Raw genomic sequence first — 144179 nt, 5'->3', positions numbered from 1 at the left:
TGTCTCACCTTGGTCCTCAGAATCGGACCACGATGAGCCCCAACATCAGCAGCACCAGGCACACCAGCAGCACCAACAACAACACCAACCTTCTCCGCAATCACCTGATGCTGCACAGGACAGAGGGCATCAGCACCTGAGCATATTGCTGCCTGGGAGGCCAGGGATAGCCTGATCATGGCCAGATTTACTTAACTTGACGCTGTACACCCAAATGATGCGCCAGGTCGGCACCACCCCACACCAACAGCATAAAACATCCCTGTAATGACCAAGGCATTCCTTTTACACTCACCACCATTGCTGGAAGTACCGTTATGTCTCACCATTCACTACAACTCACTCAGCCACTTCCAAAGGTGCACACAAATCTGTCCCAAACCAGAAAGTGTTGAAAATAAAGATTTTTATGTTTGACAGCACATTAACAGAAACTTTACATAAACATTGGATAAAGCACCCAAGTGCTACCCTTGTGAATCTACTTGTGTGTCATCTTTCTCTTCCGTGTGCTTCTACCAGGTGCTAGCCCTGTGGCTTCAGCAGAGGTAGAGGCAGCCTCCTTACTGCCCTGAAGCCAAGGAGATGGAGAGCACTTTGCTGCACATCAGTGGGGCCATGAAAACCCATGTCTATGCTGACATCCCTCCTAGATAGGTGTATGAGCCTCTGCCATCTATTCTCCATAGATAGCCATCTATTCTCCATAGATAGCCGTCTTTTCTCCACAGAGACCATGTGCTCCTGTGAGTGGCGCATTAGCTGCTCCATGTATGTGGCCATCCTATCCATGGCGGAGCCTACAGTCATCATCACCTGCGACATGGTGGTGCTTATGTTGGAGATAGTCTCCTCCATTCTTTAAACATTTGCAGACATCACACTCGCAAAACCTGTCAGAGCCCCCTGCACTTCTTCCTGCACCTCTAGGATTACACTCTTTCTGGATGGCCCCTGAGGCTCAGCATCTGTATGCAGCTGAGCAGAGCTGGGAGCGTCCAGCGCCCTCTGGAGAGGAGTCTCCACTGCTGTCCCTGTCTCCGCCATCTGCTCTTGCTCACTTGTGAGTTGTGAGACACCAGGTGACTCTATCTCGCGTGGGACCCACCCAGGTGCGCGTGTCTGCGCTGGTGCTGGGTGCGCTTATGTCTGGTGATGGTGCACCCTCAGAGGCTGGAGGCTCTTCTGAGGAATCATCTTCCTCTGCCTGCTGGACAGTGGGGGAGGGGGGGTGCCTCTTGATGGACCTGTGGGAGAGTAAAGAGGTGAGTTAGATATGCCATATGAAGAATGGGTAGAGATACCATTATGCACATGATGACCATTCAGTGGCTGATGACATCAGTCCCCATATGAGTGACTGCTGTATGCCATGTAGATGTATGATATGTAATTCTGTCACCAGGTTGCTGAGAGGCCCCCCTCTCTCCGTCTCCCACTTCCAGCTGCTCGGCAACTCCAGATATTTCTAAAGCAGCCTCTTCTGCTCTTGTAAGGTTTGCAAATGATGTAGGGCCACCGCCGGTTCTCCCCCTCTCCCTCTTATTTTGGGCTCTCTTTTCCTGCAAGGAGGGAATGAAGAGAAGGTTGAGTGAGGGTGATGAAATGAGCGTAAGGAATGGATGGGTTAGATCTTTAGAGGGAAACTATGATGGAGTGGGGTGCGAAAGCCAAGTGGCCTCCTTGTGTGTTGTCAGTTGGTATGATTGCACTGGATGAGGGTGAGTGTGAGGGGTGGCTAGTGAGATGGGGATGTGATAATGTAGATAGAGGGCCCGATGGGTGGAGGTGCAAGGTATGTTGGTGTGAGTAAAGATGAACAGGTGTAAGGCTGGGAAGGCAAGGTGATGGGGATGTGATGAGAGGTACAGCAGGATGAAGTTGAGTGTGGCTTTGTACTCACATTTCCTAACCTGATGAGATCATTGAAACACTTGCGGCACAGCACCCAGGTCCTCCTGACCACATCCCTGCTGGTGACCTCTTCTGCAATCTCCAACCAGGCTGTTTTGGTCTCCTGGGGAGGTCTCTTCCACCCATTGGAAGGGAAGAGGACCTCCCTGTTTGCTCTGACTCCCTCCATAAGCATATGGAGAGAGTCATCGGACAGCCTGGGTGCAACCCTGCACCTCTGTGCAATCATTGTCAAAGTGTTTGCAGCACTCCAATACTGTAGTGCACTGACAGCACTATGCTACATTAACCTTCAAATGTCATATGGCCATGGCCCCGTTAAAGATCCCACCAGACCTGCACCATTTCATTGGGCCTGGTAACGCGCAGGGGTGGGTTTAATAGGCCCTATTAACGTAAATTCGTTCTGTGGAGCGGGATCGAGCCAGCAACGGTGTCGCGACCTGCCATGGCCACCGCCCGCACCAGACCTGCCCAGGTAGGGAAAATTTTGGCCTATGTAATTCTTTCAGCCTGCAATTCAAAATTTCAATGGAATGAGGGGTGGTCACTACCATTAGGAAAGTGGCAACTGGAGGCTATTTTAAAGAATATTTCTGAATTTGGCCTCAGCACCCCTTTCTCCGCATCCTATCCTCCAACATGAAGCAACAAACTGCCACTCCAATATTCCTCCGCCCCCACCCCTCCCCTCCCCCCCCGCCCCACCCTGACCACATTGGCCACTCAAGAAGCACTGCAATGATGCTGGCCTCTCCTCCTTTATGTAAATGAGCCCATGCCTGGGATCTGGAACGGGATCAACGCCAAGCCAGACTGGCTGCTGGTTGTCCTGCCTTGTCTCACTTCCAGCAATTATCCAATAATATCTATATGTAATGCAGTAACAAATTGGGAAGAAAAATCCTGTCACACCCTATTACTTCACGGGCAATTTTATTTTGCATTATTTGCTTTCATTAGGATGTGCATCTCACTGTCACTTGTTTTTATTACAATGTACAAAGCCTGGTAGCCTTATTCGAACAGAGACAAGTTTTAAAACGCAAAGTGTGGAAAGATTGCCTCAGGGTTTCTGCACTAACAAACAAACCTCAAACCCAATTCAGAAAGAAAGTTACGTATGATAGAAATCAGCTGACCAGATGCTGCATGTCGCTCTCATCATTTATGAGTTCAGAACCATTCAATTAAGAACATAAGAACATAAGAAATAGGAGCAGGAGTAGGCCAATCGGCCCCTCGAGCCTGCTCCGCCATTCAATAAGATCATGGCTGATCTGATCCTAACCGCCAATCTACTATCACAGAACCATCTCCTGAATCTAACAGAATTAGACACATGAAATAGGAGCAGGATCAGGCTACACGGCCCCTGGGCCCGCTCCGCTACCCACAGGGCCATGACCGATCCGAACCGAGACTCATGTCCAAATTCCTGCCCGCTCCCCGTAACCCTTAATTCCCTTTACTTCTAGGAAACTGTCTATTTCTGTTTTAAATTTATGTAATGATGTAGCTTCTACAGCTTTTTGGGGCAGCATATTCCATGGACCTACCACCCTCTGAGTGAAGTAGTTCCTCCTCATCTCAGTTTTGAAAGAGCAGCCCCTTATTCTAAGACTATGCCCCCTAGTTCTAGTTTCACCCATCATCGGGAACATCCTCCCCGCATCCACCCGATCCAACCCCTTCACAATCTTATATGTTTCAATAAGATCGCCTCTCATTCTTCTGAACTCCAATGAGTAGAGTCCCAATCTACTCAACCTCTCCTCATATGTCCATCCCCTCATCCCCGGGATTAACCGAGTGAACCTTCTTTGTACTGACTCGAGAGCAAGTATGTCTTTTCTTAAGTATGGACACCAAAACTGTATGCAGTATTCCAGGTGCGGTCCCACCAATACCTTGTACAACTGAAGCAATACCTCCCTATTTTTATATTCTATCCCCCTAGCAATGAAAGCCAACATTCCATTGGCCTTCTTAATCACTTGCTGCACCTGCATACTAAACTTTTGAGTTTCGTGCACCAGGACCCCCAGATCCCTTTGTACTTCAGTACTTTCCAGTTTCTTGCCATTAAGATAATAACTTGCTCTACGATTTTTCCTGCCAAAGTGCATAACCTCACACTTTCCAGTATTGTATTCCATCTGCCAAATCTCTGCCCACTTACTTAGCCTGTCTATGTCCCCTTGCAGGTTTTTTATGTCCTCCTCACTCACTACTTTCCCTCCCATCTTAGTATCATCTGCAAACTTTGATATGTTACACTCGGTCCCCTCCTCCAAATCGTTAATATAGATTGTAAAGAGTTGGGGACCCAGCACTGACCCCTGTGGAACACCACTAGTTACTGATTGCCAGTCCGAGAATGAACCATTTATCCCAACTCTCTGCCTTCTGTTAGATAGCCAATCCTCTATCCATGCCAGAATATTACCCCCAATCCCGTGATTTTTTATCTTAAGCAATAGTCTTTTGTGTGGCACCTTGTCAAATGCCTTTTGGAAGTCTAAATACACTATGTCCACTGGTTCCCCTTTATCCACCCTATATGTTACTTCCTCAAAGAACTCCAGCAAATTTGTCAAACATGACTTCCCCTTCATAAAACCATGCTGACTTTGTCCTATTAAATTATGATTATCCAAATGTCCTGTTACTGTCTCCTTAACAATGGACTCCAATATTTTACCTACCACAGATGTTAGGCTAACTGGTCTATAGTTTCCAGCCTTCTGTCTACTGCCCTTTTTAAATAAGGGTGTTACATTAGCAGTTTTCCAGTCTGCCGGGACCTTTGCTGAGTCCAGGGAGTTTTGGAAAATTATTACCAATGCATCCACAATCCCTACCGCCACTTCCCTCAAGACCCTAGGATGTAAGCCATCAGGTCCAGGTGATTTATCCGCCTTGAGTCCCATTATTTTACCAAGTACCACTTCAGTAGTGATTTTGATCGTGTTTAGCTCCTCCCCCCCTATAGCCCCCTCTTTGTCCAGTGTTGGGATATTCTTAGTGTCTTCTACTGTAAAGACTGATACAAAATATTCATTCAGTGTTTTTGCCATCTCCATATTTCCCACCATTAATTTCCCGGTCTCATCCTCTAAGGGACCAACATTTACTTTAGCCACCCTTTTTCTTTTTATATAACTATAAAAACTCTTACTATCTGTTTTTATATTTTTTGCTAATTTACTTTCATAATCTATCTTCCCTTTCTTAATCAATCTTTCTGTTATTTTTTGCTGTCTTTTAAAGTTTTCCCAATCCTCTATCCTCCCACTAGATTTGGCTACCTTATATGCCTTTGTTTTTAGTCGAATACTATCCTTAATTTCTTTACTTAGCCACGGATGGCTGTCTTTTCTTTTACACCCTTTTCTTCTCAGTGGAATATATTTTTTTTGGAAGTTGTGAAATAACTCCTTAAATGTACACCACTGATCATGTATCGTCTTACCCTTTAATCTATTTTCCCAATTGTATCGGGGGTCTGTATCACACTCCCGCCCAGCTATTATTCTGTATGTCTTACATCCCCAGTCAGATGTTACTGAATGTAATGTGCTCAGCTCCCGATTTCATTTGAGTTAAAATGTGTTGTAAACCAACTGTTGCTTCATACATTACACACACACAACCAACAGTCACTCTGTCACACATTTGTTAACCGATATGTCCAGGGATAATTGAAATCACCTTTTACCGATTTCCACCAGTAAATTCTTGGATTTCTTTTGGGGTGATGAATTGGTAAAAACAGATTTCTTGAGGGAAATGTCCTCATTCCCCCACCAACTGCCCCCCATCCCACTGTCCCCTGAAATCTCCCATCTCATTAAAAATCAGGTTCAGAGATGCACGCACATCACATCCATGAAATCAGCAACACCCTGGAACTGATTTTTGGAAAAGAAATGAAGGCTGCACAATTTAACAACAACTTCTATTTATGAAGCACTTTTAAAGTAGTAAAACGTCCCAAGGCACTTCACAGGAGCGTTATATGACAAAATTTGACACCGAGCCACATAAGGAGATATTAGGGCAGATGACCAAAAGCTTGGTCAAAGATGTAGCTTTAAAGGAGCGTCTTAAAAGAGGAAAGAGAGGTAGAGAGGTGGAGAGGTTTAGGGAGGGAATTTCAAAGCTTAGGGCCTTGGCAGCTGTTTACATTGTTTTTTTACAGGGACTTGGATCATCTTTAGGCACTGCTGCGAGGATGATTCTCTTTATCAGTCTTTCATTCCTAGTTAGATATGGAGCAAGGACAGCATTCATGGCTAAAAATGACTGTTTAACTCATGTCTCTGAGGGTTTCTGCGGATCTCCTGTCAAGGTTAAGGCTGGAGTTTAGGAGAATCCTGTGGAAATTCAGGACTTGGTTCTTCAATTCATTTTTAATTTTACTTTTAAAAAAAAGGGAGCCCTATAAAAGTAGCGCCTGTGAAGAGTGTAAAGAATTTAGCTTGACTGTACTTTTTTTTAAAGTTCCTTGCTTGTTTCCTTGAATGTTAGCAATGTTCAGAATAAAAACAAATTTTTACTGAATTTACCCAGGATCCATTTTTTTGCCTCCTGTTCCATAAGAACATAAGAAATAGGAGCAGGAGTCGGCCATTCGGCCCCTCGAGCCTGCTCCACCATTCAATAAGATCATGGCTGATCTGATCTTGGCCTCAATGCCACTTTCCCGCCCACTCCCCATAACCTTTGACTCCCCTGTAGCTCAAGTATATGTCTATCTCCGCCTTGAATATATTCAATGACTCCGCCTCCACAGCTCTCTGGGGCAGAGAATTCCAAAGATTTACGACCCTCTGAGAGAAGAAATTCTTCCTCATCTCCATCTTAAATGGGTGACCCCTTATCCTGAAACTGTACCCCCTAGTTCTAGATTCCCCCATGAGGGTAAACATCCTCCCTGTATCTAACCTGTAAAGCCCCCTCAGAATCTTATGGGGGAGAAATTTGGTATTGCCCTGTTTGGGGAGCAATTATCGGCCGGGCGCACAGTTTAGTGCGTGGTGCTAACTATCGCCTCCGACTGCAAACTTGGCTTCTATCGCTCCTGGAGGTGATTGGAGCGCTACATCAGGTGCTACACACCTCCCTTAAGACGCTAATGCTGAGGAGTGAGGCGTTAACTCAGAGCGCTGGCGAAGCTCATGTGATGTCAGTCAGCAATGGAACACAGACACAATGGCACCGGCCAATTCTTAAAGGGGAGAGTCGATCTTGCTCTCCACCCACACCCTGCTCATTGCAGCCTTGACTCTCAGCCTGGAGAGACCTGTACATCAATTCTGCAGGAAAGAACAATGGAGGGGCCCAGGGAAAGAGCTCAGAGTGCAGCCCCCATAGTCTCTTCTAAACCGATGCAAGGAAGGACAAATCATAATGAACCTGCAAAGTGCAGCTCAGTACCCAAAACCCCTTCACACAGCATTGAGTCTCTCCAGAAGCCTCTCTCTCTCTCTCTCTCTCAGAATGCGTGGTGCAAAAATGTCGCTGACAAAAAAAGTCAGGAAGCAGTCGCCTTTAAATAGCACTCCCCCAGTCCCTTCCCAAATGCAAAATGCTCCCCTCAACCTGTCGTTGCTAGCGGCAGCTGGTAAGGCAGGGGGCGCTACTCAATATCCGGTCCGGAGCGCTACTGGGGCGTTGCACGCTCGACTGACATCACGATCTGCGGGTGCAGGAGATCGTTGTGGTAATGTTTAGCACCGCTGCAAAATGTCTGGTCAATTACGTGAGCGGCGCAAACATCGCCGCGCCCGGGCGCTAGTTGCTTTGCGCCCCATTAGCACCCTGTTAGGGCGCTAATAGGAGGCGCAAAGCAACTGAATTTTTCCCCCTATATGTTTCAATAAGATCACCTCTTATTCTTCTATATGCCCCACCCCCTTTGTTTTTACACTAAAAACCTGAAAAAATGGGGGGGGGGGCAATTTAAATTGGCTATAAAAACTGACTTTAAAAGTCCTTGTATATGTCGCACTCTCCCAAGCCAGCTGTTATCCTAAATATCTTACATCTCTACCCGACAGTTACACTCTGTCACACGCTCTCACCCTGCCCTTACTCTAGAGGGTGGAGCACTGCACACAGTCAGTGCATATCGGAAAATTGTGGGAGCACTGCCCATAATATTCCATCCATTTATATCATTAGACAGAATTTTATAATATGCACTGGCACTCACCCAGCTGTTGCTTTGAGTATCATGGCCTCTCGCCCAGCTGTTACTCTGTACATCACTCTGTAGATCACACACTCCACATGGCTGTTACTCTATCTCCACACCATCCCACACTTCTGGGCACATTTGGTTTGAAACATAACATACTCCCACATGTCTTTTATTCTTCTGATCATACTGGCAAGCTTATCCGAGTTTAAAATGAAATCATGAATTTATTCATATCCCTTGGTTGTAGAAATTTCTATTTCAATCTGCTTTGCCAAAATATCCGACTAAATAAATAACAAATTTATAATGCATTCAGCAGTGTTATTTGCAGTCTCAGTAGTCCAGTTGTAATATATATTGTTCCTATTATAAAATGAGATTTTGAAAACTATGCTCTAAAGATTCATATAGGTACGGATTAATACAATCCACAAACACAGGGATATTGTTAGCTCAGTAATGCAACCTTCCTGATATCATCCTAGTAGTAAATCCTTAGCTCAAATTTTAAACAAGTTCATCTGAAGTTTATACATATCTGTGTGATGTTAATACAACGGGAGCCAATTTAGCCCGTTATTCTGGCTGCAGCATCATTATCAGACAGATGCTTGTGAGCTTTCGCTCGACGGGGGTCGTTTGAATACTTGACAATGGTGCAAAATGGGCGATATCAGATCAGCCCCCAGTAATACACCCTACCTGAAGCTAATGGTAAGGAGAATCAGGCGAGGTGCATAACGGGTGGTTATTTCACACCATCGCCGAGGGCTAAAATAATGCTCGACCTTAATGACTTTTAACCCAATTGGCAGAACTTACTTTTGTCCATAATAAAAATAGAAAATGCTAGCAACTCAGCCAGTCAGGGGAGAGAAACCTGGAGAGAGAAACCGAATTAATCAGGTTGATGACCTTGCATCAGAACTTTTTTGCTTTTGCTTTTGTTAGTAACTGTTTTGACCATATTTCTCCCCTCTTCTTCTCTTGTGTGTCACTGTTGCATGGGAACTGTCAAAACCTCTAGTACCTTGCCCAATTGCCCATTCTTCATGTGTGATCTTAGAAATTGAATCTTGACAGCCTATTCTACCGTATGAGACCTTGCCACCTGATCCTGTCCTTACCTGAAGGTCTACACATCCGGACTTTGCAGCAGATATCACTGGATGGGAAGTGGAACGTATGTGATTCACCCACCCCTAATCCTTAGCCATGCCTTACTGAGGACAACTGGTGTTTCAACTGAGATCAGTAACTCAGTTAACTGTCCTATGAGGAGAGATTGAGTAGATTGGGCCTGTACTCTCTAGAGATTAGAAGAATTAAGAGGTGATCTCATTGAAACATATAAGATTCTGAGGGAGATTGACAGGGGAGATGCTGAGAGGTTGTTTCCCCTGGCTGGAGAGTTTAGAACTAGGGGGCATAGTCTCAGGATAAGGGATCGGCTGTTTAAGACTGAGATAAGGAGGAATTTCTTCACTCAGAAGGTTGTGAATCTTTGGAATTCTCTACCCCAAAGGGCTGTGGATGCTGAATCATTGAGTATACTCAAGGTTGAGATTGATAGATTTTTGGACTCTAGGGAAATCAAGGGGTATAAAAATCGGGCGGAAAAGTGGAGTTGAGCCATGACCTTAGTGAATGGTGGACCAGACTCGAGGGGCCGTATGCTCCTAATTCTTATGTTATTATAATCTTAATTCAGCACATGCTGGGCCTCAAGCCATGAACCCCCTGGTCTGTACAGGTTGATATCATACCACATTCAGCAGAATTTCTGTAGCAATTTTGCAGGGAACAAAAAATGTACTGAAATGTGTAGTACCTTTAGCACTGCCAATTATTGCTTTTTTACAAAATATTTACGTTTTAATATTTTTCACCTTTCAGCAGCTTTTCTGTTGAAATTTTACCGGCCGATTTCTTGTCTTCTATTACAGTAGATTGCGGTAATCAGATAGTATCAGATTTCTATTGTGGTAATCATGTTTGTTGTGTAGTTCTACATCATATCACAGGAGGAATAACAGTTTCACAACATTTTAATGGCAGGCCAGGGGTATAATGGGGTCAGATGCAGGAAGAGAGTGTTCTGCAGAGATACAAGGGTAAAGTCAGCCTCCTTGTCCTCCTAGAGGGAGCCCTGTGCTCTGACTCATGCTTCTTCTGAGTGTGCATCCCCACTGGGAGTGTGGGATGGTGAATTTACCCTGCATCCCATCTTTCGGACCAAATGTTAAACCGAGGCTCCATCTGCCCTCTCAGTTGGGCGTAAAAGATCCCATGGCACTGTTCCAAAGAAGAACAGGTCAGTTCTTCCCGGTGTCCTGACCAACATTTATCCTTCAACTAAGACCAATAAAAAAACAGATTATCTGGTCATTATCACATTGCTGTTTGTGGGAGCTTGCTGTCCACAAATTAGCTGGAATGTTTCCTACATTACAACAGTGACTACACTTCAAAAAGAACTTCATCAATTGTGAAATGCTTTGGGACATCCTAAGGTCGTGAAACGCGCTATCGAAATGCAAGTCTTTCTTTCTTTTCTTCTTGCAGTGAACTCCATTACAGAGGAATGAACATACGCTTCAGCGAGAGTTACAAGTAGACTCCAGTGGACAATCATGACAATCCAAACCTCACACACATAGCTAAGGCTGTATGTTTGCAATTAATTTCTGTGACTCCCTGAAGTTCTGCTAAGGTCGGAAGGATCTGATGAATATCAACAAAGTATCTTAGAATCAATGGAGTTTACATCTATCAAAACCATCAAATGTCACACAACTTATCATAGAATGGTTACAGCACTGAAGGAGGCCATTCGGCCTGTCGATCCCATGCCGGCTCTCTGCAACAGCACTTCAGCTAGTCCCACTCCCCTGCCCTTTCCCCGTAGCCCTGTAATTTTCTTTCCTTCAGGTACTTGTTCAATTCCCTTTTGAAAGCCACAAATTAATCTGTCTCCACCACCCTTTCAGGCAGTGAATTCCAAATCCTAACCACTCGCTGCGTAAAAAACTTTTTCCTCATGTTGCCGTTGGTTCTTCTGCCAATCACCTTAAACCTGTGTCCTCTGGTTCTCGACCCTTCCGCCAATGGGAACAGTTTTAAGGGTGGACAGCTTTAAGTTCCTCGGAGTCCACATCACGGAAGACCTCTCCTGGTCCCTCAATACCTCCTCTCTGGTGAAGAAGGCCCAGCAGCACCTATATTTCCTAAGGAGGCTGAAGGGATGTAACCTGTCACCCCTGATCCTCTCTAACTTTTACCGCTGCACAATAGAGAGCATCCTGACGAACTGTATCACAGTATGGTATGGCAGCTGTAGCTACTATGACCGGAAAGCCCTGCAGCGGGTAGTCAAAACTGCCCAACGCATTACCGGCACCCGGCTACTGACCATGGAGCACATATACCAGAAACGCTGTTTACGGAGGTCACGGACCATCATCAAAGACCCTACCCACCCCAGCCACGGTCTGTTCACCCTCCTGCCATCTGGGAGACGCTACAGATGCATTCGCACCCGAACGACCAGATTTAGGAACAGCTTCTTTCCCAGGGCTGTCATCCTACTGAACTCCACAAATAAACTCTAAAGCCTGCACATCTGCCAATGCACTTTATTATGTTTATGTTAATGTATTACAAGCCAAATGAATGTTGAATGTTTAAATGTTTTAATCTAAATGTACACTCTCGGGAGCCGCAAGCCTACATTTCGTTGTACTGCACTTGTGCACTAACAATGACAATAAAGTTGATTATTATTATTATTTATCTCTATCTACTCTGTCTAGACCCCTCATGATTTTCAACACCTCTATCAAATCTCTCAACCTTCTCTGCTCTAAGAAGAACAACCCCAGCTTCTCCAGTCTATCCATGTAACTGAAGTCCCTCAAACCCTGGAACCATTCTTGGCAATCTTTTCTGCACCTTCTCTAAGGCCTTCACGTCCTTCCTAAAGTGTTTGACACAATACTCCAGTTGAGGCCAAACCAGTGTTTTATAAAGGTTCATCATAACTTCCTTGCTTTTGTACTCTATGGGCTGGATTTTCCTAAGCCCCTGGAGTCGGGTTGGAGGCGTGCGGGCGATAAAAATCGGAGATCCGGGGGTCCCGACCCCATCCCGCCTCCAATCCGCCTCCATGTCAATTTCATAGGAGTCGGGTTGCCGACAAGTGCTGGAACCCGACTCCCAGAGGCGGGAAGGGATTAAAGGCAATTAAACTGCCTGTTAACAGGTAGTTAACAGGTAGTTTTTTGCCTATTCGCGATTTTTATTGCTGGTTTGTGGGCTTCCCGACAGCTCCAAACCACGAAAAGTTTTCGAGGCGGGACGTGGGTCTGAGGTCTTGGAGGGGTCGAGATGCCCAGTGTTCAGGTGAGTGAGGGGTGCAGGAGTGCAAAGGTAAGTGTTTTGCAAGTGTTTAAAGTGTTTAAATAAGTTTAACTTACTTTTACTTACCTTTACAGGAGTCCTGCTTTCCGGTGTCGGGAGTCGGCTGCAAGAACCACAGAAGCTCCGATTTAAAAAAAAAAAATCAGCTTCTTGGTTTCTGCAGCAAAATGATTTTAAAGTTATCCTGAGAAAGGACTGAGGCTGAATTAGCAGTTTTTCAGTGCTTGACAGCTTCAAACAGCTGTTAAACACTGATATTTCATCTGCCAAAAGCTTTTGACAGATGAAATGTCAATCTCTGACATCACCTGTTGCCGGGTGGCCCTTAATTGGCCTGCTGAGCCCACAGGGCGGGCTCAACAAGGTCAATCAGAGGAAAATCCAGTGGGTTGGCCACATCTCCATGGAGGCGGGACAACAAGCCCGAATGTGGGTTTCCCACCTCCAACCCGCCCCCGTAGCAAAATCCAGCCCTTTGCCTCTATGTATGAAGCCCAGGATCCCATAAGCTTTCTCAACCTGCCCTGACACCTTCAATGATTTGTGCACATATACCCCCAGGTCTATCTGTTCGTGCAATTGTACCCTTTAGTTTATATTGCCTCTCCTTGTTCTTCCTACCAAAATGTATCACTTCGCACTTTTCTGCGTTAAATTTCATCTGCCATGTGTCCGCCCATTCCACCAGCCTGTCTATGTCCTCTTGAATTTTATCACTATCCTCCTCATTGTTCATTATACTTCAAAGTTTTGTGTCATCTGCAAATTTTGAAATTGTGCCCTGTACACCCAAGTCTAAATCATTAATATTATATTTAATAATATATATCAAGAAAAGCAGTGGTCCTAGTACCGACCCCTGGTGAACACCACTGTACACCTTCCTCTAATCTGAAAAACAACCGTGCACCACTACTCTCTGTTTCCTGTCACTTAGCCAATTTCGTATCCATACAGCCACTGTCCCTTTTATTCCACGGGCTTCAACTTTGCTGGCAAGCCTATTATGTGGCACTTTATCAAACACCTTTTGGAAGTCCATGTACACAACGTCAACCTCATTGCCCTCATCAACCCTCTCTGTTACCTCATTAAAAAACTGATCAAGTTAGTTGAACATGATTTGCCTTTAACAAATCCGAGCTGGCTTTCCTTAATTAATCCATACTTGTCCAAGTGACTGTTAATATTGTCCCAGATTATCATTTCTAAAAGCTTCTCCACTACTGAGGTTAAACTGACTGGCCTGTAGTTTATGGGTTTATCCTTACACCCTTTTTTGAACAAGGGTGTAACATTTACAATTCTACAGTCCTCTGGCACCAGCCCCATATCCAAGAAGGATTGGAAGATTATGGCCAGTACCTCTGCAATTTCCACTTTTATTTCCCTCAGCATTTTAGGATGCATCCCAACAGGTCCTGGTGACTTATCAACTTTAAGTACAGCCAGCCTTTCTAGTACCCCGGCTGCAGAACATTTTGGAAGGGGAGGGTGAACAGCCAGTTGTCGTGGTGCATATAGGCACTAACAATATAGGTAAAAAACGGGATGAGGTCCTAAACGCTGAATATAGGGAGTTAGGAGGTAAATTAAAAAATAGGACCTCAAAGGTAGTAATCTCAGGATTGCTACCAGTGCCACGTGCTAGTCAGAGTAGAAATAGAAGGATATTTCAGATGAATACGTGGCTAGAGGAATGGTGCAGTGAGGAGGGATTCAAATACCTGGGACATTGGAACTGGTTCTGGGAGAGGTGGGACCAGTTCAAACCGGATGGTTTGCACCTGGGCAGGGCCGGGACCGATGTCCTAGGGGGAGTGTTTGCTAGTGCTCTGGGGGAGGGTTTAAACTAAAATGGCAGGGGGTTGGGAACCTGAACAGGGGGACAGAAGAAAGGGAAACAAGGATAAAAGCAAAAGATAGCAAGGAGAAAAACAAAAGTGGCAGTCAGAGAAATCAACGGTTTAAATCAAACATGGCCACAGTAAATAATAATTCTAATAGGTCTAAGAGCGTTAACAAAACAAGCCTGAAGACTTTGTGTCTTAATGCAAGGAGCATTTGGAATAAGGTGGATGAATTAGCTGCACAAATAGAGGTAAACAAATATGATCTGATTGGAATTACGGAAACATGGCTCCAGGGTGGCGAAGGCTGGGAACTCAGCATCCAGGGTATTCAATATTCAGGAAAGATAGGCAAAAAGGAAAATGAGGTGGGGTAGCATTGCTGGTTAGAGAAGGAATTAACACAATTGTAAGGAAGGGTATTAGCTCTGATGATGTGGAATCTGTATGGGTAGAACTGAGAAATACCAAGGAGCAGAAAACGTTAGTGGGAGTGGTATATAGACCTCCAAACAGTAATGCGGAGGTTGGGGATGGCATTAAAAGGCAGATTAGAGAAGCGTGCAATAAGGGCACAGCAGTCATCATGGGTGACTTTAATCTACATATAGATTGGGCTAACCAAATTAGTAACAATACTGTGGAGGAGGAATTCCTGGAGTGTTTACGGGATGGTTTCCTGGACCAATATGTCGAGGAACCAACCAGAGATCAGGCTATCTTAGACTGGGTATTACGTAATGAGAAAGAATTAATTAGCAATCTTGTTGTACGAGGCCCCTTGGGTCGGAGCGATCATAATATGATAGAATTCTTCATTAAGATGGAGAATGAAGTAGTTGACTCAGAGACTAGGGTCCTGAATTTAAATAAAGGAAACTATGATGGTCTGAGGCGCGAGTTTGGTAGGATTGATTGGGGAATGTCACTCAAAGGGTTGATGGTGGATAGGCAATGGCAAGCATTCAAAGACTGCATGGATGAACTACAGAAATTGTTCATCCCAGTATGACATAAAAATAAAACAAAAAAGGTGACTCAACCGTGGCTAACAAGGGAAATTAGGGATAGCATAAGATCCAAGGAGAGTACATATAAATTGGCCAGAAAAAGCAGTAAGCCTGAGGATTGGGAGCAGTTTAGGATTCAACAAAGGAGGACAAAGGGATTAATTAAGAAGGGGAAAATAGAATATGAGAGTAAGCTTGCAGGGAACATAAAAACTGACAGTAAAAGCTTTCATAGATATGTCAAGAGAAAAAGATTGGTGAAGTCAAATGTAGGTCCCTTGCAGTCAGAATCAGGGAATTTATAATGGGGAACAAAGAAATGGCTGACCAACTAAATACATATTTTGGTTCTGTCTTCACAAAGGAGGACACAACTAACCTCCCAGAGATGTCGGGAACATAGGTTCTGATGAAGGGGAGGAACTGAAAGAAATCAGTATTTGTAAGGAAATAGTGTTAAGGAAATTGATGGGACTGAAGGTCGATAAATCCACAGGGCCTGATAATCTACATCCTAGGGTACTTAAGGAAGTGGCCCTAGAAATAGTAGATGCATTGCTGATCATCTTCCAACATTCGATGGAACCTGGAACAGTACCCATGGATTACAGGGTAGCTAATGTTACCCCACTATTCAAAAAAGGTGGTAGGGAGAAAACGGGGAATTACAGACTGGGAAGCCTGACATCGGTAGTGGGGAAAATGCTAGAGTTCATTATGAAGGATGTAATAGCTGAGCACTTGGAAAACAGTGACAGGATCGGACAAAGTCAACATGGATTTACAAAAGGTAAATCGTGCTTGACTAATCTACTGGAATTTTTTGAGGATGTAACAGGTAAAATAGATAAGGGAGAACCAGTGGATGTGGTATATTTGGACTTTCAGAAGGCTTTCGATAAGGTCCCGCATAAGAGGTTAGCGTGTAAGTTAAGGCACATGGGATTGGGGGCAAGGTATTGACTTGGATAGAAAACTGGTTGGCAGACAGAAAGCAAAGAGTTGGAATAAACGGGTCTTTTTCCGAGTGGCAGGCAGTGACTAGTAGGGTACCGCAGGGATCGGTCCTTGGACCCCAGCTATTCACAATATATATTAATCATCTAGACGAGGGAACTAGATATATCTCCAAATTTGCAGATGACACAAAGCTAGCTGGGCGTGTGTGCTGTGAGGAGGATGCCGAGAAACTCCAGGATGATTTGGACAGGTTGGGTGATTGGGCAGAAGCATGGTAGATGCAATATAACGTGGATAAATGTGAGGTTATCTACTTTGGTGGCAAAAACAGGAAAGCAGATTATTATCTGAATGGCAATAGATTGGGCGAAGGGGAACTGCAACGAGATCTGGGTGTCCTTGTGCACCAGTCGCTGAAGGTAAGCATGCAGGTGCAGCAGGCGGTTAAGGAGGCAAAAGGTATGTTGGCCTTCATAGCGAGAGGCTTTGAGTACAGGAACAAGGATGTCTTGCTGCAGTTGTACAGGGCCTTGGTGAGACCACATCTTGAGTACTGTGTGCAGTTTTGGTCGCCTTATCTGAGGAAGGATGTTCTTGCCATGGAAGGAGTTCAGCGAAGATTCACCAGGCTGATACCTGGGATGGCAGGAATGACGTATGAGGAGAGATTGGGTCGAAAGGTCTTGTACTCGCTGGAGTTTAGAAGAATGAGAGGGGATCTCATTGAAACTTATAAAATTCTGACAGGACTGGACAGACTAGATGCAGGAAGGATGTTCCCGATGGTCGGGGAGTCCAGAACCAGGGGTCACATTCTAAGGATAAAGGGTATGCCATTTAGGACATGAATGAGGAGGAATTTCTTCACCCAGAGAGTGGTGAACCTGTGGAATTCTCTGCCACAGAAGGCAGTAGAGGCCAATTCATTAAATATATTCAAGAAGGAGTTGGATATATTTCTTAAGGCTAAAGGGATCAAGGGGTATGGGGAGAAAGCAGGGACCGGGTACTGAATTTGGATGATCAGCCATGATCACGTTGAATGGCGGAGCAGGCTCGAGGGGCCGAATGGCCTACTCCTGCTCCTATCTTCTATGTTACTATTTATATGCCTATAGAAGACTTTTGGTTTCCCTTTTATGTGAGCTGCCAGTCGATTCTCATACTCTCTCTTTCCCCTTCATATTTCCTGTTACACTTCCCCTCTGAACTTTCTATATTCAGCCTGGTTCTCACTTGTATTCTTAACCTGACATCTGTCATACGCCCCCTTTTTCTGCTTTATCTTACTCTCTATCTCTTTCATCATCCAGGGAGCTCTAGCTTTGGTTGCCCAAACTTTCCCCCTCGTGGAAATATACCTCGACTGTACCTGAACCATTTCCTCTTTAAAGGCAGCCCATTGTTTGATTACAGATTTGCCTGCCAATCTTTGATTCCAATTTACCCGGGTCAGATCCATTCTCAACCCACTGAAATTGACTTTCCTCCAATTACATATTTTTACTCTAGATTGCTCCCTTTCCTTTTCCATAGCTAGTCTAAACCTTATGATACTATGATCACTGTTCCCTAAATGTTCCCCTACCGACACTTGCTCTACTTGACCCACCTCATTCCCCAGAACCAGGTCCAGCAATGCCTCCTTCCTCATTGAGACAGAAACATACTGATCAAGAAATTTCTCCTGACCACACTTCAAAAATTCTTTCCCCTCTCTGCCTTTTAGACTATTACTATACCAGTCTATATTAGGATAGTTGAAGTCCCCTGTTATCACTACTCGAAAGTTCTTGCACCTCTCTGTAATTTCCCTGAAAATTTGCTCCTCTATATCCTTCCCACTAGTTGTTGGCCTATAGAATACACCTAGTAGTGTAATGGCACCTCTACTGTTTCTTAATTCTAACCAAATAGATTTTGTCCTTGACCCCTCCAGGGCACCCTCTCTCTCCAGCACTGTTATATTCTCCTTAATAATCAATACTGCCACCCTACCTTCTTTCTTTCCTTCCCTATCTTTCCTGAACACCTTATATCCAGGAATATTTAGTACACAATCCTGTCCTTTTTTGAACCAAGTCTCCGTTATCGCCACAACATCATATTGTGTCTATTTGATCCTGCAGCTCACCAACCTTATTTACCACACTTTGTGCATTCACACACATGCACTTTAAACCTATCTTAGACCTTCTTTTATTCCTCTTAGTCTGACCCCACCTAATGCCGTACTATTTCTTACTCTAGTGCTATCCGTCTCTCCCAATCCTTTGTACACCTTGGCCTAGAAATTCAGTTTGCACAGTTTTGGGGCGCTAAAGTCGGGCGTTCGGTAAATTTAGCGCCCGCCGGAAACTGCAGGCAACCGCGCCGAAATTCAGTGGATTTGGCCAAGAGTTTTGGCGAGCGCTGAAACCGGCGTTGCAATGCTCGGTTCCGGCGCTAAACCGGCGCTGCGGCCTGATAACGCCGATGCCGGGCGCAGCGCAGGTGCCGTCATGTGTTGCTTGACAGCAGACATCCTGACGCCGGCCTGCTCTTAAAGGGGGAAGGGTCAACTTTGACTGCTGCCACGCCCTGCACACTGGAGCCCTGCTGCTAGGCCTCAATAGTGCTGGTGGGACAAAATAGCGCCAGAACAGATGGAGGTGGCCCGTGAAAGAGCCCAGCGCTTCTCAGACCATGCACTGAGGGTGCTGATTGATGCTGTCCAGGAGAGAAGACCCATCTTGTGCCCGGACAATGGCAGAAAGGCTCCCAGGAGAGAGTTCAGGAAAGCCTGGAGGAGCATCGCACGCAGGGTCTCCTCAAACTCAGATGTGCCCAGGACTGCGGACCAGTGCCGCAAAAAGTTCAATGATCTCTGTCGGCTGGTGAAGGTGAGTACCCTTTCCACTGTCCTCCTCATCCATGCATGTGAGCCTCACACTATGGGCAAAGGGACCTCAAAGGCATAATGGGCAGCCCTCCTCACGCAGCAATGCCACTGGCATGATCATCAGCAGCACTTTCTGCGCTGACCACACTGGCCAGGCTATTCCACCATGGGAGGCAGTACACACAGCAACAGGGCACCACACTGTACTTAGAGTCCGTCCTTTCTCTTGCAGGCCAAGCTGGCAAGAAATGCGCGCAGCCGGCTGGAGACCGGTGGTGGACAGCCCCACTACCAGGCTCTAAGTGCTCTGGAGGAGAGCGTCGCTGGACTCCTGCGTCCCCGGGTGACTGGCCCTGTAGCCATCGGGGATGCCGACCCTGTGCTGGAAGCCACTGGTAAGGAGATGACCGCTTGCAGCTCTCTCGTTGCCCTAGTGCTTCCCATCTAAATCCTTTCCCACTGACGGACAAATGCGCATAATGCCACCGCTCAGGCGTCCCTCGCTGACGCCCTGTCCTCACTTTAAAGCTACTCTTGTGCCTTCCTGCTTTCAGCTGCTGAGGAGGAGGTGGTCCCTGAGGCGCCGGGTGCCAGGCCCTTGGAGGAGGAGGACGTCCAGGACGAGGAGGAAGCCGGGCCATCGGGCGAGCCCTCAGCCGTGCCAGGGGATGGCAATGAAGGGGGGACGTCTGGCATGCAGGAGAGCCAGGGGGAGGTGTTGCAGGGGAGGGCAGATCCTGCTTGCAGTGGGATCCAAGCAGGCGGCAGGGGTCGGCCAGCTCGGCCGGCTTCTCCCCAGCTGCAGAGTCCTCTCTCCAGTCCGGAGAGTGGCCTCGGCCAGGAGGTGCGCCTCCTGCAAGAGATCTCGGTGGCGTCTGACCGGCGCCACCATGAGTTCATGGGGGTTGTGCAGCAGATGCCGCACGCCATCGAGTCCCTGGCTCAGAGTGTGGCAGCATTCGGCCAATCACAGGCCAGGGGGGTGAAGCAACTGGCCGCAGCGCACGCCAGGGGGGTCGAACTACTCGCGGCACTGCAGGAGGAGAGTCGCCAGAGAGGTGGTTCCTTCGACACACTGTCACAGCAGCTGGAGGCACATACCCGGGCAGTGCGGTCACTGACTTCTGCCACACTCGCTTTGACGCAGAGGCGTCGCACCCGCACCCGCCGCCCTGCTGCAACACAGCGGGCTGGCCTCCAGCACATAGCTGCGCCAGCTGAACTGCCAGGCCGGACGACTGCCACTGTGTCTGCTGAGCCTCGCGCGCCTGGCAGCAGCCAGCTTGCCCCCCTTGGAGCATCCGACACTGCCACTCCCCCAGCCAGGGTGTGAGGAGCTGCTGCTGCCACTGATGCTGGCCAGCCACAGCCGAAGCAGTCAGCAGCCAGCCCCTCCCGGGACGTGCGTCGTGTTGGCCGACCCCCAAGGGCATCTGTCGCGACGCATGGGGGCCCTCATGAGCCTTCCCCCAGCCTTGAGGCCGCCACAGGGCCCACGTTGAGGCGGAGCAGCAGGCCGGGCAGGGGCCGGGGAAGGCTCTCTAAGGACTCGCCCTCTCGGCACAGCCGCTAGAGTGTGGTCTCTGCGGCATTGTATATATGGGGGGGATTGTGTTTTGGGGGCTGATTTTTGTGGATGGCCGAAATTGAAGGCATTTTTTGTTTTTATGGGGGTCTTTCTGTTGGCGAGGGGGGCCCTTTTTTTGTTACGGCCAATGTTGAAGGCCATGTGGATGGCCAACTTTTGTTAGTCCTCCCCAGGTTGGGGGAGTGACATATGTTTGTGACTGTTTTTTGGGTGTGTTCTGTGTTTTTGAGTTTCATGTGGGAAGGGGCCTCAGTTTGTTAAATAAAGGTTTTTATTTATTCAGCTTGTCCAGGTGTCATGTTTCAAGTGTTTGCTGCGTTAACCGGCTGACGGCTTCCGGAGCGGCTGCCTTCAGGTGCGTTCATTCCCACAGGCCATTCCCTCACAGCGGGCCTAGAAGTGTCGAGCAATAAGCCCCCGGCGTACGGCCCTTGGGCCTTCTGGCCCCCTCCTGGCCTGCTCCTCCTCCTCCTCCCCCTCCTCCTCCTGATGGTCCTCCTGCTCGTCCTCCTCAGGTGGTGGTGCAATGTCAGGTGGCAGTGCCTGCGTCCGGCGGATAGCCAGGTTGTGCAGCATGCAGCACACGACGATGAACTGGGACACTCTATCCGGCGAATACTGTAGAGAGCCGCCGGAGCGATCCAGGCAGCGGAAGCGTTGCTTGAGGACGCCTATGGTTTGCTCTATGACATTCCTTGTTGCTTGATGGCTTTCGTTGTATGAGTCCTCCGCTGGGGTCCTGGGCGCGCGGAGCGGCGTCATGAGCCATGTGCACAAAGGGTAGCCCTTGTCCCCGATAAGCCATCCCCTTGGTGGAGGCTGTGCCTGGAACATGTCAGCCACAGTAGTCTGGCGCAGGATAAAAGCATCGTGGCTGCTTCCTGGGAAGCGGGCATTTACAGCTAGGATGCGCTGCCTGTGGTCACACACCAGCTGCACATTGAGGGAATGGTAGCCCTTGCGGTTGCGGTAAACCTCGGGATTGTCTATAGGTGCCCGCATAGCCACATGCGTGCAGTCAATGGCGCCCTGCACCATGGGGAAGCCCGCGATCCTGCCAAATCCCACTGCACGCTGCTGCTGCCTCTGTTGGGTCATGGGGAAGGAGATGAACTAGTGTCTCCTCACGAACAGTGCATCGGTGACCTGCCGGATGCAGCGATGTACGGCGAACTGGGAGATGTTCGCGATGTCCCCAGCAGCGGCTTGGAACGAGCCGCTTGCATAAAAGCTGAGAGCCACCGTGACCTTCACTTCCACCGAGAGAGACGTCCTGGACATGAGCTGTGGCTGCAAATCTGCGTGAAGCAGCTGGCAGATCTCTCCAACCACCTCCCTTCTGAAGCGCAGCCTCTTTACACAAAGTGCCGCAGACATGGTGACATAGGACACCTGCTGCCGGTATTGCCTGGGTGCGTAAGGCCTACGTTGGCGACGCCTGATGGCCCTTCTGTGTCTACGCATGGCTGCCCGTCTCTCACAGCGTCTGCGAGCCCTCCGCACATAATGCTGCAACTCAATGTTGGCCCCCCATGCAGCCCCCATAATCAAGGTCGCAACAGTGAAATCAGCAAGAGTCAAATGTCAAAGCACTGGCCAGAAGCCAAAAAGACCTCTCCTATCTTGTCCCAAATCTGGAATCTCTGTCCCTTGGTCTCTGTGTAGAAATCCAAAGCAGTGAAGTCATTGCAGCAAAATGGCTGGGCTTTATAGGTCAGTGGAGGTGCCCTTTAATTTGCGCTCCCCGAGGCCCACAGGGCCTCTGCAACGTTCAATTTTACAATTCCTAATAGTGCCACGGCCACATTGGGCGGGCGCCACTCAATTTCCGGTTTGGGGCGCTAAAACAGCGTTGCGCGAGGATATGACGTCATAAGCTGCGCGCGCACCCGAGCGGGCGCTAACACTTTGCGCCGGCGCTAAATCTCAAATGAATTTGGGCGTCGGCGCAGATCGGTCTGCATTCCGGCGCTAAGGCTTTATCGACGGAAATATAGCCCTTTTTTGGCGTTAGCGCCTGGCGCAGCCAACTGAATTTCTAGGCCCTTGTTTCTCCTTTCTAATGCTACATCCTGGTGCCCATCCCCCTTCCAAATTAGTTTAAAACCACTGGAGAAAAAGGTGTACACTATGAAAATCATTCAGTCCTACTCATTACATTAATGTTGTATGAATCCCTCAGTTAGATTACACTGCCCTCACATCAATTGTTCTACATGCAAGCATTGCACATTAAGTCTAAGCAGTGCATTATAGCTTTGGTTAATACTTACCAAGTATATGATTATATTTTTCACAACTTCACTTAAATTTGACAAACATTTGTTCTTACAGTCAAGGTGTTCCGCAGGCTGACTTTTTTATATGGACAATTACCTGCCACACATGTATCACTGATGCAGGTTCTGTAAACACTTTCATTGTGTAGTGAAGCAAGCTTTAGTGTCAAGCCCTGCTTTCCTATATTTACACTGAGTGTTAATTACTGTGCAGTGCCTAATGTATTTGGTGAGATCCATTCCTTATGGTCATCGGTTTGGTCTTAAAGAAAAAGTCCAGCAGATTTTTTTAGTTTGTACTGGAGCAGAGCAGAGTGGGGAATGAGTATTACAATTATTAGATGATGAAGAAAAGGTAGGGTCAATTGAATATTAGAAAATAAACTCAATGGATTGTATTGATTCATTCATTGGAGACTTATTTTCCTCTTTTCCCAATAAAAAGCTACCTTTTTTTAAATTTATTCACAGGATGTGGGTGTTGGTGGCAAGGCCAGTATTTATTGCCCTTGAGAAGGTGGTGTTGAGCCACCTTCTATAAACCACTGTAGTCTGTGCAGTGAAGGCACTCCCACCGTGACTTTGTCATGTCTATTGTGGCCGACTCATCCTCAGCTGCCTAAGTCATGTGGTTCTTGTTGCGGTTATCTGTCTGCACAGATACGTTATCTTGCAACATCAGCTCCTTCGCCCCATCTGTTGACCAGACCATTTTTAGTTTCTTGCAGCATTTGCAACCCTGTGGTTAGTCCCGTGATTGTGTCTGGCAATGTTGCACCCTGCTCTCCTTGACCATTGTGTGGAGATGCCGGTGTTGGACTGGGGTGGACAAATGTAAGAAGTCATGCAACACTACTCTACACTAACTTTATTCTTTATTTTTCCCCTTTCTCATACTTCTAAATAATTGTCACTTCGGGTGCACTTACACCCCAGTTACATGGCAACATGTTTTTGAGATTCCACTCCGCTGGTGGTGTCTCACACAGAGTGGGTGGCTTATCAGAAGACCGAGGGTGTAACATCTGCAATTGTCCGGTAAGGTACCCGCTACCTGCAGGACTCCACTGGTGGTTGGAAAATTTGCATTAATGCAGCTTGGGTCTTGCATTAGGAGCTTACCTGACACTGGTCTGAAGCAGGATGAAGCTCACTGAAGGAGGGAGTCTGGGGGATTTGCCTCAGAGTCAGTTTGGGCCTTCTCAACCGATTTATGCTCCAAGCCTAGCATTGGTTCGAAGCAGGTTTGGCTTCGCACTGACACTGAGCTCGAGAAATGCAAATGTACTGGCAATTAGTGTAAATGCTAAACTTTTAATTCACCCAGCTGTGGAGATCGCACTGGCAGGATGAAAATGAAGGAAATCCTGATTTACTCACCATATCCAGTCCTTCTGAAAAGGAAATCCAAGGTCTTTAATATTGTCAACAAAGGCTGCCCTCTAAAGTCGATTTCTTTCATTCAATCGCCATATTTTACCCAGGATGGAAAAATATAACTGTCAGTATTCTTTGACTTAATTTATTGTTAATATGAATTATAGTAAAATGACATCCATGTGTGTTGATGCTGCTTTTACTTACATTCCACCGATCCCAGATACTTTAAAGTATCTTCTTACAGTATGTGACAATATACAGAGTAAAAACTATACTGAAGTACTTATACATCATAATACAATGTTTATATTATATAAAATGATGTCCATAGCCCCTTGACTCTTGTCCAGCATTAATTCCACAATTGTTAGGTTCAGTTTGGTTGAGTTAAAAGGAAATGACCGTGTATTAATAAATAATGCAAATGAATAATTAATTTTAATTCATCTTCAGCCAAAGGCTCAAAAATAAATAAAACAAATTGAAGATAATTTTTTTTCAATTTCTATTTTTTAATTATTGCAATTAGGTGTAAATTGTTTATTTTCCTATTTCTGTATACCGTGCGTGGCTTCATCACAAAGTATAATTTAACACGAGGCAGAAGGACAAGTGAAGATAAAAAGCAATGTACACATTTGAGAGAGTGAGTGAGCTCCATGATTCTTTGCCAGGCAGTTGTCCTTAGCTCTTTTTGTTGGCAGCACTGTCAATTTTGGATAAAAAACTGCTCGAGCGAGGTAAAAAACTTCACTTTGAAAATACTTCATTGGCTGCGATATGCTTTGTGATGTCATGAAAAGTGCTATACAGATTCAAGTTCTTTCCTTATCTGCTGTAATCCCATTTCCCTGCCCTTTCGCTGTATTCTTTATATTCTTCTTTTCAAGTACCTATCAAATGTTATTTTAAGGTGATGTTATAGTCTCTGCCGCCAACACATTCTATGTTCTAATAATCCTTTGTGTAAAATAAATTCTTCTAACTTCCCCTTTGTAATGATAATTCTCAGTCCATGTCCCCTTCTTACCAACTTGTCAATCAGTGAAACCTATCTTTTATTGTTGACCCTCCAAAAGTCCTTTCATAACAGGAATGTGTATACAATATTAATTGAGTCAATAATAAAGTTGAGCCTAATAGTAATAGATGAGCAGTGCTGCACAAAGAAGTACCAAGTGGAGGTGAAGCATTTCCGTAGTGTCAGCTGAGACTCAGTTGGTAGCACTCTTGCCTCTGATTCTGAGTCAGAAGGTTCTAAGTTCAAAGTCCCACTACAGAGATTTGACCACGAAAATCTAAGCTGCAGCGCTGAGGGAGTGCTGCACTGTCAGAGGTGCCGTCTTTCAGATGAGATGTTAAACTGAGGCTCTGTCTGCTCTCTCAGGTGGACACAAAAGATCCCATGGCACTATTTCAAAGAGCAGGGGAAGATATCCCCGGTGTCCTGAACTCAATCAACATCACTATAACAGATTATCTGGTCATTATGACATTGCTGTTTGTGGGAGCTTGCTGTGCGCAAATTGGCTACCATGTTTCCTACATTACAACACTGACTACACTTCAAAAGTACTTCATCGGCTTTAAAGCGCTTTGGGACGTCCTGAGGTTGTGAAAGGTGCTATATAAATGCAAGTCTTTCTTTCCGCAGGGAGGAGACAGATTCTGACAGGGTAGAGTGCAGTCACATCAATCTTCTCTCCTCCCACCTCCCCAAACCTGCACCATGGTTCAGTGGGTAAATGTATTGGTCAGTGTAGAGGTGAGTCATACACACGAGAAGGGCATCAAGTTCAATCTCTGGACAGTAGTGGAAGTGCTACAATTGATGTCAGTGCCCCTGGTTAGGGAGAGGGATTCCTGTTCTTGATTATTATACAGTGTCCTCTAATGAAATGTAGGAGAATATGATGAGGGCAAGATTGGGCATGGCTGTGATTCCATGATCGCTTGTTAATTTTAAATCTGAGATTGATAGATTTTTGTTAACCAAAAGTATTAAGGGATATGGGGCAAAGGCGGGTATATGGCGTTAGATCACAGATCAGCCATGATTTCACTGAATGCTGAAACAGGCTCGAGGGCTCGAGGCTAAATGGCCTACTCCTGTTCCTATGTTCTTATGTTCCTATGTTCCCTCTGTGGTAAAGGAATCTGCCAGCACTCATTGTCAAGGCTTTCAACAGGAGAATGGCCACTAGGAAAATTTACAAGAGAGCTGCCACCACCTGTGGAACTGTACCCGAGCGCAAGTCAGCACCTTAAGAGGGGGGCTAAAATTTAAGAAAAATGGTTAAAAAAAATTAAATTAAGCACCAATGGTGGTCTGGGATGCAGAAATGATCTATCAGTACCTCTGAGAGGGGTATAGCAGAGAAAAAGTGTGTATGTACCCTTCATTAGATAGTAAGTACCCCTCAGAGAGAATAAAAGTAGTTTATATTAGAAGTATGCATTTATTTGTACATTTCCACAATTTTCAATGTACCAAAAGATTCTAGGGAGTAATCAAATGTCAATAAAAAAGATCCACTGCAACCCATATTACAAAGGATGATGCAGTCTGGGCTTTAATGTAAGCGCCTAAGTGATTTTGCTTGATATATGGAGAAGGCTGAATTCCTTTGTAATATCCTGTCCAAAGGAATCCAATATTCTGTGAAGCTCAGCATCATTTTGCATTGTAACCCTATTTTTCAGTGTCCTCTACTATACTGCATCATCATTCAATAGTGGTTGAAGCAAAGAAATAGCTGTTGTGGGTAAAAAAAATCTCCTTGGGAGTTCCAGGGGAACATACCAAAAAAGGATAATTCCATTTAGCCTTGTAAGGGCGGAACTCCTGCCCGTCTTTTACAAGGCCAGTGATGCCAAGGGTGAAGAGCTGGGGTCAGGGGTCATACACTTGGAATTTCTGCTTCCCCTCCTCAGAAGGCGGGTAAACAAAGAGGTGAGGTATACCGGTTTCCAGAGGGTGCAAGTAAGCCCTATTTGGGAGAGAAGGGGGCCTAAGCTGTGTCTGTCCTCTGAAATGGTGGGGGGGGGGGGGCGGCGGGGTGGAGGGGAGGAGTTGCCCAGACCTCGAGGAAGATTTGGGCAACCTTCCCCGCTCCATCCGATGTTGGGAATGAACAGGAATTTTCCAGTGACATGGGGCAGGCAAGTGTCAAAGATGCACCTGTAGTGCCATGGACACTCAGGAGCCCCATGCAAATCCACAATTCTATCATTGACCCTGCAAACTGTGGCAGAGTCAGCACTGCAAGGCATCAGTGAAACAACTGGGATCACAGCCCATGGATTTTGGGGAGCATAATATAAAAATACTCGATAGGTGACAGACGAGCACAGGAAACAATTCAATCTTCTGTCTTTGGATAATACACAAATAGTAGGTGCTTTGCTCTTGCAGTTTAATATGCAAACTGAAGCCCTTTATCGGACTAGTTATTTTTAATTCGATCTTGGGATGTGTGTTGCTGGCAAAGCCAACATTTATTGCCCATCCCTAATTGCCCTTGAGAAGGTGGTGGTGAGCCGTCTTCTTGAACCGCTGCAATCCGTGTAGTGAAGGTACTCCCACAGTGCTGTTAGGGAGTTCCAGGATTTTGACCCAGCGACGATGAAGGAATGGCGACGTAATTCCAAGTCAGGATGGTGTGTGACTTAGAGGGGAACTAGTGTCTTATACTATACCTCCACCCATTTATAGGGCAAGTGACCTGTTGCGTTGCAGCATTCACAATTCCCATGTCTCTCTATACTTACTTACAGGGTACGATTTGCTGCCCAACTTTGCGTAAGTCCTGGGGGCAGTGGAAATGCTAGCTTCTGAAAGGATGCGAGCAACAATTCACATGCCTTACCCATTCAGTGCCTTCTGTTTATTCCGAATAATGTAAAGCTGTTTTAATGCCAGTACTGTATACATTGTGACCATACTTTATTTTGTATTTTGGTTATGGACATCCTTCAAACAATGTTTTAGAAATACAGAGAATTTGTTGAAAGTAAGGAATATGCAAGTGAGGTACAGAGTAGCTCTGGAATCTGCAACCTGTCAGTATAACAAGTAAATCTGTGCATTATTATAAGTTACATCAAGTAGCCATTTTATATATAAAGCTTGAGATTTCTTTTTCCCACCTTGACAAGACAAAAATATATACAAAACATAAAATGTACTGTTGCACTTTCAACGTGAGATTTTCTGATCTAGATAAGGCTAAACAGGAAAATTGAGTACAAGTGACTTTGCTCCCTAACTCCCTATGGTTCAAAAAGGTATTTTTTCACCCATTGTAAAAAAAAAAAGGTTTTTTTTAATTCACTTTTGCAGTAGAAAAAATATTTTGAAAGGATTTATTTTTATTACAACATTGGCTCCGAAGCAGCTACGTAAAAAAATAAAAAGCTAGCAGCGCATTGCTCTGTTAGAAAATAAGGATTAACTGGTTGTTAATTGTGGTCAATAGGTCCTTGCATGTTGGATCTAAAGGAATGTACTGCACTGTATAATGTAACACTGTCCAATTCAATAAATGCTCAGATTATTTTTTTTAAAAAGGGGAATAAATAATCACATCAGAGGTTATTGTGTGCTGTTCCACAAAAATGCTTACTTTCACAGACAAATTGCTTGGTCACTGTATTTGCTTAAATTACAACAAAAAACAAAACAGCATTTGTTCTCATTAAAAAAACACAATCATTTCAGTCTTTTGTATCTAGAAGTACATTAAAGTGGTAAAAAGCAATTGTTAATTCACAAAAGAAGGGTTGCTCGTCGCATCCGTAACAATTCAAAACCAAAGAAAAGACCTCAAAAAGGCTGCACAAACACAAAGGTCACAGGGTCATTTTAACCTGAAATTAAAATGATTCACATGATTTTTTTTTTTAAATGTTCAACTTTTATAGCTGTTTATTGTTTCATAAAAGCTTTGTTTCTTTAATGTATTGGTACATTCTCTGCAAAAAAAAATGAGGGGAAATGAGAAGGTTTCAAGGACTTAACATTATGATTTAAATTCAAGGCACATACATGATACACCAAGAGGGTGCAAGATAATGAACTTTGGTTCCTTGCACTACGGAAAATTTGGAACAAAAGGAAAGTTAAACCAAAATATTTTGACACTGTCATTTACACAAACATGTACTGACATCTGTATTACAAAAGTAGTGGTCGATTTTAATACATTTGATTTTTAAGCATTCTTGCTGTAGGCATTTTCTTAAAAAATGAATCTGGATTTTTATTATTGTTCTGTTCTCCTTGGATGTAATGCCTGTTTACCAGTATTGCTTATTCCCAAAACTGGCTCAACTTCAGAGCTGTCTGTTGCCAAGTGGAGCATACAAAGATTGAACATCTCAATGGGGGCAACGTTTGTGTGGATTAATCAAATTGAATCGATTAAACATATAATCACCAGAAACTTAAGTGAACAGCTAATCCTTCAGTTGTCATTAACATCAGTATGTCCAAGATAAGGTACTGTGTGAATATTTACCTATCTATCATCCAGACATTGCACAGAATACTGTTAATGCAGCGTCCTTAATATCACCACTAAAATTGAGTCTCATTCTTCAGTTAACAAGCTGTCCTTTGTGTCAGCTAAAAGGGATATCGTGGCACACAGCCCTAAGTGTTGGAGCTCTGGCAGGGACGCCATGGAATGGTACGTGGGTAAGGTTGTGCTTATGCATGGCGAGTTCCTGATCTCGGTCATGCCATGGTGGAGTTTACACCCTCCCCTCGGGCTGCCCTCATGTACATCTGCCTCATGTGGCTGCCAACACAGCAGAGCTGGCAGAGGGCCGGTGGGGGCGGGGGGAGGAAGCAGGTCATCCTTCTCCTGGCATGGAAGGCACAGGGAGACAGAGAGAAACAAAGGGGGAGAAAAGAACAAATACCCTTGGTTAAAAGTAAAAACGGTAAATATGTGGGGGGGGGGTGGAGGCGGGGGATCTCTGGACAGTCCATTGATGATTTGGCCGACCATATTATAAGAGCAAATCAGCCAATCGGAATGATCTGGGTATGACTCATTCGGTGCAACAGCAACATGTTCCTGTGAAAGGTATCATCTGCACGCTAAACTGAGAAGTGGTGCCATTTTTGTAAAAAATGTAACGTAGCTGAACATTCAGGCAATTGTTCCAACAATCAATTGGATATCTGATTATAAAAATAATTGGGCGTCACAGCTGTAGCCCATTCATCTGTGCGACAAGTCTGAAATATAACAAATGGCTTCCATTCGAATGGAGGAGATGCCAATGTTTCATATTACCTGTGGGGACCCGATGGAATGCTGATCAGTTCATGTAATTGTATTACAATTTCGATCTTCCTATACGATTAGTTTCACAGGCACCGAGTTGGTCAGAGAGCTGTCATCCTAATTCTTCACTGTTGCCACGGTTAGGTAGCTCCGGGCCCAAGAACTGTTAAACCTACATTTTCTAAACGCTCCTGAAAACTGCCTGGTCTCAAAGAAAAATTCAACAAACTTTTAGCAAATCAAAAACGAGGAGTGCGCACTCTTGGAATTAATTATTTGATGTCGTTTGAGAATAAACCTTACTTTTTTCCCGTTAATCAACAACTGTGCTGTAAGCTGCCACCACAGCAGAGGCATTCCACGTGAATTCGGTCCTCATTATTATGAAACTACCCATGTTCTTCAAATGTATTAAATATTGACTATTGCAGAGTTCGAATTCTAACGAACTGTTTGATCTAATTATTGTTGAGGGAAATCTAATCATAGCATTGAATAAAAAGGAAGGCTGGAGCTTATCTGGAGTTCTAAGGAGATCTCTGCTATAAGCCAATTCACATTATATTGTACGTACAGTATACTGAAAGTACTGAACAGCCAACTGAAGCATCAGATTAAGCGCCTGAAGTGGCTTATTAGATAGATGTGCGATGTGGGTTTCAGTCATGGAGACCATAGGGTTCCCAGGTTCAACTTCCAGTCCGGGCTGAGTTACTTGGTCCTAGCCGGGCCATAGGTTGGGGTGCTAAAAATGGCCACAGTGCTCCTGGGCTAAAGATGAAGGAGAAGAAGAAAAAAACATCTCCTAAAGTTACCACTCCTGATTGCTATGCAGTGACCCCTGCTGGAAAGTCGGTGGATGTCGGGCTCGGCTGTACTGTCCTCCGAGAAGGAGGTGGATGTCGTGCTCGCCTGTACTGTCCTCCGAGAAAGTAGGATGGATGTCGGGCTCGGCTGTACTGTCCCCCGAGGCCGTGTGCCGGCGCTCACTTTTTAGGCCACAAGGGGCAAGGTGCCGGAAGACTGCAGGTGACAGGGGAAGCTCTAGCACAGCAAGAGGCAAACGCCTTCGGGATAGGAAGGTGAAAAAACAGGGGTGGGGAGGGGAGCAGGTGGAAAGATCAGATTAACTGTCAGTCTTTGTTAGTTTCTAAACTGAGTGTCAGTGTGACTGTTCAGATGATGTTTTAAACCCCAATTGTGAAACTATGTCATTAAATGCCACCATATGGTAAAAAAAAATCATTTATGAACATAGGCCTTGATTGTACAGCAACAACTATACAGCTTACTTATTTTTTTTTTAAATCACTTGACTGCATTACAAAATTGTTGCTACTTATTTTTTGTAATAGAAAAGATAGCAATTTTTTTACACTGTATAAATTACACAGTAGGCAGACGCAATCTGTCTGGACAATATTTCACAAATATATTCTAGAAAGTCCTATAACTGAAGGATCTTTGTACTGCATGGTCATGTATGACATTGTTCCAAATCTGGAGCCCCACTAGTACAGTATCTGCTGTTGCTTCTGGTATGGCAGTCTGTATAACTAATCGCTCCATTTGGAGGGTATATCGACTGCAGTCTAAAATCCTCCTTAAGCATTTGTTCATTGTTTAGCGAGACTATGTGAAAACTGGTCTCAGTCATTTCAAGAATTGTGTTGTCCTTTTTTGTCCCAGCCTCGCAGTAGTCGTCTTTCCTCCGTCCTCGATTGTACTTCCACGAGTGTGAATTGTATTTCCCCTTTTTGTGCATGTGCCAGCAAAAAATGCTGAGCAGGCCAACCAGCACGACGATCACTGCGCCCCCTATCAGCCCTGCCAACAGTAAAGGGGAGCTCAGGTCCTGCTGGGTTGCCTGCTCGGGACTCGAGGCCATTTTAGTATTAAAAGACGATGACTTTGTGGTGGCTTCTGAACAAACTGTATCATCCTCGGGGTGAAAGTTATTTGAGGCGTCCAGCAGAACCATGCAAATCCTGTAGGTAGATTTGGGCTCCAGATTCAGCAAGCTCAGCTGCTCCGTGTCCCCACTAACTATCCTTTCGTGCACAATGCCACCGACTAAACTGTGGCCTAGTTTTACCCACGTGACTCTGTACTTGGTCACCGCAAAGATGGCCAGCCAACTGATTTGAATGCACGTGTCATTCACAAACTGAACAGTGAGTCGCAATTGGCCAGCTGGCAAAGAGTCTGTGAATTCTTTGTCTCCTGTAGGCACAAGAGCAGTTGACCCTGGTGCGAAGGGAAGAATGCTGGCATTGGCAGCAGGAATAAAAGTAGTAGAAATGACAGTAGCCACGACAGAAGGCAAGGGGGCAGGGGGGATGGGTGTGACGTGGGGAGCAGCGGTAGAAATTGGACAGGATACTAGATTTATATTCAGATCTCTTATAGCCATTCCTCTGACTTTATCGGGCCCCTGACACATCAGCCCACGCACATTTATAGAAAACGAAAGTGACTGCAGCCATTTGGTCACCCATTTTATGTTGCAGTCGCAATACCAGGGATTATTCCTCAAAAGAATCTGTTTCAAACTGGTCATACCATCGAATGCTCCTTTCACCAGCATCCGGAGCTGGTTGCTGGAAAGATCCAGCCTCTCGAGTTGTTTCAGTTGCGTGAAGGCGGTGACTGGAATCTGATTGATTTGGTTCTCCTGCAAACTGAGTTTCACCAAATTGCCACCTGGAAGGTTCGGCGGGGGCACGGTGAGAGAATTCCGCACCAGCGAGAGCTCGGTTAACTTCACCAGCTGCTCCAGGGCTCCCTCGGAAATTCCTTTGTCGTTCAGGAGGTTCCCATCCAAGACCAAGCGCTGAAGAAGAGTCAGATTCCGAAAGGCTAGCTCAGACACGGTGGAGATCCGGTTCTCGTCTAGCCGTAGCTCTTCCAGCCCGAATGGTAGCCCAATCGGCACGCTGCTCAAATGGTTCCTGGACAGGAACAGCAACTTAAGGTTGGCAGCTTCTCGGAAAGCGCCATCCTCGATGCCAACGGTTGAGATGGAGTTGTCATCCAGATGTAGCTTTTCAAGTTTCTGCAACTGGCTGAGGGCTTCCCTGGAGATGGTCTGGATATTATTCTCCTGCAAGTGGAGTTCCTTCATGTTTTTTGGTAGATTCACAGGGAACTCATCCAGTTCGTTACCGTACAAGTATACTGTTTGAACAGAGAGCACATTTCGCAAGTCAAGAGGAAATCCAGCATTGTTGATGACATTGTTTTGGAGGTAGAGAATAGAGGCGCCCTCTGGTATCCCAGCAGGCACTGATGTCAAGTCACGGTCATTACAGTAAACAAATTTCTTATCACAACGACACTCCGAAGGACAAAAATCCGCCCCAGTTATTTGCGCGTACAGTCCCAACAGAAACATAATCCATAAATGCAATAAAGTAATCCAGTCCATGAAACAGACTCTGGTCCGTGACACTCCCATCACTCTAACAATTAAGGAATTCTAATTGTAAAACAGCAGGCAGTTAAAAAATCCACAAAGCCAGAGGCAGCTCCTGTGAATGTAAAGCTGGTATTTGCTTCATCCAAACACTCGGGAGGAGAAACGGTATATGTGCCTGGTGAGAATAATCCTTGTGTGCCGTTTGTTTATGCCTTAATAGAGGAAGCAGCAATTTGTTAACTAGCGTCGCTCTCTGCAAATTCTTCCATCTAAACCAGGACACTCGGTGATAACTAAAGCACATCACATACTGCTTTCGCTGGTGATTGGCAATTTGAAATCGCACATATACACGCACGCACACAGCCCAGCAGCATTCAGTGGGTCTATTAAATCTGGAGTCCCTTCGTCACACACTGCTGCTCCAAGTCAGAACGGGGTGTCATCTCAGCTCGCCTTGTACATCTAGAATCCTATTCCATTAAAAGAAAGCACACACAAGAAATAAATGAGCAGTGCATTTGGATTCACATACTCTCGGAGCTGCATTTTTCAACCTAGAGCTGCCTCTGCTGGAGAAATCTATGGGCTGTCAGTGTACCATTAACTGCTTTCAGCTTACTCCATGCCAGTTAATAAAATAAGACCATTAAAAACCCAGTACAGAAGAGAGAGAGCAAAAATAAAACACCAACCCTGAGGCTGACTAAGATTTAAACAGGGGTGATTGTGATCATTGTTATTAGTGATGGATATTACCAACAGATAATAAAAATTAAATCAGATTGCAATATAACATTTTAACTGTTTAAAAAGCATGTAACAGAATTACAACCACCTTTACGTTGCTGCCCGATTCTGTGTCTCGGTCATCCTCTGCTTTGGTTCTCCTTCACGATTTTCCTGGTTGGATGGCTAATCTTGCTTTAGACAGTGTAGCACAGTTCCAGTAGTTGGTTTGTAGGCTGACTTGTACTCCACTCGGCTTCTGTCATCACTGAACAGCGTCTCTGCTCAGCCCAGCGGAGGGCTCTGCTCAACCAGTCTGACCATGCTTTGACTCCCTCCCTCTCCTCTCTTTTTTAGCTCTCCTCAAAGCACCGGAGCCCCTCAAGTGTCGTCTCTGCTGTGGTTCCGCTTCTAGAGACGAGAGGATATATGCGTTAGGCAACAAAACAAAAAAATCCACAGCCACTTCTCACTCTTTCTGTGCCCCAGCCTGTATTCCTGGTTCACGCAGTGATATGCCAGTAATGATGCGTCTGACCAGACTGTTTATTGCTAATGTAAGTCTTCCCCTTCCCTCTTAAAACCCCTGGGAGATGTTTACAGTAATGAATTCAGCTGACAGCGATCTCTCTCTCACAGACCCTCCCATCTCCCTCTCTCTCTCTCTTCATATGAGGAAAGCTTCCCCGCTCCAGCAACAAAGCTTCCCCCCAGGCAGGAGCCGAATGCCCGAGCTCTTCAATACGTCTCTGTCCAGTCCTTCCTTTGACAAACTGTGGAGTTGTTCGATAAACCAGTCACTTTTGCTGGTATTTTCTTTTATTTTACCTCCCCCCCTCACTTTCCCCTGGCAAGAGAGGCAGTAAAGCCCCCCTTCCTTGTTTTGCCTGACCTTGAGCTCGCCTAGAAATATAATGAGCCCCAGCAGTGAAATAGCCAATGGGGACGATTTAAAATATGGGTCTAGCTGTTCAATATATATATTTAAATTACAAACTTAACAGTTGTGCAAGGCTTCCTCGGCAGCCAGCGACAATCTGACGCTCCCTGAACTGGTAACAAACGAAAGTATTAAACGGATGCTTGGGGTTAAACCTCCCCCCAAAAAGTTGAATTGGACGACTGATTTCCCCTTGATCAATCGCCGATCATTATTCAGCAGAGGACTAGGGGACTTCTGACCGATTCCAAAGCAGCGGGTGACTGTTATTCGCAAGCTTCCACAGAAACGATTAATTGTGATCAAATCAACCATTTAACTGTGGTTTCTTTTGAAAGGGCTTGGCCGGGCGCTATTTATTGCATGTGACCCGAACTTGCACCTTTTAAGTGCGCATAAGGAAAATATCGAACAGTTTCCCCCCCCCTCCCCACAAATATCCCTGCCTCTGACCCTTTCGTGGTCACAAGGCTGGCTCTGGCACTGGGTATTATAATCATTCATGCCGACCCTGGTTATTCAGCGAGCTCCATTAATCTAAAGGGATCCTATTTTTCCTGTATTGGATGCTTTGAACGCATTTGTTCAAATATTTAAATTCCATGCAAGCAAAGGGCTAGATCAGTCCTCAGAACTGCAGGGGAAATTTGCATTGCATTTGCAGCAGCTTTTAAGCAAGTCCTGGAGCCTGAAAGTGAACATCTTGTATCACCTGAAGGTATGACTATAAACTCGCGAGTTGCTGTCCTCGGCTTCAGATCCCAGTGACTGGAGCAGTTCTCCAAACCCGTACTAGAACAGCGGGATTCTTGCCACGTAAACGTCTCGAATCTCCGCTTTTTGTTTTTTTTGGGGTGCCTATTCCAGATGAGAGGCGCATTTATAAACTCCCGCTCCGTCGCCCTTGCAAGTGTCTTCCAGTAGAAATGCGGGCAGCCGGGGAAATAGCTACGTTTAGAAGAAAAAGAAGCCCCTTCCTTTCAGGGCAGCGTTAGGGTTAAGGTGTGCGCGCCGTTGAGAAGTGAGAGAGAGAGAGAGGCAGATGCTTTCTGTGCCTGCGCGGTCGCAGATGCAGCAGGTTGTAGCAAGGTGGCAGTGCGACACAAGAGTCGGCCAGTCACTGGGCACCCAACTGGCTCCAACCCAAGGCGTTGCAAACCGCAGCTGTCGTAATGATTTGCATCTCACCAACCAACCAAACACACAAAAAAAGATACATTGACATGCCGCACACACAGAGAGAAAGAGAGAGAGAGAGATAATAAAGTACCTAAAAACAGAAGTGCTCAATAAGCAAGAACAGCGAGCTTGACTCCGTGAGAGGGAAACTGCATCAAGGGAAAGGGGGGAGGGGGGGAGATCTCATTGATAGACCTTTTTTTTAAATAAAGGTGTTGGTGAATTTAGTGTGGCGATTTTAATATGCACTTTGGTGTGAAAATGGCTTCCATTTGTCCCTTTAAAGGTTTTTTTTTCACAAAGCCACGTTGCTTTGTGGGGAGAGCTACTACTTAATTTGTGCTTTACCGTTTGCTAGCGAGATTGAATGTTCCGCATTGTGCGTTCTTTACCAGAAGCACCAGCCTAAAGGCAGTTTTCCCATTTTAGAATCGGAATTCAATAACAGAGTAAAATCATAGAACTGCATTCGAGATCACGACCGTCCCGCATGTATTCGGCGAAGGAGGCATGGGTTTGCGAGCAGGACGGTCTCAGGGCGCTGTGAAAATGCGGCTATTGAAGTCCGCAAGAACTGACAAGTGTTGCTTGGTCAAGATTTATTCTCCCTTTCCCAGGCTGCTCAACACCCGAGCATCTTCCTGACGCCAAGAAGGCTGGAGTGCCGGGATACTGAGGGTCACAAGTGATTGTCACCTGGAGTTACCACTCTGGGGCGCATTCTTCCGCAGATCACCTCCTTCCCAAGTGTTGCTCGATCGAGCTGCCTTGTCTCAGAGCCGATGAAACCGACCCAGCGGCGGACTGAGGTAACACACGGCCCTTGCACTCGAGACACGCGGCTCTCGGAATGGGAAGGACGCATTTTTATTTTGCAAAAATAATTACAAAGTTTTAAAAAATAGGTCTGGGTTACTTTGTGCACTGAATCAGCCGAGGCGTGATTTCCCCAAAACTCCAGTCTTGGCGCCACATATCGTTCGGCGGAAAAGCTCATCCTGCAACAGATGTGACGTCTGCTGCAATGAGCATGTTTGCAAGGCAGGGGAAGGCCGGTAGTGTCAATTTAATTTTGTAACAGGCTGATAGATGTTCTAGCCACCAGGAAGATATCCAGGCAAGCTGCCTGACAGGGATGGGCAGAGATAGCAAAGCTTGTGGGTGCAGAAGGTGGCATGACTACAATGCCCCCAAAAATGTAATGACCTCACCAGGACAGCCAAGGTAAGCTGACTAACTCATATTTCTCATTAATCTCTCCTTATCTGAGGAAGGATATACATGCCTTAGAGGTGGTGCAATGGAGGTTTACTAGATTGATTCCTGGGATGAGAGGGTTGTCCTTTGAGGAGAGATTCAATAGAGTGGGCCTATACTCGCTGCCATTTAGAAGAATGAAAGGTGACCTCATTGAAATATACAAGATTCTGAGAGGGTTTGACAGGGTAGCTGCTGAGAGGTTGTTTCCCCTGGCTGTGGAGGCTAGAACTAGGGGGAATGAGGTTGACCAGTTAAGACTGAGGTGAGGAGGAATTTCCTCACTCAGAGGGTTGTGAATCTTTGGAATTATCTACCCCAAAGGGCTGTGGATGCTGAATCATTGAGTATATTCAAGGCTGAGATCGATACATTTTTGGATACTAGGGGAATCAAGGGATATATGGGAAACCGAGCAGGAAAGTGGAGTTGAGGGCGAAGATCAGCCATGATCCTATTGAATGATGGAGCAGGCTCGAGGGGCCATATGGCCTACTCCTGCTCCTAATTCTTATGTTTTAGCCTTGCACTACCTTTTGCCCCAGCACTCACTACCCTTCCCTCCCCCGATTTCCATCCGTCTCCTCCAATCACTGCAGCACACTTCACTCCATCTCCTTTGGCTCCTACTGCAGCCCTCTGCACCTGCTACTCTCCTCCTTATTACTTCCTTCACCTCCTCACACCTTTGCCATCTTTCACGCGCCAGCAACACTATTCTATTCGGACAAGCAGGTCCTCAAAACCTCTCACTCCCCTCAGGCCGACACACTTCCCTTCTTTCTTGCAGGGCAACTTCACATGATAACAGGGAGCAGGGAGCCCCAGGAGGGCCACGCACCATTCATGTGCTGTCCCCACCTGAAGACCAGGTGATGGGCATCGTGGACGTGTGGCACGTCAGGAGTGTGACATCTGGTGAGGCTGGAGAAGTCCTGCAGGGTTTGAAACCATCTTTCCCTCCTTCCCTTCTCCCTTAAATGCCATCCTTACACATGGTGTGCGACAAGTGGCTGCTGCTTTCAGAAACCCACCATCTGTCTCTGCTTACCTGTGCTAACCCTTGTCCCATTTTTCCATTTCAGCTCCAGGAGTTCCAATCAGCCCTCAGGAAGCAGAAGACGCTGACAACGAGGGCAGCACTGCACAACTGGGGCCATCACTCAACCTCTCACACAGACACTAGCAGAGACTGGCACTGCGCGCATAAATGAATGAATGAATGAATGAATGAACTCGCATTTGTATAGCATCTTTCACGGCTTCAGGACGTCCCAAAGCATTTTACAGCCAATGAACTGTTTTTTAAAGTGCAGTTGCTATTGTAATGTAGGAAACGCAGCAGCCAATTGCACACAGCAAAGTTCCACAAACAGCAATGTGATAATAACCAGATCATTGTTTTAGTGATGTTTGTTGAGTGATGAATATTGGCCCGGCCACCAGGGAGAACAGCCCTGTTCTTCTTTGAAATAGTGCCACGGGATCTTTTATGTCCACCTGAGAGGGCAGACGGGGCTTCGGTTTAACGTCTCATCAAAAAAAGACGGCATCTCCGACAGTGTAGCACTCCCTCAGTACTGCACTGCAGTGTCAGCCTAGACTTTGTGCTCAGGTTTCTGGAGAGGGAATTGAAACCACAACCTCCTGACTCAGATGCGAGTGCTACCACCGAGCCACGGCTGGCATAGTTAAGAGGGTGGGCTAGAGAGGTCAGCACATGGAGAAAGGGCAAGGGATAAGACGGCTCAGGAAGCCACTGGCCAGAGGGAGAGCTCACATCCTAGTGCTGCCGCACAGGGTACAGATGAAGACATCGAGGCCCCACCATACATAAGAAGACTGATGGCAATCCACAGGGACCTTCTAAGTGCACTGGGCCATCTGCCAGCGAGCTTGTGCACAATGTCGGAGAGCACGGAGGAGTGCCGCTCAAACTTGTGTGCTGTCTTTGTGCCAGCCTCTCAATGGGTGCCCTTGTTGGTGCCAGACAGGCAGCTGGGCCAGACTGCCCCGGCCGAAGCAGAGTACCAGCAGTCTGCAGTCAGGTCGTCAACAGCCTTGAGCTCGCCCACCACGGCCATCTCAAATGCCTTGACCAGAAGTTCAACAGAAGTTGTAGCTACATTCCTTTGCTTTAAATACATGAAAGTCTGAAATGGAGTTCAAGTGTTGAACATAATGAGATTTATTTTCTAGTGGGTCTGAGAAAAACATTGATTATTTTGGTTCATTTCCCAATCTTTCAGAATCTGCAATGAACGTGGGCATTGCATTTTCTTAATCTAAAAATTAAGAAACATTTGAAAAGTACTTGTCCTTATTTTTAAACAACCCACCTCCAAGTAGCAGCAGAAAAATCAAGTACTAGTTTAATTAATTTTCTTAAAAAAACAATTGCCCAATAACAAATGGAGGATTCAAACCCACTCTTATTGATCATAGAATCATTCCAGTCAGGCTGCAGGCAACACTATTAGAATTATAACTGTCCTTCCAAATGCTGGCTCCCTTCCCCAAATGGTGGTGCATTTCAAGGTGTCTGGGAAATGCTCCCATGGAAAACTTTTAATTTTTACAATTGAAATCGTGCATTTTTGTTAAATTTGAACACTTCTTTACAATTGGTAGATTTTGGATCTTCAAATAAAAACACAAAATGACATTTGGGTTTTCAACAGATCATCCAGACCCTGTTTCATTGGCTGTAAAATGCTTTGGGACGTCCAGTGGTCGTGAAAGGCACTATATAAATGAAAGTCTTTTCTTTTTTTCCCCAAAAGAACCCATCCCTCTCTCCAAAATATTACTGCCAGCTTCCTTTCCCCTGTAAAATTGCTGCTTTCAGCTTCTCCCCCCCCCCCCCACAGCACTGATCCTAACTTCTCCTACCTCTTCCCACAACCACTGCTCTTGACTTCTGCTCTTTCTCGCTCATTCACTCTTGCGCACTCTCTCTATCCCCCAAAATGCTGCTCACAGAGTCTCCCCCTCCGAATCACTTCTCTCCCTGTCTCCCCCCACCCCAGTACTGTTCCCAGCTTCTTTCACCCCCAAAAGTGCTATGTGAAACTTCTGCCCCCCTCCACTATGCTCCTCTCAGTTTCAACCCCCCCAAAAAGCAGTGCTTTTGGCTTCCTCTTTCTCCATTCCACTAGACTGCTGCTTTTCTCCTTCAGCTCCAGCACTCTGATCTATTGGTACCCCTATTGTGATCAACCATGCTGTACACGGTGAGCAGGAATTCCCAATCCTGGGAGAACTTTCACCCACAGTACAGAGTGCTGTCAATCACAAGCTTGGAGCTCAGGAGCAGCAAGAAATTCGGTCTGCAATTGGGGACTTGTGGATAGTGGGCCCAGAACACTGTCTCCCAGTCAGATATTACAGTTGTGAGATATACAGAGATTATCTACAAACAACAGTGTGACTATCAATAGCTGAGAGTACTGTCAATAATATGAGAAGTACCATTTATCTCAGCTTATATTTGATCTTCAGCACATAAATACTAAATCCCACAATTTTGTTTTGCACAGTATTCCCTTTCTTTACGAAGTCTTCTCATGCCATGTCATGTCATATCCATGGCAGATGGTTACAGGCTGAATTTCTACCTGATCCCAAAGGGAACATTTTTGCATAGTTTTCCCTCAGAGGATTAGACAAGTCGGCTAGAGTCCACAATTGAGCAAGTTATATGCAATCTGTGGAAAGAGCATGCTAAATAAGCCAAATGGTCTGTGACAGCAACGCCCTCCCTGAATTCCACGCTCCTCTCTATGCTTTCAAAAGCGATCTTAAAAACTCTCCTCTTCAACTGAGCTTTTGATGACGATTTAATTCTGTTCCTCCCCCCACCTTCTCCTCGTTGCTGTCCACTATCTTTCCCTCTACCCTGTACAGTATTCCGAGAAGTTTATCTTCTGATCTGAAGAGTGCAACAGGAATGCAAATTGCTGTTGATGATGTGCGGAGGTGTCAAATGTCAATTTTGTTTTGCACAGTATTCCCTTTCTTTATGAAGTCTTCCCATGCCATGTCATATCCATGGCAGATGGTTACAGGCAGAATTTCTACCTGATCCCAAAGGGAACATTTTTGCATAGTTTTTCCTCAGGGGATTAGACAAATGGGGTGGAGTCCAGAATAGAACAAGTTATATGTAAGCTGTGGAAAGAGCATGCTAAATAGGCCAAAACATTCCACGTTTTCACATCTTAAATAAGTAGGATTAACATCCAGTTAGATTCTTAATTTAGTTGACCTTTGCTTGCTCAGTAAAAGTCCATTGCCTGCTTAGTACTAAACAGACTTACAGTTCAACAGTTTACATTCCAGATGGACTGCACAGTCTGCCAAAGTAACAATATATTTTTCAATGAGTCCCATCTGTTGATTTCAGGTCAGTTTTGTAAATTCCGATTCAACGACCCCAATCATCATGACTTGGGCAACTTTGCACTGTCAGTAAATAAAGTTAGCTCAAATAAAAATTAAAATGGCATTAAAAATAGAGCAACTTGCATTTATATAGCACCTTTAATGTAGTAAAATGTCCTAAGGTGCTTCACAGGAGTGTTATCAAACAAAATTCTGGACTGAGCCACATATGGAGATATTAGGATAGGTGACAAAGAGGTAGGTTTTAAGGAGTGTCTTAAAGGTGGAGAGAGAGGTAGAGAGTTGGAGAGATTTAGGGAGGGAATTCCAGAGCTTAGGGCCTAGGCAGCTAAAGGCCACCAATCAGATCAGAGGAAAGCCATTGCTGGAATTTATATGATAATACTTTGGCTTTTCTCTAGCCTCTAATGTTAAAGAAAATTCAATAATCCACCTTAACCTGTTACCCGTAAACTAGGTCATACAGAAACAGAATTCGGATTAGAAACCAGAAACTACTTAAAAATATCAGAACTTAAAAGAAAATCATATCAAAGGCATTAATTAGTTTTAAAAGCTCCAGACCTCAGCAAAGCATCAACAACAATTTGCATTTCCGCAGCACTCTGTATTCCACCACAATCTGTAACCTCGTGGCCCGGCATATCCCTCACTCGACCATTACCATCAAGCCAAGCGACCAAACCTGGTTAAATAAGGAGTATAGAAGAGCACGCCAGGAGCAGCACCAGGCGTAACTAAAAATGCGGTGCCATCCTGGGGATGCTGCAACACATGCATGCTAAAATGCTATAGACAAAGCTAAGCGATCCCACAATCAATGGATCGGATCAAAGCTCTGCAGTCCTGCCATATCCAGTCAGGAATGGTGGTGGACCATTCAACAATTAATGGGAGGAGGAAGCTCCATGAATATCCCCATCCTCAATGATGGTGGAGTTCAGCACGTGAGTGCAAAAGACAAAGCTGAAGCGTTTGCAACCATCTTCAGCCAGAAGTGCCAAGTGGATGATACATATCAGCCTCCTCCTGAGGCCCCCACCATTACAGAAGCCAGTCTTCAGCCAATTCGATTCACTCCATGTGATATCAAGAAACGGCTGAGCGCACTGGATACAGCAAAGGCTATGGGCCCTGACAACATCCCAGCTGTCATGCTGAAGACTTGTGCTCCAGAACTCCAACAACATTCACGAAGCTTGACACCATCCAAGACAAAGCAGCTGACTTGATTGGCACCCCATCCACCATCTTAAACATTCACTCCCTTCACCACCGGCGCACCGTGGCTGCAGTGTGTACCAGCTACAAGATGCACTGCAGCAACTCGCCAAGGCTTCTTTGACAGCACCTCTACCATCTAGAAGGACAAGGGCAGCAGCTGCATGGGATCACCACCACCTCCAAATTCCCCTCCAAGTCACACACCATCCTGACTTGGAAATATATCACCATTCCTTCATCATCGCTGGGTCAAAATCCTGGAACTCCCTCCCTAACAGCACTGTGGGAGTACCTTCACCACACGGACTGCAGTGGTTCAAGAAGGCAGCTCACCACCACCTTCTCAAGGGCAACTAGGGATGGGCAATAAATGCTGGCCTTGCCAGAAATGCTCACATCCCATGAATGAATAAAGAAAAAACACTTCAGATCAGAAGAAAAACATCTCAGAATACTGTACAGGGTAGAGGGAAAGATAGTGGACAGCAACCGGGAAAAGGCAGGGGGGGGGGGCGGGGGGAGGAACAGAAATTGAACAGTCATCAAGAGCTCAGTTGAAGAGGGGAGTTTATAAGAAAGCTTTTGAAAGCTTGGAGAGGAGTAGGAATTTAGGGCGGGAGTTGCTGTCACAGACCCATTTGGTCCACTTAGCATGCTCTTTCCACAGATTGCATGTAACATGCTCTATTCTAGAGTCTACCCCACTTACCTAATCCCCCGAGGGAAAACTAGGCAAAAATGTTCCCTTTGGGATCAGGTAGAAATTCAGCCTGTAACCATCTGCCATGGATATGACATGACATGGGATGACTTCATAAAGAAAGGGAATAATGTGCAAAACAAAAATGTGGGATTTAGTATTTGACCATCAATTATAAGCTGAGATAAATGGTACTTCTCATATTATTGACAGTACTCTCAGTTACTGATAGCCACACTGCTGTTTGTAGTACAATCTCTGTATATCTCACAAGTGCAATATCTGTCTGGGAGACAGCATTCTGGGCCCACTATCCACAAGTCCCCAATTGCAGACCAAATTTATTGCTGCTGCTGTGCTCCTAGCCAACAGCCTTCCTCCTTGTGATTGCCAGCACTCTGTACTGTGGGTAAAAGTTCTCCCAGGATTGGTAATTCCTACTCACAGACATGGTGGGTAGAAGATGATGACTGTTGGTGGAGCAGAAGGATGCAGTAGAATGTAATGGCATTAAAAAAATATTACAATAGTGATACCAACTGTGAGTTTTCATTGTAGCTGAAGAAATACCCTAATTAGATTTAAAATTACATTTGACATAGATGTGGGCATTTAAGAGAAGCTAAGTGCTAAATTTTGATATCGTCTACTGAATGCAGCTATGTCATCATGGCATGATGGACAATATATGTTCACATTGACAGCTTCTGGTTCTGTACCTCAATAATTATTATATATTTTAAAACCTTTTTCCAAAAATGGAGGTCTGAGCAATTTGCAACTCAGAATCAACGCTGTCAGATATTTTTCAGGCCAACCATTTAACTCTCTGAAACAGATTTTGTTAGAGCTTGGAGCTAAATGGAAGGGATCACTGTCAGTGTTTCATTTTAATTGTACTGTTTATATTGCTCATTCTTTACGTGTTGCTCATTTTGTGCTCAGGTTTCACATTTCCTTTTATATTTCTACTCTGGATGTCAGTCCAGCTGCTACTTTTCTAAATGTCACTAAAGTTGCATGAATTTTAGGACGGTGGTTGGAGCTGTTGTTTACGATATAATCAGTGTATATTTCTTGATTACAATATCTGTCTGGGAGACAGCACATTCCTGTCCCTTCATATACCCTTGCTAATGTCAATGAAGATGCAGTTTATGACTTAGATTGATCTGATATTACACTGAATTGGCAAGATTCAGGCCTTGCAATTATGCTGTGCAAATTTCAACATGCAAACACAAGGCATTTGTATAAAATTGCTTTGTCTGCTACGTGAACCAGTTTAAAATTGGCCAACCCCTCTGTTCAAATAGTGAACAAAGGGATTTTCATGAATATGTTAAGCATTCGTAAGCTAATATTCACATGGCATAATTTCAAGGTCTTCTATACTCATTTACCACATAGTTCATTTTACTTTGTGACTCCTATAGCAGTACATGAATTAGCAATAACTTCTACAGAAAAAAATTACATTGATACTTTTACTTTTTCATTATAATGCTGTTTCCAATATTTAAAGTTTAATTTGCCTTGCAGCAGTTGAATGATTCACAGCAGATGAAATTTGTTACAGCATATCTCTAATTAAACGTATTACTATATGTACATTGAACCATTATTTTAAAAAGTAGTGAATCTCACACAGTACTGTTTGCAGCAAGTCAGGAGATATGCTGTTTTATGCATGGACCCGCTAAACTCCAAGAGCACCTGCTCCATTCCAAGCCAGAAGTGCCCTCTGTGCAATAGGGTATCTCTGTCTCTCCACCTCCTCCAAGAGGGCTGTTCCCCCTCAATAATTTCTCTCCCACCACCCCACATAACAGGGTATTTCTCTTTGTTATCTTGCTGCTTGTTCAACAGGTTCTCTCTCCCCTCTTCCCAATATGGTCTCTCGGTCTCTGTCCCTTTATTTTCTCTGTATCTATCCTCCACACAACAAGCACTCGGCTTCTCCCCCTCTCAAATGAATGCCCAAGAAGATCTCTCTCCCTCTTCATTCTTTGTCTGGTTACTGTTTTCTCTCTCGCTTTCTAGTTCGTGTCATATATTCTGTCTGATATCTACACACATAGGAATGAGACCAGTCCCAGTTTGTATTTTGTCTGCGGTCCCTATGTTTTCTTTGCATCCCTCTTTATTTCTACCATTTCTGTTAAATTTCCTTACTCTTTCTCTGGTATCTCAGTCAAGATGGCGGCCGTGATGGTCCGGTGCTGAGATCGCTCTCCCTGTTTTGGGCGGCCAGCTCTCGCCGCTCGCTCCCGCAACCGGAGCGAGGTGCTCGGCGAGTCGGGCAGAGACAGCACAGTGTGGTGAGCAGCAGCAGCAGCCAAGCCGACTCGCTGCAGCACATCGGCCGGCAGCTCCTCGGTGGGAAGGAATTCTGACTGGGAGGAGGGGAGCCGAGCATGGTGGCCAGAGGCCGACCCGTGAAGAGAGAGAAGTAGGCCCTGGGCCGTGGAGCGTGGAGCCTGCGACGGTGAAGAGGAGGCCGCATTGGAGCATTCACATCCCGACGACGTGTTCGGCGAGTCGGGCAGAGGAGCGCAGCGCAACGAGCAGCAGCAGCAGACTCACGACACGCTGCAGCACGTCGGCCGGCAGCTCCATTTCGGGTAACTCGCAGTCTGGATGGGAGGAGGGGAGCCGGGCATGGTGGCCAGAGCGGGAGAAGCAGGCCACCACATGTGGAGCTGGCAACAGTGAGGAGGAGGCCGCGGTGAAGAGGAGGACGGAGCGGCTGAGGGACATCGGGCTCCCACTGCCTCGGGAAGCCATTGTATTGACTCTGAACGCGGCGCTGTATGTATAGCTGACATGTCCCTACGGGGAACAAGCATTCCATTGTACTTGTTACATATGGCAAATAAATCTAATCTGAATCTGAATCAGAATCTGGATGTCTCTACCAGTCTTTCTGCCGTCTCGGCAATTGCTTCCTCTCTCTGCAAGCTTACACCTTTCCCTCTTTCATACCATCTCTCCCTCTTTCTCTGGGTATCTCTTTCCATCCATGTTTCTCTATTATTTTCTCTCCTCTCCCTCTTTCTCTGATGTATTCTAATCCCCGCCATTCTTATCTTTTTGTCTCTCCTTAGTCCCTCAGCCTCTACCTAGCTCTAGATTTCTGCTGTTTTCACGCCCTCTCCCCCATCATCCCTGCTGCTCGAGTGCTGATGACTAAATTACAAATAAGAGAAAACTCTCTTGGCACATCCAGTCCCCACCTCTTATATTTCACAATCGCCAAATATGTCCATTTTCAGTCTCCGCCTGAAATAAGTACGGTTAGGTATTTGTTCAGACGGGACATACTTTTGTTCATCTGCATACAAGAAACACCACTGGTTTTGTGAAGAAATAAGCAAGTTCCTTTGTGCACACAGTGGCTGCTCAGAATTATAATCTTTTTCATCATAGAATTTTACAGCACAGGAGGCCATCCGGTGCACTGTGCCTGTGTCACCTCTTTCAAAGAGCTATTCATTTTGTCCCATTCCCATACTCTTTCCTCCTACCCTTTTTAAGTTGTTTTTCTTTTTCAAATATTTACCCACTTCCTTTTCAAATATTATGGATTCTGCTTCCACAACTCCTTCTGGTAGAGAATTCAATGTTCTAACAAAGCTCTGCTAAAAACAATTCTCCTAACCTTTTCTTGTGCATCAGGACCATTGACCTGCTGAATATAGGGAGCCAGCTGTCCAGGTCGGGCCCATGAAGTATGGGTGTACAATGTAGTCACAGCGGCAGAGCAGGGTGTGTTGGACAGTTTGAGAGGGGGGAGGAGTGGTGTCGCTAGCCCCAATTTATGGGCAAGTCTGAGTTTTATTTTAATGTTAGGCGCTAAGTTTTGAATTTTAGGCATACAGTAAACTTTTGTGGGAAACTGTCATGGCAACTCTATTTCGAAGAATGTTCCTTGTTGGAATATGAAATCTTTTGGTGGACCGTGATCGGAGAGAACATTGAAATTGGGGAGAAAGGTTTTGTGCAATATGATTGGTGTATAACAAAGTTCAAAGTAACCAATTGGAAGGGAGAGAAGTACGGAGCCCAAACCAATGAGGTGAAAGAAAACCGACAGTCAAGGCGTAGAATGACAGATATGATGCACAGGAAAAGTTTAATTATAAAGATTATTCAATGTGAAATAGAAACAGCAGGGCCAATGCTCTCAGTATTAAAGTAATAGGAGATTTACACTATTATTTAAAATTAGGGGTACTAATATGGTTCAGCTTATTGCAGCAATGTACACGCAGAGTAATAGTTCAAAAGGAATATAGCATTTAATTTTTGCCAAATAGATGGGGTTTGTCCAAGTTGTTTTGTGTTATTTATTTAAGTAAAAAATAGTTTTAATTAAAGACGAAGAAATTCAGATCACTGGTTCAGCTGGCTAGATCCCGTTTGTCTGCGACAAGCTGTGAAAACATTAAGCTTCAAATAAAAGGCTGTGTTAGTCAGAGAGTGTCGTGAAAATCCAGCAAAAGGTCACCGAGTGAGGGGATGTCTGGAACTGTGGAATAGTAATGCTCAGGAAATGATGATCTTTTCAGCATCCTTCCCAAGGTCACAAAAAAAAATCTACTTGAGCCACTAAGTCCTACTGCAAGTGTATAAACTCACCGAGATATTGATCTCACAGCGGAGTCACTTTACTGTTATTTTAGAACAGCTGGACAATAAAACTGGAATTTCCAAAGATCGGCATGTTCAGTTTTATCAAAGGAGATTTGAGAAAATATTGATATGCCCGGGAATAGCAAGAGAGAGTAAAACAAAGCTAACAGCCACCCCACAGCAAGATGGCAGCCTGCTCTTCTATCCACACACCACTCATGCATCACACATTGCCAGCGGCGTCTTGCTGTTGATTTTGTTCCTTCCTGATTTTTTGGGATCTCATTGCCTAGAATTTCCGTGGGGGGTTTTCCAGTGGGAGATTGGCGCAGCCCCCGGAGAAATGACATAAATGGTTAAAAGCGGTGGTTTTGCGCTGTTTATTCCGGGCTTTCAGCCGACCTTCCGTTGAAGTTACGCGTGGAAATTCAGGACCCATTTCTTTAACTGATGTTAGCTTGTCTATTAGATGATGTGCAATACATAGTTCCTCCGCCAATGGGCAACTGTGTCATTTTTCTATTGGAAAATATAAAAAGTACATATCACAAGCAGAAAGATCGTGCGCAGTCAGGGCAGCGTATTGGCTTGTGTGCACCTTGACTAGGGAAGAGGGGAGAAATCAGTCCGATTGCTGTACAGTTAGTCTTGTTGGACAGTATATTTGTGAGGATGTTGACTCAGGACAGAATGGGACTTACCTGCGATCCAGCCTGGTCCCTTCACAAGTGAATAGTCTGTGCCTATAGCTGAACTGCCAGACTTATGTGTATATTGTTGAAGTGCCTAAGCTCCCACATAAAGAAAAGCCACAATAAATTTTTAAAAAAATAAAGAAAAGCCACTTGGTGAGGTACTAACGGTGCAACAGGAAATCTGTACAAGCAGTTGATTTGTACAAACTTTTTCAAATTTCCCAGGATATTTGTCGCAGCCTGTACTGATTTATGGCTAATTTCTTCGAAACCTGGGAAATTTGCACAGGCTGGTAGAAATCACTGCTTGTACAAATTTCCTGTCACACCAATAGCTATTGAACTGTATCCCAGCAAGAGGCACAGAGAGGGAGGATAATTGGGATTAAAAAAAAACTCATGCAGATATGTGACACAGTAATTGTGAAAGGTTCGTACCCAGACAAAGGTGTTCTTATTACTCGAGATGTTTAAAATTGCAAATTTAAAGCAATTGCAACTGATCTGTTCAAAAGTTCAAGCCTTACAAATAGGGTATATGATTCTGCGCTGACACTCCAATGCGGTACTGAGGGAGTGTTGTACTGTCACAAGGTACCCTCTTTCGGATGAGACATTAAACCGAGGTCCCATGTGTCCTCTCAGGTGGAGACAAAAGAGCAAGGGAGTTCTCCTGGTGTCCTGGCCAACATTTATCCCTCAACCAACATCAATAAAACCATTTAATTGGTCATTTATCTCATTGCTGTTTGTGGGACCTTGTTGAGCACAAATTGGAGGCTGTGATCCCTGCATTACAACAGTGACTACACGTCAAAAGTACTTAATTGGCTGTTTAGTGCTTGGAATGTCCCGAGGTCGTGAAAGGCGCTATATAAATGCAAGTTCTTTCATTCTTTCTATTCCCCCATATTTCTTAAAGATACTGGGGCTATTCAGCAGAATGCTATCAGAGTTTAAAGTGGTAAATTATGATGACAGGATGCATAAACTTGGCTTGTATTCCATCGAGTATGGAAGGTTGAGGAGTGATGTCATTGAGGTGTTCAAAATGATGAAGGGATTCCATAGGATAGATACAGAGAAACTATTCCCTCTGGTGGGGGACGTCAAAACAATAAGATGTAATCTTAAAAATAGAGCTCAGCCATTTAGAATCAAATGGGGCAAAATTGGGTTGTGCCCCCTTTGGGGCGCTAATTTCACCGGGGCACCCCAAAAAGGTTAGTGCCCCTGTGCCCGAAATTCACTGGTAGCACCCTGAGAGGCGGGGCGCTACGGGAAGTACCCCACCTCCCTCTTAGGATGCTGCAAGTGACTATCGCGGCGCCACGCTCTGCGGCATGTCGCACCGTGGTACTGCTGGCCTTCCCCCCCTTATTAAAGGGGAGGGGCCTTGCGCAGCACAACCCGGAGCCCAGCTGGGCCACCAAGGATCGGAGTGCCGGGCTCACGAAGCGCAGCCGGCACCCCATGGGGGGGGGCTTCACAGGGGGCCGGGGACAACAACGGGGGCAGGTGCTGGCAGGCGGCCAGCTACAAAAATGGCTGCCTGGCCTTTCCCCTTTAATTTGCGCCGCCCCAGCCGCACGTATACCCCACTGACCCTGTCGGACATAGCGTCTGGCGGTAGGGCAGGGGGTGCTACCGAAGATCGTGGCCGGGTCGCGAGTGGGGCGCTGTGCACGGTGATGACATCATCGGCGGAGGCGCAGCATCGCAGGGCGCTGTTACTGCTGCCGCTAACCTCCTGCTGAATTTCGCGGGTGGTGTTAGCGGCACTAACTTCTTTGTGCCCCATTAGCGCCCTCTTAGGCACTAACAGGAGGTGCAAATAAACTTAATTTTTCCCCCATAGAATGGTTACAGCACAGAAGGAGGCCATTCATCCCGTCGAGCCCGTGCCAGCTCTCTGCAAGAGCACTTCAGCTAGTCCCACTCCACCGCCCTTTCTCCGTAGCACAGCAATTTTTTTTCCTTCAGGTACTTATCCAATTCCCCTTTGAAAGCCACGACTGAGTCTGCCTCCACCACCTTTTCAGGTAGTGCATTCCAGATCCTAACCTCTCGCTGCATAAAAAAGTTTTTCCTCATGTCGCCTTTGTTCTTCTGTCAATCACCTTAAATCTGTGTCCACTGGTTCTCAACCCTTCTGCCAATGGGAGCAGTTTCTCTCTATCTACTCTGTCTAGACCCCTCATGATTTTGAACACCTCTATCAAATCTCATCTCAACCTTTTCTGCTCTAAGGAGAACAACCCCAGCTTCTCTAGTCTATCCACATAACTGAAGACCCTCATCACTGGAACCATTCTTGTAAATCTTTTCTGCACCCTCTCTGAAGCCTTCACATCCTTCCTAAAATGCGATGCCCAGAATTGGACACAATACTCCAGTTGAAGCCGAACTGGTGTTTTATAAAGGTTCAACATAACTTCCTTGCTTTTGTACTCTATGCCTCTATTTATAAAGCCCAGGATCCCGTATGCTTTTTTAACCACTTTCTCAACCTGCCCTTCAATGATTTGTGCACATATGTCCCCAGGTCTCTCTGTTCATGCACCCCCTTTAGAATTTAGGCATCAAATCAAGAAGTGTATTTTCACACAAAGGCTAATGGAAATCTGGAACCAATTCCTCCAAAAGGCTGTGGATGCTGGGTCAATTTAATTTTCAAGACTGAGCTCGATAGGTTTTAGTTTGATAAGGGTATTAAAAGATATGGAACAAAAGTGGGTAAATGAGATTGAGGTACAGATCAGCCATGATCTAATCGAATAGGCTCAAGGGGCTGAATGGCCTACACCTATGCCTACATTCCTATGTACATATGGTAGTGCTGTTTTATGAAGAAATGAGGGCGTTGGATTGTATTTTTCAACAGTTGGGTCATGGGCTGGGCCGTGTGTCTCTACTGCAATGTGTTCTGGGTAAGATTGCTCTGATTTGCATTCTGCAGCCATCTCAGAATTTTCCATAGAGTTTTGACTCAAATAAAATAAATGCACTTTGTGAGCCAACATTCCGTGGAAAATTAGCACAGCAACAGAGAAACAAGTCGAGCCAGTTTTTTTTTTATAGTCTGGCCAAATGTCCACATTAACAGATGTAACTAGTTACTTCATACGTTAAACATTGTGTATTAGAGTTCTTTAGTAAAACACATTTACTGAACATAAAAATTGACTTGGACATGTTTTGTTTACTTGCCTCTGTAATGCATAAGTGTGGGTCATAGTAAGCTACATGGGCATTTTATTCCTGGGATCATTGCATGTTAAGAATAAATAACTGTAGACTTGAGTTCAAACTCAAGTTTAGAGCCTTAAAGATGGTGCAAGAAGAGACTTTCACTCAGTCAGTCTGGCCTCAGAGGAAAGGACTAACCGTGCTCAGTCCCCTGTAGTGTTTTATATACTTTAGGGTCGCCTATGTGCACCCTATTAGTTGAAAGTTTAGGCCCATAATTCTGATGGTGCAGCTATGAATGAAGCTGAGAACAGCTTAAATTTATGTATATTCAGATAAGACTCATTCCAAAGATTTATGTACATAATATAGGCTGACACTTTAGTGTGGTACAGAGGGAGTTAGTGCACTGTTGGGGTGCTGTCTTTTGGATGAGAGGTAAAACCGAGGCTCTATCTGCCCTCTCAGGTGGAAGTAAAAGATCCCATGGCACTTATCGAAGAAGAGCAATGGAGTTCTTCCAGTGTCCAGGCCAACATTTATCCCTCAACCAACATCAGCGAAACAGATTCTCTGGTCATTTATCTCCTTGCTTGTAGTGGGACCTTGCGGTGCGTAAATTGGCTGCCGCATTTCCCAACAGTGACTGCACTTCAAAAGTACTTCATTGGCTGTGATGCACTCTGGGACACCATGAAAGGCGCTATATACAAATGCAAGTTCTTTTCTTTAATGAGACCATTCATGTATCTTCCTGGCAATACCACCATTATGCCACTTGCATGGATGTCACTTGTAATACATGGGCCCCCTCAGCTGGTTTCCTCCGCCAAGCCAGTGATGATATTTTAAACCTGAGATTACAGTGATTTAACTGTAAAGTCAATGTTTGGGGATATGAATGGAGGCCTATGTGCACCCTATTAGATGAAAGTTTTAGGTTCATAATTCTGAAAGTGGAGTTATGAATGCAGCCGAGAGCAGCTTTAATTATTGTATGTTTGAGATGTGGTTGTCTTATACATGCAGGTGGTTCTGAGAATGTATCGCATTGGGAGTGTTGTACCGTAATACCAGAGAAGCCTTTATCCATCATTCACTAACAGTACTTATTCTGAACTCCTATTCATAGACTATATGCCATAACTTTCCCTTATTGACTGTGAACAGGGATTGTTTCCTCTCCTAAAATCGCAATGTATTTCAGATCATTGTACATTAGTAAAACCAATAAAAACCCTGTTCCTGGGACTAGGGACAGGGTCACTAGCAAGGCTTGGAAGCTAAGCAGAGCTCAGGCCTGGTTAGTACCTGGAGGGGTGACCATCAGGGAAGACCAGGTGCAGAAGGTCACGGAAGGAGCCCCAAGGAGGGGCAGTTGGTGAGAAGGTCACGGAAAGGGCCCCAGGAGGGGTGGCTGGTGAGCAGGCCCAGGCGTTGGGCTGAAGATTGTCAGACAGGAGGAATGGTGGAAGTGGAAATGGAATGGCGGCGTGCACAGATGCAGCGGCTTTGCTTCTCCCAGGATGGTGCTATTTACGTTTAATGTTAATGTTATTTGTACTGGACTCATGGGAGCTTGCAAGATCACATTTCGTTGTTTGTACAATGACAATAAAGTTGAATTATTATTATGATAGATTAATGGATAAGGAAATGGGTGAGCATTCTCTGCAAAATATTGAGAGTTCAACTTTTACTTATTTTAAGAAATAACACCAAGTTTTTTTTCAAAACTCATAATTCAAAGCAACGTGATTTCATTTACACCCTAGCTAGTAATATATAATTTGCAATAGAACTTTAACGAACCACTATCAATCACGTGAATCAGTGCAGGCTTAAATTGATTTAAGATATATGGGAACTCAGAAACTGTCTTATATAGTCCATGCAGACCATTAAACCCTCTGTAATATCATGATAGAACACAGATGGACGGATAATGTCGCACATCAGTGGAACACTAGCCTATGTTACTTTGTTTGTAATCAGTGTAGTATTGCGCTCAGTACACAACTTGGTCCATGTTATTTATCCTTGACCTTGAGCACTCTGAAGAGCTTTCTTGGCTGAATTTAGAGTCTCTCTGCAGATACAAAGTAGGCCTGACTTTGAAATTCAAAGGCATGAAACGCATAAAACAAAGGCATCACTTAGAAAATGCGGTTCGCAAGCGCCCCTGGCATCACATGGGCCAGGCGAACGAATGAAAGAAGGGAATCCCCCTTCATACTTGACAATTCTGTACAGACTGAACTGTCAAAAGTATGAATGGGGAACACATTTAAAAACACACTAAAACATTAAATAATTATTTTTTAAATTACATAAAATATTTAATTAAATGGCATTTTAATTAATCAAAAATGTAATTTGTTGGGGGAAAAAATTAAATGTTTTTACAGGGCTAAAAATAAACTTATCTTTTGGAAGAGTATTTTTAATTTATAAATGAGTTATTACATTTCATTTTTCGGCTTTTTTAAAACTCTTAAACTGGTAAAAGCAGGCCTTACGCCTGCTTTTACCAGGCATAAGAATTTGACAGTCATTCAGCGGGCGGAAGCACAACTCTCCACCCGCAGAGGCACTTTTCCCGGGCATGCGGATGGTCTGCCAAGAGGATTCTTGATAGATCGCAAATGCCGGTTTTCAGCGCCTGCACGTCGCATGCCTGTAACCGGCACTTGCGCGGCCCCTATGGGCGCGTACGCACCAGTGGGGGTCGGAAAATCCGGCCCAATATATCAATTGGATTTTACCTGGTATACATCTATATCCTTATAAAACAATGCATCTAATGATGCCTTAAGCATCTTAACATGAGATTTGTTATGATGATATTATGAAAGTTTTGAATCTCAGGTTTCACACACCATACTTCAAAGTATCAAACAAAACCAAAAGGGAGATATTTCATTCTTCTGATCTGAATCCAGGACACTGTTAATGATTAACAAGCCAGCCTGGCTCACTAATGCAACCTAGAGCGATAGAACTGTTAGAGGGCTGGGTCTCTTCTCACTCCATTCCTTGCAAACCAATTCCCCAACATGTAGCGTGGTCCTGGCTGGATAGGCAGTGGGAAGCTTGCCAGTGTCTTGTGCTTTATTTTTTTAAATTATTCATTCACAGGATGTAGGTATTGCTGGCAAGGCCAGCATTTATTGGCCATCCCTAATTGCCCTCGAGAAGGTGATGGTGAGCATCGTTCCTGTTAAGCTGCGCGCAGGCCGCTCACCGGCTTTTCAATGGAAATAACCGCACCTGCACCAAAAACTGAATGGGCCGTGCAGCCAATTAAAGGGCCCGCGCACCAAAAAGAATTACACGGAACATTGGTGGTGAGCCATCTTCTTAAACTGCTGTAGTCCGTGTGGTGAAGGAGGAATTTCTTCTCTCCGAGGGTCGTGAATCTGTGGAATTCTCTACCCCAGAGAGCTGTGGAGGCTGGGTCATTGAATATATTCAAGGCGGAGATAGACATATATTTGAGCTATAGGGGAGGCGAGGGTTACGGGGAGCGGGCGGGAAAGTGAAGTTGAGGCAAAGACCAGATCAGCCATGATCATATTGAATGGCGGAGCAGGCTCGAGGGGCCAAATGGCCTACTCCTGCTCCTATTTCTTATGTTCTTATGTACTCCCACAGTACTGTTGGGTAGGGAGTTCCAGGAGTTTCACGCAGCGATGATGATGGAACGGCGATATATTTTCAAGTTAGGATGGTGTGTGACTTGGAGGGGGTAGTGTTCCCATGTGCCTGCTTCCCTTGTCTTTTCAGGTGATAGAAGGCACGGGTTTGGGAGTTGCTGCAGTGCATCTTGTAGATGGTACACACTGATGGGGTGCTGATCAAGCGGGCTGCTTTGTCCTGGATGGTGTTGAGCTTCTTCAGTGTTGTTGGAGCTGCACTCATCCAGGCAAGTGCAGAGTATTCCATCACACTCCTGACTTGTGCCTTGTAGGTGGTGGAAAGGATTTGAGGAGTCAGGAGGTGAGTCACTCGCCACAGAATAACCAGCCTCTGACCTGCTCTTGTAGTCACAGTATTTATGTGGCAGTATTCTGGTCAATGGTGACCCCCAGAATGTTAATGATGGAGGAGCAATGATGGTAATGCCATTGAATGCCATGGTAAGGTGGTTAGACTCTTTCTTGTTGGAGATAGTCATTGCCTCACACTTGTGTGGCATGAATGTTACTTGCCACTTATCAGCCCAAGCCTGAATGTTGTCCAGGTCTTGCTACATGCGGGCACGGACTGCTTCATTATTTGAGGAATTGCGATTGGAATTGAACACTACGATCATCAGCGAACGTTCCCACTTCGGACCTTATGATGGAGGGAAGGCTGGGCTCTGCCGAGCTGAGTCGAAGCTCTTTGTACTTGTGTTTTTGGCATTTGTACCGATAGGGTGTGTGCCCTCCACACCCTCCACGTTAGATAAACAGACATGTACAGGTCTATGCAGATTTCTCATTAGCTGGATTAAGACATTCTTTAACATGGTGATGGCCATCAGACAATCCCCCAAAAAATAGAAAATTGTATAATAATCCTGTCCTCACTCGGTCTGCCAGAAAGATCATCAAACCAGCCTGTGCTTAACTTTGGCCTAGCTCAGACCCCCATGACTGCTTTGTATATTTACTGTATATATTCAATAAATCTGAATTTCTGTAAATTTGTGTTTCTCAGCAATTAATGGCAATATTTAATGGGATGGACACTAATAGCTTTTATTTAAAATGTGAATGCAAAACTTAAAGGACCTGCAGCTAATTAGTAACAAACATTTCTATTTTTCAGCTTACCCTGAACAACAGCAGTGGTTTTTAAAAACACTCTAATGGGTGTAATCAATCTTTTTTGTTGTTGGTATCTTTGGCCTCTCACAATGTGACACTGTAGCCCCATGTTGTGTTGGAATACATTCCAACCTAAAATTGCAACTATTTGCAAATTAAAAAGGGGCCTACCACCCGAGACAGACGGGGGCTTTAGGCGCCCAGCACTACGTCCCTTTCAAAATGTTGCTGGGCTCCTCGTCGTGTTAACGGGCGGTATGGCTTCCAACCCCATTTTGAGGCCATTACTGCCTCGCGAACGTCGGGCGATAGAAGTGAAAATTGATCCCGCTAAGTCCTCACAGTGAAGTTTTAGTGAAACTTGAGATGCAGGGGAATGGAGCCTGCAAAAACTCAAGTCCTGTCTCATTTTTAATCTGGGGGGAAGAAACCCTGTGGAAATTCCAGGCTGCAACCTAGAATCATAGGATCATACTGACAGTAGGAGTCCATTCGTCCCATCGTGTCTGTGCCAGCTCTTTGAAAAGAGCAATCCAATTCGTCCCATTCCCCTGCAAGTTTCTCCTACTGAAATTAAGATTTCTAATTAACATCTTGAGCAGCTCCATCCAACATATTGGCATTATTGTTCAATCTCTTCCATTTGATTTAATCTACAGGCACTGGCCATGTAGTTTCAGTTGATTGAAGGGCGAGTCCCACAGATAAATGTCTTATTGATTTACAGCTTTTACAAGGCGGCGGCAAAATATTACTAATGGCTGATAAAGCCTTGATAATGAAAAGAAATCAATAAAAGGTATGCCTCTAAATCACCCAGTTTCTTAAAACAGTAAAGCATGCAGTGCATGTTAGAGTAATATCATTTGGATATAAATAATAATTAGTGTCACTTTTGGCAGTGAATACTTATCTGACTACAAAAGTACTATAGATAACTTTCCTGAAGAAATGTGCTTCAGATAATTAGGCATTGACTCAGGATTTGATTTTCCTCTCTCTCCACCCCAGCCCAAAAGCACGGGTCAGGTGGAGTACACCCAAGTGCAGTTTGCCTGACATGACCTGAACCAAACATGAGTTCTGGCGCAGGGTCATCGACCTGAAACATTAACTGGGTTTCTCTCTCCACAGATGCTGCCTGACCTGCTGAATATTTCAGATCCTTAAGTATTGGCTCGGCATTCCCCTGGTGCAGGCCTGCTCCTTGAGAGGGGGCCTGCACCTAAAGTTTAGGGCTGATGCCTGCAGCAGAGGTAATGACCACTGACTGCAGAGCCTTCTGGCTACTGTACAAAAATAGCAGCCAAAAGGCCTCTGACCCAGATCAGCTTCCGCAGATCTGAGCGGGTCTAATGTGGGCACAAGGCCTGCAGTCTGATTCTTCTGGGCACCTTTCCTAATGAGTGTTCGACTAGTGTACCCGCAAGGCAATGTGAAGCCAGTTAAAAAAGACTGCAATCACCGATTGCTCGCACTTTACTTACTAAAATTCAGATGCGGACTGCTATTTTCATCCGACTCAAAAGGGTTAACTGTTCAGTTTGTTCTTGTCAATCAGTCGAAAATACAGCGGCAGAGCAGGAGGTCAGTGAATCATGCTTTGTGCATGTGTTTGTGCACTCACACCTGGAGTTCTGTCACTTTCCTCAAAGCGTTGTGAGTTCCCAGTGTATCTGGGCACACTGCCTGATACACATACGGTGCTGATATAGTATCAACACCTTCAGTATAATAGAGGCATTATACTGGTGTGTTTGAACATGTAGAGCTAAATTCTTGTTACAGGTAATCCACCGGAAAATTGCATTTGTCTCACTGTTTGGGGGTGATGGCATAGTTTAGCCATGTTCACTTGTTTTTAGGTGTGCCGTTGTCAATTTACTTTTTTAGAAATCATGCCATCTTCTGTCTAAGAAGTAGAGGCCAGTGCTGACACACTGCTTGGGCGATAAAGATATTGATTTGATGGCGACACACCAACCTGGCATCCATACCACAATATTTCCACATCAGAGATGGCATATCAGTCCCATTATTCTCTGCAAAAATGTTTTTTTTTAATGTAATCATATGCCTAATAATTCACCAACGCTAATGGAGCAGCAGTTTAGAATTGCCTTGATGGCAGAAAAACAAATCCAGACCTATACCATTGAAGGAAGTGGCCCTTTAAATATAAGAACATAAGAAATAGGAGCAGGAGTAGGCCATTGGCTCCTTGAGCCTGCTCCACCATTCAATGAGATCATGGCTGATCTTCTACCTCAACTCCACTTTCCTGCACTATCCCCATATCCCTCGATTCCCTTAATATTCAAAAATCTATCGATCTCAGTCTTGAATATACTCAACAACTCTGAGCCTCCACAGCCCTCTGGGGTAGAGAATTCCAAAGATTCACCACCCTCTGAGTGAAGAAATGTCTCCTCATCTCAGTCCTAACTGGCCGACCCCTTATTCTGAGACTGTGACCCCTGGTTCTAGACTCCCCAGCCAGGGGAAACATCCTCCCTGAATCTACCACGTCAAACCCTGTAAGAATGTTGTATGTTTCAATGAGATCACCTCTCATTCTTCTAAACTCTAGAGAATATTGGCCTAGTCTACTCAATCTCTCCTCAAAGGACAATCCCCCCATCCCAGGAACCAGTCTGATGAACCTTTGTTGCACTCCCTCTATGGCAAGTATATCCTTCCTTAGGTAAAGAGACAAAAACTACACAATACTCCAGGTATGGTTTCACCAGGGCCCTATATAATTGCAGTAGGACATCTTTACTCTTATGCTCAAATTCTCTTGTAATAAAGGCCAACATACCATTTGCTTTCCTAATTGCTTGCTGTACCTTCATGTTAACTTTCAGTGATTCGTGTACAAGGACACCCAGGTCCCTCTGAACACCAACATTTCCCAATCTCTCACCATTTAAAAAATACTCTGTTTTTCCTACCAAAGTGGATAACTTCACCTTTCTCCGCATTATGTTCCATTTGCCATGTTCGTGCCCACTCACTTAGCCTGTCTATATCCCCTTGAAGCCTCTTTGCATCCTCCTCACAACTTACATTCCCACCCAGCTTTGCATCATCTGCAAACTTGGATATATTACATTTGGTCCCCTCATTGATATAGATTGTGAAAAGCTGAGGCTCAAGCACTGATCCTTCCGCTATCTCACTGATGGTTCCTGTCTACTATGCGGAGTGTGAAAACAAGAAGTCATAAATGTTCACTCACTGGGATGACCTGCTCTGTGTCTTCAAATAAAATTGCAATTTTGTGCGTGTGTGCACTTGTGTGTTGTCTGGTGCTTTATGGAGAGATAAGCATGTGCAGCCTCCTATACCAACAGGCACGTTGACATTATTTGAATGTCTTGATATAAATAGTGCTGGAATAACTTAGCCTGTTAATTCAAGAGTCTGCTATTACATATGTGGTTTCTGTATTCAAATACCACCTACCCACTAAAGGAGCCATTCAGCAGTTTTACTCATTCACATCATTTAAACCCGTCATTATGTAAAAATGCACAGCAGGATTCCACTATTAACGTCGGTAATAACATTCTGGTTTGCTTCTCTCGCCTCTGCTCTGGTTTTCTTTCTGTCGCTCATTTCCTGGCTCCGTGCCTTGAATTTGCATCAGCTGATCACCAGTGCCACTCTGTTATATCTTTTCAATATTGCCATATGATATTATTATGCACAGTTCCCACACAAGCATGTTCTTTAGTTTTTATTTTGATGAGCGTTAGTGATGACATCCAAAATTAAATCAACACTAATGTTTTACACAAGACAGTTACTACTCGTCTGGTCTAGATTATTAACACTTAAAAAGTCTCCCAAATTGGCAGCACCATGGTGAGAAGTTGTTCTCAAAGAATAGATCTGTTACGGGTGACGATGGGCAAAATACCAATGTCATTCCACAACTTTCACCCAATCAGCTGGCTTCAAAGGAATCATAGATGGTTAACATCCTCTTGCGCCCTTTCAGTTTGAAAATGACCTTTCAGCAGATTATTTTTTTTGCTAACACTTTTAGTCCTCATTTTCCTCAAAAGCGTCTTTTGGTCAAAAAATTAACGGCTGCCATTTGATTGATATACCAAATGAGCTCCTATAGTGCCTCACAACCCTCAAATTGTCACATACTGTACTGTTGTATGCCCCAAACAATTGCAGAGAATTTTCCCTCATTCCAGATTTCCTGGTAGGAGTCACCTTACTTTATATGACATTTAAATAAAAAGACTGCTACAATTTGATTTTTATTTTACATAGAATGTACAGCACAGAAACAGAGGTTGTTAAGATTATGAAAGGGTTTGATAGGGTAGACATAGAGAAGATGTTTACACTTGTGGGGGAGTCCAACTAGGGGCCAGAAATATAAAATAGTCACTAATAAATCCAATAGGGAATTCAGGACAAATGTTTTTACCCAGAGAGTGGCAAGAATGTGGAACTTTCTACCACAGTGGGTGTTTGAGGCAAATAGCATGGATGCATTTCAGGGGAAGCTAGATAATACATGAGGGAGAAAGGAATCGAAGGATATGTTGATAGGGTTAGATAAATTAGGGTGGGAGGAGGCTTGTGTGGAGCATAAACGCCGGCACAGACCAGTTGGGCCGATTGGCCTGTTTCTGTGCTGTACATTCTATGTACAGTAATTCTTTGAATGCTTGGAGTAGGCTCTGGTGTCCCTTCCCCTCCCATTGTTGACATGATACTTGACACTCACTGTCCAGACATAGACTGGAAGAATAGCCAGTAAGACTAGATACTGCAGGGCTGCTAGTGCTTTTGAATCCATACCCCAGCATGAGTCAGTGCCTATAGGGGAGGAAGAAGAAAATAAGTGGGAGGGGGTGGTTAACACGGTGCAGTATAAGCTCTTAAGTGGAGTATCATGGGATGATTCCAAGATATGGTGCTCCCAACCTAGAGTCAATCAACAGGAGTGTGGACTGGAAAAGCAGGATTACTGTATTGTTGCCCAATCTCCGACCCAAGCTCCCTTCAAACGTGCCTTCCCCACTGGGAGTAGTGAATCATGGAATCAACCCTTCTACATAAGAAATAGGAGCAGGAATAGGCCACTTGGCCCCTCAACTCTGCTCCACCAATCAATAAGATCATGGCTGATCTAGGGCTCAAAGCCACTTCCCAGCCTGCTCCTCATAACCCTTCACCCCCTTATCTTGCAAAAATTTGTCCATCTCCACTTTAAATGTATTTAATGACCCAGCCTCCACAGCTCTCTGGTGCAGAGAATTCCACAAATTTACAACCCTCAGAAGTTCCTCCTCATCTCAGTTCTAAAAGGGCGACCCTATATTCTAAAACTGTGCCCCCGAGTTCTAGATTTCCCCATGAGGGGAAACATCCTCTCTGCATCTACCCTGTCGAGCCCCCTCAGTATCTTATATGTTTCGATAAGATCACCTCTCAGTCTTCTAAATTCCAATGAGTATAGGCCCAGCCTGCTCAACCTTTACTCATAAGTCAACCCCCTCATCTCTGGAATTAACCTAGTGAATCGTCTCTGAACTGCCTCCAATGCAAGTATATCCTTCCTTAAATAAGGAGACCAAAACGGTACGCAGTACTCAAGGTGTGGCCTCACCAATACCTTGTACAGTTGTAGCAGGACCTCCCTGCTTTTATACTCCAACCCCCTTGAAATAAAGGCCATCATTCCATTTGCCTTTTTGATTACTTGCTGTACCTGCATGCTAACTTTTTGTGTTTCATGCACAAGGACCCCCAGGTCCCTCTGAACTGTAGCATTTTGTAATCTCTCGCCATTTAAATAATAGTTTGCTTTTTTATTTTTCCTGCCAAAGTGGATAACCTCACACTTTCCCACATTATACTCCATCTGCCAAATGTTTGCCCACTCACTTAGCCTGTCTATATCCCTTTGCAGATTATTTGAGTCCTCTGCACAACTTGCTTCCCCACCCATCTTTGTATCATCCGTAAACTTGGCTACATTACACTCGATCCCTTCATCCAAGTCATTAACGTAGATTGTAAATAGTTGGGGCCCCAGCACCGATCCTTGTAGCACCCCACTAGTTACTGTTTGCCAACTGGAAAATGACCCATTTATCCCGACTCTCTGCTTTCTGTTAGTTAGCCAATTCTCTATCCATGCTAATATATTACCCCCAACTCCATGAGCTCTTATCTTATGCAGTAACCTTTTATGTGGCACCTTATCAAATGCCTTCTGGAAATCCATACACACCACATCCACTGGCTCACCCTTTTCCACCCTGCTTGTTACATCCTCAAAGAACGCCAGCAAATTTGTTAAACATGATTTCCCTTTCCTATAACCACGCTGAGTCTGTTTGACTGCAGTATGTTTTTCTAAATGCCCTGCTACTGCTTTCTTCATGAAGGACTCCAGCATTTTCCCAATGACAGATGTTAGGCTAACTGGTCTATAGTTTCCTGCTTTCTGTCTCTCTCCTTTCTTAAATAGGGCTGTTACATTAGCGGTTTTCCAATCCGCTGGGACCTCTCCAGAGTCCAGGGAATTTTGGAATATTGCAACCAATGCATCCACCATCTCTGCAGCCACTTCTTTTAAGACCCTGTGATGCAGGCCATCTGGTCCAGGGGACTTGTTGTCTTTTAGTCCCATTATTTTACTGAGTACTATTCCCTTAGTGATAGTCTTTAGTTCCCCACTCCCTGTGGCCCCTTGATTATTTATTATTGGGATGTGGTTAGTGTCGTCTACAGTGAAGACAGATGCAAATAATTTGTTCAGAATCCCTGCCATTTCCCTGTTCCCCATTATTAATTCCCCAGTCTCATCCTCCAAGGGACCAACGTTTACTTTAGCTACCCTCTTCCTTTTCATATACACCTGTAGAAGCTCTTACTATCTGCTTTAATGTTTCTTGGCAGCTTACTCTCATAATTCATCTTCTCTCTCATTTTTTTAGTCATCCTCTGCTGGTTTTTAAATATTTCCCAATCCTGTGGTCTCCCACCAATCTTGGCACCATTGTATGCCTTCGTTTTCAATTTGATACCATCCTTTACATCCTTAGTTAGCCACAGATGGTGCTCACTTTTCTTAAAATCTTTCCTTCTCACTGTAATATATTTTTGTTGAGAGTTATGAAATATCTCCTTAAATGCCCACCACTGCATTTCAAATTTCTTACCCTTTAATTTGTTTTACCAGTCTACTTTAGCCAGTTCTGCCCACATGCCATTATAATTGCCTTTGTTTAAGATCAGGATACTGGTTTGGGATACAACATTCTCACCCTCCAACTGAATTTGAAATTCAACCATGTTATGATCACTCTTTCCTAGAGGATCCTTTACTATGAGATCATTTATTAATTCTGTCTCATTACATAGTACCAGATCCAAGATAGCCTGCTCCCTGGTTGGTTCCATTACATACTGTTCTAGGAAAACATCCTGGATGCACTCTATGAACTCCTCCTTCAGGCTACCATGGCCAATTTGATTTGTCCAATCAATATGGAGATTAAAATCACCCATGATTATTACCGTACCTTTTTTACAGGCCTCCATTATTTGTTGATTTATACCCTGTCCAACGGCATTGCTACTGTTCAGGGGCCTGTACACTACGCCTACCAGAGACTTTTTCCCCCTTATTATTTTTTTATCTCCTCCCAAACCGATTCTACATCTTGATCTTCTGAGCCAATATCACTTCTCACCACTGCACTGATCCCATCTTTTATCAACAAAGCCACCCCACCTCCGTTTCCTTTCTTTCTATCCTTCGGAATTATCATATACCCTGGAATATTCATTCCCAGCCCAGGTCGCCTTGCAACCACGTCTCTGTAATGGCGATCAGATCATACCCATTTGTATCTATTTGTGCCATCAACTCATTCATCTTGTTATGAATGCTGCGTGCATTCAGATATAGAGCTTTTAACTTTGTCTCATCATTTTTCCTTGTTTTGGCCTTTTTTTTCCTGTTACACTTTTATTTTTAAACATTCTGTCCCTTCCTGTCACACTCTGGTTATTATTTCCCCCATCTCTAGCCTGCTCTATTGCTTTCTTATTACTCATTGACTTTTTATTTTCCCACTCACCTGGGTCCTCCCCACTCACTATTTAGTTTAAAACCCTCTCTACAGCCCTAGTTATTCGATTCACCAGGACTCTAGCCCCAGCATGGTTCAAGTGAAGCCCGTCCAAATGGAACAGCTCCCTCTATCCCAGTACTGGTGCCAGTGCCCCACAAAGTGAAACCCATTTCTCCCACACCAGTCTTTGAGCCACTCGTTCATTTCTCTGATCTTATTTACCCTATGCAAATTCGCTCGTGGCTCAGGTAGTAATCCAGAGATTGTTACCTTTGTGGTTCTGCTTTTTAATTTAGCCCCTAGCTGCTCATACTCTCTCAGCAGAGCCTCTTTCTTTGCCCTACCTATGTCATTGGTATCTACGTGGACCATGACAACTGGATCTTCCCCCTCCCACTCTCTCTCCAGCCCAGAGGAGATGCCCTTAACCCTGGCACCGGGCAGGCAACACAGCCTTCAGGACTCATGCTCTCGGCTGCAGAGAACAGTATCTATCCCCCTCACTATACTGTCCCCAATCACTACAACATTTCTTTTTGCTCCCCCCACTTGAATGGCTCCCTGTACCACGGTGCTGTGGTCAGTTTGCTCATCCTCCCTGCAGTCCCTGGCCTCGTCCACACAGGGAGAAAGAATCTCGTAACTGTTGGACAAGGCCAAGGGCTGAGGCTCCTCCACCACTACATCCTGGATCTCAATACCTGCCTCGCTTGCAGTCACACCCTCCTGTCCCTAACCATGGGCCAAATTGGAAGTAATTATTCTAGTGGGTGTGACTGCCTCCTGGAACATAGTGTCCAGGTAACGCTCCCCCTCCCTAATGTGTTGTAGTGTCTGAAGCTTGGACTCCAGCTCATCAACTCTGAGCTGAAGTTCCTCGAGCAACCAACATTTGCTGCAGATGTGGTCGCCTTGGACCTCAATGGTATCCACCAGCTCCCACCTGAAACAACAACACATTGCCTGGTCTCCCATCTCAATTAATTAATTCGTTTTAAAATTTGGAACACATATCTTTTAATCTACACCAAGGCACTTAAATTTAGATGCTCAAGTTTGGGGAAAAAAGCAAAAGAGCGAAATACTCACCAACCAATCACTTACCTGCTTTCTGGTGACGTCACACTTCAATTACTTTTCACTTCTTTACACTCACCGGTCCTTTGTATCTCAGTGTGCTCCCGTTGCTTTTGAACTCTCCCAGGTTTTGGCGCCCTCGCTCTGCTCCTGCTGCTTTTGAACTCTCCTGGGTTTTGGCGCTCTCACTCTGCTCCCGCTGCTTTTGAACTCTCCCGGGTTTTGGCGCTCTCACTCTGCTCCCGCTGCTTTGGAACTCTCCCGGGTTTTGGCCAGAACCTTGTGATACTTGAAATTGTCTTGTGTGAGCCTATCAGATGCACTAGTGATGAACGCCAAGCTTGTCTTTACCCAAAAGATTCATGGGATCATTTTAACTTTCGGCGATGGTGTAAAACAAGCTACATTGGATTGGCTGCCCACTATACTTTCTTTTCCATAGACTTCAATGGAAAAGAAAATCAGGCAGAGTGTATAATAGGCAGCCAATTCAATATTGACCATTTTACACCATCACTGAAAGTTAAAATGACTTTTGCTACCATTCTCGGTGCTGTGTCATTGATAATATCAAGTGTGAAGTTAGGGAACATCAGGCAGTGCAATGGCATGAGGAGCCTTTGATTCTGTCATCTAGCTGTTGGAACTCTAAGGAAAAGACAAACATTATTTTCAGGAAGTGGATATTTTTGCCCCATAATGTGAAAGACGCTGGGGTCTTACAACCACCTAACTCAGAACAAATCTCAAAATTACTCCCCATGACTGCAATGAGCCTGGATTTCAACATAGTGGGGAAGAGTAAGGTAGTGTTGAACCTACAGTGTTCAACTCGGACTTGTTTTTCCATGATGTGAAATTTCTTTGATCTCAGTAGCAAAGTAACCGTTTGGCTTCACAGAGTGTTTGACACTTTTGTTTTATGTTTTAGAATGTTCACTACCACTCCCAGCCAGATATTTATCCAGTTCATTTGCTTGTAAATGCACAATTAACAGCTTTTGTCGAGACTCTATTCAACATATCCACTATTCCGTGGGAAAAAATATTCCCTCTAATCTTTAGGCTTATTTGAGGTGTGCTGAGGTTGTCTTCATATTTTTAGGCTCTGTGGCTACAGTCCAAGTTAAACAATCTATTTAAATCTACATTATCAATGTCCGTCAGTATTTTGAAGACACGGATTATGCTTTAAGCTACTTTCCTCCAGTGGAAACTAAAACAACTCTGTGAGGCCCTCCTCATAACTTAAAATTTCAAGACCCAGAATAAACCTTTTCGCTCTTCGGTGAACCTTCACCAATGCATCAATGTCCTTTCGGAAGTAGGATGTCAAAATATTATAATTATGGCCTGACCAGTGATCCATAGATCATGAAAATAAGTTGTTTTATCTTATATAATCAAATCACCTCAGGTGCATTCCAGTATTTGATAAACGTTATTGATAAGTTTCACATTGACTAGATACATTCAGTAGGTACTTTATATCCTCTTTTACTTTCCACATTTTTTAAGTTGACATCCATTCATTATGTACACATATTTCTTGTTTCCGGTTTCAGTGTGCATAATCTTACAATTATTCACATTATATCCCATCTGCAGTTCTATGGCCTCTCTGCTTAATTATTTCAGATCCCATTGAATGGTATGAATTATCCTTATACTCTCAACTCGCTTCAGTTGGTAGTATTCTTGCCTCTGCATTCAAAAGGTTGTAGTGCAGTATTAAAGGAGTACTACATGGTCAGCAGTCCAGTCCTTCAGGTGGGATGTAAAGCTGAGTCTCTGTCTATTGGTTCAAGAGACATTAAAGATCCAATAGCACTACTTGAACAAGATAGAGCGTTCACATTATTCACATTCTATTCCATCTGCAGTTCCATAGCCTAGCCACTTAATTAGTTTGGATCCATTCAGTTGGAGCGACTAACACAGGAATATACAGGACTGGCTTGAGCTCCTAACTTGTTTAAGCTGTTATGGCCTCTTGATGCTTAAAATATAACCCCACTAACTTTTGAAGCTTTGTACAGTAATTCTGTTATAGAAACACAGAAATGCTGGGTTTGAATCTATCAAAAAGGACCTGTTTTTCTATGGATTATTTCGCTCGGACTTGTTTCAGATAGGCTGATGCATTCCCCATGGAATAACTTATTTTCGCTTCTCAGTTTTTGCCACTTGATTTTTGCAGGTACGGTTCCATCAATACCAGAAACCCTTGGGTGGTTGATTCTTTGTGTCAGGGAGTTCTTCAACTCTGGACGCTGGGCCCAATGTAGTCCTCACCTAAAGCATGCACTTTCCAACATATCTCTCAACCTGTAAACATGGAAATCAGGTCGAAAGGGACAAAGTCAAAATTAGAAGCACTTTATTTTGCCACATGTAGCACCATGAACAAACATCCTAATGTTTTAATTTTTGGTACTAATATAGGTTATGGATTTTTCCACATTGTAATGGTTCCACAAATCCAATTCAAGGAAGTTTCACTTTGGTAATCTGGAATGCTTAATTTATTTATTCACACTTTTCAATTGGAGGATTAGCACCTGGTTGTATTTTGATGGTATGTATGCTTACACTATCTGTCTCAAAAGACAATATATTGTTACTCTGTCTATCTGAAAACTGTGAAGAAAAGCAAATTAAGCATTTCAGACGTGGTTTTGAAGAAGTAGAAATCAGGAGATTTACCAAATATTAGGATCAAGAGTTTTAAGCATGGAAAACATTTTAAAATTCTGGAATGCAACTCCAAGTTTAGGGGGGTAGAGCAGGATTAAAATTCAGCCACCAAATCATCTCATCTTGAATAAACTGAGATAGTTGACAAGCATGCTTTAGAGCGCAGGAACTCTAGCTGATTCCTTACCCAAAGACACAGGGGTCAAGTGCGTCAATCCATTTGCTCCACAAACTGAGGTTAGCTAACACCATACAGACTTTAAGACTGTACAACACAGAAACAGGCCATTCGGCCCAACTGGTCTATGACGGTGTTTATGCTGCACACGAGTCTCCTCCCACCCTACTTCAAAAACAGATTATCTGGTCATTACAACATTGCTGTTTGTGGGAGCTTGCTGTGCGCAAATTGTCTGCCGCGTTTCCTACATTACAACAGTGGCTCCACTCCAAAAGTACTTCATTGGCTGTAAAGCGCTTTGAGATGTCCAGTGGTCATGAATGGCGCTATATAAATGCAAGTCTTTTCTTTTTCAGCTTACCATATCAGCATAACTTTCTATTCCTTTCTTCCCCATGTACTTATCTAGCTTCCCCTTAAATACATCCATGCTATTCACCTCAACTACTCCATGTGGTAGAAACTTCCACATTCTAACCTCTCTTTGGACAAAGAAGTTTCTCCGGAATTCCTTATTGGCTTTATTAGTGACTATCTTATATTCATGATCTCTAGTTTTGAACTCCCCCCACAAGTGGAAACATCAGACTGAGGATAGAATCCTGGACCTTCTCGCTCAGTACCACACCGCAAGGTGCATTTAAACACATGGAACAGTTTGTCCACAGTAGACTTTTACAAATTTGCTCTCTTGGTTAGGAGCTTCACAGATCGGAAGTACGTACCGGGAGTTTGGGCATGGTAGTCAGTGGGCCCTGCAGGACAGGAAAAGAACATCAGGTGAGGTGTGCTGACTGCTTCGCCTGAATTCCCAATATGTGCTAGCTCCATGGTGGATGCACAAGATCATGATAACGACTGTAGTTTGCACATTCGTTATTGCGCTAGAAAAAGTATACGATGCAGGTTTTTTTACTATTTCATTTGAGCAAGGACACGAGATGAATTAGATACATTAAATTAAAAAATGAGAAAAAAAAACAACTACAGTGTGCTTGACATTTCAGTTTCTGGGTGCTGTTCCTTGACAGTTATTTGAAAGCTACATTGGGGGGGGGGGGGGGGTCTTTGTTTAATATTCATTGGGATTCTTTGCTGCAGACAACTTCCTGCCCATGGCTGTTTCAAGGTCTTACTGTTAACTACAGTACAATGAAGCTCTTTTTTTTTTGGCCATGTGTAACCATGCGCAGCATATTCTCAAATCTAAACAATTCATCATCACAAACTGAACAGTGTGACACCTGGCCGGTTGAAGGTAAACATACGACACAGCAAGCCAGGTATTTCAAACCATCTGTATGTTAACCCTTGGATTGGACTGGGCTCTTCTAAAAAAAAAGCTAAGTGCAAACATTTTGTACATCGTTATTTACTACATCTTGGGAAAAAATGTGAATACTTTTCTAGGGATTATATTGTCCAGTGGTTAAATGTTAAACTTTCAAATTGGGTGGGGGGGGGGGTGGGGGGAGAGGGCGAGGTCTATTGGAGGTCTCCATTTTGAATCTCCTCACTGCCAAATAAAATCTTCCTTTGAGCAAGATTCTCAGCTTCAGTGACTCCAGTCTACCAGCTGTTGACTTCCCAACAGTGCTGGCACCCAGTTAACAGGATTACAGTGTGTAAAAGGTCAGCCCCTATCCATAGGATTTGCACGCTTCAAGCCTCAAGCCAATGGGCCTCTGGAATTCCTTGCCAGTTGGTGCTGGCTCTCCACATGCCTTCAAGACGGAGCTGGTCCGGTTCTTGGCAGAGGTAGGAGCGGGGTGTTTTGCAAAGACTGAGTGAGCAACCAGGGAGAGTAGAATTTAGCAGAAAGGTGGAAGTAGGCGGTCTTTATGATGGAGAGGATATGTTGACGGAAGCTCAGCTTAGGGTTGAACATGTTGCTGAGGTTGCGAACAGACTTGTTCAGCCTGAGACAATAGCCAGGGAACAAGATGGAACTGGTGATGAAGGTATGGAGCCTGTGGTGGGAGCCAAAGACAATGGGCTGGATTTTCCCAGCTCGAGGAGGCAGGAGTTCTGGGAAAATGGGAGCAGGTCCCAAACATCATGCACTGACATCATCCGACACCGGCTTTCCTTTAATTGGCCGGCAAGCCCACAGGGCGGGCTTAACAAGGCCAATCAAGGGAAAATAGCGTTTGTTCGTCAGACGTTGCTGGGGGCGGGAGTAGAACCCAGAAACCAGCAGTCCCGGCCCCGACGTGCCTCCTCAGCTAAGGTCCCGGCCAATGGCTTTGGTCTTCAGTGTTTAGCCAGGGTGTTCTTGGGCCAGAGATCACAATAGTAAGTGAATTAACAGATAATGTACACAAGGTCAATGTGATCTCCTGAATTGGTTTCATTTCAATGATAAGATGGGCTGAAGTAGGGTGGAGGCGGGCAATGTTATGAAGACGGAAGGAGGCACTCTTTGTTATGGAGAGGATATGGGGCTGGAGCTCACCTCTGGGTAAAACAGGATGGCAAAATTGCAAACTGTCTGGTCCAGCCTGAGACTGTTATGTTTCTATGCTGTATTAAACATACTTGAAGCACAATTGGCTTAGCAATCTATTGGCAGATCTGGCTTGACCACATCAAGCTCTACTAGGGTTCAGTCTCCTCTACCAAAACTCCCAGGATCATCCTGGCTAAACACAGAGAAGACCATCCGGTTCCCTGGCCATTCTCTCAGGCTGAACCAGTCTGTTTGCAACCTCAGCAATGTGTTCGACCCTGCACTGAGCTACCAGTGACATATCCTCTCCATCATAAAGACCTTTCTGCTAAATTCCCCTCTCCCTGGTTGCTCACGCAGTCATTGCAAAACACCCCGCTCCTACCTCTGTCCATCTGAAACTCTCATCCTTGCTTTTGTCACCTCTAGACTCGATTACTCCAGTCATTGCCTGACTAGCCTTTCATACTTCACTCTACATAAATGTCAGTTTGCAAACCTCTAATTCACTGACCTTCATCTCCCACCACCTAAATTTGAAACTCTCATCCTTGTGTTTAAATCCTTCCATGGCCTCACCCCTCCCTATCTCAGTTACCACCTCCAGCACTACAACCTACTCCCACCAACATAGAAACATAGAAACAGGAGTAGGCCATTCGGCCCTTCGAGCCTGCTCCGCCATTCAATGCGATCATGGCTGATCATCCAAATTCAGTACCCTCTCCCTGCTTTCTCCCCATATCCCTTGATCCCTTTAGCCTTAAGAAATATATCCAACTCCTTCTTGAATATATTTAATGAATTGGCCTCTACTGCCTTCTGTGGTAGAGAATTCCACAGGTTCACCACTCTCTGGGTGAAGAAATTCCTCCTCATCTCTGTCCTAAATGGCTTACCCCTTATGCTTAGACTGTGACCCCTGGTTCTGGACTCCCTGACCATCAGGAACATCCTTCCTGCATCTAGTCTGTCCAGTCCTGTCAGAATTTTAAGTTTCAATGAGATCCCCTCTCATTCTTCTAAACTCCAGCGAGTATAAGCCCAATCGACCCAATCTCTCCTCATACGTCATTCCTGCCATCCCAGGTATCAGCCTGGTGAATCTTCGCTGAACTCCTTCCATGGCAAGAACATCCTTCCTCAGATAAGGCGACCAAAACTGCACACAATACTCAAGATGTGGTCTCACCAAGGCCCTGTACAACTGCAGCAAGACATCCTTGTTCCTGTACTCAAAACCCTCTTGCTACGAAGGCCACCATACCATTTGCCTCCTTAACCGCTTGCTGCACCTGCATGCTTACCTTCAGCGACTGGTGCACAAGGACACACAGGTCTCGTTGCACTTCCCCATCTCCCAATCTATTGCCATTCAGATAATAATTTGCCTTCCTGTTTCTGACACCAAAGTGGATAACCTCACATTTATCCACGTTATATTGCATCTGCCATGCTTCTGCCCAATCACCCAACCTGTCCAAATCATCCTGGAGTTTCTCAGCATCATCCTCACAGCACACACGCCCACCCAGCTTTGTGTCGTCTGCAAACTTGGAGATATTACATCTAGGCCTAGAAATTCATTAAGGCGCTGCCAGCTTTGCGGCCAGTTACCGCCTAAAGAGGGCTTCTGCGCCAAAAAGGAGTTTGCGCTGATATTCAGCGCAGCGGTATTGGCGGCGGTAGCCGTTAGCGCTGCGCCGGCACCGATGACGTCATCGGTGTGCGCAGTGCCCCGGTTCCGCCCCGAAACCGGCCCGATCCCCATATTTAGTTGCAGCCGCCTCCTCCGCAGCGGCCGCAAACAGCGACCAGAAAACGGGGCCGTACTGTAGCCTTAGTGGGGCGCTTTAAGGTGGAGGTGCGGCCGGCCGCTTTTTCGGCGGCCGCCAGCCCGCACCTCCTTCCCCGGCCTCCTACACCCCCCCCCGCGGCATTGCCGGCTGCTTTCCGTGAACCCGGCACTTCTCCGTGGTGCCGGGCTCATTTGCCGGCACTATCCAGCGGCGATCTCCCCGTTGCAGGCAGCTCCCCCTTAAGAGAAGGAGGAGGCCTGCAGTACCGCAGCCTGCCGCTCCGCAGCGGCTGGCGCAGCGGCGCCAAGAGCGCTGAAATTCAGTTTCAGCGCCCCAAGCAGAGGCGGGCACACCCTGGAATAGCGCCCGGTTCCGAATTGGGGCGCAAAAACTGAATATCTGACGATCGCAAATGGCTCCCCGCCCAGCGCTAACTTTTGGGCGCTAGCTAGCTGGCGGGGCCATAGTGAATTTCTAGGCCCTAGTTCCCTTGTCCAGATCATTTATATATATTGTGAATAGCTGAGGTCCAAGGACTGACCCCTGTGGTACCCCACTAGTCACTGCCAGCCACTCGGAAAAAGACCCATTTATTCCAACTCTTTGTTTTCTGCCTGCCAACCAGTTCTCTATCCAAGTCAATACCTTGCCCCCATCCCATGTGCCTTAACTTTACACGCTAATCTCTTATGCGGGACCTTATCGAAAGCCTTTTGAAAGTCCAAATACACCATATCCACTGGTTCTCACTTATCTATTTTACCAGTTACATCCTCAAAAAGTTCCAGTAGATTAGTCAAGCAGGATTTACCTTTTGTAAATCCATGTTGACTTTGTCCGATCACGTCACTGTTTTCCAAGTGCTCGGCTATTACATCTTTCATAATGGACTCGAGCATTTTCCCCACTACCAATGTCAGGCTTACCGGTCTGTAATTCCCCATTTTCTCTCTACTGCCTTTTTTGAATAGTGGGGTAACATTAGCTACCCTCCAATCCATGGGTACTGTTCCAGATTCCATCGAATGTTAGAAGATGATCAGCAATGCATCTACTATTTCTAGGGCCACTTCCTTAGGTACCCTAGGATGTAGATTATCAGGCCCTCGGGATTTATCGGCCTTCAATCCCGTCAATTTCCCTAACACCATTTCCCTACAAATACTGATTTCTTTCAACTCCTCCCTTTCATCAGACCCTATGTTCCCCGACATCTCTGGGAGGATACTTGTGTCTTCCTTTGTGAAGACAGAACCAAAATATGTATTTAATTGGTCTGCCATTTCTTTGTTCCCCATTATAAATTCCCTGATTCTGACTGCAAGGGACCTACGCTTGACTTCACCAATCTTTTTCTCTTCACATATCTATAAAAGCTTTTACAATCAGTTTTTATGTTCCCTGAAAGCTTACTATAATACTCTATTTTCCCCCTCTTAATTAATCCCTTTGTCCTCCTTTGTTGAATCCTAAACTGCTCCCAATCCTCAGGTTTACTGCTTTTTCTGGCCAATTTATATGTCCTCTCCTTGGATCTTATGCTATCCCTAATTTCCCTTGTTAGCCACAGTTGAGTCACCTTTTTTGTTTTATTTTTATGCCAAACTGGGATGAACAAATTCTGTAGTTCATCCATGCGGTCTTTGAATGTTTGCCATTGCCTATCCACCGTCAACCCTTAGAGTGACATTCCCCAGTCAATCCTACCAAACTCGCGCCTCATACCATCATAGTTTCCTTTCTTTAAATTCAGGACCCTAGTCTCTGAGTCAACTACTTCACTCTCCATCTTAAATGAAGAATTCTATCATATTATGATTGCTCCGACCCAAGGGGCCTCATACAACAAGATTGCTAATTAATCCTTTCTCATTAGATAATACTCAGTCTAAGATGGCCTGATCTCTGGTTGGTTCCTCGACATATTGGTCCAGGAAACCATCCTGTAAACACTCCAGGAATTCCTCCTCCACAGTAGTGTTACTAATTTGGTTAGCCCAATCTATATGTAGATTAAAGTCACCCATGATAACTGCTGTGCCCTTAGTGCACGCTTCTCTAATTTCCCTTTTAATGCCATCCCCAACCTCCACATTACTGTTTGGGGGTCTATATACCACTCACGTTTTCTGCCCCTTGGTATTTCTCAGTTCTACCCATACAGATTCCACATCATCAGAGCCAATATCCTTTCTTACAATTGTGTTTATCCCTTCTTTAACCAGCAATGCTACCCCACCTCCCTTTCCTTTTTGCCTATCTTTCCTGAATATTGAATACCCCTGGATGTTGAGTTCCCAGCCTTGGCTACCCTGGAGCCAAGTTTCCGTAATCCCAATCAAATCATATTCGTTTACCTGTATTTGCGCAGCTAATTCATCCACCTTATTACGAATGCTCCTCGCATTAAGACACAAAGCCTTCAGGCATGTTTTTCTAATGCTCTTAGACCTATTAGAATTATTATTTTCTGTGGCCATGTTTGATTTAAACCGTTTCTCTCACTCTGGCCTCTTGAGCATCCCCCTCCTTTTACTCCACCATTGGCAGCTGTGGCTTCAGCTCACTAGGTCTTACCCTCTGAAATCTCTCCACCTGCGTCTCTTCAAGACTCTCCTTAAAACCCACTCCTTTGACCAAGATTTTAGTCATCTGTCCCAATCAATTTTTGGCTTTGGTCCATTTACTTATGCCTCCACGAAGCATCTCAGGGCAGGGTTTCAGCCAGTGGCTCAGTTGGTAGCATTCTCACCTCTGAGTCAGAAGGTTGTGGGTTCAAGTCCCGCTCCAGAGACTTGAGCACAAAAGTCTACGCTCACACTCCAGTGCAGTGTCTTTCAGATGAGATGTTACACCGAGACCCCATCTGCTGTCTCGGGTGGATGTAAAAGATTCTGTGGCACTATTTTGAAGAAGAGCAGGGGAGTTATCCCCAGTGTCCTGGCCAGAATTTATCCCTCAAATCAACACCACTATAAAACAGATTATCTTGTCATTATCACAGTGCTGTTTGTGAGAGCTTGCTGTGTGTAAATTGGCTGCCGCATTTCCTACATTACAACAGTGACTTCACTTCAAAAAACACTTTATTGGCTGTAAAGCGCTTTGGGATGTCCGGTGGTCATGAAAGGCGCTATATAAATGCAAATCTTTCTTTTCTCTTTCTCAGGATGCTTTTCTACATTAAAGCCGCTAAATAAGTGTAAGTTCTTATTTTTTATCAAGGTTACTACCAATAGAGTACTTTAAGAAAAGCTGCTGTTCCTATGGCTTGATAAAAACAAGCAATCAGAAATGAAGGAAAATTGATATTCAACAACATAATGAAAGAAGCCTCGACATAAAGCAATACCATTCTTGATATTACTTATGAAAGATACAGCTACTTCACCTGACTTAATACACCACTGTTTGTGCACTACTGCACTTCAGTGAAACTGCTATCGTGACTATCTCATGTGTACAATGAGGGCTGCATTACAATAGATCGTCTACGTTAGAGACTAATTGTAACCTGATTATTCAGGTTCCCTGCACAAAAACAAAGGCAAAATTATTGTCATATCAATTAACATGCTTGATATTTTTCACAAGTAGATTTGCTTTGCAGTGCGAACAGCTGTTGCCACTCTTTCAGAATAGCACCTTGTACACCATTTACACTTGTGCTGCAGATTCACACCAACGTTTCACACATAATGGCATCAGTTTATTTATTCCCATTGAATTTTGGAATGTTAATATCTACTGATCACTTGACCATGCCGTTGTCTGGGGCTGCAAAGACTTAAGAGCTAGATGACTAAACTGTAAAAATGACAGATGCAAGTCTCTTGTAGATTGCAGCCAGGAGTGAAAACCCCTCCCGCAAAACTCTTATGTTCTTTAAATTATGCCATGAAAATTAGCGCACAGTTCCTTTGTTCACCATTTTAGTGAAGGAACTAACACAGTTATTTAGAAACGGTTAATGAATGCAGTAAAATAGCAGACAGAGGAGTTGTATGTAAATGCATTGGCAGGAATAAAGGTTGTGTTGAGTGAGCAACCAGGGAGAGATTTTAAAAACAAGCAATCAGAAATGAAGGAAAATTGATATTCAACAACATAATGAAAGAGAAGCCTCGACATAAAGCAATACAATTCTTGATATTACTTAGGAAACATATAGCTACTTCATCTGACTTAACACAGGTGAAGCTCCTATTAAAATCTCTCCCTGGTTGCTCACTCAACACAACCTTGGTGTTCTTATTTTATTTTCAGTTGAGCTTCAAGCCCCATTTCTTAATCTATCACCAAGAATATCTGTTTCTACATCTGCATCACCTGCCTGTGCCCTGACATAAGCTCACCTCCAACACCACTAAAACCCTCAGCCCAATCTTCATCACCTCCAGAGTCAACTCCTCCAATTCTTTCCTTACCGGCCTCCGAAGCTTTTTTATTATTCATTCACAGGATGTGGGCAATGCTGGCAAAGTTAGCATTTATTGCCCATCCCTAACTGTCCTCGAGAAGGTGCTGGTGAGCCGCCTTCTTGAACCGCTGCAGTCCATTTGGTGAAGGTAATCCCACAGTGCTGTTAGGGAGGGAGTTCCAGGATTTTGACCCAGCGACGATGAACGAACAGCGATATATTTCCAAGTCATGATATTGAGTGACTTGGAGGGGAACTTGGAGATGGTGGCATTCCCATGCGCCTGCTGTCCTTGTCCTTCTAAGTGGAAGAGGTCACGGGTTTGGCAGGTGCTGTCGAAGAATCCTTGGCGAGCTGCTGCAGTGCATCTTGTAGATGGTACACACTGCAGACATGGTGTACCAGTGGTTGAGGGAGTGAATGTTTAAGGTGGTGGATAGGGTGCCAATCAAGCTTTGTCCTGAATGGTGTTGCACTTCTTGAGTGTTGTTGGAGCTGCACATATTCAGGCAAGTGGAGAGTATTCCATCACAGTCCTGGCTTGTGCCTTGTAGATGGTGGAAAGGCTTTGGGTTGTCAGGAGGTGAGTCACTCACCACAGAATTCCCAGCCTTTGACCTGCTCATAGCCACAGTATGTGCGTGGCTGGTGCAGTTATATTTCCAGTCAATGATGACCCCCAAGATGTTGATGGTGTGAGATTCAACAATAATAACTCCGTTGAATGTTAGGGGGAGGTGTTTAGACTCTCGCTTGTTGGAGATGGTCATTGTCTGGCACTTATGCGGCAAGTAATATTCACGCCACACATTAGCACAAGCCTTAATATTGTCCAGGTCTTGCTGCATGCGGGCATGGACTCATTATCTGAGGAGCTGCGAAAGGAACCAAACACTGTGCAATCATCAATGAACATCCCCACTTCTGATGGAGGGAAGATCATTGATGAAGCAGCTGAAGATGGTTGGGCCTAGGCCCCTGCCCTGAAGAACTTCTACAGCGATGTCCTGGGGCTGAGATGATTGACCTTCAACAACCACAACCATCTTCCTTTGTGCTAGGTATGACTCCAGCCAGTGAAGAATTTTCCCCCGATTCCCAGTGACTTCAATTTTACTAGGGCTCCTTAATACCACACTCGGTCAAATACTGCCTTGATGTCAAGGGCAGTCACACTCATCACCTCTGGATTTCAGCTCTTTTGTCCATGTTTGGACCAAGGCTCTAATGAGGTCTGGAGCGGAGTGGTCCTGGCAGAACCCAAACTGAGCATCGGTGAGCAGGTTATTGGTGAGTAAGTGCTGCTTACACCTTCAATCACCTTTCTGATAATTGAGAGTAGGCTGATGGGGCGGTGATTGCCTAGATTGGATTTTTTCTGCTTTTTGTAGACAGGACATACCTGAGCAAGCTCCAACCTGCACAGAGTTCAACTCATCTATGGACAGGTATATAGATAGGCTAAATGAGTGGGCAAGAACATGACAAATGTTAACATGCAGGTACAGCAAGCAATTAGGAAAACAAATGCTATGTTGGCCTTTATTACAAGAGGATTTGAGTATAAGAGTAAAGGGCCTAGAAATTGGGTTGGGGTGCCAAAGTGGCGCAAAAGTCGCCTGAGCGCAGGATTTAGCACAGCGTTCGAGGCTTTAGCGATCGTCAGATATTCAGTTCCATTGCCCCTTGAGGGAGACGGGGCGAGGCTCGAGGTGCTCCGCATCCCTCTTAGGGCGCTGAAACTGAATATCGCAGCGCAACGTGCCGCAGCGCCACACGCTGCGGCATGGCACGCTGCGGTACTGCAGGCCTTCCTCCCATTGTTAAGGGGGAGGGGCCTGCAACAGCACGATCTCCGCTCGCGAGTGCCGGCAAACGAGCCCGGCACCAAGGAGAAGTGCCGGGTTCTCGGGAAACAGCCAGCAATGCCGCCAGGGGGGGGGGGGGGTGGTCAGGAGGCCGGGGACGGAGGTGCAGGCAGGCGGCCGCCTTTTTCGGCGGCCGCCCCGCACCTCCACCTTAACTTGCGCTGCTGCCGGCACAGTAAGGCCCCGTGAACCGGGCGCGGGTAGCGAGCGGCGCAACTGTGGCGTTCGCTACCAAATATCGCGAACGGGGCGCTGCGCACACCAATGATGTCATCGGTGGCGGCGCAGCGCAAATGGCTAACGCCACCATTAGCGCCCCTGCTGAATGTCGCAGGAGGCGCAGCCAGTGGCGCTACAGCCACTGACTGCCTCTTTAGGCGCTACTCACCCAATTTTTCCCCCGAGATGTCTTACTGCAATTATATAGGGCCCTGGTGAGACCACACCTGTAGTATTGTGTACAGTTCTGGTCTCTTTACCAAATGAAGGATATACTTGCCATAGAGGGAGTGCAACAAAGGTTCAGCAGACTGATTCCTGGGATGGGAAGATTGCCCTATGAGGAGAGGTTGAGTAGACTAGGCCTATATTCTCTAGAGTTTAGAAGAATGAAAGATGATCTCATTGAAACTTACAAAATTCTTACAGGGCTTGACAGGGTAGATACAGGGAAGATGTTTCCCCTGGCTGGGGAGTCTAGAACCAGGAGTCACAGACTCAGAATAAGGGGTCGGACATTTAGGACTGCGATGAGGAGACATTTCTTCACTCAGAGTGTGGTGAATCTTTGGAATTCTCTACCCCAAAGGGCTGTGGAGGCTCAGTTGTTGAGTATATTCAAGATAGAGAACGATAGATTTTTGGATATTAAGGGAATCAAGGGATATGGGGATAGTGCAGGAAAGTGGAGATGAGATCGAAGATCAGCCATGATCTTATTGAATGGCGGAGCAGGCTCGAAGGGATAAATAGCCTACTCCTGCTCCTATTTCTTATGTTCTAACTCTTCCACCCACAACCTAAAAACATATCAGGTACTAAGTCCCGCTTCTCTATTACCCCTGTCCTCACCAACCTTCGCTGGTTCACTGTCCTCCAGCACACTGAATTCAAAATCCTTGTCCCCATTTACAAATCCTTCCCTCGCCTTGCCCCACCCTATGTCCCCAATCTTCTCCAGCCCCAGGTGACAGTCTGCACCCTCCATTCTACCGACTAACTCCATTGCATCCCCTGGTCCCTCCATTCCATCTTCAGTGACAGAACCTTCAGACATCTAGATCCTACTCTTTGGAACTCTCTCTCTCTAAATCCCCCTGCCTTGCGACCCCTTTCTCCTCCTTCAAACACATTCTCAAAAACCTCTGTCTTTGACCATGCTTTCAGTCACTTACCCTAAATCTACAACTGCTCGGTGTCTGTTCTCCCCTCTGTGAAGCAACTCAGGATGTTTTTGTTGTGATGAAGCTGCTTTGGAAATGGAACTTGTTGTTGAGCATTTGTGAGCTAATTTTCTCACAGTAGTTTCAAGGCCTGTGAGGGAACATAATGTGGAAATCAATATCTGAACCAATTGATCACATAATAATAACTTCCATTTATATAGTGCCTTTAATGTAGAAAAACATCCCAAGGCACTTCACAAACGTAATCAAAAAAATGGATGCCGTGCCACAGGAGGAGATATTAGAAGGGGTGACTAAAAGCTTGGTCAAAGGGGTGGGTTTTAACAAGGGTCTTAAACAAAGAGAGAAAGGTTGAGAAGCAAAGCGATCCAGGGATGGAATTCCAGGGTGTGGGACCTAGATGGCTAAAGGCACTGCTGTCAATCATGTGGCAAAAGGAGTGGAGGATGCACATGAGCACAACATTCTTGGAGGTTTGTAGGGCTGGAGAAGAATACAGAGATAGGGAGGGGTGGAGGCCATGAAGGGATTTAAACAATTTGGGACATTGGGGAACCGGGAGCCAAGGTCAACAATAATGAATCTTATATTAATGCACTGTTAGTTTGACAAGATTGCATTTTACTGTTTGAATTTATTTTCTGGTCAGCCTAGTGTCTGATACATGTGAAAACCCATCAGCAAAAACTGAGAAAGAACGCATTTCATTTGACACTACCATACTGAGCTGGTCATTGGCATAAATCAGAAGGGAGGAAGAATATAATTTACTAATACTGTTATTGTCATTTGTTTGAGAGCACTATGTATTCAATGAGTGAGCCGAGTCCTGGATTGTTTGGTGAACAGTGAATGATTGGATCCTTTGCTCTTTAATGGATCAGGTTGAAATTCTGACCCATTTGAACTGTGGGTTTGGGATTGTTTAAGCACGGTTAGCGCAGTCGGAGTAGCTGATTTCCATATTTTATAGAGGAATTCTTTTGCTGTGCCATGAGCTTCTCTATTGAGCAAACAGAAACTTTACTTGAGAAGAGAGCACAGACTCTCTTCCTCACTTAGCCAAGCCTAGAGCACTTGGACTTCCATTGGCAAAAGCCAAGGGTTAAGGACGCCCACCACCATCAGGTGTGCCCAGGGGTACTGCTGGAATGCAATTGCCTAAAACTGCACAGATATCCAGAACACAGAACACTGGCAAGTTTCCTGCTGCTTATCTACCTAGGACTGTTAGGGCATTTGCTGGCAGGGTTGTCTGGATCGGAGTTGGAAGAATTCCTCCCCCAGCGACAAATCCACCCTCCGTCAGCCGTGGTTCAATGGTAGCATTCTTGCCTCGGAGGTTGTTGGTTCAAGTCCCACTCCAGAGACTTGAGCACAAAATCTATACTGACTCTCCAGTGCAGAACTAAGGGAGTGCTGCAATGTCAGAGGTGCTGCCTTTTGGATAAGATGATAAACTGAGGCTCCGTCTCTCCTCTCAGGTGGATGTAAAAGATCCACCCTGTTTCCCTCCATCCAACTTGGTTTTAACTCTATCCAAGTTAAAATTCCTCCTACATTATCCCCTGGCTGGGGAATTCTAGAACTAGGGGTCACAGGATAAGGGGTTGGCCATTTAGGACTGAGATGAGGAGAAATTTCTTCACTCAAAGGGTTGTGAATCTTTGGAATTCTCTGCCCTAGAGAGCTGTGGATGCTCAGTCATTGAATATATTCAAAACAGAAATTGATAGATTTTTGGATACTAAGGGAATCAAGGGATATGGGAATAGTGCGGAAAGGTGGAATTGATGTAGATGATCAGCCATGATCTTATTAAATGGCGGAGCAGGCTCGAAGGGCCGTATGGCCTACTCTTGCTCCTAATTCTTATGTTCTTATGTTAAGATCCGGGGAAAGAATGAACAGGTGCAGTAGACTATGCAATGAGTCTTGATTGCATAACAGTGAGGATGCAGGGAGGACTGGAGGGGTGTAAGTGGTTCAGGAGGAATGAAAGAAGAATGTTCAGAGCAGCAATGACTATAGAAGTATCGATAAAACAGGCGAAGACATGAAAGACTGCGATGAAGAGAAAGCAATTGGAGGCTAGTGGTGAGGGAAGAATTGGCCGTCAGGTGACTAGCTTTTCTTGTACACTGTCCAGGAGTGTTCGAGAGGTGCTAGTTTAATCATGGGGGCTATATTTTTTTCTATCTGTTACATGGGAGTGTTGAAAAGTAATGAGGTTCATTCAAGTCGTGAGTAATGTTGAGTTGCAGCAGAAGCAGTTTCAGAACAGTTTTTGTTTGCTTCCCGTGAAGCACCCTGTTGCTTGTCTACTCATTCTCCCAAACTAATTACACAATAAAGCTAATTTCTTCCTGTTGGATAACTACAGCTGAGTTAACTGAAGACTGTGGGAAGCACTAATAAGAAACTTAATTGTTGTCAGTGGGACTTGCTAAGCTTTAGTTGACCAATATTTTGAACTACCTTTACCCTTGAAAAAAATATTTATTTAGTGCAATGTTTACACTTTCTTTTCTTTGTTTAATTACATGGAGCATTTATAAGGATCAATTATTTTCAATTGAAGAGCTTAATGAAATAAAAAGATTAGTATGTACATGCTTGTCAAATTTGAGCACATATATCATGATTATAATGTTACCTCTGAAAAAGGCTGCTAGCAAAATCTAGTACAGATTGTTAGCCATTTTATGACTGAATACACATCTAATTATTATTCAAATATTGTGACGTGTTTAAAACATAGTGCAAGACTATTATGCGACCAAGTACATTTCAGAAGTAGTGCATTCTAGAAATTGGGTGGTAGTGGTAACACACTACCTTAAAATCCTTTCATCTCTGGGACCTGGGTTCAATCCACTGCAGGTCGATGAGATGAAAACCTCCTCTCTCTGTTGACTGTAAGGTTGCCAATAGCAATAAATTGGCAATCTCACTCATAGAAGCCACAGGGCTGGCTGGTGTGTGGGAAGCAGAAAAATACACACCGATTGAGTAATGGGGTGTTTTACTGAGACTAAGGCTAATGCACAATGTAGAAGGAACCGTACGCTGCATGTGACACATACTATACAGTGGCTCAGTTGGTAGCACCAGCGCCTGAGGGTCAGAAGGTTGTGGGTTCAAATCTCACTCCAGAGACTTTAGCCCAAAAATCTAGGCTATAAATCCAGTGCAGTACTGAGGGAGTGTTGCACTGTCGGAGGTGCTGTCTTTCGGATGAGACATTAAACCGAGGCCCCATCTGCTTTCTCAGGTGGATGTAAAAGATCCCGTGGCACTATTTCAAAGAAGAGTAGGGGAGTTATCCCCAGTGTCCTGACCAATATTTATCCCTCAACCAACATAACAAAAACAGATTATCTGGTCATTATCACATTGCTGTTTGTGGGAGCTTGCTGTGTGCAAATTGGCTGCTGCGTTTCCAACATTACAACACTTCAAAAAAGTACTTCATTGGCTGTAAAGCGCTTTGAGACATCCGGTGGTCGTGAAAGGCGCTATACAAATGCACATCTTTCTTTTTATACCAGATCATGGAGTGCTTTATGTTGACACTGGGTGATGAAAGTTGGAAAATTTCCTGGCATTAACATCATGGAATGGAAAAGAAATGTGAAATTGCAGTGATTGGGTGGTGCAGTATGATAAACTTTGGCCTTTCTTCGTAAATTGATGGGATGAAAGTTCCCTATGTCTGCCTGCTGTAAGCAACTCACATGAAATTAATTTAGTCAGTCTCAGTCCAGTTGTTCCTCTTTTGATTGGACCAAGCAAAATAAACAAATAAACTGTAACTAATAAAACTTTAAATAAACCTTAACAAATCAAATTAAAATTTGGTTGTCCAAATCGATTCTGCACTCCAGTCCCCGCAGCACCCACCGGTCACGGAAGTACTCAAGCGTGCCGGCGGACACCACGTGCTCCATCTCCAGGGCCACCCGGGCGAGAACATGGCCGCGGAAGAGAGGCAGGCAATCTGGCTGAACGACCCCCTCGACCGCCCGCTGCCTGGACCAATTTCAGTCCAGTTGTTAGGGGCCATTGGCCTAATTTGGCACCAATTGACACTAAATCAGCACTCAGGATAGTTAACAGGGATAACCGAAAAAGTTTATATTGATACTATAAAAGGTGCTCTACCAAGACTGAGGTTGAGAAACATTGTTCGTGCAGAACTAACCATGCAGCACCTGATTGAAAGAAGCACAAAATTCTGTGTCTAAATTCCCATACCTCCGAGTAAAAAATTCAGGAAAAAAAAAGTTTAAAAACACAGAAGTTGTATATTCTGGTGAAATTCTCATTAACACATCAGCCGAATTTCAGGGCAGATTTTCCCTGCTCCTGCGTTTGGGTGTCTTGGACTGTGTGGGCACAGAATATAGGAAAATCGGGCAGGGAGGAGCGTGCGCTAATCAGGGAACCTGTCCACTTAAATAACTGAATGGAAAATTGGGTGGTGTCCCTTCCAGGCGTGCAATCCATCTATTAGCTGTACCTAAGCAACCCAGTACACCCAGGAAGAGGGGGGTAGGGCGGAGATTCAATTTTGGAATGGGCACAAAATGGGCAACAGCAATTCAGTCACTCGTAATGCTCCCGGCCGGATTTTCCTCGCCATTGAAGTCAAAACATGCGCTACTCTATCCCTTAATGTTCCTGAGCGTGGACATAGTTCTGAAATTTTACAGGCAGTAAGGGATGGTTGAGACAGATCATGACTATCAGAGGCTTCCAGTGCCACCCCCACACAAGATTACAGGGCTAGTGGTAGGGCACTTCAATTGTATGGGACTGGACCTTGGTGTGCTTCTTTGACACCCACCTGCATCATAGAAGTGGAAATTCTACCGGCTACCTGCCTTTGGGGTTACTCAAGCCTCCCTCCCCCAACCCCAGCACTGCTCGGGTTAACCCCTGCGCAAGGGGGCAGATGCAGACAATTAAAATGTTGTTTTTTCCCTTCTTTAGGGGGGTTCAGGCCAATGGCCAGGTGGGGATTCTGTTGGTGGGGTCCACATATGCCCTTGGTATGCCTCATCTCACTCTGTGTACCACAAAGTACCAATATACTGGGTCTTCATCCAGGGCCACGAGTGGGAACTCTTGGCTTAGGGAGGCCCCGCCTCAGCTCCCGACCCATCACTTGCCCTGTAAGGGACGGATCAGAGTTCTAACCCTTGTGGCAACCCAGAAACTCACTGAAATGGCATAGACCCAATGTAACTTGATCTCCTGCTGGTCTCCCAACAAAGTTATGGGCAAAATGCCAATAAAAGCCCCCATGGCATTTTAGGGCCTTATTGTTTGGATCCTAACTCACTGGATCTTGTTGAATCACAGCAAAGAAGCTGAATGAACAGAAATATGAAGCAATACATCTACTGTATGAACTTAATGTTCTACAATCATTAACGACAGGAGTGGATAAATCTCATTTTTCAAACTGCACATGCTAAAGCTTTGAAATGAACAAGACCTCTTGTTAATCAGATTTAATGCATTCAGGTCATTAATGAGTTGATATGGCAGCTACTTTGGATTGTTACATGAATGCCATTCAGATCTTTATATGAAACCAATCCCATTCATGATGCATTTGGTTCAACCTGTATTATATACCAGGTATAAGCTGATTAATTAATTTCCATCTGTTATGATATGATTCATTTATGTCTCCTGTTCAACTCTGACATATGCAATGCTATAGACTCGGTAAGCTGTGTGCCCATAATAGCAAAGGTGCTGATATTGGAGAGCAGGACAAGCTGTGTTGGCGATGGAGGAATTTCGAACATCTGAGATAGACGACAGCAGCCGTATGAATGTTGTACATATCTCATACAGTCTGCCGGCTATTCAACTGCTATAAAGGTTCTGATGTGCTTGTGTGCACAGTATGTAGGTTTGTGCCGATTAATAGGATTAACGTATTAAATGTTATGGTAACTATAAATCTTTGAAAGTTTACAATCTACAATATCAGACCTACTCGTCCAATTAGTGGAAAACAAAAAAAAAGGCTTGTACATTAAGTGAAATTTATGTTGCTGAACAATTTAACTATTGTAAGGCACCCAGATTGTCATCTCATGTTACAGTGATGTAGCTGCAGGAAGTGTTTACTGCAACTTCTGCTGAAGATACGAAATACAAGTCTTCTGCGGAATGCAAACACCTCTCACAGAGAACCAATTGCCAGGGACTAAGAATATCTCCTAATCATGTTCACCACCTGCTGAAGAAACGCGACGAGCGCTCTTCCTAATTTCCTAATGCGTTTCGCTATCTTTAAGCACAGACTCAAATTCACAGCCAGTCTCACCGATTCGCTGCGAGACAAATGGATTGAATTGTATCTGCTCTCGCTGCCAAGTATCTGAGATAAGCGCGCTGACAGGATGAATTGCTGAGAATTAGGGGATCGATGGGAAGAGTAACAGTTGACCGCTGCTTGCGGTTTAGTGTGAAAGGGAAGTGACGAGGTCTCTCACAACGTACAAACTTTTGAAAGAAATACAAATAAAAAGGGAGAGAGGAGAAAATCTGGCGAGGCTCCAAAAATAGTTTGAAAGAAAGCAGCACCCCATTATTGCTTTTGGGATGTGTCGCGTCTGTCGGACACATGAACAAACAAGTCAACAATCGTGAATGGTGGGAAGGAGAACGGCAGCATTTCAATACAGTACCCACACAGAAATCACCGGGCCATTGCACACTAAGGGTTGTTCTGTCATTAAATTGTCTCCACATGCCAGGAGACCTCACACATAATGAGCCAGAAAACAAAAGCACAGCGCACGACAGGCGATATATCTCGCCAGCAGTGTATCTCTTAAAATCCTAGTGTCATCCAGCCATCCCATTGAGACTAGATAGAATATATGTATATATAAATGTTATTTACAGGCTGGAATAATCCAAGCTGTTACGCAGGCAAACAAAAAGGTAGTAAGAAGAAATTATTAGAATTCACTTATTAAAACGCAACTGGGCGAACGAGGGAACGATGGGTTTTGTCTTTCACCAGTGATGGCATCGTGCCCATGTGCAGAACCAAAATGTTTGTTTTAATAAAACAATTTTGAACAGCGCAGCAGTTTTAAACACGAGTATGTGATCGATTTTTTTTTTTAAATGACACCAGTCTCCTCAAATACTGAAGTGTTTTGCATCTTCTAATCTATAATTAAGTATCACATTGGAACATTAACGATTCTCTTTCCATATTTAGCTTCAATGACTGTAAAATACTAATTGATTCAAGCCCATTTTTAACGATTGGACACACAATTAACAGCATAAACATGTGGAAACTGTGTTCTAGTATCTCGTCAGGCCCTGAAACTTTTTGGATTTAAAATTTTGAAGATTTTTTTTAGTTTTGCGATGGTGTAAAGAGCAATTCAGGAGACAGTCAGTGTCCCTTTTAGTTCAGTACTTTCTGCTGTGTCTCGTTAGTATTTATTAGACTGGATTTATTTTGTAAATGTGGTTTCCTTTTAGGGGTTTTTTGTGAGTCAGTTTATTTGTTTTCTGTCACCAGGGAGTTGTGTCTTTTTCCGCTCCTTTCACTGTCTGCATGCATCATTCTTTTAAAAATAGTTCAACGCATGTCCGGGTGGCTAAGCCTGATTCTGCTAGTTACAGGGAATTACATACAATTTAGAGCACAGAAACAGACCATTCGGTCCAACTGGTCTATGCCGGTGTCTATGCTCCAGTCGAGCCTCCTTCCACCCTATTCATCTCACCCAACATGTCCTTAGATTTCTGTCTCCCTCATTAACTTATCCAGCTTCCCCTTAAAGGCATCTTTACTATTCGCCTCAACTACTCCAAGTGGCAGCGAGTTCCAAATTCTAACCACTTTCTGGGTAAAGAAGTTTCTCCTGAATTCTTTCCTGGATTTATTCGTGATAGCTTATATTTTTGACCCCCGCCCCAAGTGGAAACATCTTCTCACTGTCTACCATTTTAAAGACCGCTGCCAAGTCACCTTTCAGCCTTCTCTTTTGTAGAAAAAAACCCAGCCTGTTCAATCTTTCCTAATAGTTTATAACCTCAGTTGCCAGCGCTGCTGGTGGACATCTGGTTTAGTCCCAGTACACACAAATAGCCACTCCCTTGCCCTGCCAGGCAATGATTCTTTTTCGCGATTTACAAATGCACTCACTCAGTGGATGAGAGGTCATATTAATAAAGGGAACTTAAAAAAAAATCATAGCCCGACTTAACTCGGTGCTCATATCGTGTTTGCTTTTCCTCTTCTATTAACTGATCTGGTTGTGCTGGCCATCTGGCACGAGTAATGAAGACATTTCTTTCAGCGTTTGCTCGCTGTGAGTCAAAGGGCTTAACCACTGGCAAAAAAAAAACAATGTTCCCGTGAAAGAATTTTAAAAACATCTAACTTGTTCTTAATTGAAACATTTGTTTCCTTACGCCTGGCGTATTGGATCAATTCGGGACAGTTTGTCTCAATGGATAATGGAGATCGAGGCATAACTTTTTCAGTTTATTTAAGACGCGACATAACTCCCGGGCTGCAAGACCTTCCACTTGTAAAATAGAAGTCAGATGATAGTTAGCTGACTATCTTTTGTTTATGTAATACTAGTTTTTGCATATCATTGCAACCAATAGCTCTTTTTCCCCCCTCGCTATGACTTAACTTTCAAGACGGGAAATGAAAGTTGCGTTGTCAGAACTTTCGCAATGCAGACGAGGATAAAAAGAAACAAAGACTGCAAATGCTTTGAAATCTGAAAGAACGGGAAAATTCTGGAAATACACGGCAGGTCGGCCAGCGTCTGAAAAAGGAAATGGCAGGTTCAGGTTTCGGGTACAGACCCTAGGTGGCCAGCACTGTCCCTGTGATAGGACTACACCTGTAATACTCACCCATCTGTTCCCTATGCTGATGGACACGAGCCATGGTTTCAGCGATTCAACAGGTAACGTATTTCGTGATTTCGCAATTATGCAGACAGTGGAAGGGGAATTGGCGACTTGAAATAAATGACAATTGTGGCAATCATTCAGTGTGAATGAACTGGCGTGTTACAGATAGCTAGAGAGCACATGTACGAGAAGAGAACACGAGCGAGAAGGATAGAACGAATACTTAGAGAGGGCAATTGAAAGGGAGTTAATTAATCCAACATTTTTAGCAAAAGCTCCTGAAATGTCACATTGCAGGTACCCCATGGTAATTACACACACATAGTGGTATTGGGTTGCGCTGAACTTCTTGTGATCACATATATAATGTAAACTGACAAAGTTTTTACAAATTGTACAGAGTGCAGGACTAAATCTCGACTCCACTACGCGTCTAGTAGCAAGCTCCTCGGTGTTTTAATCTGAAGACAGAGCGTTGTTTAACAACCATCTATCTGATTTCTAAGCAACTCGACTTTACTTTCTGAATGAAGAATGCGCCTGCAGCTTTATCCAGTGCACAGCAGAATAGTCGGTAATTCAGCACTCCCTCTGTCTCATTATGGCAATTTACAACTCCAGGCCCTTACAAGACAGACACTTACCTTAAAGGTTGCACTAATTCCGATATCTGATAGTTTCTGCACACACAGTCGCACAGAGATCCACTTTACTCTTCTGAAGGGGAAACCTGTTGCGTTCTTGGGAACTGAATGAAGTTCAAGCACTCGTGGACTCCAGTCTGAAATGTGAAAACGCCCCCTTGCTGATCTCACCAGGCCACAAATGTAACTTAACTCTTCCAGGCCACTCATCGGGCCCTGAATGTTGGGTTTCGCCACTGCTGTCTCTGATGAGCTCACAGGTGGAGTCAAGTTACACGGTGCCATGCTGAGGCGGAGGGTGTTGCAGCTGCGCAGGAGAACTTGGCCGAGTTAGAATAAGTCATCAAAAAAATTACTTTCTTTGCCTCCGTGTAGTCGAAAAAGAAATCTAGTTCTTTCCTCCTGGGAATATTTGTGTTGGCATTTTACGAGCAGAGAATATCAGAAAGGAACTTCGAAAACTATTTCTTAATCTAATAACGTCAGGGCAGTGGATAGAATTAGTGAGAAATAGAAGTGAACGCTCTTCAGCCCAGTTCAAATGATTTGAGACACAGTCAGGCAACAGTAACCAACAAGGACATTTCTCACCTGACATGAATGAGATTTGACACGCCTGCTCAGTTGGACTAATGCCAAACATGGTGAAGTCTGGCAGGTGCTGCACTTTCTTGTTTCTTGTCTCACTCTCATTCCTTGACTTTTTTTTAATTTTTTATTCATTCGATATGGGCATCACTGGCAAGGTCTGCATTCATTGCCCATCCTTAATTGCCCTTGAGTGGCTTGCCAGCAGCCACTTCAGAGTCACCACATTTGCTGTGGGTCTGGAGTCACATATAGGCCAGACCGGGTAAGGACGGCAGATTTCCTTCCCTAAAGGACATTGGTGAAGCAGATGGGGTTTTACAACAATCTGGTAGTTTCGTGGTCACCATCACTGATACTGGCTTTTTTAAAATTCCAGATTTATTTAATTAACCAAAATTAAATTCCCAAGCTGCCATGGTGGGATTTGAACTCTTAGTCCCTGGACTATTAGTCTAGGTCCTCTGGATTACTAGTCCAGTAAACATACCCCCTATGTTACCGTTCCTGTCTTAATCTCAAATTCATCTATTTCAACATCTTCATCACATCTTTAAATTTCCTCCTGGTAGTCCTTTGGTTAGCGTGATTCTTTCATGTGCTATTTTAACCATCCGTTAACCTATTTCAAATCAACAGATTAACAACTATTAAAATAGCACACACAGAGGAACCAGCCTCTAAAATAGCACACACAGAGGAACCAGCCTCTAAAAATAACAACAGAAAATGCTGGAAAAACTCAGCAGGCCAGGCAACATCCGTGGAGAGAAAATAGAGTCAATGTTTCGGGTGAACCCTTTGTCAAGACTAAAGAGGCACAGGAAATGAAATAGATTAAGAGGCCAGGCTGGGAGAGAACAAAAGAGAAGAGACATTAAGAGGTATGCAACATGAGACGAGATGGTGATAGGACTAGTGGAGACAAAAGACGGCTCTAGATTAGGTGTGAAAAGCGCTGGCAGAATGGGAGACAGCTGCCATGTGGGAGAGAGAAAAAAAAGAAAGGGGGGGGGGAAAGGCCAAAACAAAGGTGTGGATAAAAATATAAGTAAAAATGTAATAGGGGCCGAGGTTATGATCTGAAATTGTTGAACTCGATACTGAGTCCGGAAGGCTGTAAAGTGCCTAATCGGAAGATGAGGTGCTGTTCCTCGAGTTTACGGTGAGCTTCCGTGGAACAATGCAAGAGGCCGAGGACGGTGCGGTCCGAGTGGAAATGGGGCGGTGAATTAAAATGACATGCGACCGGAAGCTCGGGGTCACCCTTACGGACTGAACGGAGGTGTTCCGCAAAGCGGTCACCCAATCTGCGTTTGGCCTCCCCAATGTAGAGGAGACCACATCGTGAGCAGTGAATACAGTATACTAGATTGCAAGAAGTACAAGTAAATCACTGTTTCACCTGGAAGGAGTGTTTGGGGCCCTGGACAGTGGGAAAGGGGGAGGTATAAGGACAGGTGTTACATCTCCTGCGCTTGCACGGGAAGGTGCCAGGCGAAGGGGAAGGGCTGCTGGGGGTGATAGAGGAGTGGACTAGGGTGTCTCATAGGGAGCGGTCCCTACGGAATGCTGAAAGAGGAGGGGAGGGGAAGATGCATTTGGTGGTGGGATCACTTTGGAGGTAGCGGAAATGGCAGAGGATGATCCGTTGAATGTGGAGGCTGGTGGGGTGAAAGGTGAGGACAAGGGGAATCCTATTGTGGTTCCGGGAGGGAGGGGCAGGGGTGAGGGCAGAAGTGCGGGAGATAGAACGGACATGGTTGAGGGCCGTGTCAACCACGGTAGAGGGGAATCCTCGGTTGAGGAAAAAGGAAGACATGTCGGAAGCACTGGTGTGGAAGGTGGCATCATCGGAGCAGATGCGGCGGAGACGGAGAAACTGGGAGAATGGAATAGAGTCCTTACAGGAGGTGGGGTGGGAGGAAGTGTAGTCCAGGTAGCTGTGGGAGTCAGTGGGCTTGTAGTGAATGTTGGTCAATAACCTATCCCCAGAGATGGAGATGGAGAAGCCGAGGAAGGGAAGGGAAGAGTCGGAGATGGACCATGTGAAGGTGAGGGAAGGGTGGAAATTGGAGGCAAAGTGAATGAAATTGTCTAGTTCAGGGCGAGAGCATGAAACAGCATCGATACAGTCATCAATGTATCACAAAAAGAGGTGAGGGAGGGGACCCAAGTAGTACTGGAACAAAGAGTGTTCCACATATCCCACGAAAAGGCAGGCATAGCTAGGACCCATGCGGGTACCCATAGCAACACCTTTGATTTGGAGAAATTGAGTGGAGTCAAAGGAGAAGTTGCTCAATGTGAGAACAAGTTCAGCCAGGCGGAGGAGCGTAGTGGTGGATGGGGACTGGTCGTGCCTCTGTTCAAGGAAGAAGCGGAGCGCCCTCAGGCCATCCTGGTGGGGGTTGGAGGTGTAGAGGGATTGTACGTCCATGGTGAAAAGGAAGCGGTTGGGGCCAGGAAACTGGAAACTGTTAAAGAGGCGGAGGGTGTCCGAAGAGTCGCGGATGTAGATGGGAAGAGACTGGACAAGGAGAAAAGATAGAGTCGAGATAGGAAGAGATAAGTTCCGTGGGGCAAGAACAGGCTGAAACGATGGGTCTACCAGGGCAGCCCTGTTTGTGGATCTTGGGAAGGAGGTAGAAGCGGGCTGTGCGGGGTTGGGGAATTATGAGGTTGGTGGCCGTGGGGGGAAGATCTCCAGAGGAGATGAGGTCAGTGACAGTCTTGGAAATGGTGGTTTGATGTTCGGTAGTGGGGTCATGGTCCAGGTGGAGGTAGGAGGAGGTGTGGAGAGTTGGCGTTCAATTATGCCCCTCTGCCGGCCTGGGCCAAACCAACCTCTAAAATAGCACACACAGAGGAACCAGCCTCTACCAAAGAAAAGAGAACCTCACAGAATCCCTGGGATGGTCTTTAACTTCTGCCAAAAATGGGCACGCAATTGGCAGAGTAGCTGCTCTGCCAGGCCAAAAGCCGACTGCCCGTTTATGGCCTGAAAAATGGTGCAGCTGGCTGTTGAAAATCGGGTTGGGGGTGGTGGCGAAGGAGACACTTAGGCCATCGGCATTGAACCCATCTGATTTTCCGGTATGTAAATGAGTGAACAGAACTCCAGCCTGTTTCAGGCAGGAGGCTGCTTAAATATGCAAATCGGTGCACTCCGCCTGCTGTAGGACTCCGATTGCAATTTTCAGGCACAAATAGATCGAGTGCGATCTGCTCACTTTCTGTTCATTTTTACCAGGTGTCAAGCAACCTAACCACTCGGGACCGCTGGAGGACACTCAAAAATTGGTCAACGAAATGTTTAAATTTTATTTTTGTGAAGCCAGGAGAAGCAGGCATGCTTCTCCTAGGCTCATAAAAAAAAAATGATGCCCCTCTGCCGGCCTGGGCCAAACCAGCCATCCCTCCAGGACCGCCTCCCTCCCCTGTCCCAGGCCCGACCTGTTGACCAGCTCAGCGTGGGAGCCAGGCGATTTTCTGCCCTCCCACACCCAGCTACCAGCAGCGTGGCACCCGTTGGTGCCCGCAGCTCACCAGCAGCATTTAGAATAGTTCGAGCCTCTTGACGCCAGCTTCGGGCAGGCAGCGCAGATACTCAGCCGAATTCATGCCCATTTTGGGCAGAAGTCGAAGACCGTCCCTCCTATTTCACCTGGAAAGCTGTTCTGAATTTCTCTTCATTCCAATGATGCCTGCTTTCTTTCAGTACTTGCTTCACATTATTCAATAATTAAACTTTTGAACCCTTTCCTGACCATGAAACCACTCTTAGTCAAAGCTGGCTTCTGTTTTACTTTCTGTTCTGTTCTGTTGCCTTCATGTACTATGTCTGAGTCTGGTCAATTGCGGACAACATGACAATACACAGACAAGCCTGGAGTTTACCTTGGTATGCTTTTGGAGCAGAGAAGAGCATTTGTAGAACCTTTCTTTGGGAAATTAAATGGGTTAGGTGGAGACCATGATAGGACAAATTGTCTATGCAATGTGGGAGAATGGGCTAGATGGACTGAATGGCTTTTTTTCTCTATTCCATATGTTCTTATGATTTTATGAAAAGGATATTTTAGTTACAGGTCTTATCAAGAAATATGAACTCGCATGCTCCATGTGTAGTGTAAAAACTTTTTGAATTAATACTTAGCATTAACTTTGCAGAAATGAGCACTTTAGGTTGGCTGTTTTCTATTCAAAAAAGGTGGTAGAGAGAAAACGGGGAATTACAGACCAGTAAGCCTGACATCGGTAGTGGGGAAAATGCTAGAGTCCATTATGAAAGATGTAATAGCAGAGTACTTTGAAAACAGTGACAGGATCGGACAAAGTCAACATGGATTTACAAAAGGTAAATCGTGCTTGACTAATCTACTGGAATATTTTGAGGATGCAACTGGTAAAGTAGATAAGGGAAAACCAGTGGATGTGGTGCATTTGGACTTTCAAAAGGCTTTCGATAAGGTCCCAAATAAGAGATTAGCATGTAAAATTAAGGCACGTGGGATTGGGGGCATGGTATTGACTTGGATAGAGAACTGGTTGGCAGACAAAAAGCAAAGAGTTGGAATAAATGGGTCTTTTTCCGAGTGGCAGGCACTGACTAGTGAGGTACCGCAGGGATTGGTCCTTGGACCCCAGCTATTCACAATATATATTAATGATCTAGACAAGGGAACTAGATGTAATATCTCCAAGTTTGCAGATGACACAAAGCTGGGTGGGCGTGTGTGCTGTGAGGAGGATGCCGAGAAACTCCAGGGTGATTTGGACAGGTTGGGTGATTGAGCAGAAGCATGGCAGATGCAATATAACGTGGAGAAATGCAAGGTTATCCACTTTGGTGTCAAAAACAGGAAGGCAGATTATTATCTGAATGGCAATAGATTGGGAGAAGGGGAAGTGCAACGAGACCTGGGTGTCCTTGTGCACCAGTCGCTGAAGGTAAGCATGCAGGTGCAGCAGGCGGTTAAGAAGGCAAATGGTATGTTGGCCTTCGTAGCGAGAGGGTTTGAGTACAGAAACAAAGATGTCTTGCTGCAGTTGTACAGGGCCTTGGTGAGACCACATCTTGAGTATTGTGTGCAGTTTTGGTCACCTTATCTGAGGAAGGATGTTCTTGCCATGGAAGGAGTTCAGCGAAGATTCACCAGGCTGATACCTGGATGGCAGGAATGACTTATGAGGAGAGATTGGGTCAATTGGGCTTATTCTCGCTGGAGTTTAGAAGAATGAGAGGGGATCTCATTGAAACGTATAAAATTCTGACAGGACTGGACGGACTAGATGCAGGAAGGATGTTACCAATGGTCGGGGAGTCCAGAACCAGGGGTCACAGTCTAAGGATAAGGGGTAGGCCATTTAGGACAGAAATGAGGAGGAATTTCTTCACCCAGAGAGTGGTGAACCTGTGGAATTCTCTACCACAGAAGGCAGTAGAGGCCAATTCATAAAATATATTCATGAAGGATTTGGATATATTTCTTAAGGCTAAAGGGATCAAGGGATATGGGGAGAAAGCAGGGACAGGGTACTGAATTTGGATGATCAGCCATGATCGCATTGAATGGCGGAGCAGGCTCGAGGGGCCGAATGGCCTACTCCTGCTCCTATCTTCTATGTTTCTATGCACATGGAACCCAGAGTAGGCCATTTGGGTCATTGAATCTGCTCTGTCATTTTCTTAGCCATGGCAGCTCTATCTTCTATTGTCTTTATTCTAATTATCCTAATTTCTCCACCTCCATTAATACTGTCACTTCCCAGATAATGATCTATCTACCCTACATAAACTAGAGATGATCCAAAACTCAGTTGCTTGTGTCTTAACTCGCACCAAGTCCTGTTCACCCATCACCCCTGTGCTCACTGACCTACATTGGCTCCCGGTTAATCAATGCCTCGATTTCAAAATTCTCATCCTTGTTTTCAAATCCCTCCATGGCCTCACCCCTCCCTATCTCTGTAATCTACTCCAGCCCCACAACCTCCCCCCCCACCCTGAGATAGCTGCACTCCTCTAATTCTGCCCTCTTTAGCATCCCTGATTATAATTGCTCAACCATTAGTGGTCGTGCCTTTTGTTGCCTAGGCCCTAAGCTCTGGAATTCCCTCCCTAACCCTTTCCGCCTCTCTACCTCTCTTTCCTCCTTTAAGGCGTTCCTTAAAACCTACCTCTGTGACCAAACTTTTGGTCATCTGCCCTAATTTCTCCTTATGTGGCCCAGTGTCAAATCTTTTTTACTTATAATACTCCTGTGAAGCACTTTGGGACATTTTACTATGTTAAAGGCACTATACTAATACAAGTTGTTGTTGTTTAAAATGATTCCATGGACTTCGTATCTATGGCCTTCTGGGGCAATGTGATCCATATTCTCACAAACCTTTGAAGGAATATTTTCTCGATTTGGCTTTTAACCAGGTTAGCTCAAATTATATCCCTTTGTTCTCGATTCCCCTACTAAGAGCATGAGTCTTTTCATATTTACCCTTAAATTTGCTTTGTTACACCTCAGTCAGACCACCCGTCAACCTTCTCAGCTCCAGGGAATATAACTTAAGTTCATCCAATCTCTCATCATAGCTCAGCTCTTCATCCCAGGTATCATCCTGGTGAATTGTCGCTGGACTTTCTGCAAGGTCAGTATATCCTTCCTAAGGTGGGTTTCTCAAAACCGAACACAGCATTTCACATGATGTTTGATCAGCACTCTATATAAATATATTTCATATCTCTTGTGATGAAGCCTAGAATCCCATTACATTTTTGATCACTTTAGCACCTGCAAATTACTTTTTCATGACTTATGTAACTGGAACCCTAAATCTACCACCCCAAATTTCCCCATTTAAATGGTATTCCCCCCTACATTCATACGTTCAAAGTATACTACTTCACACTTCCCTCCATAAAACTGTATCTGCCATTATTCTGCCCACCCATTCAATGTCCATTTCCAATTTTCTGCCCTCTTCTTCACAGTTCACGATACATGCTAGTTTTGCATCACCACAAAATTTGGATATACCCCCCGCTTTTTCCACATCCAGGTAACTTAAGTGTAGAGTGAACAATTGCAAGCTTAGCATTGATTCCCAGAGGAGACTATTTCTCATTGGCCTCCAATCATAAAATGTCCCTTTTTCCCAACTCTCCACCACCTACCACCCAGCCAGTTTCCTGTTGTGATTTCATGACAAACGTCACTTTCTGAGGTGTTGTGTCTGTTCCTACCAACACACTGCAAATGCAGAATCAGACCCTTCCTGAGGGTATAGCTGGGAAGTGATGTGGTGACATCAATTTTAAAAATAGCATCTTGCTGTAATATTATCCAACCAAATTAGTACTGAATTTATACAGATATTATTATAAAATGGTAGAATAAAAACATAAAAATGAAAATAATATTGGTGTTTACAACCTAGGTTGATGACGTTATCATCTAAAGGTTCTGTCCCATGAGGGACCATATCAGGTTCTCACACCAGCTTTGCTCAGTTTTGTTCAAGAATCACAGCATCCTACTCACATGGAGGGGTGGGGGGTTGGGACTTTGACTTTGGGTGATAGTTTACAACAGGCGATATCAATTCAGCATCGTTCTACATCTCTCCCGATTTTCATTTCCATTGAAGTTAATGGGCGGCTGAATCAATATCGTCCGTATTGCACTATCGACCAAAGTCAAAATTGTCCCCCATAGACTGAGGATTTTATTGGCTAACTTAAAGGTGTATGGAGCAGGTGTCATATTTCTGGGTGTATGATTCAGGGGTTTGGGTCTGGGAATCATTATGACAGAAGTTATGCTGAACCTTTATAAAATGCTGGCTAGGCTACAACTGGAGTATTGCGTCCAGTTCTGGTCACCACACTTTAGGAAGGATGTGAAAGCCCTTGAGAGGGTGCAGAGGAGATTTACCAGAATGGTTCCGGGATGGGAGATCTCAGTTACAAGGACAGGTTGGAGAAGCTGGATTTGTTTTCATTAGAGCAAAGGAGGTTGAGGGGTGATTTGATAGAGGTGTACAAGATTATGACGGGTTTGGATAGGCTAGACGGAGAAAGGTTGTTCCCACTAGTTGATGGTACAAGAACTAGGGGACACAGATTTAAGGTATTGGGCAAGAGATAAAGGGGGGATGTGAGGAAAAACTTTTTTACGCAGCGAGTGGTGAGGACCTGGAATTCACTGCCGACGGAAGTGGTGGAAGCGGACACACTCAATGGGCCAGAAATTAGGATCGGGTGCTTGCCGCGCGTGCAAGCCCCCGATGTGCACTCACCCGGCGCGCCGACATCTGAAGCCTGGGCCTGCTTGGAATTCCTGTCACTGGCCCGGTTCAGATGTCGGCGCGATGTGCTTGCCTGATCCAGCGGCGTAGTTAGTGCGATGTGCCGGCTGGGATCAGGTGAGCACTCTGCAGCCAATCAGGGGAGGGGAAACTTCATTCATGAATTTGATAGTAAAGACTGTCAAACTCATGAAAAGTACGGGCGCCCAAAAGACTAGTTTAACTTTAAATAAAATTTTAAAAAACATCCCAATAATTAAATAAACTATAAATAACTTTTAAAAACTATTTTAAACAATTAATAACATTTTTGAAAAAAATAATTTTTTAAGAAATCGGGTCTAAAAATAAACTTGCCTTACTGTAAAGTCCTTAAAAACAATGAAGCTGTGGAGAAAATGTAATAATTTTAAATAATAGACCACTTACCTTCAAGAATCCACTCCTTACGCCTCCTTTTTATATGTGTAAAAAGTTCAGGCCCTTGCACACGGGCAAACCTGTCAAAAAGAAGGAAGTTCAACGCGTGCGCGCAGAGTCCTGCGCACACGCGTTGGACCTCTGAACCCCTTGAAGGAAATGCCGGTTTCCCGCGCATGCGCTGTGCATGCTGAAACCCAGCACTTCTAACGGGCCCACGCGTGAGTACCCCGTCCGTACTCACACGTTGGGACCGGAATTACTGGCCCAATGTTTTCAAGGGGAGACTGGATAGGCACTTGAGGGAAATAAACTTGCAGGGCTACGGGGATAGAGCGGGGGAATGGGATGGACTGGATTGCTCTACAGAGAGCCAGCATGGACTCGATGGGCTGAATGGCCTCCTTCTGTGCCGTTATTAATCTATGACAGAGAAGATGATTGGCAGTCTGCTAAACAGAGGGAGGCGGCAATGAAGAAAAGAAAAGGTGCAGCAGTCAAAAAGAAAAAGTAACCAAAAAGTGCAGGAAAGCTACAAATTGCACTTCAGCCAGTAAAGGTTTCAGCCTAACCCAGGGAGGTGGGGGGGTGGATGGGGGGATTGACAAAGAATGCTCCGAAGGAGAGAAACAGTGAAACAGTGAGAAGCCTGCACTGCCAGTTGTGTCGGCACAAAATAAGAAAATGCTGAAGCGCCCTGTTTTATTTTGTGCTTGACCTATGCTTTTCATGATGTTGTTGGACAACTGAAATATTTACTAAATGTATGCAGAGCACGGCCACATGCTGCAGGCATTAGTGTTACAAGGAGTGGCACTGAACAGCATGTAACTGGAGGAATTACTTCAGGGGGGAAACAGAAAAAAAAATAGGCTTTGCAAACTTAAATGAAAATAAGGAAAATACATTACATAATAGGAGCACTCAAGGACACAAGTTAAAGTTAATAGTAAGCATTTAGGTAGAGCTCTATCACCCAAAGTGCCCTGCCTGCCCTGTCAGGTGGATGTAAAAGATCCCATGGCATTATTCGAAGAAGAGCAGGGGAATTCTCCCCAGTGTTCTGGCCAATATTTATCCCTCAACCAACATCACTAAAAGAAGATTATCCGCTCATTATCACATTGCTGTTTGTGGGAGCTTGCTGTGCGCAAAGTGGCTGCCGCGTTTCCTACATTACAACAGTGACTACACTTCAAAAAGTATTTAATTGGCTGTAAAGCACTTTGGCACATCCTGAGGGCATGAAAGGCACTACATAAATGCAAGTATTTTTTCTTCTTTCTTTCTAATAGACTTGTGCACTAATTCACCAGGGAGAATCATTGAAGCAGACACAATAAATTAGTTCATGTTTTTTGGAGAGGGAAGAGTTTGAGGAGGATGGGTATGAATATTTCTCTGGTGCCTGTGGGTAGCAACGATGTAAATTAATTTGTAAAAATGTTCTCATTTGATATTCTGGTGCACACATCAATTACAATGTTGCTACACATAATGAACGGAAGAATTCTTAACCCCTGGTGAGAAGGTGAGTAGGTGGATCGAGATCAATCAAAAAGGACTGGTTTGTTTGTTTGATAAGACTTTTCCTGTTCCCAAGAATTGTTACGCCTTTAGGTTTACCCTTTTGATATCTCCGACTGTTATTTCATTTAAAATGCTGCATTTCAATAGTCACGTAAACGTACAACTCACCCCCTACATTTGCCAAAAATAATCAAATGTTATGTTTCTGCTTTAACCTGTACAAAGCTGTGCAATAGCTCAATGGGTAGATGGATGTCCCGGAGTCGTACTGAACAATACTCATCAGGAAAAGCCTCCAAGTCTATCCCTGGTCTATGCTGAGTTAACCAATCTCAATTGGGATGGTGGTAGAGGGGTTACAGCAAGTCTCAGTGTCCTTGAATTATGGAGGGGGAGGCGGTGGAAATACAAGTTTTCTGGTCCTCATGATTATACCATGACTCCTGTTGAAAATAGTATAGGTGTGAACATTGGCTGGGAACAGGATTAGACTCGGCTGCAGTGCTTCATGGTCAAATAGCCAGCTGCTTCACTGTCCCTGAAGCATGATGATTCGGGCAGTGGCTGCTGGTTCCAGCGGAGCCATATCTCAGCATGGCTGACCATCTTTGGAAAAGGGACAAAAAGCAATTCAGTTCACAAAGCGTTATTTATAGAATGTTACCTTTTATAAAAAACACTTGTTTTAGTCAGTCTGTGTATTTTGCTAAGGTTAAAAGAAATCAATTCTCATCCCAGTTAGTGCAGTGTGATTTTACTTTTAGTTAAATGCAAAATCAACTGTGAGCTACAAAGCTCTGATTGATTAGTTTTATTATATGGTGCTGTGGTGAGCTTGAAGTGTCTTACTTGAAGATTATCTTGCTGGAAGCTATTCTAGTTTATAATTATGAAGGTTCATGATTGCTTAAGCACTCAAGATATGAACCTCAGTGGACCAATATGGCTTCAACAATCTTAAATCATAAGCAAGCTTTTCTGTCTCTGTGAAAGATTCCAGTGGTTAGTGTTTGGGCACCATTCTACACCTGACTTTGAAATGGAGTGCTGCAGGGCCACTGTTTGTGGGCCAAGTCCCCTGTAGGTTCATTGCATGGAGTTGCTGCAGAGTAAATAGTGCATGAGAAATTCCCTGCGACTGAGTACAATAGAATTCGACTCGCTTGTGCTCTGACTGTCAGCCAGGATACAGGTTTCAAAAGGATACTTGGCTCTCGCATAAGCTTCCCCTTCTGTTTGACTGCATTCCTGCGGAAAGTAAATATATGGATGCACTGCTATTTCACTGGTTTGAAACATAGCAGGAAGATTAGCCAGCCCCACTTACTTCACAGATGGTGGTTGGATTCCTTCAGCACTCCTACTGGAATACTTATAGCAACCCTCCTGTATACTGTTTCTAACCTGTCCCATCTATTTTCCTCTCCATGAGCAATCTGTCCCGCCTACGTTCCAGGCTGTTACATTTTTTCCCCTATCTTACCTCTGTTCCAACTTGCCTCAATCTGTGTCTTTTTTTTGTTTCTTTGTCAGCCCTCTCTTACGCTGCTTGGATCTTTCCTGCTTTGTCCCCAGTTTGTTTTATTTTTTCCCTTCTCCCTTTCACCTCTAGGTGCTTCCTAACCATTGTTTTCTTCCTTGGCTCGCCAGCTCCTGCTCTGCTGACTGTTATCAATCTTTTTAACTATGAGTGCCAAGGATTCAATTGTCGTATGAGGGAAACAACAGGGAAGGAGAGGAAGGCAGAAGAGGAGAGATGAAAGTACAAGTTCTAGACAGACAGAGACAAAAAATACAGTAAATAAATAATGACTAGAGTGTCTTGATTTAGTTTAAATATCACAATCTGCCTTCCTCTGTCCCTGTTCTTGTGTGTTTATGTGTGTTTGGCTTGTTAATCTTTTATCCTTGTACCTCTTCTACTTTTCTCCAAATCTTTCCCTTCATTTTTCTTACAGCACTCCCTTTTATTTTTCCCAATGTCTTTTATTCGTTTTTTGAGTCCCTACATCCAATTTTCTCCATTTTATTCAATTTTTCTCATGAATTCCCTCTTTTTCTCAGTCTCTTCCTGTGTTTTTCTCAGTCCCACCCTTCCCTTCATTATTCACAAAGCCCCTTAGTTCATTTTCATCATGATCCCTCTCTCCATTTTCATCATTATTCTCTTCCTCCATTTTCATCATGGTTTTCATCTTTAGTCTAAATCGTGGTTTTACTCCCAGGTTCAATCCACTTTTCCCTTCCTACTATTCAGCTAGCAGTAAATAAAAATGCAACTAGTTCTCTGATTTACATTGAATCTTCAATCACTACTGAGGCACCAATATTAATACTTCACGAGCGACCACCATTCATTCTCCCATTATAATTCCTATGTGACAGCACATGCATAGTGTATGGGCATAACATTCACTGGGGGCAAGCACACTTAAAAAAGCAACACGTCATTCTGACATACAGATGTAGGGATCCTAGCACATTATCTCTTCTCTCTTATGCAGTTCCTCGGAACCGAGGATGACTTGCTTCCACACTAGAAATGAGTTCTCAGGTGACTGATGAGTCCAATGCGGGACCTACAGTCTCTGTCACAGGTGGGGCAGACGGTGATTGAAGGGGCAGGTGGGTGGGGTTCTTGGGTTGACGTGCGCTCCTTCCGCTGTTTGCGCTTGGCTTCCGCTTGCTCCCGGTGAAGTGACTTGAGGTGTTCAGCGCCTTCCCGGATGCTTCTCCTCCACTTTGTGCGGTCTTGGGCCAGGGATTCCCAGGTGTCGGTGGGAATGTTGCACTTTTTCAAGGAGGCTTTGAGGGTGTCCTTGGAGCCCACCTGGGGCTCTCTTGCCGTGTCGGAGCTCCGAGTAGAGCGCTTGCTTTGGGAGTCTTGTATCGGGCATGCGGACGATGTGACCCGTCCATCGGAGCTGATCGAGCGTGGTCAAAGTTTTGATGCTGGGGGTGTTGGCCTGAGCAAGAACACTGATGTTGGTGCGCCTATCCTGCCAATGGATTTGCAGGATCTTGCGAAGGCAGCATTGGTGGCACCTGTCCAGTGCTTTGAGGTGCCTGCTGTACATGGTTCATGTCTCTGAAGCATACTGGAGGGCGGGTATCACTTCTGCTCTATAGACCATGAGCTTGGTGCCGGGTTCGAGGTCCTGGTCTTCAAACACTTTCTTCCTCAGGCGACCAAAGGCTGCAGTGGCACACTGAAGGCAGTGTTGGACTTCGTCAACGACATCTGCCCTTGTTGACAATAGGATCCCAAGTGTAGTGTATGTACCTTTAAGGGGAGAACTACTTTTTACAGCTCCTGTATACTGTAGTACCGGCAGTGACCACACCTGTATATAAACCCTGAGTACGGACCTGTACTGTTAGTTTTAGAGTAACCCTCATCCAGTAAACACCTGTTGATTGTCCCTCTGCAGTCTCTGTCTATTTATTGAAGGACACCATACATCAAGATTCACGAATTTAACATTGGCGACGAGTCAATTCGAACCTACCTGCAACTCTGCAGAAGAAGGCCAATTCCAGGGGCACGGGCGGCGACCATCCGGCGGAGACTCCAGCGAGACGGGCTGGCAGCAGGTACGGCGCAGACCCTTCCCGGACGGCGGTGGCTGGAGCCGACCGACGACACAGGGAAGGCTGAGCAGCGTCGACGGGGTAAGAGAGAGGGTAAAGCGCACAGGGCGCAGCCGGGGTTGAAGACCGAGCGGCGTCGCCGGAAAAAAAAAGAGGGTAGAGCGCACGGGGCGCAGCCGGGGTTCAGGACCAAGTGGCGTCAACGAGAGAGGCACGCAGGAAAACACGCAGAGCGCGGCCGGTGTTCAAGGGCTGAGCAGCGTCCACGGGAGAAGAAAGGAAAGCGCAGGAGACGCCATTTGAGCCGCAGCGGAGAAGAAGGGAGAGCGTGGGAGACGCCATTTTTGAGCCACAGTGGAGAAGAAGGGAGAGCGCGGGAGACGCCATTTTTGAGCCACAGCGGAGAAGAAGGGAGAGCGCGGGAGACGCCATTTTGAGCCACAGCGGCGAAGAAGGGAGAGCGCAGGAGACGCCATTTTTAGCCAGTCTAACCACACCCAGGGATGCCAAAGAGTGGCAGTGTCACAGCATTCGACAATGAAGTCGAAGATTGGGCGACATATGTAGAACGCACAGAAGTGTACTGCAAGGCGAATGAAGTGCCAGATGCCAGGAAAGCACTGGTATTGTTGAATTCCATGGGTGCAAAAACATATGGCTTACTGCGAAACCTAGTAACCCCAGAGAAGCCAGTGGAAAAGGATTTTGAAAGCATAGTGGCAATCCTACAGGACCACTTAAACCCCACACCGCTGCTGATAGCAGAGAGATTTAAGTTTCACAAAAGGAACCAGCATAAAGACGAAAGTAATGCTGAGTATTTAACAGAACTGCGCAAGCTATCGAAACACTGCCAGTTTGGAACGGGACTAGCAGATACTTTAAGGGACAAGTTTGTGTGTGGGCTTCAAAGTGAAGGAACCCAGAAACGGCTTCTATCAGAAAAGGATCTTACGCTGGACAAGGCTTTCAGCATGGCAGTATCACACAAAGCAGCCGCACGGGGCGCTGCAGAGATACAACGGAGACCGCAAGAATATGGCACAAATGAAATGTCATATGGAGCAGTGAAGTGTTATCGCTGTGGCAGAACAACACACGACCATAAGGATTGTTGGTTCAAGGACAAAGTGTGCAGACAGTGTGGAAAAGTAGAACACATAGCAAGAGTCTGCAGGTCGGGAAAGAAAACCAGCAGCAAGAAATCTCCACAGGAGAAGTACAAAAAGGTACATAAGGTGATGGAGAGTAGTTCAGACGAACAGAAAAGTGATACAGACTCCGGAAGCAATGAGCTGGGTTGTCTGAAACTACATAATGTAATCAAAATGGAGGATCACCAAACTATCTGGGTCACGCTCAAGATAGACGGAGTCCAAGTAAAAATGGAATTGGACACAGGATCAGCCCTAACAGTCATAAACCAAAGGGACTACAAGCGGCTATTCTCACATATACCCTTGAGAGATACAGAGATTGTCTTGAAGATGTACACGGGGCAAAAAGTCTACCCCAAAGGAAAAATAAGGGTGAACGTTATATATAACGGCAAGGAAACACCAAAAATGGACCTATATGTATTGCCAGGTGGAGGACCACCACTACTAGGACGTGAATGGATCCAGAAGATACAGCTAGATTGGCATTCCATACAAGCACTGACTGTAGATGCCAAAAAGGATGACGACGTAACACCTGGACGACTGCCAAAAATGCTAACTGATGCACAAGAAGTGTTCCAGGAGGGACTCGGAACACTAAAAGGCATAACAGCGACGATCAAAATAGAGGAAAATGCAAGCCCAAAGTTTTTTTAAGGCCAGACCGGTGCCTTATGCGATCCGCCCAGCCGTCGAAGCAGAGCTGGAAGGTTTGGAACGTTCTGGAGTACTGTCCAAAGTGGACTGAAGTGAGTGGGCTGCACCCATCATTCCTGTAATGAAGAGGTCGTTGAGTAATAAGCCTGGGGAACCAAAGACGGTTCGCATCTGTGGGGACTTTAAGGTGACAGTGAACCCAGTCCTTCACACGGTACAATATCCGCTTCCGCGGATGGAAGATATTTTCGCCTCGCTATCTGGAGGAAAACGCTTCACTAAGATTGATCTGGCCCAGGCGTACCTGCAAATGGAGGTAGAAGAAGCCTCGAAACAGTACCTCACGATCAACACTCATAAAGGTCTCTACCAATACAACCGGCTGGTGTTCGGGGTAGCATCAGCTCCGGCTATTTGGCAAAGGGCAATGGATCAAGTCCTGCAAGGGATTCCAGGGACCCAGTGTTATTTGGACGACATCCTGGTCACGGGCAAAAATGACAGTGATCACCTCGCCAACCTGGAGCAGGTGCTCACTAGATTGAAGGAATATGGGCTCCGAGCTAATCGCCACAAATGCGAGTTTTTCCAGAAGCAGATCTCGTATTGTGGCCACGTTATTGATGAAGAGGGGTCATAAGTCCCCTGAAAAGATTGAGGCAGTAGTCAAGGCTCCAGCACTGGAAAATGTGTCACAACTGAGGTCGTTCCTCGGGTTGGTGAATTACTACCATAAGTTCTTGCCGAATTTGTCTACAGTACTACACCCACTGAACACCCTACTGCAAACGGGGGTACCATGGAAGTGGAATGACGAATGTAAACTAGCTTTCCAGAAGTGCAAAGAATTGATCACATCAAAAGAGGTGTTGGCTCATTTCAACCCAGCACTACCAGTTCGGTTGGCGTGTGATGCATCACCCTATGGCATTGGAGCGGTGCTGTCGCACAAATTCCCGGACGGCTCGGAGAGGCCAGTAGCCTTTGCGTCTCGGTCACTAACCTCAGCCGAGCGTAACTACGCCCAGATTGACAGGGAGGCCCTCTGCCTAGTGTGGAGAGTGAAAAAGTTCAACCACTATCTGCACGGGCAGAAGTTCACCTTGCTGACTGACCACCAACCACTTGTCTCCATCTTTAATCCAAAGAAGGGCGTTCCGGTGATGACTGCGCAACGGATACAAAGATGGTCCTTTTTTCTTGGGGCGAACCAATATGAAATAGAGTATAAGGGCAAGAAACAGCATGGAAACGCTGATGGGCTATCACGGCTGCCACTGCCTACTGCGGAGGAAGCACCAGCAGTGGACCCTGTCGAAATATTTTATTCGACTATAATTGAACGCTTGCCAGTAACTAACGCGGATATAGAGAAGGAGACTCGAAATGACCCGACACTGTCTCGGGTATATGACTTGACGGTGAAGGGATGGCCAACACATGGCGACTCACTGTTGCCAGCATTCTCATCCACAAGTGAACAGCTGTCAGTATGCCAGGGGACCTTGATGTGTGGATCCCGAGTGGTAATTCCACCCAAGTTAAGGGAGAGAGTGCTCAATGAGCTTCACGAAGGCCATCTGGGAGGTGTGAAAATGAAAAGCCTTGCTAGGGCTTATGTGTGGTGGCCCAGGGATCGATCAGCAAATCAAGGACCTGACAAAGAGCTGCTCAGGATACCAGAAGGTCCAAAATGCACCACCACATGCCCCTCTACACCCATGGGAGTGGCCCTCCTCTCCATGGCAACGGGTGCATATTGATTTTGCTGGTCCATTCATGGACTCAATGTTTTTAATAGCCGTGGATGCGCACTCGAAATGGCCTGAGGTGATCAAAATGTCCTCCACCACCACGGAGAAAACGATTGTAGTCCTACGGACCATATTTGCCAGGAACGGCTTGCCAGAGCAGATTTGCCCTGATAACGGACCACAGTTTGTGTCCGAAGAGTTTTGGAAATTTATGAAAAGGAATGGGGTAAGGCATTACACATCCGCCCCGTATCATCCAGCCACAAATGGATTGGCTGAGAGGTACGTACAAACCTTTAAAAAGGCATTAAGGGCCATGTGCGATGACGACATTCCACTGCAGCATAAGGTGGACAATTTCCTGTTAGCCTACAGAAATGCGACACATGCAGTCACCAACCAGACCCCGGCCATGATGTTCTTTAACCGAAGGTTGAGATCTCGTCTGGATTTGCTCAGACCAAATGTACAAAGAGATGTTGAGAATAAGCAATTCCAGCACATCAATGAGAAGCCGACAAGGAGCTTCAATGTAGGGCAACCAGTCTTGGCCCGCGACTACCGAACAGAGAAATGGCAACCAGGAACGATATGCACACGGCAGGGGCCACTAATGTACACAGTGGATGTTGGGAAGAACATTGTGAGACGCCATGTCGACCAGATCCTAGAGTCACAGGGACGAGTCAACCCCATGTCTCGTGTATCTGGTGATGAACCCGACATACAGGTAGCATCTACCCCAGAAACAGTAGCATCGGAAGCTGAGGAACCAACCGACGACAGGGGGCCAGAATCGCCTCCACACCAAGAGCAAGACACTCAGGAAAGGCGCTATCCAGAAAGGATCAGGAAGCCGCCCCAAAGACTGAATTTATAAATGGACTATTTTCAGTTAATGTTGCATGTTAAAAGTGTTAATTGTTAAATGAATGTTATGGTACTGTTAATCTAAAAGGGGAGGAATTGTAGTGTATGTACCTTTAAGGGGAGAACTACTTTTTACAGCTCCTGTATACTGTAGTACCGGCAGTGACCACACCTGTATAAAAACCCTGAGTAGGGATCTGTACTGTTCGTTTTAGAGTAACCCTCATCCAGTAAACACCTGTTGATTGTTCCTCTGCAGTCTCTGTCTATTTATTGAAGGACACCATACATCAAGAGTCACGGATTTAACACCAAGGTATGGAAAGTGGTCCACGTTGTCCAAGGCCTCGTCATGGAACAGTACTGTGTGGTGGGGCAGGTTGGTAGAGGACCTTTGTCTTACAGAGGTTTAGTGTAAGGCCCATGCTCTCGTACGCTTCAGTGAAGGTGTTGACGATGGTTTGGAGTTCAACCTCAGAGTGTGCGCGGACACAAGTGTTGTCTGCATACTGTAATTCGATGGCAGATGATGGGACGACCTTGAATCTGGACTGGAGGCAACGGAGGTTGAACAGTTTCCCAATTGTTCTGTAGATTAGATCCACTCCAGCGGGGAGCTTACTGAGGGGTGCGATGGAGCATTGCAGCCAGGAAGATCAAGAAGCGCGTTGGTGCGATGACACAGCCTTGCTTGACCCCGGTCCATACGTGAATTGGGTCTGTGGTGGATCTGTTGGTCAGGATCATGGCTTGCATGTCGTCGTGAAGTAGGCGGAGAATGGTGACAAACTTTTAAAGGCAGCCGAATTTCAGTAGAACACTCCATAATCCCTCACGGTTGATGGTGTCAAAGGCCTTTGTGAGGTCACAAAGGCCTTCAACACACATTATAAGCAAGAAACAAATTATAAGCAAAAAACAAATGATGCAGCTATTCCAATTCGATGCTGCTCATAATGTGACAGAAGTGATCGTGAGCCTGTTGTATCTGCCTCTGCACTGTGCATTGTCTGGAAGACTGGCTACAGGGGGATGAGAAGAGGGTACTTTAAAACCTCTGTGCTGGTGTCATTCAAAGACCTCACTGAGGAAGTGAAAGTGGAGGAATGTATTTTAACGGTAATAAATCTGCAGTTACATTGTACTTGTTTTTAAGAGTGGAATAACTTTATGGGGGAAGATTTACTTTGTGGGCTGAGGGCAGCTAAATCATAAACACATTTATGAGAAGCATGTTCATGATTTCACTATCCTGCGTTCAGTGAGGAAATCTTCCTACTGTATTAGCAATTTCTGCTTTAACACTGTGGTAAACCACTGTTATACCTGTCTGTATGTGTATGTGTATTCCACTAGGTACAGGTCTGGACATGCCTCGGCTGACTCCTCCCACTATTCCAGGTATATAAGTGACTACCTCCCAGTCCCTTAGTATTCTGGACGGGTCGACCACTCGAGACTAGACCTTCATTCTTTAGTTAATAAAAGCCTGGTTGTTACTCGCTTAACCTCAGTCTTTTGAGTAATTGATGGCGCATCAAACACCAAACATTTTTTCTATTATAGACACTGATTTATCTCAACATATAAATATCCACTTGTTGCTTATTGTGTTTGTATTTATTTATGGCAGGTCTTTTTTGTGTGTGTGTTCATCAAAGTGAAGAATGTGATGTCTGGGCAATGAAACACTTTCATTCTCGGCACCAAGTGTCAGCCTCCAGCATTCCCAGATCAGATAGACACCAGACCCCAAAGACCTGCTGTAGCCCCAACTTTAGAACACCACCCACTGCTGCACCAGTGTCACATTGCCATTTCTCATGGCAGTCTACCTGATCAATTCTAGTGCTCAGGTACAATAAGAGCTCAATTTAAACTGCTCCAAATCATTTCACTTGCTCCCCCTCTCTCCTTAAATGTTGGAACTCATCTTGTGTCTATCTATTTTATCAATGTTACTGTGTTTGGTGCTTCTCTGAACTTTCCTCCCTAGCTTGGTGAGACCACACCTTGAGTATTGTGTGCAGTTTTGGTCGCCTTACCTGAGGAAGGACGTTCTTGCCATGGAAGGAGTGCAGCGAAGATTCACCGGGCTGATACCTGGGATGGCAGGAATGACGTATGAGGAGAGATTGTGTCAATTGGGCTTATACTCACTGGAGTTTAGAAGATTGAGAGGGGATCTCATCGAAACCTATAAAATTCTGTCAGGCCTGGACAGGCTAGATGCAGGAAGGATGTTTCTGATGGCTGGGGAGTCCAGAACCAGGGGTCATAGTCTAAGGATAAGGGGTAAGCCATTTAGGACTGAAATGAGGAGGAATTTCTTCACCCAGAGAGTGGTGAACCTGGGAATTCTCTGCCACACAGGGCGGTGGAGGCCAGTTCATTAAGTGTATTCAAGAAAGAGTTGGATATATTTCTTAAGGTTAAAGGGATCAAGGGATATGGGGAGAAGGCAGGGACAGGGTACTGAATTTGGATGATCAGCCATGATCTCATTGAATGGCGGAGCAGGCTCGAAGGGCCGAATGGCCGACTCCTGCTCCTATCTTCTATGTTTCTAAGCTACACTCGCATACTGTTCATCGTTTCTGTATTCTCACTATGCTGAAATCAAGACATGTTCCACCATAATCTGTGCTAATTCATTCCTTCCAAGGACCTCAACATTGCTATCCTGAACCTCCGTTAGTATTTCCTTCTTCCCACAGTTTTCAGGCTGCTAAACCCCAAGTCTGGCATCACTGAATGACCATCACCCTCTTTTCTCTTTTACTCTTTTCAACTTTGCTGGTGCCCTTCGCTGATGGCCTGGACCCTGCCCGAGATAACAAAAAGAACAAGATTGCAATTACATAGCACTTTACCTCATTCTCAAAACATCCCAAATCATTTCACAACCAATGACTAATTTTTGAAGTGCAGCCACTGTTTTTTTTTGTTAGTGCAGCCACTGTTGTGTATTTGGAGAATGCAGCATTCAGTTTGTGGACATCGAGATCCCACAAATATCAAATGCGATGAGCAAGCAGCTAATCCGTTTTTGGTAATGATGGTTGAGAGAGGACTGTTGGCCAGGATACCAAGTGAACCCGCTGAACATCTTCAAATAGTACAATGGAATATGTTACATCTAACTTGAATTAGCAGATAGGGCTAACGACTCATCTGAAAGGCAACACTTCTGATAACACAGCACTCCCCCAGCAGTACTGCATAAAAGGTGTCAGCCTAGATTATGTCTACAGCTCCTGGAGCGAGGTTTGAACTTAACCTTCTGACTCAGGCAAGAGTGCTACCAACTGAGCCAAACTGACACTTGAAAGGATAACATTCCAACTCACTGCATTGCTCACTCCCCAGGGGAAAAAAAAAATATGTGCATGACATTTTGATTTAAATTTTGCAGATTGTTTTTGATAATGAAAGACATGGAAAGTGATAAAGTAAACCATTTAAAGATGGATGCTGTTTGGATACCATAGCAAAAACATGGCTTGGAATGAGCACCCCTAAATCAGTCAGTAATAATATTATTTTCTCCAGATTATCCAGAAACTGAGACTCCTGATTTCTGGCCAATAAACTCACTGTCATGGGGTAACTCATTTAGATTTACTTGTACTGAAGGACCACACACAGGATAGTATGGACATGATACATTACAGATTGTTTTAAGGGAGCAAGCAGAAGCACAGAGATATTTTTTAGCATTACTGATTACTTCTAGAGGAGAGGTTATTTCATGCAGTAACATAGAACTACGATTCCATATGAGAATGTCTTGAAATTCCACTTTAATGTATTGCAGTCTTAAGTTGGAATACCTTATATTCACAAACTCCCCCATTGATGCGCTATCGATTCTAATAAAAGGCTGAGTAGAGTTCAGAACAACAGGCTTTTATTAACTACTGAATGCAACTACAAACAGATCAGGACTATGCCTCTAGTGGACGACCGAATGGCAGAGAGCTGCCGTGCAGCCGTCCTTATACCAGGTAGCCAAGGGCGGAGTCAGCTGAGGCATAGTCAGGTATAACAGTGAAACAAGAGTGAACGACAACAACAACAACAACAACAATAGTGAACACAGTGAACGACAGTGGTTTACCACATTCACCCCTCGTTTAAAATTAAGTCCGGCGGGGTGAAGTGCATCAAAAGTTTGAGTAGGTGAGTCTGTCGGGCGGCCTCGTTTGCCGTCGAGATCTTCGTGGCGACGGTTGAGATGGTACAGCTTCCAACGACGCGTCTTGAACGGGATCGAGCACCGGCGTATCGTCCCCTTTGGTGTTGGGTGGGCAAGTGGACTCCGGCGGGTCCTGGGGTCGCGGCATGCCGTCTACTGGAGTGGAATGGACAGGGGTGAGAATTGGGTCTACTGAATTTTGGGCCGTGTTGAAGGGGGTCGTGGTGGAGGGCAATGGTGACGGGTCAGTGGACCCCGAGGATGCCAGATCTCTAATGGAGACTGTATCCTCCCGCCCGTCCGAGTATGCCACGTAAGCGTACTGGGGGTTGGCATGGAGGAGGTGAACCTTCTCTACCAGGGGAGCCGTTTTGTGGGACCTTACATGCTTCCTCAGCAGGACGGGCCCTGGGGACATCAGCCAGTGTGGTAGTGAGGTACCGGATGTGGACCTCCGGGGAAAAACGAACATTCGCTCATGGGGGGGTGGCGTTGGTGGCAGTACACAGCAGTGACTGGATGGAGTGGAGCGCATCAGGTAGGACATCCTGCCAACGGGAGGTCGGAAGGCCCCTAGATTTTAAGGCTAGGAGGGCCGCCTTCCAGACCGTCGCGTTCTCTCTTTCAACCTGTCCGTTCCCCCGGGGGTTGTAGCTGGTGGTCCGGCTTGAGGCAATACCCCTCATGAGCAGGTACTGACGGAGTTCGTCGCTCATGAAGGACGAGCCCCGGTCGCTATGAATATAGCTGGGAAAACCGAACAAAGCAAAGAGGTTGTGCAGGCATTTAATGACCGTAGCGGTGGTCATGTCCGGGCAGGGGATGGCGAAAGGGAAACGGGAGTACTCATCAACTATGTTGAGGAAGTACACATTACGGTCAGAGGAGGGGAGGGGCCCTTTAAAGTCGACACTCAGGCGCTCAAAGGGGCGGGTGGCCTTGATCAGGTTTGCTCTGTCAGGCATATAGAAGCGCGGCTTGCACTCTGCACAGACTGGGCAGCTCCTGGTCATGGTCCTGACCTCCTCAATGGAGTAAGGCAGGTTGCGGGCCTTGATGAAGTGGAAGAACCTGGTGACCCCCGGGTGGCAGAGGTCGTTGTGGAGGCCCCGTAGTCTATCGATCTGCGCGTTGGCGCATGTGCCTCGCGATAGAGCATCTGAGGGTTCGTTGAGTTTCCCGGGCCGGTACAAGATGTCGTAATTGTAGGTGGAAAGTTCAATTCTCCACCTCAAAATCTTGTCATTTTTGATTTTGCCCCTCTGCTTATTATTGAACATGAAAGCGACTGAACGCTGGTCAGTAAGCAGGGTAAATCGTTTTCCAGTCAGGTAGTGCCGCCAGTGGCGCACCGCCTCCACAATGGCCTGGGCCTCCTTTTCCACAGAGGAGTGTCTGAGTTCGGAGCCCTGAAGGGTTCGTGAAAAGAAGGCCACGGGTCTTCCCGCCTGGTTAAGGGTAGCGGCCAGGGCAAAGTCGGATGCACCGCTCTCCACCTGGAAGGGGATGGACTCGTCCACTGAGTGCATGGTGGCCTTGGCAATGTCATCTTTTATATGGTGAAAGGCTGAGCGGGCCTCCGCTGTCAGGGGAAAGGAAGTGGACTTGATAAGTGGACGGGCTTTGTCTGCATAATGAGGGACCCACTGGGCGTAATAGGAAAAGAAGCCCAGGCACCTTTTGAGGGCCTTGAGACAGTGGGGCAGGGGAAGTTCCATCAGGGGGCGCATCCGGTCAGGGTCAGGACCGATGACTCCGTGTTCCACCACGCAGCCAAGGATAGCGAGGTGGGTTGTGCGGAATATGCACTTTTCCTTGTTGTACGTGAGGTTTAGGAGTTGGGCCGTGCGAAGGAACTTATCAAGGTTGGCGTCATGGTCCTGCAGGTCATGGCCGCAGATGGTCACGTTGTCCAGGTAGGGAAACGTGGCCTGTAACGCATTCTCGTCGACCATCCGGTCCATCTCCCTCTGGAAGACAGAGACACCGTTGGTGACGCCGAAAGGAACCCTGAGGAAGTGAAAAAGACGGCCGTTTGCCTCGAAAGCTGTGTACTGGCGGTCCTCAGGGCGGATAGGGATTTGGTGGTATGCTGCCTTGAGGTCAATGGTCGAGAAAACGCGATATTGCGCTATCTTATTAACCATGTCGGCTATGCGGGGTAGAGGGTATGCGTCCAACTGGGTGTACTTGTTGATTGTCTGGCTGTAGTCGATGACCAGGCGCTGCTTGTTGCCGGTCTTAACGACTACCACCTGAGCTTGCCAGGGGCTGGTACTACCCTCAATAATCCCCTCCTTCAGGAGCCGCGTCACCTCAGATCTTATAAAGGATCTGTCCCTGGTGCTGTATCGCCTGCTCTTTGTGGCGATAGGCTTGCAGTCGCGGGTGAGGTTAGCGAACAGGGGGGGGGGGGTGATTTTGAGGGTGGAGAGACTACAGGTGGGGCGCGGTGGGCTATTTAAAAACTGCTGGTTGCAGACAGTGAGTGGGGGAAAAGGTCCACCGTATGTCAAGGTGACACTCTTAAAGTGACAATGAAAGTCCAACCCCAGCAGAACGGCAGCGCAGAGATGTGGCAGGACGAAGAGCTTTACATTTTTATAAACGGAGCCCCTCACCGAAAGGGTCACTACGCAGTAGCTGCCGACGTCTGCTGAGTGAGATTTTGAGGCCATGGAGATCCGATGGCGCGCTGGCAGGACCGAGAGGGAATAATGCCGTATCGTATCAGGGTGTATGAAGCTCTCCGTGCTCCCGGAATCAAAAAGGCAAGTTGTGGCGCGGCCATTTACCTGGATGTCCATCGTGGACCTGGCTAGCTGATGGGCTCTGGATTGATCCAGCGTAATGGAGGCCGCTGTGGAGTCGGGAGCATCGCTGTAAAACCCCGGTGAGGCGGTGGGTGAGTCGGGGGCCCGTTGGCAAAATGGCGGACAAAATGGCGGCATCGGAGAAGAAGGACAAAATGGCGGCGCCCATGACGATCCCGATCCCCACGAGGCTGGAGGAAGGCAAGATGGCCGCTCCCACGAATCGCAAGCGGCGCTGCTGAAGGTAGGGGTCTTCTGACTTCTGCAGACACCAGCGTAGTGTCCCTTCTTACCGCAGGCAGAGCAGACAGCGTTTTTCGCCGGGCAGCGCGCCCTGGGGTGTTTGGTTTGGCCACAGAAATAACATTTCTGGCTCGGGCGGGACATCGCTGCAGCAGTTGGGGCCGGGGCCCGGGGCGGCGCCACGTCCCAAGATGGCGGCGGCCGCGACATCCACGAGGCGGCCGCGCAGTCCGGGGAGTAGGCCTCCATGTTCCGATGGGCTACGTCCAACGAAAGGGTGAGTGAAATCGCCGCCTTCAGGTCGAGCTCGCTACTTTCCAGCAGTCGCTGCCGTGTGTGAGTGGACCTAAGGCCCGCAACGAGGGCGTCCCGGATGAGCTCCTCCGTATGTTCCGTGGCTGATACTTGCTTGCATTCGCAGGCTCGGCCGAGTTCCTTCAGCGCCCGTATGTATGCTTCTGTGGGTTCCCCGGGCTGTTGTTTGCGGGACCCCAGGAGATGTCTTGCGTAAACATAGTTGACCGGGCGTGCATATTGTTCCTTTAAAATGTCGATAGCCCCCTGGTAGCTCGTAGCGTCCCGGATAAGGGCAAAAGCTCGGTGGTTTACTTTCGAATTCAGCACCCTGAGCTTGTCGGCGTCGGTGGCGACGGTCTCGCCGGATGCAGCCAGAAAAGACTCAAAACAGTTCAACCAGTGTGAGAACTTAGCAGGCGAGTCCGGTTCTTGCGGGTCGAGTTCCAGGCACTTGATCTTAAGTATCTGCAGCATCGTTATTATTTTTTTTTTGTCAGTAGCTAATAAAATTGATGCGCTATCGATTCTAATAAAAGGCTGAGTAGAGTTCAGAACAACAGGCTTTTATTAACTGCTGAATGCAACTACAAACAGATCAGGACTATGCCTCTAGTGGACGACCGAATGGCAGAGAGCTGCCGTGCAGCCGTCCTTGTACCAGGTAGCCAAGGGCGGAGTCAGCTGAGGCATAGTCAGGTATAACAGTGAAACAAGAGTGAACGACAACAACAACAACAACAACAACAATAGTGAACACAGTGAACGACAGTGGTTTACCACACCCATTTAATATTGGAAAAAAATATATGTTTTTAAAAATATATGAGTTTGAGGTTTTTTTTTGAACTGGTAAATGTTTACTTACATAGAGACCCATCAGCTCAGCTCTCTTCCTGTCTGCTAAGCTGAGCTGTGCCATCTCCAACCACTGGAAGCCTGAAGCAATTCAATGATAGCAATAGGGGTTACCACTTCCAACTGGACTAGGAAATCTAGGGTAATCTGGACTCAGGAAATCAGGCCATTGACTGAATTTGTGTTTTTAAAAAACTCTTTAGGGGCTACAGTTTTCTCGGGTGCTGGTTGTTTCATGGAATATCGCCAAGACAATGAGGTCTTTGTAATCTACTGGTAACCAGAGAACCCAGATACACCAATTAATGTGAAGCATGAGTGCTCCTCTTGGCTCCACATGAGAACCATGGGCCACTATTAGTCACTGCTCACTCCCCTCCCGTTCGCTGCCACAACCCCCACACATGGTGGCCCCCCTCCCTCTCCCGATTTCCATCTCTCTCCCTCCCACCCGATAGCTCCCCCCATCTCCTGTTTGCCCCTTTCCATCCCGGTCACCCCCTTCCCTCCCTGTTGCTCCCCCCTCTTGCAAAACCTACCAGAGGGGCTGCTGCTGGCGAAGCAGCTACCCAAAATTGGAATTCTCTTCACCGGAGTGCATTCTGGAGATGCCTTATTGCGGTAAGCATTCATCGTTTTTTAAAATTAATTCATGGGATGTGGGCGTCGCTGGCAAGGCCAGCATTTATTGTCCATCCCTAATTGCCCTTGAGAAGGTGGTGGTGAGCTGCCTTCTTGAACCGCTGCAGTCCGTTTGGTGAAGGTACTCCCACAGTGCTATTTGGGAGGGAGTTCCAGGATTTTGACCCAGCGACGATGAAGGAACGGTGATATATTTCCAAGTCAGGATGGTGTGTAACTTGGAGGTGAATATGGAGGTGATGGTGTTCCTATGTGCCTGCTGCCTGTAAGTTTTGCAAAATTTGTGCATTTTCCCCAAAGGTTATTATCGATAAAAGGGACCCTGCGTGGACATTTCTTTGAAATTAAAAAGGGTGCCCAAGATGGCGTCCGTGCCTCGTGGCAGAAAGCCTGCGGGTCTCCAAAATGGATTCTGCAGCCCAGGCTGTTTGAGATAAATCGAAACTAAGGCTGCAGGTTTCCTGTGAAGAGAGCTTTGTGATTTGGGACCCAGACAAACTGTGAATTATGTATTAGGCCGAATTAGAGGCAGATCTTATGGGACGTCTGCTAAGGTCAAACCTACCCATCCCGGAGAACCTCCTGAAAACAAAAGAGGGGGAGAAAGTGAGGAAGTTCAAAGAACAACAGAAAGAAAAGCAGACGTACTACTATGACAGAGGAACACAAAACCTACCTGAACTCCACACTGGTGACCAAGTAAGGTTCAAAGACAAAACAAACATATGGACTCAGAAGGGAACCGTCCTGAGTGAAGTTCAACCAAGATCATACACCATTCAGACAGATGAGGGTGCTGTTCTGAGAAGAAATCGTCGGGATCTTCTCATGGGACCAGCCACAGCAAGTCAAAAGACTGACACTGTTGAACAACCTGATCACACAGCAGGCCAAAAGACTGATACTGTTGAACAACCTGATCACACAGCAGGTCAAAAGACTGATACTGTTGAACAACCTGATCGCACAGCTGAGAAATCATCATCTGAGGCAACAACTCAGATTCAAGGACAATCAATCAGAAAATCCTCAAGACACGTGAAGCCTCCTGAGAGACTCATTGAGCAAATTTAAGGACTCTTGTTATAGAAGGAAGTAATGTTATCTTATTCTTTCTTCAAGTTCTAGGTATTTACATATTTCATGTGAACACACAAAACAAGGTTAAAAAACCTTGATAATGATAATGATAATGTAAGTTCATTGTGTTACAGTTAAAATGCAGATTAATACAAAGAAAACATGTTAGTTAAAAGTAAAATACTTTTGTTTTAAGAAAGGGAGATGTAATGATATCAGCAAATAGTGATGGTATTTGCCTGTTTGATTATGATGCCTTACCAGCATATTTGCCTGATTGATTACTTATGCCTGACCAGCAGAGGGCATGTGAGAGACAAGCAGTTTTGTTTCACTTTCATTTTGTATGGATCTCTAAGATGGTGTCTCCTGTAATGCTGTTAAAAGAGTTGAACAAGCTTTAGATTAAAAGACATTCTCTTTCATAAATGTCTCATCATTGAACCCACAAAGAAATCAATACAAATGAGGCCTACAGTTAAAGCCATCAAACAATCTGCATACATAATCGTAAACAGATTAAACACATCCATCAAGGCTGGACAAGCCCATCAAAGACTTTCAGGCCAATACGAGTCCATTATCGGGCCGGTAGATGCAATTACCGGCCATCTAAAAACCCGTCAGTATAGATTGCTACCATTATTTTAACTAGCCCGCCAAAAATAAAACAAAGAACTAACCTGATTTGGCGGGCAGATAAGGTTTTTTGACGAAGGTATAATTGAAGGCCCCCAGGTAGCAATCGGGAGTAGTCGTTGGAAGAAGAAGACTGCTGCTCAGCTGCTGTCGGTATTGCCGTTCCCTGGTCCTTCGGCCCCTCGCCCTCATGGCTGCCGCTCTTTTCCCCCGTCCCACGCTTACCCCCTGGCCTTTGCCCGTGCCCTCTCCAACTCCATCTAGACTCGCCCCGACACCGGGTCAGGCGAACACGGGCAATTCAGGCCAGGCGAAGCGGGACGCGACGAGGGGAGGAGGAGGAAGACCACCCGGGGAAGGCCAACTGAGGGTAGGCTTCGAATTATCGGGCCTTCAGCCTCAGCCGACCTGCGAGTATCTTCATGCAAACTCAAGCTGTCAGCGAAGAATCATCCCTGCAAGGTAAAGTACCCAAGCAGAGACTGTAACTTTGGGGTACTGGAACCTGGACAACGCCCTTGCAGCACCCGGAGCCCATGTGACGACGGCAGGCTCCAGAGAGCGCCAAGAGCGAATCCCGAACCCAACCGCTGTTTTGAGTCTAACAAACACTTTTTATTGGTGAGCATGAATTCTGACCCCTCATAGATTAACCTAGTTAGGTATAGGGGGTGGGTTAAGGATAAGGGGATTGTCAAGATAGTTGTTTTCCCTCGATGTGCCGTGTGTTCCCCATTCCCTGTATAAGTATAGTATTATTATGACTCTTGTAATTTTTGCCTGTAGAAGTGTACACTAATAATTTTCCATAAGATTGTATCAAGTTTTTCCTCTTCAATAAAATCTTGGTTTTGTTTGCATCCAACCACCTGTCTACTCGAGTCTTCTCTGTATCGCTGCCTGTATCTAAGTCCGGTGTCTAGAACCCAGGGGGCGAGCGATTCGAACTGCTCAAGGAAGGTAGTCAGAGGCAAAGCTGACTGACCCAAACACGCCTGTGCACAAACCCCCTACATGCCCTTGTCCTTCTAGGTGGAAGAGGTCGTGGGTTTGGGAGGTGCTGCTGAAGAAGCCTTGGTGAGTTGTTGCAGTGCATCTTGTAGATGGTACACACTGCAGCCATGGTACGCCGGGGGAGTGAATGTTTAACGTGGTGGATGGGGTGCCAATCAAGTTGGTTGCTTTGTCCTGGATGGTGTCGAGCTTCTTGAGTGTTGTTGGAGCTGCATTCATCCAGGCAAGTGGAGAGTATTCCATCACACTCCCGACTTGTGTCATGTAGATGGTGAAAAGGCTTTGGGGAGTCAGAAGGTGAGACACTCGCCACAGAATACCTAGCCTCTGACCTGCTCTTGTTGCCACAGTATTTATGTGGCTGGTCCAGTTAAGTTTCTGGTCAACAGTGACCCCCAGATTGTTGATAGTGGGGGATTCGGTGATGGTAATACCGTTGAATGTGAAGGGGCGGTGGTTAGACTCTCGTTTGTTGGAGATAGTCATTGCCTGGCACTGGTGTGGTGCGAATGTTACTTCCCACTTATCAGCCCAGGCCTGAACGTCGTCCAGGTCTTGCTGCATGCGGGCATGGACTGCTTCATTATCAATTCATCTGCTAATATCGACAACAGCTATTTCTAGTCTGGTAATTCGCCTCATGGTGAATTAACCTTTGTCAGCCATGGATCAGTGGTAGCACTCTCAGAAGCTCGTGGGTTCAAGTCCCACTCCAGAGACTTGAGCAGGTAATCTAGGTTTACACTCCAGTACAGTATTAAGGGAGTCAGAGATGTCGTCTTTCGGATGATACTTTAAACAAGGCCCTATCAATTGGGCGTAAAAGATCCCATGGCACTATTTAATGAAGAGCAGGGGACTTCTCCCCCGGTGTCCTGGCCAATATTTATCCCTAAATCAACATCACTAAAAAGAACAGATTATCTGGTCATTATCACATTGCTGTTTGTGAGACCATGTTGTGTGCAAATTGGCTGCCACGTTTCCTACATTACAACTGTGACTACACTTCAAAAGTACTTCATTGGCTGTAAAGCGCTTTAGGACATCCTGAAGTCATGAAAGGTGCTGCATAAAAGCAAGTTCTTTGTTTACCCTGCCAAAAATCACTTTGAGGCTCACAGATGAGGAATAGCTAGTTGGCAAGTTACTAGAGAGCAGCCCTCAAAAGTTTGTCACCATCCTCCGCCTGCTTCACGACGACATGCAAGCCGTGATCCTGGACCAACGGATCCACCACATGACCCAATTCACGTACGGACCGGGGTCAAGCCAGGCTCTGTCATCGCACCAACGCTCTTCCCGATCTTCCTGGCTGCAATGCTCCATCTCACCCTCAGTACGCTCCCCGCTGGAGTGGAGCTAATCTACAGAACAAACGGGAAACTGTTCAACCTCTGTCGCCTCCAGTCCAGATCCAAGGTCATCCCATCCTCTGTCATCGATTTACAGTATGCAGACGACGCTTGCGTCTGCGCACACTCTGAGGCCGAACTCCAAACCATCGTCAACACGTCCACCAAAGCGTACGAGAGCATGGGCCTTACACTAAACATCCGTAAGACAAAGGTCCTCTACCAACCTGCCCCCACTACACAGTACTGCTCACCGATGATCAAAATCCATGACGAGGACTTGGACAACGTGGACCACTTTCCATACCTCGGGAGCCTACTGTCAACAAGGGCAGATGTCGATGACGAAGTCCAACACTGCCTTCAGTGTGCCAGTGCAGCCTTCGGTCGCCTGAGGAAGAGAATGTTTGAGGACCAGGACATCAAACCCAGCACCAAGCTCATGGTCTACAGAACAGTAGAGGTGCCCCAATGCTGCCTTCGCAAGATCCTGCAAATCCATTGGCAGGATAGGCGCACCAACGTCAGTGTTCTTGCTCAGGCCAACATCCCCAGCATTGAAGCTTTGACCACGCTCGATCAGCTCCGATGGACGGGCCACATTGTCCGCATGCCCGATACGAGACTCCCAAAACAAGCGCTCTACTCGGAGCTCCAACATGGCAAGAGAACCCCAGGTGAGCAGAGGAAATGCTTCAAGGGCACCCTCAAAGCCTCCTTGAAAAAGTGCAACATCCCCACCGATGCCTGGGAATCCCTGGCCCAAGACCACACAAAGTGGAGGAGAAGCATCCAGGAAGGCGCCGAACACCTCGAGTCTCTTCGTCGGCAGCAAGCGAAAGCCAAGCGCAGGCAGCGCAAGGAGCGCACGTCAACCCAAGCACCCCACCCACCCGCCCCTTCAACCACCGTCTGCCACACCTGTGACAGAGACTGTAGGTCCCAGATTGGACTCGTCAGTCACCTGAGAACTCATTTTTAGTGTGAAAGCAAGTCATCCTCGGTTCCAAGGGACTGCCTAAGAAGAAGAAGAGAGCGCAGCCCGCAGCAGTAGAACTGTGACCCATCACAAGTCACCGCTTTCAGTCGCAAAGAGATTTGGAGGGAAAAAAATTCAGGAAAAGACGGCCTTTGAAAGAAATCAAGGTGGAATGTTTGTGCAATGACGAACATGCTTTAAGTGTCTACAGAGCAGAGTTTGTATAGCAACCAAAAAAATGAAGAATTCACGTGGCCTCCAAACAAAGCATTAGATTCAGTGTACAGTCTCCTGCTGTCACAGGGCTGTGAGAGGGCAAATTGTCTAGTAATTAGATTCTAGCAGCTTAATAATGGTGGTTTCAAAGGGACAATCACCAGCAGCCGTATTAGATTACCAGTACTGCTGTTGTGACAGTCGCTGTGTAGAGGGGGATGTTTTCATTGAGACAGGAAGCTATCAAAGGGGAAGAGTTTCTCTGTTTTTGTCAAGGGACATTTGACTCAGCAAAAAATAATAAAACAAGAACTATTGATTTCGTCTGCAGATGGTACAGTAATTCCTAATTTTGTTCTCCTGTTGACTTTTGCACATTTTTCCTAGAGGAATACAATCTAACTGCTTTGATGTGTTATTCATTGTCAGTACTGTCTGCACACTGAGAAGTCAAACCAGTTCAGATCAATCTGAATTTGTTTCATTCGTACTTACCGCACACACAGTTGAAGTAGGAAATGGCTGTCATGGAAGACTTTTCTAGAAGACTAATTCAATGTTAATTAATTTTCTCATAACAAATGCGGGAGATTTTTTAACATAGCTGGCCTTCACTGCAGGCAGGCCGTAAAACTATGGTCCTTATGGGACCTAAATCCGACAGCGTACAATAGCGGGTGCGAACTGGACTCGCTCTCTAGAAGAGAGTGGCCCAAGGATTGTCCTGAGTTCATCCTCAGGCCTCATTGGAATAAATCCAGGGAGCTGCGGGCTCCTATTGGGCACCTCACCGCTCCAGGCCCTTTGAGTATCTGTCGGCTCAGACCTCGAACAGACCCGCAGGTAAGTCCAGGGAAATGGAGGCAGGAGAGTCTTGGGGGCACATTTAAAGTTCAAATCAATGTTCCCATTAACATATATATATCTCAAGTTACTGATGTTACCATGCCTTTTAGGATTTATCTAGTAATGAGGTAATGACACTAAGCACAACACTTCGCGAACCTCCAGGCCTACAAAATTCAACAACACAAACCAGCAAGTAAGAATTGTGACTGAATAGCGTCAGCTGCATTGCCAGAAGTCTGGGATCACATGTGGCCCATTGGCTGCAATTTGGACATTCCTGTCCAAATCATCCTGGAGTTTCTCTGCACCCTGCTCACAGCACACACGCCCAACCAGCTTTGTATCGTCTGCAAACTTGGAGATATTACATCTAATTCCCTCGTCTAGATCCTTAATATATATTGTGAATAGCTGGGGTGCAAAGACCGATCCCTGCGGTACCCCACTAGTCACTGCCTGTCACTCGGAAAAAGACCCGTTCATTCCAACTCTTTGCTTTCTATCTGCCAACCAGTTCTCTATCCAAGACAGTACCTTACTCCCAATCCCATGTGCTTTAAATTTGCACGCTAATCTCTTATGTGGGATCTTATCAAAAGCCTTCTGAAAGTCCAAGTTTTAACTTGGTATTGGCTTCTTTAATTGGGAATGGTACATATGAGGTGAAACTTTTCTCCCATCCCCTCCCCTCCCCTACCCTACCTGAAACCATGTGCTGGATTTTACCAAACTCGGAGGGTCCATGGCAGGTGACGTCGGTGGTGGGTCCTGGCCTCATTGCCGGCACCAGCCCGCTGTTCAAAATGATTTTCCCCTGATTAGGCTTGTTAAGCTCGCCCAGCACATTTGCCGGCCAATTGTAGGAAGCGGGTCTGATGACTGTAATGATATCAGCAAATAGTGATGGTATTTGCCTGTTTGATTATGATGCCTTACCAGCATATTTGCATGTATTGATTATTTATGCCTGACCAGCAGAGGGCATGTGAGAGAGGCAGTTTAGTTTTAGTTTCGTTTTAGATGGATCTCTAAGATGGTGTCTCCTGTAATGCTGTTAACTTAGATGAACAAGCTTTAGATTAAAAGACATTCTCTTTCATGAATGTGTCATCATTGAACCCACATACAAAGCAATACATGGTGTCAGAAGTGATTGAAAGAGATGAAGAGGAAAAATCTGAAGTTAAATCAGCTCTCCACATATTAGCAAGCCAAAAGAGAACATTGTTACATACCATTGGAGAATAGCTAACGAAGTGAAAAAATGGTAGGATTACACCCACCGGCGAAGCTTCAGTTGACAGGTAATGTGGCTGAAAATTAGAGGAGGTTCAAACAACGTTTGGAGTTGTATTTAGCGGCAATCGGAGCTGATGAGAAAAGTGATAAAATGAAAGCGTCAGTGTTCTTACATGTCGTGGGTGATGAAGCGCTGGAGGTGTATAATAACTTCACATTCGCTGCTGATGGAGACAAAATGAAGCTGGATAAAACAATGGAACAGTTTGAGGCCTACTTCATACCTAAACGTAACGTGACATTTGAGAGGCACAGATTTTTCACATGTGCACAGAAAACGGGAGAGACTATTGATCAGTATGTGACTGAACTGAGAAACCGAAGCAAAACATGTGAATTTGGGGGACTGACAGACTCGCTGATAAAAGACAGACTGGTGTGTGGTATTCCAGATAATGGTCTAAGGGAAAGACTGCTAAGAGAGCAAAATCTAGACCTGGGAAAAGCCATAGCACTGTGTAGGGCCACAGAGACTGTGAAGTCGCAGGCAAAGGAGCTGTTCAGTGACAGTAGCTGCAACGTGGATGCAGTGAGAAAGAACGGACACAAACCGTTTAACAAAAAGAGCGCCAATGTGAAAAAAGAGGCGTGACCAGCGAACAAAAATGAAAGGGACAATCGAAAGTCATGTAGTCGATGCGGTACACAGCATCCACCAAAAAAGTGTCCAGCATATGGTAAAACATGCAATAGTTGCAACAAAAACAACCATTATGCCCGTTGCTGTAAGAACCAAGCGCAACAAAGCAAGGTCCATGCAATAGATGAAAGCGGGATAGAGGAGTTCTATGTGGATGTTGTGTCTGAAAACAAAAAAGAAAAAAGAGACTGGATGTTGACACTAAAAGTGAATGACATACACATTCTATTTAAATTGGATACTGGGGCACAAGTTAATGTGATATCAGAGACTGATTTTAAGAAAATTAGACCCAGACCAAAGATACATGGAATAAAAGTGAAAGTGACAGGATACTCAGGTACTGATATACCAGTGAAAGGAAGATGCATTGTCAAAGTGACACACAAGGACAGAGAGCACACGCTAGCATTCATCGTGGTGCCAAAGGATGTGCAAGCCATACTAGGTTTAAAAGCCTGTGAGAGACTGAACCTGGTAAAGAGAGTCCTCGTTGTGGAAAGCGAAGGAGAGACAGTCTATGATGAACTCATGAAAGAGTACAACGACCTATTTCAGGGTCTAGGCTGCCTTCCAGGAGAACACACGATCAGAGTAGATAAAAGTATGCCAACGGTCATACATCCATGCAGAAAAGTTCTGTTTGCTCTTCAAAAGCAACTGAAGGCAGAGTTGGACAGGATGGAAAGCCTGAACGTGATTCAGAAGATAGATGAGCCAACTGAGTGGGTGAATTCCCTCATCGTAGTGGACAAAAAGAATGGAAAGCTCAGAAATTGCCTGGATCCAAGAGATCTAAACAGAGCAATAAAGAGAGAGCACTTCAAGCTTCCTACACGTGAGGAAATCATGGCACAGTTTGCAAATGCAAAGTATTTCAGCAAGTTAGATGCATCATCAGGATTTTGGCAGATGAAACTGGACGAGGCAAGTTCAAGACTGTGCACGTTCAACAGTCCATTTGGCAGATACAGATTCCTAAGGTTACCATTTGGCATTGCCTCAGCTCCTGAAGTGTATCACAAGACTATCCATATGATCTATGAGCACCTGGAGGGAGTTGATACATCAATGGATGACATCATAGTATGGGGAACCACGAGAACTGAGCATGACGAGAGACTGAAAAAAGTGCTGGAAGCAACAAGGAAAACAAACCTGAAGCTGAATAGAGAGAAATGCCAGCTCAGGGTGACAGAACTGACATTCGTGGGAGATATCCTTAGCAGTGAGGGCATCAGACCAGATCCCAGAAAGGTGTCCGCCATTGAGAATATGCCAAAGCCACAATGCAAAAAGGACGTGCAGAGGTTTAATGGAATGATCAACTGCATGGGTAAATTCATATCCAACCTCTCAGAAAAGATGGCGCCACTGAGAAGACTAACTGAAAAGAACATAGAATGGGAATGGAATCATGAGCATGAGAAGTCATGGAGCGATCTAAAGAAACTGCTCACAGAGGAACCAGTTCTGAGGTTTTATGACCCAGCGAGACCCATCAAGATATCATCAGATGCATCACAGAGTGGGCTCGGTGCCGTTCTTCTGCAAAAATATGACTACTGGCAACCTATTGCATATGCATCGCGCTCAATGACAGACGCGGAGACGCGATATGCTCAAATAGAAAAGGAGCTGCTCAGCATCACATACGCCTGTGAAAGATTTCACCAGTTTGTGTCAGGACAAGCAATCAGTGTAGAGACTGACCATAAGCCCTTGATTGCATTGTTCCAAAAGCCACGAAATAGCTGTCCGCTTAGAATACAAAGAATGATGATCAGGCTGCAACGCTATACACTGAATGTTGCGTACACACCGGGTAAGCTGATGTATACAGCAGACACGTTGTCCAGAGCTGTTGACCCAAGTGAGCCCGCAAACACCAAAATGGATGAAAAAGTGAACGCCTACGTGGACATGATCACAAGTGCACTGCCCATAGCAGATGCAAAAATGGAGCTCATAAAGACCGAGACAAACCAAGATGAAACACTGAGACAACTGAGGAAAAGCATCTTGGATGGATGGCCCAACATGAAGCAAGACTGCTCACCTGACATGGCAGAGTACTGGAACTGCAGGGTGGAACTGGAACTGCAGGGCGGAACTATCAGTGGTCGAAGACATAATCTACAAAGAAGTAAAATAGTTATCCCAAAGACTCTGAGAAAAGAGATGCTAAAAAGGATCCATGGAGGACATCTGGGAATCGAAAAGTGTAAGAAAAGAGCACGAGAGGTGATGTACTGGCCACGAATCAACCAAGATGTGACAAATGAGGTGTCAAACTGCACAATATGCCTGAAATATCGAGCAAGCAATCCGGTAGAACCACTAAAGCCACACCCAGCGCCAGACAGACCTTACCAGAAGGTAGGCGCTGACCTATTCGTATGTCAAGGGAAGGACTATCTTGTAGTCACAGACTATTACTCCCTGTATCCAAAGGTTTGTAGACTGTACACCACCACTGCAGATGCTGTGATAACATGTATGAAAGCCATATTCTCCAGACATGGCGTGGCAAGCGAGGTCTTCACAGACAACGGACCCCAGTTTTACAATGCAAGTTTCTGGCACTTTGCCAAAGAGTTGGACTTTGTCCACACAACGTCAAGTCCTCACTTTCCACAGTCCAATGGACTAGTGGAAAAATCGGTCCAGACAGTGAAAAGACTGATGTACAAGGCAAAAGACAGTGGAACTGACTTCTACCAGAGCATGCTTGTATACCGCACAACGCCGCTCGAGTGTGGTATGTCACCAGCCCAACTCCTTATGGGACGTCTGCTAAGGTCAAACCTACCCATCCCGGAGAACCTCCTGAAAACAAAAGAGGGGAAGAAAGTGAGGAAGTTCAAAGAACAACAGAAAGAAAAGCAAAAGTACTACTATGACAGAGGAACACAAAGCCTACCTGAACTCCACACTGGTGACCAAGTAAGGTTCAAAGACAAAACAAACATATGGACTCAGAAGGGAACTGTCCTGAGTGAAGTTCAACCAAGATCATACACCATTCAGACAGATGAGGGTGCTGTTCTGCGAAGAAATCGTCGGGATCTTCTCATGAGACCAGCCACAGCAGGTCAAAAGACTGATACTGTTGAACAACCTGACCACACAGCAGGTCAAAAGACTGATACTGTTGAACAATCTGATCACACAGCTGAGAAATCATCATCTGAGGCAACAAGTCAGATTCAAGGACAATCAATCAGAAAATCCTCAAGACACATGAAGCCTCCTGAGAGACTCATTGAGCAAGTTTAAGGACTCTTGTTATAGAAGGAAGTAATGTTATCTTATTCTCTCTTCAAGTTCTAGTGTATTTACATATTTCATGTGAACACACAAAGCAAGGTTAAAAAACCTTGATAATGATAATGATAATGTAAGTTCATTAAGTGTTACAGTTAAAATGCAGAGTAATACAAAGAAAACATGTTGTTAGATAAAAGTAAAATACTTTTGTTTTAAGAAAGGGAGATGTAATGATATCAGCAAATAGTGATGGTATTTGCCTGTTGGATTATGATGCCTTACCAGCATATTTGCATGTATTGATTATTTATGCCTGACCAGCAGAGGGCATGTGAGAGAGGCAGTTTAGTTTTAGTTTTGTTTTAGATGGATCTCTAAGATGGTGTCTCCTGTAATGCTGTTAACTTAGATGAACAAGCTTTAGATTAAAAGACATTCTCTTTCATGAATGTGTCGTCATTGAACCCACATACAAATGAATACAATGACGTCATTTTGTTTCCTTAAAGGAACCATGTGCAAATTTAGTTTGACATTTGTGCTATTGGTGTTCTACAGCATTGAGGTGCTGCAAACACTGACAAGCACTGCACAGAGATACATGGCTGCACACAGGCTCTGCAATGACTCCCTCTATATGCTTATGGAGGGAGTCATAGCACGCAGGGAGGTTCTCTTCCCTTCCAGTAACCGGAACAGACCTCCCCAGGACACCAATGCAGCCTGGTTGCACATTACACAGGAGGACAACAGCAGGGATGTCGTCAGGAAGACCAGGCTGCAGTGACACAAACCTTTCAATTATCTCAGTAGATCATGAAATGTTACTGCAAAGCCACACTCAACCTCATCCTGCTGTCCCACTCATCAGATCCCCATCTCTCTGCCTTCCCTACCCTATTCGTTTACAATGTTTGATGAGTTGGTCACACCGCAGGTAAAGGCTGCACAGGCAGGAAGGGAATGGGTGACTGCCAGGCAGAGTAGTAGGCGCAGGCAGGTAGTGCAGGGGTCCCCTATGCCCATCCCCCTCTCAAACAGATATAATGCTTTGGATATTGTTGGGGAGGGTGGCTGATTGGGGGAAGGCAGCAGCAGCCAACTTCCCGGCACCATGGGTGGTTCTGCTGCACTGGACGGGAGGAAAAAGAGGGGTAGAGCTATAGTAATAGGGGATTCTATTGTAAGGGGAATAGATAGACATTTCTGCGGCCGCAAATGAGACTCCAGGATGGTATGTTGCCTCCCTGGTGCAAGGGTCAAGGATGTCTCGGAGCAGCTGCAGAGCATTTTGGAAGGGGAGGGTGAACAGCCAGTTGTCATGGTGCATATAGGTACCAACGATATAGGTAAAAAATGGGATGAGGTCCTAAAAGCTGAATATAGGGAGTTAAGAGCTAAATTAAAAAATAGGACCTCAAAGGTAGTAATCTCAGGATTGCTACCAGTGCCACGTGCTAGTCAGAGTAGAAATGGAAGGATATTTCAGATGAATACATGGCTAGAGGAATGGTGCAAGGGGGAGGGATTCAAATTCCTGGGACATTGGAACTGGTTTTGGAGGAGGTGGGACCAGTACAAAATGGATGGTTTGCACCTGAGCAGGACCGAGACTGATGACCTAGGGGGAGTGTTTGCTAGTGCTCGGGGGGAGGATTTCAACTAAAATGGCAGGGGGTTGGGAACCTGAGCAGGGAGACAGAGGAAAGGGAAACAAGGATAGAAGCAAAAGACAGGAAGGAGAAAAGCAAAGGTGGTAGTCAGATAAATCAAGGGTTTAAATCAAACATGGCCACAGTAAAAAATAATTCTAAAAGGTCTAAGAGTGTTAAAAAAACAAGCCTGAAGGCTTTGTGTCTTAATGCGAGGAGCATTCGTAATAAGGTGGATGAATTAGCTGCGCAAATAGAGGTAAACGGATATGATATGATTGGGATTATGAAAACATGGCTCCAGGGTGACCAAGGCTGGGAACTCAACATCCAGGTGTATTCAATATTCAGCAAAGATAGGCAAAAAGGAAAAGGAGGTGGGGTAGCATTGCTGGTTAAAGAGGGGATTAACACAATTCTAAGGAAGGATATTATCTCTGATGATGTGGAATCTGTATAGGTAGAACTGAGAAATACCATGGGGCAGAAAACATTAGTGGGAGTGGTATACAGACCCCCCAAACAGTAATGTAGAGGTTGGGGATGGCATTAAATGGGAAATTAGAGATGCGTGCAATAAGGGCACCGTAGTTATCATGGGTGACTTTAATCTACATATCGATTGGGCTAACCAAATTAGTAACAATACTGTGGAGGAGGAATTCCTGGAGTGTATACGGGATGGTTTCCTGGATCAATATGTCGAGGAACCAACTAGAGACCAGGCCATCTTAGACTGGGTATTATGTAATGAGAAATTATTAATTAGCAATCTTGTTGTGTGAGGCCCCTTGGGGCGGAGCGATCATAATATGATAGAATTCTTCATTAAGATGGAGAGTGAAGTAGTTGACTCACAGACTAGGATCCTGAATTTAAATAAAGGAAACTATGATGGTATGAGGCGTGAGTTGGGTAGGATTGATTGGGGAATGTTACTCAAAGGGTTGACGACGGTGGATAGGCAATGGCAAACATTCAAAGAAAGCATGGATGAACTACAGAATTTGTTCATCCTTGTTTGGCATAATAATAAAACAAAAAAGGTGACTCAACCGTGGCTAACACGGGAAATTAGTGATAGCATAAGATCCAAGGAGAGGACATATAAATTGGCCAGAAAAAGCAGTAAACCTGAGGATTGGGAGCAGTTTAGGATTCAGCAAAGAGGACAAAGGGATTAATTAAGAAGGGGAAAATAGAGTATGAGAGTGCTTGACTACTCTACTGGAATTTTTTGAGGATGTAACTGGTAGAATAGAAAAGGGAGAACCAGTGGATGTGGTGTATTTGGACTTTCAGAAGGCTTTCAATAAGGTCCCGCATAAGAGATTAGCATGTAAAGTTAATGCACATGGGAATGGGGGCAAGGTACTCACTTTGATAGAGAACTGGTTGGCAGACAGGAAGCAAAGATTCCGTGTGGCAGGTAATGGCTAATAGGGTTCCGCAGGGATCGGTCCTAGGAACCCAGCTATTCACAATATATATTAATGATCTGGACAAGGGAACTAGAAGTAATATCTCCAAGCTTGCAGACGAAACAAAGCTGGGTGGGCGTGTGTGCTGTGAGGAGGATGCCGAGAAACTCCAGTATGATTTGGACAGGTTGGGTGATTGGGCAGATGCATGGCAGATGCAGTATAATGTGGATAAATGCGAGGTTATCCACTTTGGTGGCAAAAATAGGAAGGCAGATTATTATCTGAATGGCAATAGACTGGGAGAAGGGGGAAGTGCAACGAGACCTGGGTGTCCTTGTGCACCAGTCGCTGAAGGTAAGCGTGTAGGTGCAGCAGACGGTTAAGAAGGCAAATGGTATGCTGGCCTTCATAGCGAGAGGGTTTGAGTACAGGAACAAGGATGTCTTGCTGCAGTTGTACAGGGCCCTGATGAGACCACACCTTGAGCATTGTGTGCAGTTTTGGTCGCCTTATCTGAGGAAGGATGTTCATGTCATGGAGGGAGTGCAGCGAAGATTCACCAGACTGATACCTGGGATGGCAGGAATGACTTATGAGGAGAGATTGGGTCGATTGGGCATATACTCGCTGGAGGTTAGAAGAATGAGAGGGGATCTCATTGAAACTTATAAAATTCTAACAGAACTAGACAGACTAGATGCAAGAAGGATGTTCCCGATGGTGGGGGAGTCCAGTACCAAGGGTTACAGTCTAAAGGTAAGGGGTAAGCCATTTAGGACAGAGATGAGGAGGAATTTCTTCTCCCAGAGAGTGGTGAACCTGTGGAATTCTCTACCACAGAAGGCAGTTGGGGCTAATTCATTAAATATATTCAAGAAGGAGTTAAATATATTTCTTAAGTCTAAAGGGATCAAGGGATGTGGGGAGAAGGCAGGGACAGGGTACTGAGTTTGGATGATCAGCCATGATCTCATTGAATGTCAGAGCAGGCTCGAGGGGCCGAATGGCCTACTCCTGCTCCTATCTTCTATGTTTCTATGTACTCCTGCACATCCTTACACCAACTTACATTGCACCTCCACCCATCCCTCTATATCTATATTATCACTGCCCCACCTCACTAACCACCCCTCACACTCATCCTCATCCTAGTCCAATCACACCAACTAACAACACACAAGGGTAGGCACTTGTTTGTTTTATTCAATGTTCATCTGAGGTTTCTATTAATCTGCTGTCAAACATTGAATCTTTACTTACAACACTTTGCATTCTTGGACAGATCTGTGAGCACCTATGGAAGTGGTTTAGTGAGTTTCAGTGAATGGTCAGACATAACGGTACCCCCAGCAATGGTGATGAGTGTGAACGGAATAACTTGGGCATTGTAGGGATGCTTTTATGGCGTTGGTGTGGGGTGGTACCAATTTGGTGCATCATGTGGCAGCCAGGTTGTGCAGCTTCAAGTGAAGTAAATGTGGCTATGGTGAGGCCATCCCTGGTGTCCCGGGCAGCAATGTGGTCGGGTGCTGATGCCCTCTGTCCTGTGCAACATCAGTTGATTGCGGAGAAGGTTGGTGTTGTTGTTGATGCTGCTGCTGTGTCTGGTGCTGCTGGTGTTGGAGCTGATCGCGGTGGGATTCTGAGGACCAATGTGAGATAGTTTCAAGGGCACCGTTGTTGATGTAATAGATGGCAGGTGAACTTGAGATGACAGAAACGATCTGTCAATGGCGAGAGAGGTTGTTCCAATGAGGTGACACTGAATAGAGAGTTTACTCCAAGCACTTGCTATCTGCATAAAGCTCAATCTGTCTTCCAAATGCAGTAAGCAACAGCTTCTGAGCTTGGAAAGTGAACAGCTGTGAGATGGGAGTTTTTATAGCACATTTTCAGCTGTTAAGTAATGAGATGATTCCATGGCCATTCCACTCCTGACGTGAACTCAAGCATTATAGACCGCTTGGGAATCCTGGTAAACTCTGAAGGTGAGCTCAAAATATTTTTTACTGCTCTGTTAACAAGGTCATAATGACCTGACTTGCCTCCCCTGCTGCTGCATGTCGGGTCTGCTCAGCGTTGACAGACCTAGCATTTGGGAAAGGTGTGTGGCGGCGGGATGAGTGCAGGGTCCCGACGGTCAAAAAAAATAATTCTCCCACCCGACCTGTCAACGATCGTGCCCAATGACCCCCCGAAAAACTCACCCCCATGTCCCAGATTTACTGAATACAATAATTATTCGATTGACTGCTGGGCAATTTCCTCAAGGGAGGAGCCAAACCACTCAATTGAAATACAAACATGCTGGGGTATAAATTCACCTTGACTGATAGCACAATATGGGCGATAGTAAATCAAGTTCAATAGAAAAGTCAATCGGACGGAGTGTAAAATGGGTGATTCGTTATTGTTCATTTTGTGCTACCGTCCAAGAGAAATTCATACCCCAGCACCTCATTGTTCAGATATGTGCCAGAGATTTGCAAATTCTTGAATTTAGCTTGCAATTATTTAAATTCACAAAGCTTTGGTTACAGTTTTTGGAATTCTGATTTTGTTTTGGAATCTTTAAAACAAATAGGGCTAAAATTTCCCAGGGCCGTGGAAGGTGGGAATGGAGGCGTGTGGGGGGTTAAAATTGTGAAATCGGGGGGGGCACGAACCCATCCCGCCCCCAACCCGCCTCCATGCCCATTTCCCAGGAGGTGGGTACCCGACCTGTGCTGGGAGCCGCCTCCCCGAGTTGGAAAGTGGATTAGCGCCAATTAACAGGTAGTTAACAGGCAGTTTTTAGCCTAATCCCTATTTTTATCCCTGAAGTGTGGGCTGCCCGATGCCAAGTTAGCGAGGCGGACCGTCGGGCTGAAGGACTTGGAGGGTTCGAGATGTCCGGTGTTCAGGTGAGTGATGGGTGCATGAGTGCAGAGGTAAGTGTGTTTGGTGTCCGTAAAGTGTTTAAATAAGTTTTATTTACCTTTACTTACTAATGCAGGCTTCCTTCCTTCAGGTCTCGCGAGTCCCTCATCTCACCGACACAGAAAGCAGAATGGCCGCGAGCTGTCAACAGTTGCAGTATTCTGCTTTCTGTTCTGGAGAGATCTCTAAATCAGCCTGAGAGGAAGGAATTAACTTAGAGTACAGATTGTCAGCATTTGACAGCTTCAAAGAGCTGTCAAACGCTGATATTTCATCTGTCAAAAGCTCTTGACAGATGAAATGTCAATCTGTGACATCACCTGTTGCTGGGCGGGCTCAACAAGGTCAATCAAGGGAAATACGAGTGGGTTGGCCACAACTTGATGGAGGCGGGACTACAACCCAAAAAGTGGGAGTCCCGCCTCCTACACGCCTCCATTGATAAAATCCAGCCCTAGCGTCTGCAACTTCTGAAGAGAGTTTATTGAATTGGAAGGTCATAAAGGGAAAAAGATTCACTGTGTAAGAACATTAATACCAGCATTGTAAACTAATTATTTTTGACAAGATGAAGAACTAGTGAACCTTAACTATTGCTGTTAAAGATATATTTAAGTTATTTGCTTGTTCTATTACTATTTGGTAATTTTTTTGGCAACTAAAGCAGGAAACAAGGCCTAATGTAGTGGTGGTCTGCTATTTTTGAAGCCAAGAGCATCCCATTGAGACACAGGATATAACCAGTAGCTGAAGTAATCTAAAAAAGGTCCTCTGTTCATGATGCAGGGTGCAATATGATATTTTTTATGTAGATATCGGGGCAAGAGAAAACACTCTGAAGGAGAAAGTGAGGATTTAACCTGCAAGAGTAGTCTGAAACACAGAAGCCAAAAATATCTAGAGTATAAGGGTGGTAAAAAAACGCAGTGTGATAGCCTTGCTGGCAGCAGCCCTCAGATAAATCCCGGGGAGTGCAACAGGAGGGTGGTCAATCATGAGCCAACAGCGACTTCCGGGAGTGCTGTGCATCCAGGAGGAGAACCCCCCGTCTCCTGGCTCCACATCAATCTGCTAGCCTGCTCCACTTAGCATAGGCCAGTTTAGCAGCGGGGTCTTAAAACAGGCCTCATTTACATAGATAGGGAGTCTAACATCTGTTTCAGACAGGTACCAGGGCTGCCTGAAAAATTGCCTGACCCAATATGGGCATTGTCCCCACAAATTGGTACTTTTTGGGCCGGTTTTCTGCCTGGAAAATGGGCGCAACAATTACCAATTTTTCCCAGTCAGTGTCGGTGGACTATTCAAGCGGGAGGAAAGGGTTGTTGCAGCTGATCCCAATCCTACTGTCATCTGATGCCTGTATGGCTATACTTACCAGCAGAGGTAACCAGATAATAATCTGGAATCGGATTCTTAGCTGATTTTTTTCCCCCTCACCAGAAAGGGTTTGAACCTGGGATCTTGCTGATCTGTGCAGCTCAGTGCCACTCTCAGTATATAGTGCACTTGCCCACTGAACCATTGGGGGAGCTATGAAGCAGTTTATTAACTACAGTGAAAGTAATGCCTGTATTATAAATACAATAATATTGAAAAGTCAAATATAGTTGGCAAAGCATCTATTAGCCAAATCCCACAGGAACTAAAAATTGGTTGAAATTTTTGAAATCACTGTAAATTATCATGCAAGTACATAAAACAATTAGGAAAGCAAATGGTATGTTGGCCTTTTTAGGAGGATTTGAGTATAAGAGTAAAGACGTCTTACTGCAATTATATAGGGCCCTGGCGAGACCACACCAGGAGTATTGTGTACAGTTTTGGTCTCCTTACATAAGGAAGGATATACTTGCCATAGAGGGAGTACAACAATGATTCACCAGACTGATTCCTGGGATGGGGGGATTGTCGGATGAGGACAGATTGAGTAGATTAGGCCTATATTAGGGGATAGGGTGGGATATGTGTCGGTGCAGGCTCGATGGGCCGAAATGGCCTCTATCTGCACTGTTGATTCTGTGATCTGTGATATATTCTCTAGAGTTTAGAAGAATGAGAGGTGATCTCATTGAAACATACAAAATTCTTACAGGGCTTGACAGGGTAGATGCTGGGAGGATGTTTCCCCTGGCTGGGGAGTCTAGAACCAGGGGTCACAGTCTCAGAATAAGGGGTCAGCCAATTAGGGCTGAGATGAGGAGACATTTCTTCACTCAGAGGGTGGTGAATCTTTGGAATTCTCTACCGCAGAGGGCTGTTGAGGCTCAGTCGTTGAGTATATTCAAGACAGAGATCGATAGATTTTTGAATATTAAGGGAATCAAGGGATATGGGGAGAGTGCAGGAAAGTGGAGATGAGGTGGAAGGTCAGCCATGATCTTATTGAATGGCAGAGCAGGCTCGAAGGGCCGTATAGCCCACTCCTGCTCTTATTTCTTATGATCTTATCAAATGGTGGCATGAAAAAGTGAGAACTCTTGTTAAATATCAACACCTAGATTCATAACTGAGTTATAGGTAAATTATATTCCACAATAAGGAGTAATTTTATGAGTCTGTGCTGCTAATCAGGACTCTTGCCCACTCGCAGCGTGAAGAATTGAAAATCTAGATGTACGTTATCTGTAATTTTCCAACCATTTATTTTCATGGTTATACAGTCACGGGCGATACATACCCCAATCCCCAATATGTATCCTGGCTGCAGCGCAGCCTTTGGAAATCAGCCCTTAGAAGCCTAGCGTTCCACTGGGATATAACAACAGAAAGAAAAACATTAAAGAGCAGGGGAAAGGGGTGAGTGCCAATTAGGAGAGAGCGGGAAGAAAGTAAAAAAAGGAGTTGAGGGAGTGGAGCCAAAAGTCAGGACAAAGAGGAAGGATCTTGGGAAGCTTTTGAAGACAGGGAGGGGAGGTGGCAAGGTGGAGATTCAAGGGATGAGAAAGCGAAAGGGTAATGACTGAAAAACCAGGGGCTAGTAGTGGAGGGGAGGGTTCAAGGGCATGGGATAGGCTCGTCAGAGAAGTGGAGGACACGTGCAGGAACTTATGGCTGGAGAAGATCTCAAAGTTGGTTTGGGGTAAGACCGTGGAGATATATGAAAGTGAGGACAAAGACTACACATAAGATAGCACATGGCTAGAGTGTATGACAGGTAGTAACAAGCTGAGGGGTTCAGATGATGCAATAAAACTATGAGAGCAAAGCTCGAGCGGTTTATCAATGCTATCTCTGCCTTGGCCAGATCTGATCCTCTCCTCATCCAGCATTCACATGTACAATCAGGGTTCTCCACCTGGCTCCACACCACTCACAGGAAGCTGCTGCCGGCTCATGATAGGCCACCCTCCCGTTGTACTTCCTGGGATTTATCCGAGAGCTGCTGCCGGCAAGGCAAGCAGCCTGAAATTTAACCTCTTCAAAGGCGTGACGGGCCACACAAGAGGTTATTACACAAAATTAGGGCTTATGGGATTGGGGGTAATGTATTAGCATGGATTGAGGATTGGTTAATGGACAGAAAACATAGAGTAGAAATAAACGGGTCATTTTTGGGTTGGCAGGCTGTAACTAGTGGGGTACCGCAAGTATCAGTGCTTGGGTCTTAGCTATTCACAATCTAAATCAATGACTTAGGTGAGGGGACCGAGTGTAATGCATCCAAGTTTGCTGATGATACCAAGCTAGGTGGGAAAGTAAGATGTGAGGAGGATGCAAAGAGGCTGCAAAGGGATATAGACAGGTTAAGTGAGTGGGCAAGAATGTGGCAAATGGAATATAATGTGGAGAAATGTGAAGTTATCAACTTTGGTAGGAACAATAGGAAAGCAGAATATTTTATAAAAGATGAGAGATTGGGAAATGTTGGTATTGAGAGAGATCTGGGTGTCCTTGTATACAAATCATAGAAAGTTAACATGCAGGTACAGCAAGCAATTAGGGAAGCAAACTGGTATGTTAGCCTTTATTACAAAGGGATTGGAGTATAACAGTAAAGAATCTTACTGCAATTATAAAGGATCTTGGTGAGTCCACACCTGGAGCACTGTGTACCATTTCAGTCTCCTTACCTAAGGAAGAATATACTTGCTTAGAGGGTGTACAGCAAAGGTTCACTAGACTGATTGCTGGGATGAGAAAATTGTCCCATGAGGAGAGATTCAGTAGACTAGGCCTATATTCCCTAGAGATTAAAAGAATAAGAGGTGATCTTATTGAAACATATAAAATTCCTAAGGGTCTTGACGGGGTAGATGCTGGGAGGATGTTTCCCCTGGCTGGGGAGTCGAGAACCAGGGGTCACAGTCTCAGAATAAGGGGTCAGCCATTTAGGACTGAGATGAGAAGAAATCTCTTCACTTAAAGGATTGTGAATCTTTGGAATTCTCTACCCCAGAGGGCTGTGGATGCTCAGTGATTGAGTATATTCAAGACAGAAATCGATAGATTTTTGGATAGTAAGGGAATTAAGGGATATGGGGATAGTGTGGGTCGGTGGAGTTGAGGTAGAAGGTCAGCCATGATCTTATTCAATGGCAGAGCAGGCTCGAAGGACCAAAATGGCCTGCTCCTGCTCCTATTTCTTATGTTGTTATGAGAGGAGGGCTTCAAACCCGCCCTTTATTTCTGCCGCATTGATGTATGAAATTTCCAGCTGTTATATCCTTCAATATATTGACCACTCTAACCACTTCCACCAATACTGCTGTCACCACAAGTGGAATGAAAACTTCATCTGAGCAAAAAAGTTATTGAATGCTGATCGTGTCAATATAAGAATCATTGCTCATCCATTTATGCAATGTGCAACAAGGCAATGTTCACCACAGCTAGGCATTAATGTCAGTACAATTAGTGGTCTGTAGATTAGGGAACAAACATATACTTTTTCCCACCATGACAATTTGAGATAAGGGTGAAAATTAATATTTCTTTTAAATCGATGACCAGAGGCGAACTAGGAACATAGGAACAGGAGGAGGAGGCCATTCAGCCCCTCAAGCCTGTTCCGTCATTCAGTTAGATCATGGGTGATCTGTATCTTAACTCCATCTGCCTGCCTTGGTTCCGTAACCCTTGTTAATCTTACCTAACAAAAATCTATCAATCTCAGTTTTGCAATTTTCAATTAACCTAGCCTCAATAGCTTTTTGGGGGAGAGAGTTCCAGATTTCCACTAACCTTTGTGTGAAAAAGTGCTTCCTGTCAACACACCTGAATGGCCCATCTCTAATTCTACGTTATGCCCACTTGTGCTGGACTCCCTTACTAGAGGAAATAGTTTCCCTTTATCTACCCTATCAAATCCTTTAAACACCTCAATTAGATCAGCCCCTAATCTGCTAAACTAAGTGAAAAGACTTTGAAAATAGACTGACAAATGGAAACAAAGCACCTCACGGGGAATAAATACCCGACAGTGACAACAGAATTTCTTTCCCACAAGTCACCTACTTTATTATCATTGGCTGGTATTACTCATTTTACTGTTCCTGCTTCCCAGCTGAAGACACAGTGGTCTTTTCTATATTAATTTTGTTTCTCAAATAAGGCACCCAGTATAAAGAGATGATGGTAATTTGAAGGACACGGGAGGAGGAAAGACGGGAGGAGGCTCGTGTGGAGCATAAATGGCGCATGGACTGGTTGGGCCGAATGGCCTATTTCTGTGCCATATCTATCTATATATATATTATATATATATATAAAAGGATACATCTGTCTGTCTGTCATCCCGTCTGTCTGTCTGTCTGTATTGAATAAACTCGAAAGTTATAGAGCGTACCTACACGTGTGTTACATCGAAAGAAAGCTGACGATTCCAGAACCGTCCTAAGCATATTTACGTTTCGGCCAGACAAAAATTGCGCCCGCGGTGTCCAAAAAACGTTCAAAATTCCGCTCATTATCCGCTCATTAGCATCAAGTGACGCCGAGGTCGACCAATCGTACGGCGGGTTCCTGGCGCGTGCGGGCGGGCCCTCCTACGGTCGAGTGACGGGACGATTGACCAATCCTACGCTTCGGTGACCTGACGGTCCACCAATCGGAGCGTGTGTGGGCGGGCCTTATCGTTCTGAACCGAGGTGAGTCGCCGCCATCTTGATTCCAAACTTTTCATTTCTTTTTCCCGTTTTCTGTGTGTTTCTTTTCAAATCTACATTTCCAGCAAAAAAAAAGTTGCTTTTAAAAGACAAAGGCCTAGAAATTGGGTATAGCCCCGCCAGCACGTTTGCGCCGAAAATTTTGCGCCCGCCGCGGAGCCAGTTGTGCCCGCCCCATATTCACTTTCAGCGCCCCAAAGCGGAACCGGGCACTGGTACAGGGTGTGTCCGCCCCGCTTGGGGCGCTGAAAGTGAATTTCAGCGCTCCCGGTCCCGCTGCGCCACCCGATGCAGTGCGGCAGGCTGCTGTACTGCAGGCCTCCCCCTTCTCTTAAGGGGGAGGTGCCTGCAACGGCCGGAGCCCCGATTGCAAGTGCCGGCAAAAGAGCCCGGCACAACGGAGAAGTGCCGGGCTCCACGGAAACCAGCCGGCAATGCCGCGGGGGGGGGGGTGGAGGAGGCCGGGGAAGGAGGTGCGGGCAGGCGGCCGCCGAAAAAGCGGCCGTCCCGCACCTCCACCTTAACTTGCGCCGCTAAGGCTGCAGTAAGGACCCGGTCTCCCGATGTTGTTAGCGCCCGCCACGGAAGAGGTGGCCGCTACTGAAGATGGGGATCGGCGTGGTTTCGGGCGGTACCGGGGCACTGCGCAGACCGATGACGCCATCGGTGCCGGCGCAGCGCTACCGGCTAACGCCGATGTTAGGGCCCACCTAATTTCGGGCGCGACGCAACTTCCGGCGCAACCCACTCTTTCGCCCCTAATTGGGCGCAAACGCAACTGAATTTCTAGGCCAAATTGTTTTTAAAAAAAAGTTAATTCATTTGTAAATCTGTTGTCTAACCTCTATAATTTTCCTACCTTTCACCGTTTTTCCAGGCCTCAAAGCCTGGGCGTCTGTTGACCAGCCACGCCCGAGCTAGGCGCCTCCCATCGCGATCGACAAAAGGCCAGCGATCGCCGTCATCTTGGTGAAGGCTGGAGGGGGCGGGCCTGAGCTGAGCGTCGCCACCGCCGCCATCTTAGCAAAGGCGGGCGGGGTGGGAGTCAGCATCCACGTCATCTTCCGCCCGGAGCGTGACTTGAGTCCGGCCGGGACTCACGCGGTAGGTTGTGCGGCGGCGTCTCTCTGGTCTTGAAGCCGGCTCGGGCGGGGTTCGGGAAGGCGGAGCTCGGGAGGGCGCGCGCGCGCAGGTCAGGAAAGCGCAGCGGGAGGGCGGGGCTCCGGAGAGTGGTAGAGAGGGAGGGCGGG

General features: G+C 45.5%; 1 protein-coding gene across 3 annotated transcripts; it reads right to left on the bottom strand.

The window, feature by feature from the left end:
* Positions 1 to 32014: 32014 nt before the first annotated feature.
* On the bottom strand, positions 32015 to 92000 carry LOC147109130 (leucine-rich repeat transmembrane protein FLRT2-like). Of its 3 annotated transcripts, none has more exons than XM_086002750.1 (4): positions 91559 to 91818; positions 81975 to 82113; positions 35042 to 35343; positions 32015 to 34676 (listed from the first exon to the last, which is right to left on the bottom strand). In XM_086002750.1, the coding sequence occupies exon 4, from the start codon at positions 34240 to 34242 to the stop codon at positions 32263 to 32265; it is 1980 nt and encodes a 659-aa protein (XP_085858876.1). In that variant the 5' UTR covers positions 34243 to 34676; positions 35042 to 35343; positions 81975 to 82113; positions 91559 to 91818; the 3' UTR covers positions 32015 to 32262. The 3 variants fall into 3 exon arrangements, 2 of the variants coding, with proteins under 2 accessions (XP_085858876.1, XP_085858877.1); XR_015080178.1 differs by lacking the exons at positions 32015 to 34676; positions 35042 to 35343 and adding exons at positions 68205 to 69494; positions 70770 to 70928 and having other exon boundaries at positions 91559 to 92000; XM_086002751.1 differs by lacking the exons at positions 81975 to 82113; positions 91559 to 91818 and having other exon boundaries at positions 35042 to 36265.
* Positions 92001 to 144179: the final 52179 nt, after the last annotated feature.

This window comes from Somniosus microcephalus, chromosome 12 (genome assembly GCF_052327205.1).
Source record: "Somniosus microcephalus isolate GS21.2 chromosome 12, FLI_Smic_1.0, whole genome shotgun sequence".
Lineage (NCBI taxonomy): Eukaryota > Metazoa > Chordata > Chondrichthyes > Squaliformes > Somniosidae > Somniosus > Somniosus microcephalus.
The sequence above is the reverse complement of the archived record's forward strand: the minus strand, read 5'-3'. Positions and strand labels throughout refer to the sequence as shown.

What these genes read in the sequence shown, in the direction of transcription:
- LOC147109130 (XM_086002750.1), bottom strand. Translation starts at nt 34,242, where the DNA reads ATGGGAGTGTCACGGACCAGAGTCTGTTTCATGGACTGGATTACTTTA.